At 41.0% G+C, this 144,179-nt stretch overlaps 1 protein-coding gene across 2 annotated transcripts; it reads right to left on the bottom strand.

Moving 5' to 3' along the window:
• Window positions 1-80,605: 80,605 nt before the first annotated feature.
• TSGA10 (testis specific 10) lies at window positions 80,606-143,457 on the bottom strand. 2 transcript variants are annotated; one of them, XM_060117573.1, is made up of 15 exons: window positions 143,385-143,457; window positions 142,651-142,806; window positions 136,625-136,795; window positions 136,458-136,535; window positions 135,378-135,529; window positions 119,223-119,338; window positions 116,405-116,559; window positions 112,158-112,213; window positions 110,862-111,030; window positions 107,419-107,529; window positions 103,651-103,836; window positions 95,003-95,212; window positions 82,738-82,940; window positions 80,922-81,026; window positions 80,606-80,744 (listed from the first exon to the last, which is right to left on the bottom strand). In XM_060117573.1, the coding sequence occupies exons 1-15, from the start codon at window positions 143,433-143,435 to the stop codon at window positions 80,606-80,608; spliced, it is 2,058 nt and encodes a 685-aa protein (XP_059973556.1). In that variant the 5' UTR covers window positions 143,436-143,457. The 2 variants fall into 2 exon arrangements, with proteins under 2 accessions (XP_059973556.1, XP_059973557.1); XM_060117574.1 differs by lacking the exons at window positions 112,158-112,213; window positions 116,405-116,559; window positions 119,223-119,338.
• Between the last annotated feature and the right edge of the window lie 722 nt (window positions 143,458-144,179).

Genomic DNA, 144,179 nt, shown 5'->3' with positions numbered 1-144,179 from the left:
ACACCAAGACACATCACAGTCAAACTGTCAAAGACAAGAGAAAATCTTGGAAGGACTCATACCCTACAAGGGAATCCCCAATAAGATTTTTTTTTAAGATTTTTTTTTTTTTTTTGCGGTACACAGGCCTCTCACTGTTGTGGCCTCTCCCGTTGCGGAGCACAGGCTCCGGACGCGCAGGCTCAGCGGCCATGGCTCACGGGCCCAGCCGCTCCACGGCATGTGGGATCTTCCAGGACCGGGGCACAAACCCGTGTCCCATGCATCGCCACACGGACTCTCAACCAGTGTGCCACCAGGGAAGCCCAAAAGATATATATTTTTTTGATGTGGACTATTTTTAAAGTCTTTATTGAATTTGTTACAATATTGCTTCTGTTTTATGTTTTGGTTTTTGGCCACAAGGCACGTGGCTCCCTGACTAGGGATCGAACCCACACCCACTGCATTGGAAGGCGAAGTCTTAACCACTGGCCCACCATTGAAGTCCCCCCCGAGTAAGATTAATGGCTGATTTCTCATCAGAACCCACAAAGCCAGAAAGCAGTGGGATGAACTATTCAAAGTGCTAAAAGCAAAAGACTGTGGATGAAGAACACTAGACCCAGCAAACTTTTCTTCAACAATGAAACAATGGGGAACAACTGCTTAAAAGGTACAGAATTTCCTTTTGGAGTGAAAAAAAAGTTTGGAACTAGAGAGAGGTGGTGAATGTGCTAAATGCCACTGAACTTTTCACTTTAAACGGTTAATTTCACTTTAAATGGTCAATTGCTAAAAAACAATGGAAAATATAAGACAAATTAAGACATTCCCAGATAAACAAAAACAGAGAGAAACTGTCACTAGCAAACCTGCCCTACAAGAAATACTAAAGGTTACTAGACAGTAACTCAAAACCACACGAAAAAATTGAGTACCAGTAATTACATAGGTAAACATAAAAACCAGCATAAATGTATTATTGTTTATAACTCCTTTTTCCTTCTACTTAATTTAAAAGAGTTGTATGAAGCAATAACTACAACTCTGTGCTAAAGAGCACATGGTGTATGAAGATATAATTTGTCTGACAATAACAGCTTAAAAAAGGGTGAGGAGTGGGGCCTCCCTGGTGGCGCAGTGGTTAAGAGTCCGCCTGCCGATGCAGGGGATACGGGTTCGTGCCCCGGTCTGGGAGGATCCCATATGCCGCGGAGCGGCTGGGCCCGTGAGCCATGGCCGCTGGGCCTGCGCATCCGGAGCCTGTGCTCCGCAACGGGAGAGGCCACAACAGTGAGAGGCCCGCATACAGCAAAAAGACAAAAAAAAAAAAAAAAAAAAAAGGGGTGAGGAGTGCTTCTCTGGTGGCGCAGTGGTTGAGAATCCGCCTGCTGATGCAGGGGACACAGGTTTGTGCCCCAGTCCAGGTGGATCCCACATGCCGCGGAGCGGCTGGGCCCGTGAGCCATGGCCGCTGAGCCTGCGCGTCCAGAGCCTGTGCTCCGCAATAGGAGAGGCCACAACAGTGAGAGGCCCGTGTACCGGGAAAAAAAAAAAAAAAAAAAAGGGGTGAGGAAATGGGGTTATAAAAGCAAATTTTCAATGTACTATCAAAATTAAGTTGGTATTAATCTGAACTAGATTGTTATCAATTAAAATTGTAATCCCCACAGGCAACTACAAAGAAAATAAATCCTCAAAAAGGTAAAGACATGACAAGGGAATTTAAATGGTACACTAGAAAGCATCTATTTAACACAAAAGGAGGCAGTAATGGAGGAATAGAGAAATGAAAAAGGCTTAATAGACACAGAAACTGAAGACCAAAATGGCTAATGTAAATCCCACCTTATTACTAATTACATTAAATGAAAATGGGTTAGACATTCCAAATAAAAGAGAGAGACTGATGAAATGGATTAAAAAATGATCCAACTATATGCTCTTTACAAGAGATACACTTTAAATTCAAAGACATAAATAGGTTGAAAGTAAAAGGATGAAGAAAAGATATACCATGCAAACAAACCAAAACAGAGCTGGAGTGGCCATATTCATATCAGACAAAATAGAGTTCAAAACAAAAATTACTACAGACAAAGTGGGAAATTATATATTGATAATAGTGTCAATCAATGAAGATTTAACAAGTATATACATATATGCACCTAATAACAGAGCTCCAAAACACATGCAGCAAAACTAACAGAACTGAAGGAAGGAATAGATAAGCAGTAATAGTTGAGGTCTCCAATGCTCCATTTCAATAATTATAGAACAACTAGCCATAAGATCGACAAGGAAATAGAAGACTTGAAAAACATGATAAGCCAACTAGACCTGACAGACACAGAACATTTCTTAGGCCATAAAACATCCTTGATACATTTAAAAAGATTAAAATCATACTAAGTATGTTTTCCAACTACAACAGAATTAAATTAGAAATCAATAAGAAAGAAATTTGGGAAATTAACAAATATGTGGAAATTAAATAACATACTCCTAAGTAACCAATGGGTCAAAGAAAAAAAAATCACAAGAGACATTAGGAAATATTTAGAAATGGATAAAAACAAAAACTTATGGATGCAGCTAAAGCAGCTAAATTTATAGGTATAAATGACTATATTAAAAAGGAAGAAAAAACTCAAATCACTTGCCTAACATTCCACCTTAAGATATTTTAAAAAGAGCAAACTAAACTAAAAGCAAGCAGAAGGAAAAATATAATAAAGATTAGAGAAGAAATTAATGAAATTGAGAACAGAAAAATAACAGAGAAAATCAACAAAACCAAAAGCTGGTTCTTTGAAAAGATCAACAAAATTGACAAACTTTTAGCTGGACTAACTAACCAAGAGAAAAGGAGAAAAGACTCAAATTACTAAAATCAAGAATGAAAGAGGGGCCATCACTACTGACCATACATAACAAAAAATGATTATAAAGGAATTCTATGAACAACTGTACGCCAACAAACTAGATAACCTAGGTGAAATGGACATATTCCTAGAAAGATACAAACTACCAAAAGTGACTCAAGAAGACATTGTTAATTGACCTATTACAACTAAAGAGATTGAGTTAGGAATTTTGAAACCGTCCACAAAGAAAAGGCCAGGCCCAGACAGCTTCACTGGTGAATTCCGCCAAATGTTTAAAGGAGACTACTAATGGATTGTAGTTACTTTCCGAGGCAATGAAAATGTTCTGGAATTAGATTTTGTCAGTGGTTCACAACCTCGTTTGGGGATATGTGCATTATATCTCAAGTATTTTAAAATTAGGGGGAGAAGCAAAACAAAAGCAATCTAGTACAGTTATAACAATGGGATTCCTGGAACTTTTTTCTTATTGGTAAAGTTGAACATTATTTGAAAAGTTGTGAGTCATAAGCCCCTTCCTTTTTTTTTCTATCCTAAAAGCCACCTAAAGTAGGTGGCTTCTTATTTCATCTCTCCCTTTTCTATACTGTGAAAGCTTTCAATAAAATTGAAGACATGACTCATGCTAGGGGAAAATATATGTAATATATATAAGAAGGGAATATATATCCTTGATTTATAAAGAGCTCTTATAAAGTAATAAGAAAAATGCAAACATTCCATTGAAAAGTGGGCAAAGGATATGGAAAAACAATTCAAACGATAGGAAACAGCCAGTAAGCATATAAAAAATGGTCAGCCCCACTAATAACCAAATGTAACCATCAGGCTCCTGGAAATTTTAAAAGGTAGATACTATTCATCTTTGGCAGAGTGTGAGAAATAGGCATGCCCATATGCTGCTGGTAGTTTAAAAATAGTACACCTTTTCTGGACAGCCATTTGGCAGTTTCTATCAAAATCTTAAATGTATTCATCCTATGACACAGCAATTAACTTCTGGGAATTTGTTCTATAGAAATATTCAGAGATACCTACAGATAAATGAGCAAATATGTTCCCTGAAGCCAGATTTGTATTAAAAATTCAGTCATCTCATAAACACTCCTTGACATGGGAATGGTTAACCAATTATTTACGAAAATAAAGAGTGGTTAAAAGAAATGAGGTTTATTTACTATTTACTGACTTGGAAGTGTCTATAAAATACATTATGAAGTTTCAATAAAGATCTGCAGAAAAATATGCAAACATAGTATGACTTCATTTTTGCAAAAAAAATGTAAACCCCAATATGCATGTATGTGTGTATATGTCTGTATACATGCAAGGTGTTATATATTTTCATCTATAACATATATGTATTACATATATACGTATAATAAATGTAACCAGTTACAGACCAAGCTGGACGCCTTAGAGTGAAGCAGAAACCATCCGCATCCTTCCTCACGTTCTTACTAAACTTGCTCTGTGGACCTGTTCCCGCCACCTGCATGCACGTCAGCCATAGCTTTTTGGGCCTTTCTGAAATAGTAGATGAATAGCCCATCTCTTTTGACACGAAACACTCCAGTCCAGTCCAGTGGACTTGACGGTAGAGTCCTTTCCACAAGAAAGTGTCTCTGCTCCCTGGCTAACGGAGGCCCAGAGGCCCATGGGGGAAGCTGTGTGGACACCTGCCCGGCTTATCACCTGGCCTGTACCTGGACGAAGGCCCCCAAGGACAGGCCCCGTCCAAGTGGGGCCAGGGCCCTCCAGGTGGTCTGGGCCCACCTCCCCCCTGCAGGCCCACATACTCTCTGGGAACCCCTTTGGCCAGGTCCCACTTGGGCAGCCCTCACGCTGGCCATAGCCCTGGCAGGAGTGCCACCCGTCCAGAGAGGCGCTTCCCAGGTGCTTCCTACAACCTCCAGGTACACAGGGTAGGGGGCTAGGTTCAGGGAAGGAAATGGACTTGCTGATGACATCTCCAAAGAACTTCTCTCCATCTACAATTCCAGCTCTCAGGCGAGGAGGTGGCTGGGGCCTGTGTGCCCCCTGCCTTCCCCACACCGTGGAAACAGGGGCTGCAGAAGCACCACAAAACAGTCCTCAGTCCAGAGTGCAGAGAAGCTCTACTTTCACAACCCGTTGTGTGAAAGTACAGAAAAGATCTGGAGGGACACACAATGGCTTATCTCTGGGGAAGGGATGAGAGCTGTTTACCCTTTATGTTACTGTAGTGTATGATTTTTTTAAATTACTCATGTAAATGAAAAGATAATTAAAAAGAAAAAAGTCTCCCAAGTCTATTTCTGACTTTCTCAGTGTGAACAGCTTGTCCTTTACTGAGGAAGCCCCAAGCCATCAGCAGAAGCCTGTGTATCCTCATGTCCACCTGAATTCACCTGAACTCCCAGGGACTACGCAGCGGAGTCACCTGGGCACCATCCCCAGAGGTTCTGATGTAATCAGCCAGGAATGGGCCTGGGTATCAGGCAGCGTTAAAGCCCCCCCAGGTGACTCCAAAGTGCAGCCGGGTTAAGCAGCAATGGGCTTGCTCCTTTTATGGGGCCCAAACCACGCCCAGCTATTCCCATGCCCCCCCTCCACTCCTCTAATTGTATCAACACCACCTCCTCCTCCCAGGGAAGCTGGAAACACTGCAGAGGTAGAAGCAGCAGCACCTGGTGAGCAGAGGATGAGGTGGGAACCCACGGCCAGGACTGGCAGGGCTGACATCATGCTGCAGGGCCACTCACTGGACAGCAAAGGGCATGGCCAGCCCACTGGAGAGGAAAAGGAAACCTTTCCCCTGGACCTGAGAACCTGCAAGAGGCAGGGTCTGTTAAAGCATTTCCACTTTTTTTTTTTTTTTTTTGCGGTACGTGGGTCTCTCACTGTTGTGGCCTCTCCCGTTGCGGAGCACAGGCTCCGGATGTGCAGGCTCAGCGGCCATGGCTCATGGGCCCAGCCGCTCTGCGGCATGTGGGATCGTCCCGGACCGGGGCACGAACCCGTGTCCCCTGCATAGGCAGGCGGACTCTCAACCACTGCGCCACCAGGGAAGCCCAGCATTTCCACTTTTCTCCAGCTTTCTTCCCTTCTTCTGGATCATCAGCGGCCACTGTTTCTTGTACACCAAGCAATCCCTGTTTTTGTTGTTAGAGTGTTGGGTTTTTTTGCTTTATCTGGAAGACCTCTTTGACTGACTTCTTCTTTTTCCCCCATATGGGATGCAAAGGTATATTTCTGAGCTCCTCCAGGCACAAAAACACCTCTATCGGTCCTCACACTTGACTAATAGTGTAGCAGGGAGTAGCATTCTACATTGGAGATCATCTCCACCAAACCTGGCAGATATACCACCACTGGTGCTGACGAGAAGTCTGCTGCCAGTTTGATTTCTGTTCTTTTTGGCAACCTGCTTTTTCTTTCCAGATGTTTAGCAATATTTTTCTTAGCCTTAGAATTCTGAAGTTTGGCTAGAATATATTTCCCCCCAGGCCTCTCCTTCAGATGAGAAGCTGGGTAAGTGGGACAGGCTGGCAGCCTGGGACTCTCACAACTGCCGAAAATAAGAAAGCTTTACCCTGGGTGCAAAGCGTGTGAAGTCTTTCACTCCTGGAGAGCACCATCTCTCCTCTTTTATTCTCCTCCATGTCTGTTCTGAGGCCTCAGGTCACCTCAGGCTGTGCAGTGATTCTCGGTCAGAGCCTAGCACCACCGCCGGGAGCCTGTCCGGGCAAACTGCCCACCTTCTTCAGAGAACGCTCTCGGTTTTATCCTGGAGGCAAGATCTGCTCTGGGCTCCTCTGATCTGCAATAAGTGTCAGTGGGGGCTCCTGGGGGGTGGCGGGGGGCATTTGTTCCACGTAAGTTCTCATTCTTCATGTTTAACCACGTGGAGATCGGGGCTTCCCCGGGGCTCCGTGAAAAACTCACTCACGCGTCTCTCCAGGGTCTTGGGCTGCTTCAGCCTCTGCTCTGCTTTCTTCGTCAACCCATTCCGTTTTTACCTTCTAGGCACTCCTTGCATTTCTGGTCGGCTGAGGGTATTGCGACTTCCTTCTTTTCGCCTCGTTGTCTCTCATTTCCCTGGGACCCAGGGAAGGAGGAAAGCAGATGTGTGCCTCACCTACCAGCCCAAACTCTCAGGATAGTAACTCTATTAAATCAAAGTTCCGGAGAGAATCACAGTGATCACCTCATGCAAACCCCTCATTAGAGAGATGAGGAAACAGCCCCAGAAAAGCCAGTGACTTGTCCATGTGCCACATCTGCTGGTCAGTGGGAAGCCAGGACAAACCAAGGGCCGGGCCACACAGGCAGTGCCCGTAAGCCGAGACCATGAGACTTCCCCGTTGCTGGAGGTTTGCTTTAATCAGGAAATCAGACAAGGCTTCATACAAGAACAGGTAGGTGCCCTTGGACCTGGCAGGGCTGTGAACCAGCAGAGCCCATTAGCGCTCTGGGGCCCTCGTGGCAGTCTGGATGGCTGTGGGATGCAGGGCAAACTGTCCCCGAGGGTCCCAAAGACCAGGCTGGCTGGACTTCAAAGATGGCCGAGTCAGCCCTGGGCACAAGGCACAGCCCTCCCCTGCCTAGCTGGGGTGGGGGACCACAGGGTCACCCAGCCCACATCCCTCCAGCCCCCTGGGTCTAGGGCCTGAGCACATGAGCAGGACACAGGCGCTCCCAGCTACAGCTGGACGTGCCCACAGCTTTCAGACCCATCTTAGGGTCCAATCAGCAACACCTATGCCTAGACGTGGACTCAAGACACCGTGTTTTCCAAGTGGAAAGCCATCTTTTTATTATTATTATTACTAATTTTAATTGGAGTATAGTTGCTTTACAATGCTGTGTTAGCTTCTGCTGTACAGCGAAAAGAATCAGCTATACGTATACATATATCCCCTCTTTTTTGGATTTCCTTCCCATTTAGGTCATCTCCTTCCCACTTAGGGGACTGAGTGGAGTTCCCTGTCCTATACAGCAGGTTCTGGTCCCTGGAACCAGAGGGGGGTTGGAAAGAGGAGGAGGGAGAAGACACCCCCACACACCTCTGGAAACGGTCTGCCCGCAGGACCATGCTGCAGGGGACAGACAGCTCAGGAGAGGCCGAATTGGGACGTGTTTCAAAGTTAAATAGGGCAGAGAAGGAACACCACCAGCGCATCACATGACAGTCACGTGGAGGAGAGAGATGATGGGCAGAGTGGCCACACGACACAGCAGTAGATGAGATTTCCCCTGAAATGTGACAAAACCCTCGGGGCTACCCGAGGTCACCCACGGAGGGAGTGGGGTGGGTCCTGGTGGCTCAGCTTTGGTGAGTGGGCAGCAACCTGTATAGTGTGAGAAGGGAGAAAATCTATATGATGTGAAGCAGCAGATTTGTGACGTAATGCAAAAGGAGTGCTGTGAAGCTTCTCCAACAGTCTCAACTGCTCCAGCTCCCGTCCTCTCCCTCAGTGGCATGTGGAGTCCATGTTGCATGGCTTAACACAATTATTATTCAAGTATTTAAAAGGCTATTATTTCCCTGACCAGACTGCAGGCAAATCAGAAGGCAGGGACTGGCACCTTGAGGCCATTACATTCCTGCTGGTCGCTGGCTCTGGGACGTTACAGATGACTCTGTCACTTCATCATAACATCACTGTGCTCGGTGCCCAGGACACAACAGTGACAACACAGGGAGGACGCTGTCTGCAGAGATCTGGGGGCAATGATGATACAGCGTGTCAGGTGCCAGGACAGAAGAACAGGCAACTCTTGGGCCAGGAGGGAGGGATGCTCAGCCCAGAAGAAAGTGGCATGTAGGTTGAGGATGGACAGGTGGATGGAAAACTTGCCGGACGAATACTGTGTGTGGTCAGGGATGAGGGGCACGATTCCAAGTACAGGGAGTAGCATCCTGCAAGGGCGCGGTAAGACACTGAGCATCGGATTGGGGGTGGGTACGAAGACTAAGCTAGAGGAACAGGCAGAGGAAAGCCAGATGGTTCAAGGATAGATATGACGCCATGTCCAAGTGTTTGGACTCGATTAGCTCTTCGGCTAAAAGGTGGAGCTGCGGGGGTGGCACGGGGTGGAGAGGACATGGGCCCATCTGAGAGCTATTTAGGAGACAGAATTTCAAGACACGGTGCCTAAAGAAGGGCTGGGGAGAGATTAACGAGGATGGACCCCAGGTTCAGATTCAGGCAAGTGAGTGGACAGTGGAGTCCATTCCTGAGGCAGGAGACTCAGCTCTGACAGGGAAGTGAATATCATTCACGGCCCTGGACATGTCTCCAGAGGAGAAACCACTTCAAGGGAATAAATGAACAGCTGAAAAGGAATCGTTGTTCTGAGTTTATTAATTTCACAGAAACACTTATAATCATATAAACATTCATATAAATACACAAAAGGAAATCTTGAGAGGGGCCAAAAAAAAAAAAAACATCACCCAAACCTGCATCCTACGTATGTTCTAAGGGGCAAGTCTGGAGCAGAGGTGCAAACTCCATGACCTTTCATACAACAAAGAAAACCAGATCGTGGGGCTTCCCTGGTGGCGTAGTGGTTGGGAGTCCGCCTGCCGATGCAGGGGACATGGGTTCGAGCCCTGGTCTGGGAGGATCCCACATGCCACGGAGCAACTAGGCCCGTGAGCCATAATTACTGAGCCTGCACGTCTGGAGCCTGTGCTCCACAACAAGAGAGGCCGCGACAGTGAGAGGCCCATGCACCGCGATGAAGAGTGGCCCCCGTTTGCCACAACTAGAGGAAGCCCTCGTACAGAAACGAAGACCCAACACAGCAAAAATAAATAAATAAATAAACTCCTACCCCCAACATCTTCTTAAAAAAAAAAAAAAAAAACCAGATCATAACCTTGGGTGCGTCCTCACAACCATCAGCCGAAGGACACTTGCGACATGAGAGTGAGGCCTGGGTTGGGGATCTTTCTAAGCCTCTCAGCGCAGATGCTGTTACTTCAGGAGAGGAGGGGACCTGAACCTGTCCTCAGGGACTGGACAGCTCAGGCACTCCTCACCCTTCAGGAATTATTTTATTTTTTAAATTCTCATCCAGTAAATCCGACTTCTTTTTGGTGCACAGTCCCATGAGCTGTGACACAAGCCTAGATTCACGTAGCCACCCACTGCCAGGACACAGAAGTGTTCCATCACCCCCCAAACCCTCCCCAGCACCTCTCCGGTATCCTCCCCTCCCCCTCCCCCAGCCCCTGGCAACCACTGATCTGTTCTCTGGCACTGTGGTCCTGTCTTTTCGAGAATGTCACAAAAGTGGAATGGCACAGTATGTAACATTTTGAGACTGGCTTCTTTTGCTAAGCATGATGATTCTGAGATTCATCCAAGCTGCTGCATGTACCCATAGCTTGTTCCTTTTACCCTTCTGGTATTAAACACAAAGCACTGGCAGCGTTGCAAACATTTATTTGCTTTGCTCCTTTTATCACCTACGTGGATACCTTTCTCTTACATGGATGCCAAAGAAATCGTCTTTGTCTCAGGGGCCCTGGTAGCAGCAAACCAAATTCATCATATGGGGTACGCAGTAAATCAGTGCCTCTTGCTGAAATAGATTAGAAAACACTACAGCCCTGAAGGTTCCATTTGGTATAACCCTGCAGGGGCAGTCATGTTTAACTCCTAAAGTAGGGATGCTCCATGTAACCCAATGAAAAAAAGAAAAAGTAACCTATAATTCTTCAAAAGCCTAACCTGGGAGATACAGTTAAGCCTCAGCTATTGCTTTTCCTTACCATTCTCATAAAAATAAGAAAGGAGGGGTGCAGGGCAATCCTGTGCTCAGCTCGCCACAGACTTTTTTTTTTTTGCGGTACGCGGGCCTCTCACTGTTGTGGCCTCTCCCGTTGCGGAGCACAGGCTCCGGACACGCAGGCCCAGCGGCCGTGGCTCACGGGCCCAGCTGCTCCGTGGCATGTGGGATCTTCCCGGACCGGGGCACGAACCCGTGTCCCCTGCATCAGCAGGCGGACCCTCAACCACTGCGCCACCAGGGAAGCCCCGCCATAGACTTCTGAGCTACAAGGCAACTCGGGACGGCATGTTAACTTTGTGCCATCCCTTGTGCCAGCAAACATCACTGGACTCCAGCATGTATGTGCTCAGCACAGCACTGGGAACAGAGGTGGTGAACGCCCTGCCCTCGAGGGGAGGGAGGAGTTCCAGATGATCCCCAAACTGTGGAGCCCACCGTGAGGGTTCCTTCAGCCAGCTTTCTTCCCTCACTGAAGCTTGCTGAGGTTCCATTAAAATCACAACCCCCCAAGCTTTCATCATCAGTGGGGTGGGTAAGGGCGCCCCAAAGCCTGCTGAGCAGCTGGGGAGGCTGATGTGAGATTTACTGTTTGTCACATATAAGCCCCGAACAGTGAATCCATGTGTAACTGATCAATAGTTGATTGCGTGAGGGTTTAGATCCAGATACAAAGACTATGGGATCAGCTGAAGGAAAACTCTCGGCTGGTCATTCGGCTGGAATGTGGAGTTTTATTGCTGGTTGCTGGAGTTTTACTGCTTTTTTTTCTACACCAAAAAGAAACAACAGTCAACAGTCAGTGCTCATTTAAAGGGCCATGAGCAAGTCAACGTGGTAGGCAACATGGGGGTCTGAGAGAGATCAGAGTCCTCACTTCCCTAAGGTCAGGGGCAGAGAAGACATGCCCACAGTAAAAGCATCAGAGCATGGTGTCACCTGATGAGTGCCAATGTGGGACCAAGTGACAAACGTCACCACATTTAGGAAAGGGGGGTCCAGAATGGCCAGACAGCTGTCCCGACTCTCGGTCAGGCAGGGCACACCTTGAGCCCTCTTACCCTGCCAGAGCGGGTGCCCTCTGGGCCTAGGGCAACACAGCACGGAGCCTTCAAGGATGCGTGGACGGAGGGCTTGTAGACTGTCACGGCGGACCGAAAAGGCCAAGGGCAACGGAAACACCGCCACTGTGCTCAGGGAACACGAGGGCAGCCCAGGACCATTCCCACGAGACCACCTGTTTTTTTCTTAAGTAGAAGGATGCATCAATTTCTGCCAGAAAGGGTGTGTTTTTCCAAAAAGAGGAAGACAGAGACAAATCCAGAGAGGAGGCACGATGAACAGGCTCCTCTGTGCTGACTACAAAGGCCCCAGTCAATTCACGACTGCCAGGCCTCCACAAGGCCAAGATGCTGGAAGCACCGCTCTGATCCCCCCAAGCTCAGCGGGAGGGGCCTTGTGGGCAGGAGAGGTGGCAGCCCCTGAACAGGACAGTCACCTGCTGCCACGGGAGCCAGCCCACTCCACCCAGATCCCAGTCCTAGCAAAAGGCCACTTGGCCACTCTTCCCCACACAGCCTGATGGTCCAGTGGCAAGAAGTGGCCGAGGGTCCATCACTGGCCACCGGGCAACACAGAGGGATGAGACAAGGTCACGTGACCTCAAGCCATTAATCCTTTCTTTCAATTTCATAAGCAACAAGGATTTACTGTATAGCACAGGGAATTACACCCAATCTATTGTAATAACCCATAATGGAATACAATCTGCAAAATGCTGGATCACTCTGAATACTCCTGAAACTAACACGATATTGTAAATAACTATACTTCAACTTAAAAAAAATTTTAAATATGTAATCAGCACCTAAAAACGACAAAAATCTACAGGACAAGCGTCCTCATATAACCTTGTAGAGTTTCGCGAGCGAGTCGGACAGACATGATAAGTTACACGAGTCCACACGAGAAGGAAATCACGTCCCTAAGGCAGAACGTGGGCAGGTGCCAAATGGACGGTCCAGTGGCTGCCAACACTCTGGGTTTGGAGGCCCGGGGAGGATGCTGCGATGCAGGGACCACAGCCAAGCTCTGAAGGGCTGGGAGGGAGGGGACGTCCAGGGGAAGGGACAGGGCGGGTGGCCTTGCAGGAGGGGACGCCTCTGAGCACAGTGTAGCAGTAGCAAAGGCAAGGCATCAGCAGACAGACTGGCCCCAACGGACTGGAGGTTAAAACGTGGCTGAGGAGGAAATGAGGGACAAAGGGCTGAAAGGCTGGTCCTGCCTGATAGTGGAGGGCCTGAGGGCGAGACCTCCGGATGTGTGTTTGGGAAATCTTGGCCCAATGGGAGTGAGAGGGAGGGACTAGAGGCTCCACGTGTGGCTGCCCTGGTGGCCCCTGCAGCCAGAACCAGGTTACTAAACCTGCCCAGCAGTGATTCCCCCAGTGGCCCCCCACTCTGCTCCCAGCTTTCCAAAGGGGGCTGAGGAGCAGGAGAGAAAAAAGGCAGAGGTGGGACTCAGGGCCTGTCAACTGCGCAGGTGTACAGGGCGGGGAGAGAATCACACAGAGCCGTCCCATCCTGATCTGTGTCCCAAAATGATGTGAGGGCACGAGCCCAGCCAGGGGGAGATCGGAGCCTCTTCCCGAAGCCTCACGGGGCAGAGCAAACCAGCCACAGGGAACAACCAGAGACGGCCTGGGCTCAGGGCCGGTGGTGGCTGCCCAGACAGCACCCCCCCACCTGAGAAGGATCAGGTCCGCCAGCTCCACCTTCAGTGATGGCGGCAGTCAGAGGGTGAATTAAGTTCCACCGAAAGGAAGTGATTCAACAAGTAAAGGGGGTAGGGACTTCCCTGGTGGTCCAGTGGGTAAGACTCCATGCTCCCAGTGCAGGGGGCCCAGGTTCGATCCCTGGTCAGGGAACTAGATCCCGCATGCATTAACTCAGAAGTCTGCATGCTGCAACTCCAAAAAAAAAAAAAAAAAAAAAAAAAAGATCCCGCATGATGCAACTAAGACCCGGTGCAGTCTAAATAAACAAATAAAAATTTAAAAAAAATAATAAAGGGGTAAAGGGCAGGGCAAAGGGTGTTCAAAGCAAGGGGCTCCAACACTTAGAGCAAGGTGACCTAGGGCAAGTCCTGTGACCCCTCGTGGCCTCTCTTCACTCCCTCATCTGTGAAATGGGACCATACCTCTTTGCAGGGCTGCTGAGAACTAAATGAAGCTAGGCTGGCACAGGACCTGGCCAGGGAAAGGCTAATAAACAGGGACCGTTTGGGGCCTCATGAGGCCCTGGAGCCTCTGCTGCAGCGGGAAGGTCGCCAGCACCATGCAAAAGGATTTCCAGTTTGGGTTCCCACAAGCGACAGGAAGCACCCTTCCCACCAAAGGTCTGCTTGTCCCCAACACTCGGGAGGCCCTGATCCTATATATACGGCACAGAGGGCACGGGTGAAAGCACCATCCCAGGGCTCCCTCTCTCCTGAGCCCAGAGCCCTGGGGGCACAGCAGACATCCCAGGGGGACCAGCACAGGTGGCCTGGGGGTCCTGACATAGCACCAGCGCCCTGGCACAGGGGGCCACAGGCTGGTGTCGCATCCACTGAGTATCTCACCCGGGATGCTCATCTGTGTGATGGGACCACACATCAGACCACAGGGCCCCCAACCGGCAAGGAATCCTTCTGTCTGTACTTCAAGTCCTGAATCACAGAAGAGACAGCCTAGCGGTGGGCTCCCTTAGGAAGCCCTTCCCTCTGTGCCCCTGGCCCTCGTGGAGACCGGCAGAGCCAGCACCCTGAATCCACCCTGAGTCCAGGCGGCCTGGGGCAGAGGCGCTCACTCCTGCCTCACCCACCCCAGGCCCTGCAGACCCAGTGCCAGGACAAAGGAGCAGTTAGTGCCGCGGCCAAGGGCACCTGGGCACCATCGGGCAGCTGAGGGACCAGCTTTCCTGAACCCGCCAAATGCCCACCTCGGGCCACATCATGTTCAGAATTCCCTGATTATAAATCCATTTTGTTAACCCCCCTATTTTTTAAAAATCCCATCTAGGAAAAAAATAAAGGAGTCCTCGGGCTTCACTGCGTCAAACAATTCCACCTCCTGGAAGAGGCCACAGCTCTGCAGGCACATAGACGAGAGATAAGTTTAAACCACTGCGAACACTTAAATCAAGGGACAGGTTTTTTTTTTTCTAAAGCAACCATATACCATGATGAAAAACCTTTGCATTCTCATTAACGCCGCATGCCGAGAATGAGCTAAGGCTTCTTAACATGCCTCACCCTGCAATTGTTCTGCAAGTGGATCTTAGCCGTAAGTTTTATTTCTGATACGTCACTGAGTTAGGAAAAAAAAAAAACATTCTTCTGGCATCATCCCTAGGCACACACACAGGTGTGCGGCCCTGAGATCAGAAATGCTGCTGCAACCATCAGTCCTGCTTGCCCAGCCCTCTGTCCACGTGGTGCTGCCTTGTCTGATCTCTGGCGCCCGGAATGACATCTGCAAAACAGAGTCCCCGGAGCCGCCCTCATCCCACTGGCAGTGATACCCTGAGCTCCTGGCAGCCTCGCGGTGGAGCAAGAGCCTCAAACCCGGTGAGGACGAGTAAAACAATCCCCAAGAGAGAGTTATGCAAAGTGAGGGGCCTCCGAGAAGGCAAGTACCAAATGCAAAAGAGGATGGACTGACATACCCACTCCTTCACACGCACCCGCCTGAGATCCTTTTAGCCCTGTCCTCACTTAGGTCCCCCCTCATTCATGCTTTTCTTGAGAACAGCCCACGGGAAGCCACCCCCTGCATGATTACAGTATTACAGTCACCACACACTGCTCTCTGTCCCACTCACTCCCCATGGAGATTTGTTCAACACACAAGGCCTCTTGGCAGGAGCCTTCCTGGAGAGCATTTTTAAATTATTATTACTAGTTCCCCGACCAGGGATGGAACCTGTGCCCCCTGCAGCGGAAGCGCGGAGTCTTAACCACCGGAGCACCAGGGAAGTCCCCCGGCTAGCACCTGACTTGGAGTTCAAGCCCAAGACCTAGGTCCTTGCCCCAGACGTGCCACCTACCACGGGAATAACCTTGGGGAACCCACAAGATCGTTTTCTGCCTGCCTCTTCATCTGGGAAGGTGGAGAAGGTATTTTTCTGGTCCATTCTGAGGATACGGTGGGATACGGCACATGGATGCCCAGCCTTTCATCTGCCGTGTTTACTGACACAAATTTCAATTAGAGCAGAAAAAGGCCACCTTTATTTCTCCCCACTGCCCCTCTCCCACAGCTCAAGGTGGCATATGTGACAAGAGTGGGGCCCCAGTGGACTTGCTCACATCCACAGGCCCCTCCAGGCCTCTCCTCCTTGCAGCTGAAGCCGACCCACATTCCAGAGCCCTCGGGAGGGTCTGTGGGACCCTCACTCCACCCCAGGGCCGGCAGGGCCCTTCCTGTGCCTTTTTACACAATGAAAACATCTGAGGCCTGACTGATGTCGGGCTGGCCCTGGTCTCTCTTCCCACATATCCTGCCTCCAAAACAGACCTCGAAAATCTGGAGAATTCTTTTCCTCCACCTGCTGCCTCGTGCTCAGAACAGAAATAGCAGAACACGTATCCTCGTGAAGATCAGACCCCAGGGGCAGCCTCGTCCACAAATGACCACGCGACAACTCTTGTTAGAGGGCCTGATTCCCATTGTGGGACGCAGTGGAAAGGAACGTGGGATTGAAATCCGGACTCCTGGCTTCAGTTTGTCTGCACAGCCGTAGGCAGGTAAGTGAATCTATCTCCCCATGCTATCCACTGTACCACTGGGCCCTGTGTCATCCGGTGTGGCAATGCCCAGGAAAGCACCCTGCAAATGATGGGGTGCCATGCAAACAAGAGGTGCCCTACAGATGCACCCTGTCCTGCTTCAGGGCTCCACACGACATCACAATTTTGAATGGAAATGTTGCTTTCACAGTAAAATTACACAGGTTCTCAAAAAAGATCAAGGTGAACTCAAGGGCCTACCGTACCAACCACTATCATTTCAGTATGGTTCCCCCCAGGCCTTGGCCTTGTCAGCACTACATTTTGTTCTCAATCATTCACAAAACAAATATTTACTGACTACCGCTAAGTTCCAGGCACTGTGGTAGGCGCTGCAGATTCAGCTGTGAACAACCACAAAAGACTGCGTCCTTGTTCTCATGTTCTAAGGGGGAGAGAGACAATAAACAAACAGGTATCCAATATGCCGGTGGAGGTGAGGGCTTTTTAAAGGGCTTTTGGGTTTTAACCCAAAGCGCAGTAAAGGAAGTGCTATATCAGGTGATGCGAAGGCCTTCTCCGAGAAGCTGACAGTTGAGCGGAGACCTGAAGGAAGTGAGGGGGTGAGCCATGGGGATGTGGAAGGGAAGAGTCTGCAGGCACCGGGGTGGGGGGAGGGAAGCAAACTCAAAGCAGAGGGATCAAGGGGAGATCAAGAGAGATCAGAGCCATGCTGGGTGCTGGGTGGGGAGTAGGGGACACAGCAAGGAGGGCCTTGTAGCACATGGACAAGACTTTGAATTTTATTCTGAGGGAAGTAAAAAGCCATCGGCAGGTTCCAAGCAGAGGGCTGGCAACAATATGACATACATTTAAGTTTCATTTTCCAATTAATCTTGCTAGTATACACAAATACTAATTTCTGCATATTCACCATGTATCCTATGACTTTGCTAAATTCACTTATTAGTTCTAGTAGCATTTGCATAGATTACTGAGAATTAGGTCTTCTGCAAACAAAGATAATTTCACTTCTTCCTTTCCATCCAAACTTCTTGCCTTTTATTTCTTCTTGCTGCCCTTTTGCACTGACTGGACTTCCAGGGCTGGGCTGTACAGTGCTGTAAGCAGGCTCCCTTGCCTTCTTCCTGATCGAGGGGCAAACATTCCATTGTTTCACAGTTTAAAATGACTTTAGCTGTGGGTTTCTGGAAGCTGTCCTTTAAGAGACTGTGGAATTTTCCTTTTATTCTGAGTTTGCTGAGAGTTTTTAATGATACATAGGCTGTGAGACTTGTCAAAAGCTTTTTTTTCTGCATCTAATAAACAGGTAATATTTCTTTTTTATTCAGTTAATGTGGTGAATTACACTCATTGAGTTTCACATGTTAAACCAACCTTGCATTCCTGGGATAAACCCCATTTGGTCAAGAGGTGTTATTCTTTTTAAATATTGCTGTATTCAATGTGCTAGTATTTTGTTATATTTTGTGTCCCTATGCTCATGAGAAATACTGATCTGTAACCTCTTTTCCTTTTTCTAAATCATGGTTATGCTGGTCTCATAAATTTGGGAAGTGTTTCCTCTTCCTCTGTGAAAGAATTTGTATAAGACTAGTGCTATCTTTTCCTTAAGCGTTTTCTAAAATTCACCACTGTAGCCATTTGGCCTGGAGTTTTCTTTGCGGGCAGGTTTTAAATTACAAATTTTATTTTTTTCAAAACTAAAATTCAGGGCTATTCAGATTGTCACTTTCTTCTTGTGTTAATTTTGATAATTTCGGTCTTCCAAGGAATTTATGTCCATTTCATCTAATTTTTTTCTGAACTTATTGACATGAAGTAGTTCTTAATACTCTATTGTTAACCTCTTAATGTCTGTAAGATGTATAGTAATAGGCCCTCTTTCATTCCTGATATTGGCAATTTGGTTCCCTCTTTTTTTTCTTGAATATTCTTCTTAGGAGTTTATCAATTCCATTCATCTTTTATAGAACCAACTTTTGTTTTTACTGGTTTTTCTCTATTCCTTGTCTGTATTCTTTCATTTACCCTCCTCTTATTTTTTGTGATACTTTTCACTGTTACATGTATTAGAAACTCCTCAGTAAAACTGCTATTATTTTTGCTTTAAACCATCAATTGTCTTTTTTTTTAACATCTTTATTGGAGTATAATTGCTTTACAATGTTGTGTTACTTTCTGCTGTATAACAAAGTGAATCAGCTATACATATACATATATCCCCATATCCCCTCCCTCTTGCGTCTCCCTCCCACCCTCCCTATCCCACCCCTCTAGGTGGTCACAAGGCACCGAGCTGATCTCCCTGTACTATGCAGCTGCTTCCCACTAGCTATCTATTTTACATTTGGTAGTGTATATATGTCCATGCCACTCTCTCACTTCATCCCAGCTTACCCTTCCCCCTCTCCATGTCCTCAAGTCCATTCTCTATGTCTGCGTCTTTATTCCTGTCCTGCCCCTAGGTTCTGAAGAACCCTTTTTTTTTTAGATTCCATATATATGTGTTAGCATACAGTATTTGTTTTTCTCTTTCTGACTTACTTCACTCTGTATGACAGACTCTAGGTCCATCCACCTCATTACAAATAACTCAATTTCATTTCTTTTTATGGCTGAGTAATATTCCACTGTATATATGTGCCACATCTTCTTTATCCTTTCATCTGTTGATGGACACTTTGGTTGCTGCCATGTCCTGGCTACTGTAAGTAGTACTGTAATGAATGTTGTGGTACATGACTCTTTTTGAATTATGGTTTTCTCAGGGTATATGCCCAGTAGTGAGATTGCTGGGTCACATGGTAGTTCTATTTGTAGTTTTTTAAGGAACCTCCATACCGTTCTCCATAGTGGCTGTATCAATTTACATTCCCACCAACAGTGCAAGATGGTTCCTTTTCTCCACACCCTCTCTAGCATTTATTGTTTGTAGATTTTTTGATGATGGCCATTCTGAAGGGTGTGCGGTGATACCTCATTGTGGTTTTGATTTGCTTTTCTCTAATAATTAGTGATGTTGAGCATCTTTTCATGTGTTTGTTGGCAATCTGTATATCTTCTTTGGAGAAATGTCTATTTAGGTCTTCCGCCCATTTATGGATTGGGTTGTTTTTTTTGATATTGAGCTGCATGAGCTGCTTGTGTATTTTGGAGATTAATCCTTTGTCTGTTGCTTCATTGGCAAATATTTTCTCCCATTCTGAGGGTTGTCTTTTCGTCTTGTTTATGGTTTCCTTTGCTATGCAAAAGCTTTGAAGTTTCATTAGGTCCCATTTGTTTATTTTTGTTTTTATTTCCATTTGTCTAGGAGGTGGGTCAAAAAGGATCTTTCTGTGATTTATGTCATAGAGTAAACCATCAATTGTCTTTTAAAGAAATTTTAAACTGGGAAAACAAATTCCTTTATATTTACCACATAGTTCCCATTTCTGGCACTTTTCATTCCTTTATATGCATCTATATTCCATCTGGTGGCATTTCCCTCCAGGCTGAAGACTTTCCTTTAATGACTCCTGCACTGTAAGTCTGCAGGGAACAATTTCTCTCAACTGTTGTCAATCTGAAAATGTCTTTGTTTAACATTTATTTTTGAAAGATAATTTTTTTTCAGAACTTTAATGATGGCATTCCACGTCTTTTGTTTGCATTGCTTTCGGTAAGAAGTCAATTATATCTTTGTTTGTGTCACCCTATAGGTAACACAGTTGACCCCTGAACAACATGGGGGTTCATCTGTGTATAACTTAGAGTCAGCCTTCCATATCCATGGCTCCTCTGTATCCACTGATTCAACCAGCCACGGGCCACGTACGTAGTATTTACTATTTAAAAATATCAGTGTATAAATGGACCCACACAGTTCAAGCTCACGTTAAGGGTCAACTGTGTATCTTTTTTCTTCCAGCTGCTTTTTCATCTTTTGTTTTCAGCAATCTAATTCTGTTGAGCCTAGGTATGGTTTTCTCTGGGTTTACCCTGCTTGGGTTATTTGAAATTCTAAGATCTGTATATTGAGATTTTTTTCATCAAATTTGAGGAAATTTCCTCAAATGTTTTTCTGCCCCAATCTTTCTCCTTCTAGAACTCCAATTACACATACGTTAGACTACTTGATATTATCTCTCACATGACATTGAGGCTCTGTTCATTTTTTTTCAATTTTTTTTTTTTACTCTGTGCTTCAGTTTGAATGGTTTCTATTGATCTACCTTCACGTTCACTGATATTTTCTTCTATAGTGCCCAAACTGCTGTTGAATCATCTAGTGAATTTTTCATTTCAGATACTGTATTTTTCAGTTGTAGACTTTCTATTTGGCTGTTTCTTAAATTTCTATTTCTCTACTGAAATTCCTATCTGCTTGCTCATTATGTTTCTATGGGTGTGTATCTAATGACCTTTTTCTCTTTGTTACTGGTCACACTGTTTACATGTCTAGTGATGTTTTTATTGTATGCTGGATACTGTAGATAACACTTTGTTTAAATAGTGTTGAGTTTTATTCTGGCAGACAGTTAGTTGACTGGCATATCATCCTGACCCTAATGAGGCTTGTTTTTAGATCTTGTTTTTGTGGGTTTAGCATGGTCCTTACTCCAGATTAAAGAAACCCTATTCCTAAGGTGTGGCCTTTCTGTGGCCTCAGTTGTTGAGTAAGAGCTCCTCACTCCGGCAGGTTAGAGCTCTATGTCTCCCAGCACTGTGTGACCTCCAGAATCTTTGTTTAGCTCACTACTTGCTCCTTAGTAGTTGTTCTTTTCTGAGCCTCAAGGAGCCTTGTCCTGTGTAAACACAAGTTAGTATTATGCAAGACTAGGCGACCACTTTGAAGATTTCAGAAACTTCATCTCCAGTACACTGTGCCCCACAAATTCCAGATGCCTCAGCGCCCCCAAATTCTGTTTCCTCTGCCCATCTCTCTGTTGGTCTCTGCTCCCCTGTGTCTTGGTTTTGAAGGCACTCCCCCACAGAAAGCCAGGATGGATGTGGAAGTTGCCTCACATGCTTCCATTTGGATCACAGACCACTGAACATTGTTCCATTCCTGAAAACAGTTGCTTTGTATATTTTGCCCAGTATCAAAATTGCTGGAAAAAGAGGAAATCCAATACTTACTATTCCACTATGGCTGGGATTGGAAGTCTGATTATATTCTGACTCTGGCTGCTGTATGGAAGAAACTACAAAATGAACTACTACCCTAAGACCACACAAAAAAAGACTGATGATGGAGCTTTTCTTGGAGCAGAAAATGCTAATGCTTTGACACCTGTTAAACACCTGTGCAAATCTGGCAAGGCATCACAAGTAAAATGTACTTTCAGATAAACCCATGGGAACATGAGGCCAGTTCTCATCTCTGACACCAAGTAGAGACCTGCAGTTTGGAAGGCTGGAATAAAAGGACCTCCTTCCATAGTTTTTCTGGTGGAGCTCAGCCACAGCCAGAGCAGGACCTGCAGTGCTCCTTCCCCATTCAAAGCTGTAACCAGTGGACGGACTGGCCATCTTATCTGGGAAACGAGCCACAAGGGCAGAGGAACCCAAGTGTGTGACCTGGGGAGCTCGGAGGTCACCCTCAAGTATTGGGTCTCATTGAGACAATTCCAAATCTTCAGCTGTGGGGCAGGAAACGGGTCACACGCTGTCACTCTCGCAAATGCAGGACCAAGTCAACCCTCCAACAACAGTTATTTTCTTAGCAGATGCCTGCTCCTTGCTACAAATGGGGATCTGGATCAGGGGAGGCCACCCAGCTATATGACGCCACGGTTTCTCCCATCCACAGCCTGCGGACGGCTTGTCACGCTAACAGCTTGTCAGGGAACAGGAAGATTTTGTCAGCTCAAATAAAAACCCGAACTCAAACTCACCCTATCGCTGTGAATGTCCATCAGGCAGATAAATACGTGAAAGACCCGCCCCCTCCCTTCCCTGGTACAAGCTGCCATTTGCCCTGGACAACAGACCGAGGCTTGGGTGTCAAGTGGCTCACAGATCCAATGACCTTCCCTCCATCCCCTCCACACCCCGGCACCGCTTCAGGAGAGCAGCAACGTGCAGAATCCACTTGAGAAGTGGCCTGAACCTCACAATTTCCATTACAAGTCCATGTGTGCAGAAGCGAATGTCATTTACACCTCACCTATCTTCTCTCAGCCTGGACTGAGTCTCTATTTGCAGAACCAGCCAGAAGAATCCTAAAGATTCAGAGGTCTACACAGAGGAAGCCCACTGCCCAAAACTTCCCTGACCCTATCTTTAAAAGCGTAATGCAGATGCTAATAGCAGGGGCTGGACAAAGATGTCCTGATTTTAAGCCTCACACAGTGAATCAGCATTTCAGAAACCCTGCTCCCTCAGAGACCCTGTGAGAACTCTCCGGCAAAGTTTCATAAGAGATTGGCAGAGGGCCGTCAGGCAATTTCTGTGTAAGGTTTCTGCGCACGCCACGAAATCCGTATTTTCCAGAGCCCTAGACAGCAGTAGCAAATTCTTAAGTTTCCCTTACAATATTCACATTAGATTCCCTGGGCTTCTCAAGGGGGGCTTTCTTGTTCATGAAGTTATTTTCTTTATTTGGTTCAGTTTTCTGCTGATTTACATGTAGCAGCTGTTTGATGTAATAGCTACCGCTCGTAAGAAGAGGTGGGCAGGTATGGAAGAATTCCTATTAAATGTCTGAGAAAGCAGTCATGATTCTTAGAGACAGGACCCCAGAGGAGGTTCAGAATGTTTCCATGCAGTTTGGTCCTAGGCAACTGTCATCAAACCACTGTTCAGAAAACCTGCGGATGCAAACGAAATGAGCTGTCAGGCTGCGTGACACGAGCACACAGCAGCCGTGCACGAGGGAGCCGTCTCCCTCCCACATATTCCTGCTCCGACCTGCAAAGGCCCATTGCAATCTGATGCTAGGCTGAGCCGGTTTCCCCCAGGGGAGCATGGACCTGGCACCGAACACTCCATCTGCTAGGGCAGCCCCAGCCACCTGGCCAGCTGCTCTTTTCCCTGCTTCCCTTTTGGTCAGAGGAATCCTGTTCCCGAGCCACCTGTAAACTCACAGAGCCTGTCCCCAGGTCCAAAGCCCATCAGCGGGCATGATGAAGGGGCAGCGATATGGCTGAGGGACAATGATAATAAAATGAACGGGTATCAGGGCTCTGGCAGCTTTCAAGAGGGGTAACTGAATCCTGAAGGAGGAAATGCCTGCATTTTGTGCAGGTTCTCAACCCTCCGGGCTTAATAAAACACCCTTCAGCAATAAGCCCATCTTGTCATCACGTCCTTTCTCCCCCAGCATCGCACGGGGGGCAGGGGGGAATGCTGTTCCCTCCCCACCAGCCTGGCACCACCTCCCACTGCGGCTCCAGCCCCTCCTGCAGCTGCTCCACCTGCTGGAGCAGATTTCAGAGACCTCTTGCCAACAGGCTGTGGGTCAGGACCACCCTCAGGCAGGACACACCGCACACCTTTTGTGAACAGCACAGGGCAGCATTTTCTCTGAGGATGCGTTCTGAGTAGTTCTGTGCTTCCCAAACCACTGCTCCGAGGACGCCCCAGAACCAGAGTCAGCTCTGGCTCACGTGACAACCGTTCTCCCCAAACAAGGAGCAGCCTGGAAGCCACACGGGTCAGGGTTAAGGTGTGCTTCCCTCTCACACCCACCCACCGCCAGAGTGTGGGCTCAGAGGCCATCAGGCCTGGGCCCGTTTACAGGGGGACCCCAGCAAGGGTCTGTCCCCGGTGCACATTTGATTTTCTGCAAAGCGCAGCTGATAACTGCGCCTACGCTCGGGATCAACAGGAGGATTAGATCAGGTGAGACGGGTCGACTGCTCGGCTCAAGGGTGCACGCAATTACCTCTCAGACAAAAGGGCTGTTCAGGACTCAGGTTCCAGGGAGCTTGCTGGACACAAAGAATCAGAAAAATCTAAGAAACCGTTTATTTTTCAAGAAAGGTTGAGAAGTTGTCTTCAACCCCATATGGCTGCCAGGAGGTGGCGGATACAGCAGTGTACGTCCAACCCCTCGGGCCTGAGGCAGGCTGGGCTCACAGTAGCTCTGTGGTCGCACAGAGCAGCTATGGGATGAATATCACACCGATGTTGCTGGCCAGGCATTATAAACCTTGATTGGGATTAAAAAAAAAAATCTTCCCCAAATAATTTTTCCGACATTTAGCCTACTGCAAACTACTTCACTCTTCTCAGCTACCATGTTCTGGAAAATACAGAAGTTGTCCAAACTCTGGAACTATTCTTGCTCCAAGATTCCCCAGATCAGGGCTTGCTGATGGGGTCTTTACACCCGGAGTTCTGGGTGGGGCCGGGGTGGGGGGGGCGGGGGGGGGCTTGTCCCAAGGCCAGGCACCTGGGCCAGGTGCCGATCTGAGAGGCGGGAGGCCCACAGTGCCTGTGCTTCTGCTCCCAACACAGGCACGTCCCTAATGCTCCCTGGTACCTTGTCCCTCAAAGGGGCATGTTAATTCTGGCCCTGCCCACCTCGCAGTTAATGGTGGGCCCAAATAAGACTGCTGGGTGCAAGCTGTGCCTTGAAAAAAAACAGACGGTTCTATAGATGGGGAGGTTTCTCCAGACTATGGGACACTTTGCACAGATGCCCCCGGAAGCCCCAGGTGCCGGCCCACAAGCACTGACTGAAGGTCCCCAGACTCCGTGGGCAGAGCACGAGGTCAGGCACTGATGGACGAAGCTGACAGGATGCAGTCCCTGCTCTCAGACTCCCGCAGATGACAAGCCGCCTCCTTACTGAGCGAGGTCCAGGTGTGTCCAACGTCATGAGGATGCCCAGGTCGATGCCAGGGCCAGAAGGGGAGGCACCTGCAGGAACGGGAGCCGCCGAGCCTCTGCGGGACAGGGTGCCGGTGGCCCGCTGTGGCCTCCTGAATCCAAGCACTGGGGCCCAAGGCAAGGCCGGCACTCCCAGGCAGAAATTACCTGCTGAGCCTCAAAGCTGGGCCACCCTGAAAACCCGTGGATGCTTTGTTTTCTTCCCCAAACCGTTCAGTTCACATGATTAAACCCACAGAAACCCCAAGCACACCAATTGCTCTGCTTGCATGCGTCTCACATGGCAACAGGAAAACCGCAGAGGTGACAGTGGAAAAATGTTCTTTCAAGAACAATACTGACACACATGTGCTTAACTGTTTTACCGTCCCAGCTGGCTGACTCATTTGGTGGTGACACAAGTGCCAGGCCCCTCCCCGCTCCTTGTTTGGCCCTAACTGGAGGCGGGAGTGTTTCCTCTGGTGACGGCCACCAGCGTCCTGACGACACACCTGTGCCCCGTATTGGGGACAGCGGGAAAGGGGCAAGGGAGACCACAGCATTTTGCAACTGATTGAAATAGCCATGCTAACTGCTCATTCCTTTGAACAAAAAGGCAGTCTGCAGGGCTTCCCTGGTGGCGCAGTGGTTGAGAGTCCGCCTGCCGACGAGGGGACACGGGTTCGTGCCCCAGTCCAGGAGGATCCCACATGCCGTGGAGCGGCTGGGCCCGTGAGCCATGGCCGCTGAGCCTGCGCGTCCGGAGCCTGTGCTCCGCAACGGGAGAGGCCACAGCAGTGAGAGGCCCGCGTACCGCAAAAACAAAAAAAGGCAGTCTGCAAAAAGTAAAAGAACAGCAAATGGAGGAGGGGGCCGTGCTGTCGGGCAGTGGATGGGATGGGTACAATGTGGCCCAGGTATGCTGCAGGCAGGTAAAGGCTCTGGGCTGTAGGTCAACAGCGAGCATGGTGATGCCCACTCCTGTCTGCCACCCACTCCTCGGGGGTGACCTGGCCATGCCCGCCCGGCCCCACCTCTGTCTCAGGCGCTGGGCTCACACCAGCTGTGGTTGCACAGATCTGCTGCTCCGACCCACTGCTCGTCTGCAACGGGGCGTATGCCAGGCACAGACAGGCTTGTCCCCCTCCAGGCCCGTGATGGCTCCTGAGAGCGATGCCCCCGCCCCCCCCCCCACCGCTGCAGCTGGGGGCCGCCTGCCTCCCGCCCCTGACTGGCACGGCCGCCCCCTCCCCTCAGCAGCCCTGCTGAAGCAACTGAGCTAATTCTGGGCTCCCTGCCACCCGCACAAGCCCACGCGCACATGTTCTGACTCATTTCTGAGGCGCCTAGAAGCAGGGGCCAGGAGACAGGCCACAAGGCGCCCACGAGCACCCCATCAGCTCAGGGCCAGGGGCCCTCGGCCTGGCAGGGAGGCCTCTAATCACTTCCACAAATCACACTGGTGGGGACGAGCCCCGATTTTGAACTCCACGGATGGATGTCTTGATACGTCCAGCCATATGCTCGTGGTGCACAACCATGGAGTTAAAATCTGGAGTTAAAAATTAAACCTGTCTTACTGTTTACCATCGAGACCCGTTTGGCGTGTGGAAAATTCTCACCCTGTTGCCAACGTTCTCAAACCTAAAAGACATGAGATCAGAAAAGAAGGGAGAATTTACATCTAAAAGCTCAGTTCAACCTAATTCCAAAACCATCTCCTGAACACCTATTTTGCGTTATTCTTCCACGTCCGCAGGACCTCAGGCAGAGTCTCCACCGTCAAGAAATCTCAGAGACGGCCGTCTCTGCCCTACCTGTAGCGGGGGTACGATACAGCGCGAGAGGGGAAGCAACACGGAACAGCTACTTCTGCGCAGGAAGCGAGGGAGGGGGAAGAGTGACTTGTGGGCAGCCCACGGGCGGTGAGGACACAGGCCCGCAGCCTCTGGGGAGGTTTGGGGAACAGGGAGTTTCAAGGCTGGAACCTGTGGGCAGTGAGGGGAGGGGCAGGTATCAGACGTGCTTAGATGCAAGGAATGCCGGTCAGACATGGGGGGTCCGGTGCCAAGCCCCTTAGTAACTAAGGACCACACCTCCCATCAGAGGGCAGGTCTGGGCATCCGGGAGTCACGGAGAGCACGCTCTGCAGCAGCAAAAAAACAAACATCGTATAGTAACGCATGTATGTGGAAGCCAGAAAAATGGTACAGGTGAACCTAGTTCCAGGGCAGGAATAGAGACGTAGACATAGAGAATGGAAGTGTGGACACAGCAGGGGGAAGGGGAGGGTGGGATGAACTGGGAGATTAGATTTGACATGAATACACTACCGTGTTTAAAATAGCTAGCTAGTGGGAATCTGCTGTATAGCACAGGGAGCTGAGCTCGGTGCTCTGTGGTGACCTAGATGGGTGGGATGGGGGGCGGGGTGGGAGGGAGGTCCAAGAGGGAGGGGATATATGTATACATATAGCTGATTCACTTCATTGTACAGCAGAAACACAACACTGTAAAGCAATTATATGTCAATAAAATAAATAAATACATAAAAATAAAATGAAATCTGTCTGACTCTTAGAAACGAAAAGAAAAGAAAAGAAAAAAAGAAGGACCTTAACCAATGTATGTGGTCGGGCAAGTTACTTACACATCTGAGCCTCTGGATAATCAGAATAAACATAACAAACCCTACTGCAGGGCTGTTTTCAGGATTAAATACGCTATGGGAAAGCGAAGTGCCTGCCTGTGGCCAGTGACCCTGCAGTGCCCAGGTATAATGTGGTGGGGAGAATAGTTTAGAGCCAGACAGGTGGGGAGGTGTCAAACTCTAACTACACCGCTTAGAAGCAATAGGACCTGGGAGAAGTTACTCAAACTTCTGAGCCCCAGGCTCGTCCACAGGCATGGGGATAACAGTGCCCTATCATTAACAGGCTTAGAAAGCAGCTCTGTATTGCAGGCTTTATTATCATCTTGTCATTCTCCGCGACCCACTGAGCAGCGTGGGGATGGCGGGCTCGCCCGTGTGCCCCACTTGTGGTCAGAAGCCAGGAATCCAGGTCAGCAAACAGCCAGGGGGGAGGAGGCAAGAACCAACAAGCCCAGGGGCCTGAAGTCCTGGAATTCTTCCAACCATCTTCCACTTGGGAAGTCATTCTCCTCCTCCGCCTCCTCCGGCAACACAGAGCAACCCAGCCAGTACCAACAGCAGCCCGGACATTTACTCAAGGCGGCCTCGGAACCTGCACCCCAGGCAGGAAGCGTCCGAGAGCCAGGTTTCCAGCGGGACGGCGCCCCTCTCTGGGCTGGGCATCACACCCACGCGCACGTGGACGCCACCAGTGAAAACGCGCAGAAAAGGCGCACACAGGGAGGGGGCGCCCGAGAAACCAGCAGGGTCCTGCCCACCCCTGATGCTAAGGACGGGCAGCCCCACCGGCACACACCCCCACCCCCCGGCCTGTCCCCAGGCGCTTCCCGAGCTCCAGCCCTGACGCAGCTCCTCCGCCACCGCTGCGGGACCACAGCAACTGAAAAGGTCCGGGGCTGAGCCCGCAGGCGCTTCCAGAAAACGGCGGGGCTGCTCCGGGCTCACCCCTCCCACGTCGGGTTACAGAGGCTGGGTGCCGTCTCCACCCCACGGTAGCTCTCCGATTACACGGGCCGGACGCGGTCCAGGCAGACCTGCTGTTGGTTACCGTCCGCTTCCAAGGAGATTTTTTTTAACAACAGGAGTCGCGGGGTGGAGGTGGAGCCCTGTCTTGACCCCTCCTCCGCCTCCCGCCTCCCGGGGATCGGGCTCCTGAGCTCACCAGTTCAGGGCCCTGGAACCACAGGCCCCTCATCAACTCCGCTCAAACTGGAGGGTCCGCGGGGGAGGCGGGCTGCCCTGGGTGCACGCGCCCGGCAGTCAGCACCCCTGCGGGGGTGGGGTGGGGGACACAGCCACTTGCCCTTCCTCCTGGTTCCGCTCTTGACAGTCTCGTCCCTGGAAGTTAGACCCCTGAGAGAGAAGGAAGGAAGGATGAATCTTAGCCCAAGGCTGCTCCCAGGGCCGGTCCCCCGGTGGGCACGGGCACTGGGCACGGCGGCCCGTCACGGATGGGCAGTAGCACAGCCGGGTTTGTGTGACAAGTGAGAGTTACACATTCCACGCCTATTTGTGACAAGAGGTCAAGCTCTTTTTTTAAGATTTTTTTTTTTTGATGTGGACCATTTTTAAAGTCTTTATTGAATTTGTTACAATACTGCTTCTGTTTTACATGTTGGTTTTTTGGCTGCAAGGCATGTGGGATCTTAGCTCCACAACCAGGATCAAACCCACACCCCCTGCATTGGAAGGCGAAGTCTTAACCATTGGACCGCCAGGGAAGTCCCAGAGGACAAGCTCTTTCGACACAGTTCTCTCCAACTCTGTGACCGAGAGGAAGCACACGGGCAAATCTTCCAAACGTCTACTAACCAGCTCTTGGTCTCCTTGGAACCAAAATCAAAACTCTGACCTAATACAATGCAAGTGTTCAAAGGCGCGGCCAAGCCTTTTGTTTGGTGAATGACAGCAGGTGTCCCTTCGGGGCTCACCCAGGTCACTGGCCCGGAAAACTGCCCCAAACTTCCAGAGAGGGCCGGACGGCAGGAGCCCAAACTCCCACGACATCATCCAATGTTAGGATACACCTAGAAAAATGGGGACTCTAATTATAACAGTAATTCATTGGATTGTAAGAACACTGTGCTGTATCCGTACGATGGGATACTACTCAGCAATAAAAAAGAATAAACCACTGATGCAACTACATGGATGAATCACAAAATAATTACAGGCTGAAAGAGGCCAGACAAGAGAGGATCTGCTGCATGATGCCTTTTATGTAAAATTCTTGGGAATGTAAATTGAGTAACAGTGACAGAGAGTGGACCAGTGAGAAGGGAGGGGGGATGGAGGGAAGAGATTAGAAAGGGCATGAGGCATTTCTGGGGGTGATGGATATGTTCAGTGTCTTGACTGTGGTATTGGTTTCACGGATACATAAACATGTCCAAACTTATCAAATTGTGCACTTTAAATGTGTTCAGATTATACATCAATTCCATCTCAATTAAGCCGTTAAAAAAAAGTCATCCATGCTGATTATAAGAAAAAATACAGAAAAATATTAAATCTCCTATAATTTTATCAGAGCTGACCCAAAACAACGTTTCCTTTCAATCTTCTCCCTATACACACACACAAATAACATATAAACTTGTTTTTATATAGAGTACAATCCCTCTTTTAAAAGTTTTTATATTCTGATTTTTAAAAAAAACTGTATATACTGAGTTTTTGTTTAGTTTTGAACTCCACCCTTCAGGCACACTGAGAACAGGAGCGGGGGACAAGCAGCTCGGGGGTGGGGGGAGGGTGTGCAACCAGAAGGGGGTTCAGTCCCGGAAGCACAGCCTCTGGAGGGGCCAGGTGGACCCCAGACCCCAGGGCAGAAAGCCGGTCCACTACTCTGAGAGCCTGCCGGGAGTCAGCACCCTCTCCTCTGGTTCAAACTTTCCTGTTCTCCAAATGGCGCCTAAATGACAGTGCCTTGCACCCAGTGTCTGCTCTGAAAAAAGTGAAGACCGGCCTACTCTCCCAACACATCTCCCATCTTCACTTTGGTCCCCCAGCTCTTTCCCACGGGTCCCCGGCTCCCCCTCCAGCCCCGGCCCCCCATCCCTCCCGCCTTCTTCATTTAGCCCTAGATCACGAAGTGCCCTTGTGACTAAGCATCCTTCGGAAATATTCCTAAGGGTTCAACCACACTTGGCGTATGAATGACTCACTCCCTATTATTGGGTGTTTAAACTGCTTCCAAATTCTCATCTTTGTAAGTTACATTGTGATGAACATCCTTGCATAGAAATCTTTTGACTGCAGATTTAATTGTGTCCTTGGGAAAAAATCCTAGAATTGGAATCCCCAGGATGAAAGGGTGAATTCTTTTAAGGGTTTGGGGACATACTGCCCAACTGCTTGACAGAAAGCTTGTATCTTCCACACGGCTCCACTTGCACCAAGTACCATCATTCACAAAAACAAACACAAACAATACACACCCCAAATTTTGCTAATTTGATAGCAAAAAATAGTATCTAATTTTAATATGCACCTATTTTATTACTTTACGACCGACTTTCTCAGATTTACTGCCATTTATTTCTCCTTGTGTGAATGAATTCACATCGTTCAGCCACTTTCCTATTGGCAAGTTCATTCACAAAAAGAGTTCTTCCTATCAATTATCAGAGCTGTTTATGTAAGAGTATTTTTCTATACGTGTTGCAAGAGGTTTTTTTTCTCAGTTTATCAACCGACTTCTTATTTTGTTTTGGGGTTTTTTCCTTTTAGCACACTAAAGTTTTGATTCCCCCTGGTGAAACAAAACAATTTTGGCCTTGTGGCTTCTGCCTCTGGTATCACATGTAGACAGATGTTTCTCATCCCATAATTTCTTAAGTTCCCAACTGAAGTAAATTTAATGACTTCATTTTTACATTTAAAATTGTAATCCACATGGAATACATTTTGGGGTTTGACATGAGTGAGAAACCTGATGGTTTTCCTAGTGGTTAAATATTAACTAAATCTATTAACTCCTATTTTCCAGACTTTCTAGTCTGTTCCATGGATATGCTTTCAATTACCAGCCCAAAATCAAAATGTTTAAAGTGTTATAAATTTATAATATGTTTTAATATCTGATATGTTATCCACCAAGATTCTAGCTTGGAGTTGCATTAAATCCAGAAATTAATTTGGGAACAACGTAAATACAGAAAATAGTGATCCCCCCCTTGCGGGAGCGTGCTAAACACCTTCATTTACAGAACTGCTCGCTTGAGTTTCCAGGTCAACTTTCTTGTGCTCTTCATGCAGGTTCTACACATTTCCCATCAGCACCCTTCCCAGGAATTCCATCTTTGATTCCGTCATTGGTGGAACAGCTTCCCCATCACACTTCCTGACTACCTTAGGGGCAGACAGGCGAATTGTGCACACTTCCGCATGTAGGCGCTGCCTCTGCAACGTCCCCCAGCCAAGCACAGCTGGTTCCAAAGCCTTCACTGAGTGGGTGGTCACCCCTGCAGGCCCCCAGGGCTGTGACCACTAAGGGGCGCCCGCGCTTTGCTCCTCGGTTTCGCAGCAGCCTCCTCTTTTAAACCCCTCGGCCCTCGACAGCCCTCTACACAGCCCATGCCCTGTCCCATCAGACACAGCCTGTCCCACACACACCAGACCCTTCTCCCAACTGAAGGTGTCGCTCCCTGTAGAAACGACCTTCACTCCTCTAGATCCATCCACTGCTATCTCCATAGTCTGACTTCATCAACCGCCCCCCAAAAGAACACTGTAGTGCATATTTGAAAGGGGCTAAGAGAGTAGATCTTAAAAGTTCTCATTACAAAAAACTGTGTAAATATGTATGGTAGCGGATGTTAACCAGAGTTATTGTGATCATTTTGCAATATATACAAATATTAAATCATTATGTTGTATACTTGAAACTAACATCAATTATAGCTCAATAAAAAATAAAATAGCAAAAATAAGTAAAATAAAATGTTAAGAAAAAAAAGTTAGGAATTAAAAAAAAAATCCCCACTGGGTTTGCACCTTGTGGAGGAGCCCTTACTCCAGTCTACTTTCTGATAAGCTATTCACATGTCTGTGCCCTGTCAGGTGATGCTGGGAAGGCCCGGCCCACAGTCAGCTGTCCTGCCCCAATCCCAGTGCCATGCACTCGGCTGCAGCAAGTGTGTGCTGATAAACTGGGTGAAGGAAGCTGGAAATGTGAACCCTGGTTATGGAGAAGCCAAAAGGAAGAATGATTCCAGGAAGACCGGGAGGCCCGAGGGGCTGAGGACAAAGGAGCGTTTGTGCGTCTTCAGAGCAGATGGGGTGCAGGCCAGCCCAGTCCTGCATACCTGGAATCTTCCCCAACAACTGTTTGGGCTCCTCCCTCCTTCAGGAAGGTGGGAGCCTGGGTCCTGGAAATCAGATCTGCCCAACCGTGGCCCAGACATGCTCAGGTGAAGGCCAAGGCTCTCAGCCCTGGCCACGCAGCAGATTCACCTGCAAAAGCTTGTTGAACACAAAGTACAGTCCCACCCAGACCTCCTGAGTCAGCAGGGTAAGTGAGGCTACGGCAGCCTCAAGCAGGCTGATATCAGGCCAAAGTACAGCCCAGGCAATCACCCTCGACCTCCTTGGCCTCCCCTGAATGACAAGGTGGACCAAGAAAGGAGAAGAAAATAACGCTTGACAATGCCTGGGGGCCAGGCACTGGACTAGGAAGGCACTTGACATATACTATCTAATTGCATTACTGCCCCAACTTACAGTGGAGAAACCACATTCAAAGGTGTAGTCTCAGGGCTTCCCTGGTGGCGCAGTGGTTAAGAGTCCGCCTGCCGATGCAGGGGACACGGGTTCGTGCCCCGGTCTGGGAAGATCCTACATGCCGTGGAGCTGCTGGGCCCGTGAGTCATGGCCGCTGAGCCTGCGCGTCCGGAGCCTGTGCTCCGCAACGGGAGAGGCCACAACAGTGAGAGGCCCACGTACCACAAAAAAAAAAAAAAAAGTGGAGTCCCATCCCCAAGCCTGGGACCAGGACCAAGAAAACCAAACACCCCATAATTGAGAAATCCAACCTTTTCTGGTTTAGCTAAGACTCTGAAGGGCCTAAGTGTGCCAAGCATCTATCTCCCCATGATGCCTAAGCCTCAGGCACCCAAGCACTTGGTCCTGAGCCTGAGAAACAAGGGCTATTTGCCTTCACCGACTGGCCTCTGGCCAAGTTTGGGAGGCCCGGTTTTTTTCAGGGTTCCTGCTTTTCCTCCAGCCCCATTCTGCACCAGGGCATGGGTAAGCCAAGTCACGAGCGGTCCCTTCCTGCCTGGGTCATCCCCACCTCTGTGACTCTGCTCAGGCACCTCCCCGGGTGGGCAGGGTCCTCTGTCACACTCCCAACCAGACTGTGTTGTGACATTCTGGGGCTCTAAGCACTTCTGCCTTCATGGGCCCCTTCCTCTATTTATAAAAGATTTTTTAAGTATTATATATCTTACAATTGCATTGGTATAAAGATGAATATATTGTTGTATCCTAAAACATCTTCTTTAACCTGAAGTTCATGCTTTCCTTCTGACTTTAGAAGAAATTAAGACATTTCTGTGGGCCCCTAAAGCTATCACGGACGCTCAGCGCTGTGCGTCCCGTGTCCACTGGGCCGGTGGGCCCTGCCCCACCGTGAGCCCCACAGCGTTCCCTGGATGCTCCCCACAGAAACTGGCGCAAGCTCGGCCAGTGCCTCCAGGACCCAGGCCCCAGGCACCCCACCCCAGAGGATCTGCTGCCCTCACCCGTCACATTCATTGCACTTATGCTGCTATTTCAATGCTGTTTAGACTGTGGGCTCCATGGACCTTGATCATGTGTACTGAAGGAACACTGAATAGAGCAAATAGCAGGGAACTTTTACCAGTGGGACTACTGGACGAAACGATAGGTTTGTTTGAGGACTTTTGCCTGATTTTCTTGGCTCTGTATTTCATATTCAAATTAGCTTGACAGGCAGCTCTCTCGCGCGGGTGAATAAGAGACCACGGTGGCCTGTGAGACCAGGCTGCTGAGGGAACAACGTGCCTGCTAGAGTCCTGGATCCTTCTGTTAGGGTCCAGGTATAAAAGTGGGGTCCTGGTGCCTCATGGTCCCTAAGTGGTTAAGACATCCTGTGTAAGTACTTCTAATGCTAAAGCTCCACTGGGATGTGACACTTCAGACCCTTTGGAAGTTAGTGCAGTGGCTGATGCTTGGGGATTACTTTTCAAAAATAAATCCTGGGAATTCCTGGCAGTCCAGTGGTTAGGACTTGGCGCTTTCACTGCCAGGGTCCGGGTTCGATCCCTTGTCAGGGAACTAAGATGCCATAAGCCAGCAGTCTCCAACCTTTTTGGCACCAGGGACTGGTTTCGTGGAAAACAATTTTTCCACAGATGGGGGGTGGGGGAGGATGGTTCAGGGGGTAATGCAAGAGATGGGGAGCGATGGGGAGCGGCAGATGAAGTTTCGCTCACTCACCCGCCACTCACCTCCTGCTGTGTGGCCCGGTTCCCAACAGGCCTCGGACTGGTACCGGGGGTTAGGGACCCCTTCCATAAGCCAGGTGGCATGACCAATAAATAAATAAATTAGTTAATTAATTAATTCTGAAATCCTGAAATAGAGAAAACTAAGCAGTAATTAATACTTGGAATTTTGGTATTATTCAGCCTATTACATCTCTTAAATTTGTCTTCATGTTTGGTTACCTCTTTTAGACCATTTTTTCTTAATTCATATGTTTTCTTTTAATTAAGGTATGTTTGTCCTAAAAAGAAAACATTTGGGAGTAGAAAACTACACTTTATCTCATAGCTGGAGTGAAGCTTCATCCACTGCAGAAGCACCCCCTGGTGGAACCTACTGAAATTGCAAGCAAAGTACCCAGGAGGAAAAAGCAAACGGCAAAAGGGCATATCCACTTTTTTGAAAGGCTACAAATATGAAATCTCCAAACACAGATCCTTAGTTCTTTACCTGTGAATCCCTGGTAAGCAAGCATTATATAGAAATGGTATCAATATTATGTCACATACATATGCAGGTTATTATTTTTATTTTATTTTATTTTTTTATACATCTTTATTAGAGTATAATTGCTTTACAATGGTGTGTTAGTTTCTGTTTTATAACAAAGTGAATCAGCTGTACATATACATATATCCCCAAATCTCCTCCCTCTTGCATCTCCCTCCCACCCTCCCTATCCCACCCCTCTAGGTGGTCACAAAGCACCGAGCTGATCTCCCTGTGTAGGTTACTATTTTTAAATAAGTGTAGATGTGATTAATAAAATATGTCATCTAGATGAGCCTCAAAGTTCATACTGTCTTTTTGTTTATATACTGATATATTAAAAATATAACTGCTGTCATGTGGAAGGTTTCCCTAACTGTCCAATGTTACAAAGGGACACTCCTACTAAGAAAGACCAGGAACTCTGGCTTTAGGGGAGAACTGACAGCTTTTAAGAAACCAAACACCGTGGCAGACCATCCTGGATGTTGTGTCTTGAATTCAGATGGGAATTCCACTTTGATTGACAGTGAGGAGCTTAAACTGCAACTTCGCACAAAAGACTACACATCCATGAGAAGAGCAAAGAACTGCTGTAATGTCATGTTGATATTACAGCGGAAGTGTTTATTTGGGAATTGGGAGGAAACAAGAACAGAGGATGTTTGGGAAGTATCTGCTCCCTCGGCTAATCCTGCTGGTACATGGCGAACCGTTCACTTGGGATTGCCCCGTGGAGCCCGAGAGACTCAGGATGCAGCCACCCTGGTGCGCCAGCCAACCACTGACCCGGTGACAAGGCAGGATCCCAGCATCGGTCGCTCCAGACCCCCTTCCCCACCCCCAGGGGCTTCAGGTGACCGCCTCCCTCTCTGCCCACCTAGGTGTCCCCAGACGGGGACAGGCACACATGCCACTTTCACCTCCTGAGCTTTCGTTTCCTCACCTCCAAACAGGGATAATCGTTTGTACTCTTTAAAGTTGCTGCCAGAACCAGTGGGATCATGTATTCCTTAAGCACCCAACAGTGCCTGGAACACAGCCCATGTTCAGCCCACTGGGGCTCCAACCCGTCCCCCTCACTCGACACTACACTTTTTATTCTCTCAGATGGCACGTTACAGGCAACAGTACCCCAGTTGGTCCACACAATGACCCTCAGAGGTAGGGGCTCATCCCGTCCCATTTTCCAGACGGGAAACAGAGGCGCTGAGAGGCCACGTGGCTGGAGAATGCAAGAGTCAGGCTCTGCACCCAGAGCTCCCAGTCACGAGGCCTTGTTCAATTTTAACTGGGAATGTTCTAATATTAAAAAAGAGAGAGAGGTAAGTAAGGCTTAATTATAATAACACGTCCTTTTTAGCTCACTCTTGTCCACTGGCTACAGCATACCTGCTGCTTCCACACAAACGACTGCCTTTGCTTCTCCCAACAACCCTGGAGGAAAGTGAGCCCGAGGCCCACTGGGTCAGCCCGGCCCCCAGCCCGTGCCCTCAGCTGTCTCCCCACCTGTCACCTCCCCTCCTCTGCTTTCCTGCAGAAGCTGTTGCAGGTGGCGGATGCAGGAGGGAAGGAAGAGGGTCCCCAGAGACTCCCACCCCGCGTGGGTGTCAGGGATGCGGCTCTGGGGGGAAGCGGCCTGGAACAAGGAGCCCCTCCCGTGCTCCAGGCCTTGTGCACACCCTGGGGAGTAACTTGCCAAGTTCACTCCCACTAAGAGAAACCCTGGGCCAGTTATAAGGACACTTCCAGGCCATTTCCACACTAACAGTTCAAGACAGGTTAAAAACAGGCGACAAGGAAAGGACACTGGGTTCAATTCCCTGCTCCACCGTGGACTGGCTGTCTAGGTAAGTCTCATAACCGCTCTGTGCCTCAGTTTGCTCCTCTGGAAAATGGGAATAAAAATGGGGGTGGGGGTAAAGCAATCCTGGCAGCACCTGGCGTGTTACCTAAGGAACAAACAGTCTATTTTCAAGGGGAAATCATCTCCTGAGAGACAAGGGGGTGGAAGTGGTTCCACAGCTCTGTTGCTCACTAGCTGAGGGGGCCTGGCCAAGTTAATTGGCTTCTCTGGGCCTCAGTCCCCTTATCTGTAAAATGCACAGGGTGCTCGTAAGGACTAAATGAGATGCTGAAGATGAAAGACCCAAAATGATGCGTGGCCTCGACATCACCTGCTCTCTGCGCTGGAAAGAGACTCATCTAATCTGGAAAGAGACTCATCTAATCGCACACATACTCACAGCTTAGTAACTACTTGAATGCACAAGATTCGGGGAGGGGGAGGTTATGCAATAGGTAGCCTGGATTATCCAATTTATCTATGCCACATGCACAAAATTCAGAATCTCATTGTACGTGCTTAGAAAAACGGAAAGAAACACCTGTTGCTGGTAAAATAATTATTTCAGTTTACTTCATCATATACAATCAATGTACAACCCCCTAAAATTAAAGAAAGGCAAATGTCTGTTACGTATAAACCATAGAAAGAAGGTGCTGTGGAAACCTAAGGCACATCCTTTGGGATATAGCAAATCACGATTATTTTCTCTTTTTTAAAAGACATGGGTTCCTTTGATGGGCCTCGCTGAAAGCATGACCTGCTGGACCCTCCAAGGACTAGTCCCAAGGGCTGTGTCGGCCCACCTGGAGTTGGAGGGGGCCGAGCCCCCTTCTCACCCCTACCACCCCCCCTCAGAGCTTCGAGCTGGGGAGCACCGGCTGTTTTAAACAGTCCACCTCTAAAGGGGGAGCACACACCATGAGCGCCAGAGGACCTGTTGAGGGTCAGGAGAGCGTGCGCCCCCCAGGCTGGGGCTGCCCCCCTGCTGTCACCCAAACACCCCACCCCCACCACGGCTCTGGGTTGCTAAGGACACAGTCTTTTCTGGAATCCTTCCTCGGCAATGCTTTCCTGGAACAACTGAAAATACAGAAACCACGCAGAGGGGGAGCTTGGAGCTATACAAACACCTGAATTCACACTAATTACACATAAAGGCGGTTGGAAGAGGCAGGGAGAAATACGGTTCATAAACTGCCTGCTGGTCCATTATGGGTGGTGAAAAAAAATTGGCTATTAACTTAGCAGTAAGCTAACTCCTGCTTCCTACCCACGCCTGACAGCTCAGGGCTGCTCAGTGTGAAGGGGCAACGGAACCCAGGGTCCCCCGGAGAGAAAAGAGCCAGCCCACAGCTTCCCACAGGCAGGCCTCAGGGGGCCTGATTTTCAAATACATGGTCTGTATAGAAGGCAAGTCTGCAGGCGCGATTCGTATGTGGCTTCACCTTGAGATAGATACTGATATATAGAGACAGATATATAGTGTTTCTTTTTTTTACCTATTTGAAGCTCAGGCTGGAGAGGCTGCCAATCTGGTTTCTAAGAGTGAGCAGGAAGGGGCTGGGGTCATGTCAAAAGGGGTCTGCAGAGACGGGGACTGAAATGAAAAGCTTATCAGGGAAACGACCTTGACCTTCTCTAGAGAGGACAAATGATTGATTTTGCAAGGCAGGGACCAGGCCCACAGAACCCATGGCTAAATTCTGTGAATTTCACCCCTGTCTGCATCAAATAGAACACAAAAAGTACAAAATATTTTTTTAAGAAAAAAGAGAGAAGGGCTGAGATACAGTTCAGCCCAGCTGCAGGCTTGCTCACTGCCTGCTGGAAGCTAGAAAGACCACACTTCCCGGCCTCCATCCAGGCCACGCTCCCCATGAGGTGGAGTGTCCTGTGCCTCTTTGCTAACAGGCACCACCACGGAGGCATCAGATTTTCCCATGGGTGGTGATGGGGGTCCCAGGTGGTCCACTGGCCACAGCTCTGCGATGACTGCCGAGCAACAGGTGGGACCCTCCATGTGGTGGGTCTGGGATGGGAGGCAGCTCCTGGCGGGCCAGCTCTGCAGTGTTGCTCTGGGGGTCACCCCTGCGGGTCTGGCCCAGGGCTGAGCTTTCAATGATTCTGTTATCCCTGAATTTCCTGCATTAAATCCTCTTCTTCTTAAACTAACCAGAGCAAATCCTGAAGAGCGTAGATGCTGAAGATGCCGTCGACCAAGATCCATGAAATCTTGTGGGGAAAAAAAAACTTTAGTGTGGAAAAAAAAAAAAAAGACTCTGGGCAGGACACCTCAAAGGAGGAGGCTTGTATACAGACAGGAAATCTACTTATGAGATAGGACTTCAAAGGAAGCAACCAGACAAAGGTACAAAAGAGCACTGACAACGATCTTCACTGTCGTGCTGCTAAAGGGTGAAAGATTGAAAATGACCTACAAAAACGTCCATCCAACAGAGGGCTTGGTGAGGAAGCCGGGGCCACCCTGACCATGGAATCCCTCGCAGCCTAACAGCTGGTGCTAAGGAAGAGTATCCGACAACATGGAAAAGAGGTTCAACACACACTACTCATTTTGAAAAGGCAGCCCAGAAAACAGTGTAGGCATTACCTCTTTGCATTAATATATACTTTTGTGCATACACGTATGTATGCGTATTCGGAGCAGCAAGGACACAGTCTGGAAGGACACGCCCCCAAATGTTACTGAGATGCCTGCTCGGGTCCTGCCCCCTGGCTTGCTGGATGGGAGAGTCTGTCTGTTATGCAGCACCTGGCCTCAGGCCACCCGAGGGGGGGCAGCCAAAGGGTAGCCTGCCAGGACGGAGCCAAATCACAAGTCTGGTTGGGGCCCCAGGCGGTTGGACGACCCGTCCCACGCCGGGTTCACCACCTTCCAGGCCCTCCCCGCTTGCTGGCCTGGCCGAGTCCTGTCTACAATGGTCCCTCTGCCACCTAGAGACCCCGGGATACCCATGAAACGCTCCCAGCGACTTCAGCGCTAGAACGTGGTACCAGATAGGCCTTGCTTACCAGAACCCCTCGACGCACAGGCCCGTCTTTGCTCACGAAGGCCACACAGCAGCAAGATGGTACCAGCTAAGCCTCAGAAAGCAGGTGACGCACATCTGCAAAATGTTTTGTGTTCATACACTAAGAGACCATTCACACCCTGAAAGTGCACTGGAAATGCTAATACATCATGATTTAAAGATCTGATTTCCAATGGACCGTGCCGCTGACACCAAGCAACTGGCCAAATATACAGGGCCGAGTCTATTCCCATGGAAATGACCCCAGGGCACAAGGGATGAATCAGCAGGTGGCGTGGCGTGGCCACCTGGTTCGGACGTCGACCCCCCAGCAAACGCCACCCTCCTTCTCCTCCTCACTTCCATTAGCAGAGTTAGCACTGCAGCTGCTAAGTCAGGAATCTTCCACGCAGACGGACCCATAAGAAAGTTCCTGCTGGCACCCCTTGCGGAGGAGGTCAGGGAGAAAGGATGAATAATTAACAGGCAAGCTGATGGAACTTCGGGATTAGGAGTTAGGTATCAAACCCAGGTTAGAATAGCTGGTGCCAGTGCAGACGTTGCTTCAGAGCAGCTCCCGGCGTTTCCCACATGGGCTGCAGAGCCGTGAGGAGAACTCAAGGGACCCAGGTCTGAGCCTTCATGGCCACCGCACCTGCCCCTGCACCCATGAGGTGCTGAGGCTATGCCTGCCCCAGAGCTGCAAGCAGACCAAAATAGCGAAGAGCTGAGAGCAGCTTGCACAGGCTCGGAGCAGCGTCTACAGAAAGGACAGCAAGGGGATGGATGACTCGTAAGATATGTTAAGTGGAGATCAAAACTCAGGAAGGAGAGGATGTGTGCATCCGACACAGAGAGGTGGGGAAGGATGGACAGACACCTGATAGTCATGAGGTGCTAAATACACCCAGGCAGCTGGGCAGTAAATATTCATGATACACTAATGTTGAAAAGGTACTAAGTATTCATAATATATTCGTATGCAGGAGACTAAATATACAACAGGAACCTGATATTGGCCGTAATTCGGTTACCCACTGGTGACACCCACTGTGCTCCTCTGATCCACGGCTGTTCATGAGGCTCACCTGCAGGCCACAGACCTGGCGGGGCAGAACTGTCCCTATGGCTCCCGGCAGGAGAGAGAGAGAGAGAGAGAGAGAGAGAGAGAGAGTGTGTGTGTGTGTGTGTGTGTGTGTGTGTGTGTGTTTCACTGGCCCAGGGCACCTCCCATCTGGGGCCCTGCTGCTAGGACTTGTAAGCACACGTTAGCGGGGAAAGCTGATGCTGCAGAGGGAGATGGACCACGTGAACCCTGCGTGCCCCAGGACTCAGGGTCTGAGGGTCTCCCACCTGCCAGTACCCTCTCCTACCTGTGTTCCCTTCCCCATCTTTCTGCCCTGGCTCTTTGCTTTGAATTGCATCAAGGTCCTTTCCCACAGGACATCTACCACTAGCCCTGCTCAGGAGTGCTCTGTAGAGCAGACTTGCTCATTTTCCTGGAACGCCATCAGATCTCAGCTGAGGAAGGACCCTTTATTGCTTTAGGAGACTTATTAGGAGTTCCTAATTGGGAACTATAATAAATGCCCTTTTGCCTTCTAAGAAAGACAATGGAAGAGTAACAGCCACAAATAATTTATGAAGCATTTTCTCCGCTGATACAGTACCTCAAGTGATGCGTGTGTGTGTGTGTGTGTGTGCGTGTGTGCGTGTCCCTACCCCCATGCTATGGGGTCTCAGGGACTCTAAGTGGCAGAGCGGAAACCAAAGCCCTGACTGTCCGCCTCGGCTGGACAACCTGCTTTAAGAAAGCAAAACACCTCTGACATTTTCATGTCCTACACTCGGGACGGCCATTCTGAGACTAGTTTCTTGGGAAACTTGCACACCTTGGCTGATGCTTCTGTCGTCTCCCACAGATGTGAGAATCTGGGGATAGAAACAATGGACAGATTGGTGTTTGGACCCCAGAGGTGAAGGTGGGTACTCCGGCAGTTCTCAAACTTCATACATTCAAAAGCCCGTCCCACACATCAGGGCTAGGAAGACACTTGAGCAAGCAAATAACTTCCTACTCCTCACCTTTCAAAAGGCTCTTCTGTAATTTCTTTTCACGGATAGCTTAACCATAAGAAAAATAACTGGGAGCCCTTCCTACCCGGAATCTGCACAGGAACAGTGCAAGTGTCTGCCCGGAGCTAGTGGGAACACCGGTGAGGGGGCAGCCCTAGTGGCGTGGCCACACCTGTCTGATCACTTCGTGTCAACCTGCTGCTAAATTTGCTGAGCATCCCCCCACCCCATGGCATCTACTGGTTTGTGACCCACTGAGCTCAGGGTTATGGGTCATAGCACGTTAAAGCAATACAAAGGATGCCGCGGTAATTCCTTAGAATCACCGATGTGTCTTAAAGGTCCATTTACCTGAGCTGAAAGTTTGAAATGAGTTTCCAGGTGCAGATAACTAAGAATAACAGGATTAGATAAGAATTCCTCTGATTTCCATTCAGCTGGGGGAAAAGACCTGGCATTCAGAAAGCTGATCGTGCCTGCTGTCCTTTCTACAGATGACACTACCTGTACCAGGGTTTACAGGTACCCTGACAACAAAACGGATAAGCACAACACCAGAAAGGGTCAAGTCACAGGTGGGACCCGAGAGGCCACTCCTGGGGCAGCCTTCTGTCTCTAGGAATTCAAGAGCTCCTTCCCATGGGAAGTTCTCTTTCATCTCACGTCTGTGTGGCCAAGTCTTAACGTTACTTAAAGTCCCACCTCCTCTGAGAAGCCTTCACTGGCCACTTAACCTTCCACGCATGGAGTGTGAACTAAACCCAGGGCTTTGGGTGTATAGCTTTAGGTTTCATAAGAGCTAATCATATTCTCCAGACAAATCCCAAGGATCCTGAAGCATCAATTATGACTTGGACTTTTCTGTATTTTTCCTGCTGCTTTTCGTAAATGCCAAGCGTACAGTGGGTCGTTCTGATGATGAAGCAGCAGCGGCATAAATAGGGTGACCGTTTGGAAAACACGAATGCATGTGAAATTGGTCTACCCGGCTGGGCTCAGTAGTGTGTAGGCAGACAGCTCTTCTCTCCCCGCCACGACCAAAGCTTCAAAGCTGCTCTTTCCCCATTTCCTCCCAGCCCCAGACTGGCAACTCCAACAGGCCCTACAGCCTTTCCCGTCTTTTTCAGGTAATAAGAAACCTAGCGCACACAACAAGGTCAGCCGACCCAGAAGATGGGCCGGGGTGGGGGGTGGGGGGAGAGGGAGTTTCCGGTCTATTTCCCCAGCTTGCTCCCCACCCTGCTTCCTTCCCACCTTGCCAGAGTACATCTGGCTTCTCCAGGGATGGGGGAGTTAAGAGAAAAAGGATGTTGAAATTCCCTTTACACATCAAGAGCTTTACTCTAAGCCACAATGTCCAGAAGACAGGAGACACAACCTAAGAAAGATTCCTGCCCTGCAGGTAGAAAAAAGTTCTTCTGGTACCGGGAGAGAGGAACCTGGGAGCCCCCTGCCCCTTTGCACCGTGCCTGGAGGAGAAGAGGCGGTGAGGGAAGAAAAACCCCCGAGAGGTTGAGGGGCATGGAGAAGGCGGGGGGGGGGTGTTGTCCTGCCTCCTGCTGGGAACACAGGGACTGCTCAGTACAGCAGGTATGGGGGCCTGGGCTGTTCCACACAGGCTGGGCAGGTTCCCAGGTGCCCAGCAGGGACCTGGTGGAGACCCAGGGGGTGGGGACCTCAGGACCAGATGCAAGAGCCGGGTCCCCAGCTGTGGCTCACCCCAGTGACACCCGGCTGGACAATACGCAGTGGAAACAGGAAAAGGAGGTTCAGTCGTGGGAAACCCATCAGAGCACAGCAAGAGGCCACTCTCCTCCATGCCCCGATGTAACTGCAACCTTCTCCTGGAGCCCAGAGACCACCTGCGGTGAGAAGGGGCCCCAGAGGGTGACCTGGGGAGACAGAGACTGACTCTGGGGGACTAAGCTGCTTTAAGCTAGATGGCGGCTGAGAGAAAATCACTTGAATTAGGCTCAGGAAAATCACGATCCTGACCTAGGACTAGATATAGCAAAAGGGAACCAAAGTCCTTTGTTCGGGGCAGCTCACCTATAAAAAACTTCACACATCACAACTGGTGGCTGGTGACCTTCACCCTCCACGATAAAGCCGGGCAAGGAACATCTCTACTGGGATTCAAATGCTTCCGCAGGGTCTCCATGCAACACAAACAGCGTTTATAAAAGTGTGTCTGGGGGCTTCCCTGGTGGTGCAGAGGTTGGGAGTCCGCCTGCCAATGCAGGGGACATGGGTCCGATCCCTGGCCCGGGAGGATCCCACATGCCACGGAGCAACTGGGCCCATGTGCCACAGCTACTGAGCCTGTCTGTGCTCTGGAGCCCGTGGGCCACAACTAGTGAAGCCCGTGTGCCAGAGTAGCCCCCGCTTGCTGCAACTAGAGAAAGCCCGCGCACAGCAGCAAAGACCCAACACAGCCAAAAAAAAAAAAATTAATTAATTAATTAATTAATTAATTATTTTAAAAAGTGTGTCTGTGCACAAGGCACATGGCTAACCTCCAGAGGAAGAGCGGGTGACTGCAAGCTTGCCAAGGCAAATCCAGGCCCCCTGAGCCATCGCGGAAAACTTAACCCCCAAGAGGCCCAGGCACCTTCACCCACAGTCTCTCATTTAACCTTGTGAGCTGGCGATCACCACTCCCATTCTGCTGAGTCAAACTGAGACTCAGCAAGGTTCGGTGACCAGCTCAAGATGACCAAGCTGAGTGACAATACGAATAGGACAGCCACCCTTTCGTGTGCCCCACGTGCCTGGTCCCACGCAGCAGCCACATGCTGTGCGTGAGCTGCACAACACCCATGGAGGGGCCACTTTTTAAAATTTTATCAACGAGGAAACGTGCTCAGAGAGGCTAAGAAACTTGACTCACAGGCAAGTCTAGACCGAGGGTGAGGCAAGAGAGGCCCTCGCTCCAGGCACAAAATTTAAGGCGGTACCAAAAACTCCAGAAGATAAATGTTATAATGAACTGTTTTAAAACATCAAAATTAACACAAAATCCACATTGTACAAAACATCACAATTTTAAATAAAGACAGGATCCGTATTACTGATCTTTCCTTCTGCCTTAGGCTCCAATACGGCTCAGCACGGCACTGGCGCAGAGCCAAGAAACCAGCCCAGCTCAACCCTTCTCCACCGGCCCCCAAAGGCAGAGGCCCCTGATGCTCCTGCACTGCCTCTAGATATGCTTCTCCTCACAATTTTATGACCTCAAAGGGCTGTAAGGAGTGACCAGGATGCTCCATCATCGCAGGTGTGAGCTCCAGGGAGACCGGGGTCTAAACAGATTCTGTTCCATGGTCACGTGCACGTGTTATGTAAATGAAGGAAGCGTGCAGGCTTGAATAACGGGGTGGGATATTTTAAGATATCAGTTGGGGAAGGTGTGGGGTGGGCTCGATCACACAGCTGCTTGTCTCCCACTGGATGGATTTCTGGCTCAAAATTAAGTTTTCAGCAGCGACACGATGCCAGCTGCCGCCTGTACCTACGCAAGTCCAATCCAAACGGTGGCATTCCTTTTCACTTTGCATTTCAAAAGCCAAAGCTTAGTTGGTAACTACTACATTGGAGTAGCTACTTATGCTTTGATCACTTGTTCACCTCATATTAAAGCCCCGCCTGAGATGAAGTCTCTATTCAACAAATATGTGTTGACTAAAAATTCGAACATTTCTTAGGTCACACCCAGAATCTCGTACTAGCGGCTTGTAATCAAAGCCTAAAACCTGTATAACAAATCAACCATTACCTGGAGCAGAAGGAAAATATTTTATGACTCTGTCCACTATTTTCTCCTGCCGTGGCCATTAGCGACGGGAGGCACAAATACTTCCGTCTACTAACAACTTCAACCCTGCAGACCGTCTCCCCTCTTTTCTATTTTCTGAACACGATCAACTGCGAGGCTTCGCCTCACGACGCAAAGTTGTCCGGCAAAGTGGGCAAAGGGAAACTTCGGGCACCTGCGGGAGCGCGTCCGGCTGGACTCGGCCTTGGGCCAGCGCTGCCCCGAGAGGCGGCCGCGGGCAGGGCGCCCTGTCCGCGGTCCGAGGGGCACCTGGAGGCCCGCGCCCCGCCCTCGGCGCCCCGACCCCTGGCTGGCCGGCCAAGCCCGGCTCCCGGCTCACGCCGTCCCCGCCCGGGTCCCCGCGCCGCGGTCCCCGGCCCACGCGCGCCCGCGGCCGCTCCACTCGGGTCCCCCCGCCCCGGTACCTGCACGGGAGCGCGGGCGGCTCCGCGAAGCGCCGGAGGCTCGGTCGGCGAAGTGGGGGCGGCGGGACTGCGGCCGCCCCGGGAGCGCGGACGCCCGTTCCGCGCGCGGCGCTGCAGGTGGCCGCCCGGCCTCGCCGCCGCCGGGTCGTGGCCCGGAGACCCGGACGCGGGCGGGGGCACGACCCTCCGGCGCCGGCGCTCGCCCGGCCTCGGCGCGCGCTCCCCGCCCCGGGCGCGCCGGCTCGGCGCGGCTGCTCTCGGCGCGGCGGGGGCGGACGCCGCTCAGCTCGCTCGCCCGCCCGTCGCGCGCACCTCCCCCGCGGCGCGCGACTCCCGCCGCCGGGCCGAGTCGGGCCGCGAGCTCGCGGGGAGGGGCGGGGGAGGTGGGCCCCACGGGCCGGGAGGGCGCCGGGTGCGGGCCTGGCTGCCTGCGGGGACCCCTCCGCAGCCTGCGGCGACCCCGCCTGGGCCGGCCCGTGCGGCGGCGCTGTCGGGGCTCCAGGCCTGGCAGCCCCCACTGAGCGGGGCCGGGGTCCGCCGGAGACCCAGAAGACCCAGAAGACGAGGCGCCCAGGCCCCGCGCCCCTGAGCGCCCCATCCGAGGTGGATGCGGCCCCGACTCCAGCCTCGATCTCGGGGGTCACCTGGGGGTCAGCGGCTCGACGGCCGGGGCCAGAGGGAGGGCGCCGTGGATGGGAATTGTACGTTTGAATAAAAGTAAAAGTTGTTTTTTTTTTATAACCGTCTGGGTCCGGAGCGTCTCCGGGCTAATTAGGGAAGCTGCCGCCCTGTCTTGGGTTGAATCATGGTTATGACACTGCAAGTGGGGGAAGAAAGGCTGCTGACGTCTTCGCAGCCTCGCTGGCTCCCCTTTGCTTCTTTTGGAGACGGGCTGGTCCAGGTAAGGAGAGCGTCTTAGGAAACGTGGCCTCGGGTGGTCGCTCAGCGAGTCAACTAGAGAGCCGGCCCTGAAGCCTGGGCCTGCGGATCGCACAGCCCGGGACACCTCCACTCCAACCATGTGCCCCAAGAGCAGGGAGCTTTCCCGGCAGGGAGGGAAGACGCACGTGAACTGTGACCCGCAGGAGACGGAGACCACGACAGCTGACCCTTGAGAAACTTCCATGCCAGCTGGAAGAGCTCCTGCTAGCATCGCGGAGTAACACTCGAGTGATACCCGACGTCTGAATCATCAGCCATCACGGCGCCGTTATATGGGGACACGCCCGGAATCTGCACCACATCTTGGGGTGGTGGGTTTGGGGATTTTCCCTGCGTACGCTGAGGACTGGAGAAGCCTGCGTTTGCACCACTATCCGCAGCAGAGCCAGGGTGGAACCCTGGAAGGGGCTCTCTCCACCACTGGCTTTATAGGGGATCAAAATCCCAAACAGAAGAATCAAAGGCAGGGAAAAGAGGCTAAAGACAGATCTCATTTACTTGAGCACATAAAGAGAGGTTTACTCCAAAAAAATTTTTTTTTCGTATAATCCCTTTGGTACAAGCCATTCTCTTAAAATCCCCCTTTGCCCTTAAATGCTTGAAATTCCCTGTGTGAAAGGAACAAAAATATATTGTGGATCAGTCTACAGCCCCCCAAGTTAACAACCTGCCCTCACAATGGACAGGTGACTCATGAGAGCCAGAGACAATGACTTTGTTAGTGGTGTGTGTTTGCTTTTTTCAGAACCGTCAGACTAAACTGAACAACTACAAACAAATCTATACTCCTTTCTCTCCTCTCCCACCTTGAGCCTCTGTTCCTTGCTCTTCAAAATCACATTTATTTTTTGTTGTAACTAAATATTTATTGACTTCATAAATTCCCTTTCTAACTAAGGATTTCATTTGTTTCCAGAGTATCTTAAACCTCTGGCTTTATTTGTGTGTGCTGTGGGGGGCTTTTGAAGTTCCTGGAGGTTTTGAGGGGACAAAACCCAAAGTTCTTGGTGATTAGTTAAGGCTGAGAAAGAACATGGTGTCAACACCCAAAATAGAAAGTGGTGAGGACCTGTGTGAATAGGTTAGGAAAATGGGAAGTTACCCGCTTCTGGTAGAGCAAGCACCTTCACGTTTTAAAAGTGTTGAAAGGAAGAATGTCCCTTCCCCACACCCAGTCCCCAGGGCTCCTCCACATGGCCTTCGAGGGAGCTCTTCACCTCCATAATGCCTCTTGGACCAAACCTTGAAGCCAGGTTGAGAAATGGCTAAAATGTCAGTGAAGTTTTGCCAAAGGTTCCAAGGACATAGTCCCCATGTGGAGTTTCTGGAAGCCTGCACAGACAACCATAAAGCTACGAGCATAGGATTGGTTTTTGGTTTTGTTTGTTTGTTTTTTCTGGAACTCCAGAAAATCTCTCTCATCTATCCCTGAACACCTCCTCCCAGGGAAGGGGAACCTCCCCGACAAGGCAAAAGGAAAAGTCTGTGCTACCTCTAAATATATTGCACCTCATCAGGGAACACATTTTTATCAAACTGCAGGTGCTGTTCTAAGCCATTTACAATTCGTCGCTCATTTAAACCATTCAGTCCCCAGGAGAGCCCTGAGCTAAGACCTGCTATTATCCCATTTTACAGTTATTAAGGCACTGCCGTTGTCTCCCTGTTGTGGAGGAATGAGGCGCCCAAGGTCAGGCAGGAAGGAAGTAGCAGAACCAGGGATTGAACCCACAGTCTGCACTCTCGGCCCTGAACAGGCTGCCTTTCTACAAGTGGCATCTAACGCTGCAAACTGAAAACACCTTTTAGCTTAAAAAGGGAAGGAGAATCACCCTTGCCCACACTCAGGAAGAGGCAGCCTCTGGGATCTCAGAAAACAAGAGTATTTAAGTCTAGTCTCCTCTCTCCTGAATCATCATTTAGTCAGACCAGAGGGCTGTCATTGATGGGTTGAAGAGGGGTTCGCCAAAGGTACCAGGCTCACTAGCCCAGGCTGGTACCCAGGATACCCTTCCGCAGGACAGGGCTTCATCCCAGGCTTCTGCTCTTGGGTCTTCATAAGACTCTCAGCCTGCCTGTCTTCCCTTGGGTTCCAAAAATACAGACCCCTGTCAGGCACAGGTATCCCTACCTGGGCAGAGGATTTCAGCCAAGGACCAGCCAGGAACCAACTAGGAAAAAAAGATGTCAACCTTCTCATGACAGCAGGCCCATTGCCCAGGAAAGCCTTGGTGACAGAGGTGGAATTGAGCTGCCTCACTGTCAGAGGTCCTCCTTCCTTGCCTGTTGTTTACATGGCATCATCTGCCACCACACACCCAGGCAGGTACATTTTTGTCCACACAATCAAGCAGCTGTGTGCATTTTTGCTCTAACTAGTGATTAACTATTTTTAAGACCATCACAAGGGTCACGAGGCTCTGCATTGAGATCACACCTTTATTTCAGTGGTTCTGAATGTCTTCTCATAAATCTTTACAATCTTAATTTTTTTGTAAAATAGATGTCTGATTGAAAGACTGGACTTATGTTCAGAACAAGTTCAGGGCATTCTGTTTTCCTTGATGGAATGTTTTTTCCTAAGTTAGAAACTATTTATCCTTTTGGGCCAGTTTATTGATCTGTAGGAAGGTATTTCAGGTTTAGTGAGGTAGGGATATTCAGTAATTCTGGCTTAGTGTTGGCTGGGGCTGGGAGGTCACAGTTCTGCTAGAAGTTTATCATGGTTGATAAGTTTCATAAAATCTTAGGGTTTCAGGGTAGGCTAAATCTTGGCAGTGGTTTTTGTTGTTGTTGATTGCAAGATTTGGTTTGGTTTTTGTTTTCTGAGGTATAACTGACCTAAAGGACACACATCTCTGTGTTCAGCTTGAATTTTCGGTTACGTATCATTTCTCTCATGTAACCATCATCCACATCAAGATCTAGAACATTCTTAGCATCCCAGGAAGCTTTCTTATGCCTTTTTGTAGTCAGCGCACACACCCAAGCTAACCACTATTCCACACTGTTACCATAGATGAGTGATCTATGTTGCTAAGGCTCATGAATAGGCATATGTAGATTGATACAGTATGTCTTCTTTTGTATCTGACTTCTGTTATTCAACACAGTGTCTGTGAGATTTATCCATGTTCTGTGTATCAGGTCATTCCTTTTGTATTGCTGTGTAGTATTCCACTTCATGGATATACCATAACTTACCCCTTCTACTCTTCTGAGGCATTTGGATTCTTTCCAAGTTTGGGATATTATAATATATATGCTATGAACATTCTCATATATGTTTTTTGGTGGGCATAAGCACTCAGTTTTATCCAAGAGTGGAATCCTGGGTCATAGGACATATATATGTAAGTTTAACTTTAGTACTTACTACCAAATACCATCTCTCTACTGCATTGTTTTCCTTTAAAAGTATGATACAAAATTCTTTGACAAATATGTGTCCATAGTTTGTCTGCATTCATAATTATATCTTTATATGGAGAGATCCAGAGAGGAGTTCCTGAGTCTATGGCTGTGAATGAGTCAGAGGCTCTATTAATCACAGGGTATGAAGGCTTCTTAGGTTGTAAGGCCCTAATGACACAATTGGATAATACTTTCATTCATCTCTGGGCAGCTTCTTCTCCCATTCCCCACAGCAACTAGCCCTTACTGCTCTCATGCACCACATGTTCTCAGTCCCCATCACACTCTTCCAAACAGATGGTCTGCTTCCTTTTTTTCATAGAAAATTAAAGTTACTGGGCATGGAAATAAGTCTGCTAAGCAGCTGACCTTAAAATAGGGAGATTTTCCTGGATTATCTGGGTGGGTCCAGTGTAATCACAAGGGTGCTTAAAAGGGAAGAGGGAAGCAGCTGAAGACCAGAGACATGGCGGCATGAGATTGACTCATCTCAGTAGTGCTGAATTTGAAGGTGGAGGGAGGGGCCACAAGCCACAGAAAGTGGGCAGATTCTAGAAGCTCGAAAAGGCAAGGAAATGGATTCTCCCCTCAAGGATCCAGAAGGGACATAATCCTTCCAACACCTTGATTTTTAGCTTAATGAGACATATAGCAGACTTCTGCCCTCCAGACCTGTGAGATCATTAAACTGTGTTGTTTAAACCATTAAGTTTGTGGTAATCTGTTACTGCAACAATAGGAAATGAATACGGAATTTATTTTAGAATTCCCTTGACTTATAGCTGGAAAGTCTATTTCTCCATGCCCACTCACTGGCACAGTCTATAGCAGAGACCCCATTAGACATGTCTTGGCTCAATCCTAGCTGAATAAGCTTAATATTTTAAATGGAAATTATCATTCAAAGTAGGATTCAGATTCTTAACTAAGGCTCTCCCAGGCACTTTTTTTTTTTTTTGGACAAATGCCAGACACTGACAGTCTGAAATTTTGGAGACTTGAGCAGTCATTTAAATACCCTTCAGCAATTTATAGACCTTTCAGGAATGTCCACAACAGTATCTTCTGATAACTCAAAAATGCTTTCAGTTTTATTTTAACCTGCCCCAATTTTATAAGATTTATTATTAATTATTCCCCCTTTTTAAAAAAAGTGCATTCTCTTGTTACACCATCTAAAAATCATAGTTTTGTTGGTTTTCTTATCAGTAGTAATGTTATTTTCCATAAAATCCTGTGCTTTCATACTTAACCCTTCCTCTAACCTAACAAGGATTTCTTATCCAAAAATATCAGCTTCCTGACTGGGGATGAACCTGGAAGATTATTTTGGAACAATACCCGTAACAATGCTGATTTTGTGTTTATATGGAATAATATTTTCAATAAGAGAAATGAGAACTTTAATTACACTTATAAAGTCTAAACCTCTACTTTTCTTTTCTTTTGGTTTTATCCCAGAGAGATAAAACAAGCAAGGATCTGATTTATGGGCTGGCCCACATAGCTCCTTTTGCAAATGTGGCTTTAAACCAGCTAATCTTTTGAAAGTCTTTACACTGACTAATTTAGAAGCAAGGAGAACAAATGTGGGAGTATAAATGCAAGGCACTGAATAAGAGTGATCAGCTCTGCCAATGAACACACTGCTGTGTTTCTGAGTACCCAATGCAGTTCACGACTTTCATTTAGATGAAGCTTCCTGGGGCTTGTCTTGCCTCCCCAGCACAATGTGCTACGTGACTGGAATTCCAGTTTGGAAGGTGAGATCTGTCCAGGATCTTAAAGATCAGAGTCTTCAACCTCATGTTATGGGGGAATAGAAAGTGACTAGCCCAAGGTTACACGCTGTTGGCTGAGCTTTGCTAAAGGCAGGTGTGTTACAGCATCTGCTCACCTCTCACTGATTCTGTAGTCTCCCCAGTCTCTGAAAATCACCAGAAGATTCTGATGGAAAACTGATCTTCTTAGTAGAACAAATGAGCAACACTCCTATTCACTTGATAGGAGTGCAGCATCATATTCATTTGATAGATTGTAAATAACAAATACAGTATAAATAAACAGTAAAAAATGAAATGTAGGGTTTTTTGGTTTTAAAAAAAATTTTTTTTATTAGTTTCTGCTTTATAACAAAGTGAATCAGTCATACATATACATCGGTTCCCACATCCCTTCCCTCATGCATCTCCCTCCCTCCCACCCTCCCCATCCCACCCCTCCAGGCGGTCACAAAGCACCGAGCTGATCTCCCTGTGCTCTGCGGCTGCTTCCCACTATCTATCTACCTTACGTTTGGTAGTGTATATATGTCCATGCCTCTCTTTCGCTTTGTCACAGCTTACCCTTCCCCCTCCCCATATCCTCAAGTCCATTCTCAAGTAGGTCTGTGTCTTTATTCAATGTAGGGTTTTTTTAATCACAGAAAGGTTTTCTTATTGACACTGTTTGGGCAGCTCCTTATTTTTTGCCTGTTATGAACAAAAACATGTTCATAAGGCTGTTTGGTACTCGAAGCATACACCCTCTTCTGCTAACTGCTGGAGCAGCTCTTCCATGGCTCTGTCAGTGAAATGATATGACATTCAAGTGAAAGAATGAAGGGAATGTTTCTATAGCAAATGCTAACACTAAAAATAGTGTTTGGAGTGAAAGTAGGATGAGAAATAATTTCTTCATTGTTTCCATGGAAAAGTAGGAAAGTGGGAATGATGTATGGCCTTTTGAGGCCTTAGGTAGATCTGGAGATGTCCTTCAAAGAAATGGGAGGGACTCTGCTGCCATGATAACTCTCTAAACAGCTGTCCCGCATTTCACTTTCATCTCTACGATCTCTTCCCATTCTAAATGTCTGTGAGTCTGAGTTATTTCATGTATATATGAAAATTTTTATTGACTGTATTTTTATATCTAGTTGCCTATTGTTTGATCCATGTTGCTTCTATAGAAAATGGCATAAGGGGTGCTGAAGTGCTGACCCATGTGAAGCTGTGATGTAGGTGAAGCTTGTTTTTTGTGCACTTCGAGTCCTCTTCCAGCTCAGAGACCTATCCTGCAGATGCCCCAGGCCTGCCTTCTGCAGACAAGGCCCAATTTTACTCCACCCCCTTCAAAGGTACCCCTTCTATACACCTCAGCTAATAAACCAACATGCTGGGGCCTCCCTGGTGGCGCAAGTGGTTGAGAGTCCGCCTGCCGATGCAGGGGATACGGGTTCGTGCCCCGGCCTGGGAGGATCCCATATGCCGCGGAGCGGCTGGGCCCGTGAGCCATGGCCGCTGAGCCTGCGCGTCCGGAGCCTGCGCGTCCGGAGCCTGTGCTCCGCAACGGGGGAGGCCACAACAGTGAGAGGCCCGCATACGGCAAAAAAAAAAAAAAAAAAAAAGAAATAGAATAAACCAACATGCTCGTAAACAAATCCCTTCAAAGATGTCAGTGGCAAGTATTGCTTACTGTTTTCCTGCCTCTGTCACCATTTCACAGGGGTATGTGTAATTCTACAAAAATTCTCAATGAAATACTAGCAAAATATCAAAAGGATTACATACCATGACTAAGTGGGATTTACTCAGAAATGCAAGGTTGGTTGAACTTACAAAAATCGATCAATGCGATAAACCGTATTAATGGCATAAAGGATAAATACCACATGAGCATCTCAGTAGAAAAAAAAGCATTTGACAAAATTCAGGACTTTTTCATGATAAAAACACTTAACTAGGAATGGAAGAGAACTTTCTCAACCGGATAAAGGGCATCTGTAACAAACCTAAAGCTAACATCCTACTACACGATTAAAGACTAAATGCTTTCCCCTTAAAATCAGGAACAAAAATATCTATTCTCACCATTTCTATTCAACATTGTATTAGAAGTACTAGCCAGGGCAATTGGCGAATAAAAGAAATAAAAGACATCCAGATTTGAAAGGAAGAGTAAAACAATCTCTGTTTGCAGATGACATGATCCTGTAGATAGAAAATCCTAAGGGATTCACTAAAAATTATTGTAAATAAAAAAAAATTCAGGAAATGTTGAACTATACAAGATCGATATACAAAAATCAATTGTATTTCTATACACTAGCAACAAACAATCTGAAATGACATTAAGAAAACAATTCATTTACAATAGCATCAAAAGTAATAAAATACATTGAAATAAATTTAACAAAAGAAGCATAGACTTGTACACTGAAAACTGAAAAACATCACTGGAAGAAATTAAGACCTAAGTAAATGGAGAGATAGCCCATGATCATGGATCAGAAGACTTAGTATCTTTAACATGGCAATACTATACAAATTGAGTTACAAATTTGATGTAGTGCCTATCAGAAACCCAGCTTACTTTTTTTTTGCAGCAGCAGCAGGACAAGCTGATCCTAAAATTCATATGGAAATACAAGCAACCCAGGGTAGCCAAAACAATCTTGTAAAAGATGGAGGACTCACACTTCCCAGTTTCAAAAGTTACTCCAATAAAGATGTAAAAAAATAAAATAAATTAAAAAAAAGATTAAGTGGCCTAATGGAGATAAAAAGAAAAAAAATCAAAACCAAGAAATGGATATTTAATATCACTACTGCTATTAAACATTGTATTGAAAGTCTCAGCCAATGCAATCAGAAAATAAAAAGTAAAGTGAAAGTGTTGGAAAGAAAAAAAAAGTTACTGCAAAGCTACAGAAATCAAGACAGTGTGGTAATCAATAATTAACTCACATGAATGATAGACATAATGTAAGACTAAAACTATAAAACTCTTAGCAGAAAACACAGGGGTAAATCTTTGTGACCCTGATTTCAGGATTGATTTCTTATATATGATACCTGAAGGCACAAGTGATAAAAGAGAAGTTGGAATTCATCAAAATTATAAACTTGAATGTTTCTAAGTACACCATTAAGAAAGTAAAAAGTGGGCTTCCCTGGTGGTGCAGTGGTTGAGTCCGCCTGCCGATGCAGGGGATGCGGGTTCGTGCCCCGGTCTGGGAAGATCCCACATGCCATGGAGCGGCTGGGCCCATGAGCCATGGCTGCTGAGCCTGCGCATCCGGAGCCTGTGCTCCGTAATGGGAGAGGCCACAACAGTGAGAAGCCTGCATACCTCAAAAAAAAAAAAAAAAAAAAAAAAAGTAAAAAGTGATAAATGTTACACTTTTAAGTAACTTTTACTTAAAATTAAAAAATGTAAAAAATCTTTAAAAATATATTTTATTCTTTGTACCATATTGTACAGAAACCACTGTAGCAGATATGTTTTAATAGAACTGTATGAACGCATATAAAGTATGCTCCTTTAGTTCCTGGATACAAAAGGTTACATAAATATTGCATAAAAGGATTTTCTGGAAGTGTTGGCCACTAAACAGCTAGACCACTGAATTTTGCTTCCAAAACTACCTCTTCATATCAGAATTTCATAGCATATCATAGATGTCACCAGACCTCTGTTCAGTAAACTGACATTAGAATCCCAATAAATTAAAGAAAAGGAAAATAGAAAGGCAACCAAAATATTTGCAAATTATATATTTGGGAAATGCAAATCAAAGCCACTAGACACACACAAGAATGCGTATAATAAAAAATCCCTAAGTATTTGGTAATTAAGAAATATAATTAAAATAATCTGTGGGTCAAAGTGGAATCACAATGGAAATTAGAAGATATTTTAACCAGTCATGAATGAAAATATGACATATCAAAACTTGTGAGATACACCTAAATACTTTTCCTTAGTGGAAAAGCATTACTTGTTCAAAACACATATGTTAGAAAAGAAGAAAGACTGAAAACACAATTTGAGCATCCATACTCAAGAATCTAGGCAGGGCTTCCCTGGTGGCACAGTGGTTGAGAATCTGCCTGCCAATGCAGGGGACATGGGTTCAAGCCCTGGCCTGGGAAGATCCCACATGCCGCGGAGCAACTAGGCCCATGAGCCACAACTACTGAGCCTGCGCGTCTGGAGCTTGTGCTCTGCAACAAGAGAGGCCGCAACAGTGAGAGGCCCACGCACCGCGATGAAGAGTGGCCCCCACTCGACGCAACTAGAGAAAGCCCTCACACAGAAACGAAGACCCAACACACCCAAAAATAAAATAAATAAGTTAAAAGCCATGCTCATAAAACCTTAAAAAAAAAGGAATCTAGGCAAAATAGCAGCAAATTATACCCAAAATGGAAAATAGAAAAAAAGAGAAGAAACTAGTGAAATAGAAAACAAAAAGCACAGTAGAAAGGATCTACAAAGCCAGAAATTGAAAAGATTAATAAAATTGATATATTCCCAGTGAGACTGACTATGAAAAAGACAAGAGAAAGAAGGCAAAAATAGTCAACATCAGGAATGAAAAAGGGGGTATGTAGATCCTGTTACATGAAAGAGATAATTGCAGGATTTTATGAACAATATTATGTCTAAAAATTTGTTTAAATTAAGTGGACAAATTCCTAAAAAAAGAATTCAAATAACTAAAACTGACTTAAGAAGAATGATATCTGAATAGTCCTATTACTATTAAAGAAGATGAATTTGTAATTGAAAACCTTCCCACAATGGAAACTACAGGCCCAGGGGCTTCACCAATGTAATTCTACTAAACATTTAAGGAAGAAATCATTTCACTCTTATACTGCTCTTCCAGAAAATATAAAGTTCCTAATTTATTCTTTGAGGCTGACTTAATCTTAATACCAAAACCTGATAAGGCCATTATGAGGATGAAATTTTACACAACTCAATTTCATTCAGTTTTATTTTATCAAATAAAATATTAGCAAATCAAATCTAGCTGTATATAAAATGGTTCCATGTGAAACCCAAGTTGACTTTATTCCAGGAGTACAAGGTTAAATTAATATTTGATAATCAGTCAACATAATAAAGGAGAAAGTAATATGATAATCAAAATAGATGCAGAAAAACATTTGATAGTGTTCAACATCCATTCAAGGATTAAATCTCTCAAATTAGGAACTGCAATTAACTTTGTTAAACTGATAAACAGTATCTTTGAAAAAAAAAAAAGGACACTAACCCATAGCAAGTATCATACTTAATGGTGAAATGCTGAAAACTTTCCCTTTGTGATTATAAAGAAGACAAAAATATCCATTATCACCACTTCTGTTCAGCTTCATATAGGTGGTCTTAGCCAGTGCACTAAATCAAGAAAAAATTAGAAGTATAGGTATTGTGACAATAAAGAAGTTTTTTTTCCCACAGATGATATGATTGAATATGTAGGGTCCTAAAGAATTTACCACTAAATTATTAGAGGGAATAAGTGACTTTTAGCAAGGTAGCTAAATACAGTACAAGGTCAAAATACAAAATTCAAATAAGTTTTATACATCAGCAAGAATTTAAAAATGATACATATTCATGTATAAAAGCACCAAAAAATTCAAATACCTACTGACAAATATTTTAAAATTAGTGTATCAACACCTTCACACAGAAAACTATGAAATATTACCAAGAAAAATTAAATAAATAGAAGAATATATGTTCATGGACTAGAAGACTCAGTATTAGAAAGATGTCAGTTCTCCCCAAATGTATCCATAATTTGATGTAAATAGTACGTTAAAAATCATAAGTTTTATATGGAACTTCACTAAATGATTTTTAAATATATGGAAATACAAAAGAAAAAGAGTCAAGATACTTTTGAAGAAGAACAATAACATGATAGGATCTGCTATAGTGGATAGCAAGACTTTATTGTAAAGATACAGTAATTAAAATAATGAGGTATTTGTCAGATAGAAAAATAGACCCATAGAGTATAGAGAGCCCAAAAACAAAGACACATATTTTGGCACTTAATAGGTCAAAGTAGTAATGCAAAACCATGGGGAAAAGACAGTCTTTTCATGCGTTTGTTGGCAATCTGTATATCATCTTTGGAGAAATGTCTATTTAGGTCTTCTGCCCATTTTTGGATTGGGTTTTTTGTTTTTTTGATATTGAGCTGCATGAGCTGCTTGTAAATTCTGAAGATTAATCCTTTGTCTGTTGCTTCATTGGCAAATATTTTTTCCCATTCTGAGGAATGCTCAACATCACTAATCATTAGAGAAATGTAAATCAAAACTACAATGAGGTATGACCTCACACCAGTCAGAATGGCCATCATCAGAAAAATCTACAAACAATAAATGCTGGAGAGGGTGTGGAGAAAGGGAGCCGTCTTACACTGTTGGTGGGAATGTAAATTGATACAGCCACTATGGAGAACAGTATGGAGGCTCCTTAAAAAACTAAAAATAGACTACCATATGATCCAGCAATCCCACTACAGGGCATATACTCTGAGAAAACCATAATTCAAAAAGTCATGTACCACATTGTTCATTGCATCTCTATTTACAATAGCCAGGACATAGAAGCAACCTAAGTGTCCATCGACAGACGAATGGATAAAGAAGATGTGGCACATATATACAATAGAATATTACTCAGCCATAAAAAGAAACGAAATTGAGTTATTTGTAGTGAGGTGGATGGACCTAGAGTCTGTCATACAGAGTGAAGTAAGTCAGAAAGAGAAAAACAAATACTGTATGCTAACACACATATATATAATCTAAAAAAAAAAAAAAGGTTCTGAAGAACCTAGGGGCAGGACAGGAATAAAGACGCAGACATAGAGAATGGACTTGAGGACACAGGGAGGGGGAAGGGTAAGCTGGGACGAAGTGAGAGAGTGGCATGGACATATATACACCAAATGTAAAATAGATAGCTAGTGGGAAGCAGCTGCATAGCACAGGGAGATCAGCTCAGTGCTTTGTGACCACCTAGAGGTGTGGGATAGGGAGGGTGGGAGGGAGACACGAGAGGGAGGAGATATGGGGATATATGTATATGTATACCTGATTCACTTTGTTATACAGCAGAAACTAACACACCATTGTAAAGCAATTATACTCCAATAAAGATGTTTTAAAAAAGTCTTTTCAACACATAGTGCTGAGTTAATTGGAAATCTATATGAAATTTTAAAAATCTCAACACTTTCCTCAATTCTACACAAAAGTCAATTCCAGATGGACTGCTGTAAAATTAACAAGAAATAATGTTTCTTGATGAAAATATGAGACACCATTGCAAACTTCAGGTGGGAAAAATTTTCTTAAATAGGACAGAAAAAAATGAACATCCATAGAGGAAATTACTGATAAATTGGACATTATTTTATTTTTTTATATTTATTTATTTATTTTGGCTGCATCAGGTCTTAGTTGCGGCGTGGGGTCTTCGTTGTGGCATGTGGACTTCTCTCTAGTTGTGGCGCGTGGGCTTCAGAGCGTGTGGGCTCTGTAGTTTGCAGCACATGGGCTCTCTCCTTGAGGCATGCGAGCTCAGTAGTTGTGGCGCACGGGCTTATTTGCCCCGCAGCATGCAGGATCTTAGTTCCCCCACCAGGGATCAAACCTGCGTCCCCTGCATTGGAAGATGGATTCTTTACCACTGGACCACCAGGGAAGTCCCAAATTGGACATTATTAAGAAATTGTTTATTAAGACACCATTAAGTGAGTGAAAAAGCAAGCCTTAGTGGAAGGTTATTTGCAACACATATATGGGCTTGTATCAGAATATATAAAGAACTATAAATTAATAAGACAGAAAACCCAACAGAAAAGTAAGTAAAAGACTTGAATAGGGGGGCTTCCCTGGTGGCGCAGTGGTTGAGAGTCCGCCTGCCGATGCAGGGGACACGGGTTCGTGCCCCGGTCCGGGAAGATCCCACATGCCGTGGAGCGGCTGGGCCCGTGAGCCATGGCTGCTGAGCCTGGGCGTCCGGAGCCTGTGCTCTGCAACGGGAGAGGCCACAACAGTGAGAGGCCCGCGTACCACCAAAAAAAAAAAAAAAAAAAAAAGACTTGAATAGGAACATCACAAATACATATACCATTGGGAAATAAGCATCTGAAAAGGTGTTCAACCATATTAGTCAGTAGGGAAATGTAAATCACAGCCACAGTGAGACACCATTTTACACCCACCACCTGGTGGGTGTGTAAATTAGTGCAAGTACCTTGGAAAACAGTTTGGCATTATTTACTAAGGTGAACATATTCATACTCTTTAACCCAGTAATTCCACTTCTCAATGTATCACATGTGCACCAAGAGACATGCACATAACTCTTCACAGCAGCATCATTCTTTTTCTTTTAAGTTTTTTTAAAAAATAAATGTATGTATTTATTTATTTTTGCCTGCATTGGGTCTTCGTTGCTGTGCGCGGGCTTTCTCTAGTTGCAGCGAGCGGGGGATACTCTTCGTTGTGGTGCACGGGCTTGTTGCAGTGGCTTCTCTTGTTGCGGAGCAGGGACTCTAGGAGTGCAGGCTTCAGGAGTTGTGGTGCACGGGCTCAGTAGTTGTGGCGCACGGGCTTAGTTGCTCCCCAGCCTGTGAGATCTTCCTGGACCAGGGCTCGAACCCATGTCCCCTGCATTGGCAGGTGGATTCTTAACCACTGCACCATCAGGGAAGCCCAGCAGCATCATTCCTCTTTTTTTTTAAATTTATTTATTTTTGGCTGCGTTGGGTCTTCGTTGCTGCGCATGGGCTTTCTCCAGTTGTGGTGAGCGGGGGCTACTCTTTGTTGTGGTGTGCGGGCTTCTCATTGTGGTGGCTTCTTTTGTTGCGGAGCACAGGCTCTAGACATATGGGCTTCAGTAGTTGTGGCACATGGGATTCAGTAGTTGTGGCGCATGGGCTTCAGTAGTTGTGGTGCACAGGCTTAGTTGCTCCGCGGCATGTGGGATCTTCCCGGACCAGGGCTCGAACCTGTGTCCCCTGCATTGGCAGGCAGATTCTTAACTGCTATGCCACTAGGGAAGTCCCAGCAGCATCATTCTTAACAGCCCAAATAATAAATAGTGTCATATTTGTAAAATGGAATAATACACAACAATGAAAATGAAAAAAACCCTGAAACTATTATTACATTTAGCAACATGGGTAAATTTCAGAAACAAAATATTGAGTGGAAAAAAAAGGAAACAAAAATACATACCCTAGGATTCCATTTATAAAACGTCTCCAAATAGGTAAAACTGAACAATTTGTCTTAGAAATCAGGACTCTGGTTATTTGGCAAGACAGGAAGAGTGACTGGGACGGGGTACCAGGGAAACTGCTGAGATGCTGGAGATGCCCTAGATCTTGACCCAGCCAGACAGTGGTTATATGGGTATTTGTAGTAATTCATTGTACTTTTCTACGTGGTTATACTTTACCACCAAAAATGCACTCTATGAAGTACTGCTAAGATTTTATTTTTTTATTATTAGATTTTTCTAATAATGAAATACAGAAAATTGGGATCAAATACTTCCCTTATCCCTATAGGTAACATTTTCTAGCCTTTCTCAGTGTATCCGGCATATCAGAATATCAGGTTTATGATCCTATAAGATCATGGTCACAAAGACATTTTGTCAGAAAAGAAAAAGTCCTACTTCTCATTGTAGAATCCAGAGATGTCTGCTCTATTTTACCCCAGAGAGCTCTGAAACAATGAATAACAGAGCACAAAGAGAGTAGCACAGAGAAACACACAGAGGGACAACAGTCTACCCTGTCTGGTTCTGAAGATCTGTGGAAACTCCTCAAATGGACGATTCCTATTCATTCTTTCTCATCAGAATTAACCTGTGTCAATCTGCCATTCACTGCTATAAAGGGAGATACTGTTCTATTGCTTCATGTATGAATTAACCATTTTCCCCAGTGAAGGTGTTTATTTCAAAACCTTTAAGGGCTAACCTACTGCCAGATGGGAGCTTAGTGAAACCTGAAGTCATTTATCTTTGATCTACTTGCAGAAAATCCTTGTCTCTGAACAATTCAAACTTCACAAGTGACTGAGGTTTGTAGGTAAGCAGAGGGATTTGAAAGATGCTACAATGGGGGCTGCAATAATCAAATGTAGATCAGTTATAGCAGTAGCCAAAATTCAATCAAGGTACAGAATTGGAAGAAAAAATCTTTTTTTTTAATCTACAGCAAGTGTAAACTTCTGATCATAAACATAGTTTAGAACTTTTTAACATGTGGAAATTTTTTTGCAATAGGAAATTGAAAGTCCTGGGTTTATGTGGACACATAATGTATAAATTTATGTGAGTTTATACATAAACCCATAACTTTCAATTACTTATTACAAAAAGTTTTCACTAGTCTGTGTAGTTATTAAGGGTTTTTTTTTTAAGTCATTCAGTATAGCTTTTTTCTAGTAGAGGCAATCAAGTCCTTTTACTAATGCCTACAAAGCCCAGGATTAACTGTCCACTTCCAAATGGAAGTCCTGAAAATGGTCAAAGGGACTTGTTTCATCATGGATTAACTTGATTATTGAATTTTACAACTCTGGGCTGCTAAGGAAGAGATCTTGAATTTTTTCCCACCTGTGACCATCTTCTTCAGATCTGCCTTTAACTCGATTCTGCAAAGACCCACTGTCTGCTTTTTTCTGAGGAAATTATTATTATAAATAACTACATAAATGTATTAAAGCTATGTTTTGTTTAGCTAGAAATTTTTAGAAGGTGGAGAGAAGTGTAAATGCAGTTGAAGAGAATCCCTCAGCCGAGCAGAGTCTTTATCAGCCATTTGGCTGCAGTGAGGGAAACATATTAAGGCTGCCTGCACTGGAGCGCACTGGAGCACAGTTCCAGTGAGTTCTTGGAGATACAGGGAAGTACTGAGGCAAACCTTTCATCCTGATGAATATAAAAAGTAGGTTTCACTCATTTGTTCATTCAGCAAATATTTATTGAACATCTACTATATCAAAGTCACTGGTACTTGAGTGTGAATTGGCGAAAAATGCTGCAACAGTACAATGAAAGAAAAATAGGAAGAACTATATGAAAGTAAATATCAAATTAAGGTTACACTTAAATACAGATAAAAACACTTTCCTCTGAAAACAAGATGATCATGAGGCATATTCCTGATTCTCTCCATCACTCTCATTAGTAGTAAGCCAAACCATAGGTCTATTTGTCTAGAGGCTGTTATCCTGAAGTACAGACATGCACAGATGGAGTTAATTAGCTGCCCTTGAGCTAGGCTTACTTCCAATTGCCTTGACTTTGATGGAAACATCATTAAAGAAACTGGTCCTTTAATAGCAATCCCTGAGATTCCATAGCCTGTTAAGAAAACTGAGGAAGCAGAAGAGATTTCTGTCATATCAAGGAGTCTGAAGTCTTCTCTTTCAGAATATTGCAAAATGGCCTCTCTATTATATCAGATGCTATAGCCTAAGAGATGATGCAAATGCATTAATAATTACTATAATGTCTGTTTCCTACTGAGACAAAACTGGTTTAAGTCCAGCTCAACAAAACACAAAGAGGCAGCAAGAAGAAGATAGATTTTTCCCCCTTAAACCTAAAACAGGACACTGTATTTGTCTTAATAGATAACAGCTCATGTTACCTTACATGTAATTAACATTACCTCCAAAAGCAAAATAAACATAAGATAATAATTCTTCATCCTAGGGAAAAAATGGGATATTTTCTATATTTTATCTTCTCTTGTTTGTTGAGCCTTTATGGAATTTGGTCTTCATTTTACTAAATGTGTAAGTGTAAGGTGCAAAATTTCCTGGAAGTACAGCAAGAAGAAATTTAGAACACAGAAAGCTTTTGCACAGCCAAGGAAACCATTAACAAAATTAAAAGGCAACCTACCAAATGGATATCTCTGATACGGGGTTAGTATGCAAAATACATAAAGAACTCATACAACTCAATAGCAAAAATGAAAAATTGGATTAAAAAATGGGCAGAAGATTTGAATAGATATTTTTCCATAGGAGACATACAGATGATGAACAAGTACATGAAAAGATACTTAACATCACTAATCATCAGGGAAATGCAAATCAAAACCACAGTGAGATATCACCTCATACCTGTTAGAATGGCTATTATCAAAAAGATAAGCACACCAGAGGGCAGACAGCAGAAACAAGAACTACAATCCTGCAGCTTGTGGAACAAAAACCACATTCACAGAAAGATAGACAAGATGAAAAGGCAGAGAGCTATGTACCAGGTGAAGGAACAAGATAAAACCCCAGAAAAACAACTAAATGAAGTGGAGATAGGCAACCTTCCTGAAAAAGAACTCAGAATAATGATAGTGAAGATGATCCAGGACTTCGGAAAATGAATGGAGGCAAAGATCGAGAAGATGCAAGAAATGTTTAACAAAGACCTAGAAGAATTAAAGAACAAACAAACAGAGATGAATAATACAATAATTGAAATGAAAACTACACTAGAAGGAATCAATAGCAGAATAACTGAGGCAGAAGAACGGATAAGTGACCTGGAAGACAGAATGGTGGAATTCACTGCCATGGAACAGAATAAAGAAAAAAGAATGAAAAGAAATGAAGACAGCCTAAGAGACCTCTGGGACAACATTAAACGCAACAACATTCGCATTATAGGGGTCCCAGAAGGAGAAGAGAGAGAGAAAGGACCAGAGAAAATAGTTGAAGAGATTATAGTTGAAAACTTCCCTAACATGGGAAAGGAAATAGCCACCCAAGTCCAGGAAGTGCAGCGAGTCCCATACAGGATAAACCCAAGGAGAAACACACTGAGACACATAGTAATCAACTTGGCAAAAATTAAAGACAAAGAAAAATTATTGAAAGCAGCAAGGGAAAAACAACAAATAACATACAAGGGAACTCCCAAAAGGTTAACAGCTATTTCTCAGCAGAAACTCTACAAGCCAGAAGGGAGTGGCATGATATACTTAAAGTGATAAAAGGGAAGACCCTACAACCAAGATTACACTACCCGGCAAGGATCTCATTCAGATTCGACGGAGAAATCAAAAGTTCTCTTGTCTTTACAGACAAGCAAAAGCTAAAAGAATTCAGCACCACCAAACCAGCTCTACAACAAATGCTAAAGGAACTTCTCTAAGTGGGAAACACAAGAGAAGAAAAGGACCTACAAAAACAAACCCAAAACAATTAAGACATACATATCTATAATTATCTTAAACGTGAATGGATTAAATGCTCCAACCAAAAGACACAGGCTTGCTGAATGGATACAAAAACAAGACCCATATATATGCTGTCTACAAGAGACCCTCTTCAGACCTAGGGACACATACAGACTGAAAGTGAGGGGATGGAAAAAGATATTCCATGCAAATGGAAATCAAAAGAAAGCTGGGGGCTTCCCTGGTGGCGCAGTGGTTGAGAGTCCGCCTGCTGATGCAGGGGACACGGGTTCATGCCCCAGTCTGGGAAGATCCCACATGCTGCAGAGCAGCTAGGCCTGTAAGCCATGGCCACTGAGCCTGCGCGTCCAGAGCCTGTGCTCCACAACGGGAGAGGCCACAACAGTGAGAGGCCCACATACCGCAAAAAAAAAAAAAAAAAAAGAAAGAAAGAAAGCTGGCGTAGCAATACTCATATCAGATAAAATAGACCTTAAAATAAAGCATGTTATAGGAGACAAGGAAGGACACTACATAATGTTCAAAGGATCAATCCAAGAAGAAGAAATAACAATTATAAATATATATGCACCCAACATAGGAGCACCTCAATACATAAGGCAACTGCTAACAGCTATAAAAGAGGAAATCGACAGTAACACAGTAATAGTGGGGGACTTTAACACCTCACTTACACCAATGGGCAGATCATCCAAAATGAAAATAAATAAGGAAACAGAAGCTTTAAATGACACAATAGACCAGATAGATTTAATTGATATTTATAGGACATTCCATCCAAAAACAGCAGATTACACTTTCTTCTCAAGTGCACATGGAACATTCTCCAGGAAAGATCACATCTTGGGTCACAAATCAAGCCTCAGTAAATTTAAGAAAATTGAAATCATATCAAGCATCTTTTCTGACCACAATACTATGAGATTAGAAATGAATTACAGGGAAAAAACCATAAAAAACACAAACACATGGAGGCTAAACAATACGTTACTAAATAACCAAGAGCTCACTGAAGAAATCAAAGAGAAAATCAAAAAATACCTAGAGACAAATGACAATGAAAACACAACAATCAATAACCTATGGGATGCAACAAAAGCAGTTCTAAAAGGGAAGTTTATAGCTATACAAGCCTACCTCAAGAAACAAGAAAAATCTCAAATAAACAAGCTAACCTTACACCTAAAGGAACTAGAGAAAGAAGAACAAACAAAACCCAAAGTTAGCAGAAGGAAAGAAATCATAAAGATCAGAGCAGAAATAAATGAAATAGAAACAAAGAAAACAATAGAAAGATCAATAAAACTAAAAGCTTGTTCTTTGAGAAGTTAAAGAAAATTGGTAAACCATTAGCCAGACTCATCAAGAAAAAGAGGGAGAGGACTCAAATCAATAAAATTAGAAATGGAAAAGGAGAAGTTACAACAGACACTGCAGAAATACAAAGCATCCTAAGAGACTACTACAAGAGACTCTATGCCAATAAAATGGACCACCTGGAAGAAATGGACAAATTCTTAGAAAGGTATAACCTTCCAAGACTGAACCAGGAAGAAATAGAAAATATATACACACCAATCACAAGTAATGAAATTGAAACTGTGATTAAAAATCTCCCAAAACAAAAAAAAGACAAGTGATAAGAAGTGTTGGAGAGGGTGTGGACAAAAGGAGGAATGTGCACTGCTGGTGGGAATGTAAATTGGTGCAGCTACTATGGAAAACAATATGGAGGTTCCTCAAAAAATTAAGAATAGAAGTACCATATGATCCAGCAATTCTACTTCTGGGTATTTATCCAAAGAAAATGAAATGAAAATGAACCCCCATATTCATTTCAGCAATATTTACAGTAGCCAAGATATGGAAACAACCTAAGTGTCCACAGATGGATGAATGGATAAAGATATTGTGGCATGTATATACAATGGGATATTATTTAGCAGTAAAAAAGAAGGAAATCTTGCCATCTGCAACAGTATGGATAGGTCTTGACTGCATTATGGTAAGTGAAATAAGTCAGACAGAGAAAGACTGGTACTGTATGATCTCACTAAAACAAAACAAAAACCAAAGAATGAGCTCATAGATACAGAGAACTTATTGGTGGTTGCCAGAGGCAGTGGGCTGGGGAGGAAGTGGGCAAAATAAATGAAGGGGGTCAAAGAGTACAAACTTCTAGTTGTAAAGTAAATAAGTCATGGGGATGTAATGTACAGCATGGTGACTATAGTTAATAATACTGTATTGCATATTTGAAAATTGCTAAGAGTAAATCTTTAAAGTTCTCATCATAAGAAATTAGGTATGATGATGGATGTTAACTAGACTTACCATGTTAATCATTTCACAATGTAGACAAATATTGAATCAGTATATTGTATACCTGAAACTAATATAACATTATATGTCAATTATACCGAAATTTTTTTAAAAAGGGAAGTAGGTTTTCCCCAACATTAAATCATAGACTTGTAGAAAGAGAAGGGGCTCAGAAAGGACACCAGGAGCATGTTTCCCAGCTGAAAAGCTGACCTTTCTCAAAGGAGAGCTTCCCTGTGCATCGGGGCCTCTAAAATTTCTCTCCTTGGCTTCATTGGCTCCTTGTTTGACTCTCTCTGCCACACCTCTGCCCACCTTAACTGAAAGTAATAAAGGTGAACTCTCCAACCACAGTCCAAAGAAAGGAACTCTTATTATCCATGAATCTGGGTGCCCATCAAGTGCACGTTCTTTTCAAAGACCTAATCCTTTCCACTCCTCATCAATAGACTAAACTCACCATTGTTTCATTCCTCTATTTTCATTAGTAGATAGAGCAAAAAATCCTTTTTTTTAAAAAAAAAGAGGAAACAAAAGAAAAATCTCCTTTGAAATACTCTGAAAGTTTATCGTTAAAAATAGAACTCCCATAAGATCCAGTGATTCTACTTCTGGGAATATATTCAAATGAAAACATTAACTCAAAAAGATCTGCACCATGTTCATAGCAGCATTATTTACAAAAGTCAAGACAAAGGAAACCATAAACAAGACCAAAAGACAACCCTCAGAATGGGAGAAAATATTTACAAATGAAGCAACTGACAAAGGATTAATCTCCAAAATTTACAAGCAGCTCATGCATCTCAATATCAAAAACACAAACAACCCAATCCAAAGATGGGCAGAAGACCTAAATAGACATTTATCCAGAGAAGATATACAGATTGCCAACAAACACATGAAAGGATGCTCAACATCACTAATCATTAGAGAAATGCAAATCAAAACTACAATGAGGTATCACCTCACACTGGTCAGAAAGGCCATCATCAAAAAATCTAGAAACAATAAATGCTGGAGAGGGTGTGGAGAAAAGGGAACCGTCTTGCACTGCTGGTGGGAATATAAATTGATACAGCCACTATGGAGAACAGTATGGAGGTTCCTTAAAAAACTAAAAATAGAGCTACCATATGACCCAGGAATCCCACTACTGGGCATATACCATGAGAAAAGTATAATTCAAAAAGAGTCATGTACCACATTGTTCACTGCAGCTCTATTTACAATAGCCAGGACATGGAAGCAACCTAAGTGTCCATCATCGGATGAATGGATAAAGAAGATGTGGCACATATATACAATGGAATATTACTCAGCCCTAAAAAGAAACAAAACTGAGTTATTTGTAGAGAGGTGGACGGACCTAGAGTCTGTCATACAGAGTGAAGTAAGTCAGAAAGAGAAAGACAAATACCGTATGCTAACACATATACATGGAATTTAAGAAAAAAAATGTCATGAAGAACCTAGGGGTAAAACAGGAATAAAGACACAGACCTACTTGAGAATGGACTTGAGGATATGGGGAGGGGGAAGGGTAAGCTGTGACAAAGCGAGAGAGTGGCATGGACATATATACACTACCAAACGTAAGGTAGATAGCTAGTGGGAAGCAGCCACATAGCACAGGGAGATCAGCTCGGTGCTTTGTGACCGCCTGGAGGGGTGGGATAGGGAGGGTGGGAGGGAGGGAGACGTAAGAGGGAAGGGATATGGGAACAGATGTATAACTGATTCACTTTGTTATAAAGCAGAAACTAATACACCATTGTGAAGCAATTACAGAGGACAGTCTCAGAGACCTCTGGGACAACATTAAACGCACCAACATTCGAATTATAGGGGTTCCAGAAGAAGAAGAGAAAAAGAAAGGGACTGAGAAAATATTTGAAGAGATTACAGTTGAAAACTTCCCTAATATGGGAAAGGAAATAGTTAATCAAGTCCAGGAGGCACAGAGAGTCCCATACAGAATAAATCCAAGGAGAAATATGCCAAGACACATGTTAATCAAACTGTCAAAAATTAAACACAAAGAAATCATATTAAAAGCAGCAAGGGAAAAACAACAAATAACACACAAGGGAATCCCCATCAGGATAACAGCTGATCTCTCAGCAGAAACTCTACAAGCTAGAAGGGAGTGGCAGGACATAATTAAAGTGATGAAGGAGAAAAACCTGCAACCAAGATTACTCTACCCAGCAAGGATCTCATTCAGATTTGATGGAGAAATTAAAATGTTTACAGACAAGAAAAAGCTGAGAGAGTTCAGCACCACCAAACCAGCTTTACAACAAATGCTAAAGGAACTTCTCTAGGCAAGAAACACAGCAGAAGGAAAAGACCTACAATAACGAACCCAAAACAATTAAGAAAATGGGAATAGGAACATACATATTGATAATTACCTTAAATGTAAATGGACTAAATGCTCCCACCAAAAGACACAGATTGGCTGAATGGATACAAAAACAAGACCCATATATATGCTGTCTACAAGAGACCCACTTCAGACCTAGAGACACATACAGATTGAAAGTAAGGGGATGGAAAAAGATATTCCATGCAAATGGAAACCAAAAGAAAGCTGGAGTAGCAATTCTTATATCAGACAAAATAGACTTTAAAATAAAGACTATTAGAAGAGACAAAGAAGGACACTACATAATGATAAAGGGATCGATCCAAGAAGAAGATATAACAATTGTAAATATTTATGCACCCAACATAGGAGCACCTCAATACATAAGGCAAATACTAACAGCCATAAAAGGGGAAATCGACAGTAACACACTCATAGTAGGAGACTTTAACACCCCACTTTCACCAATGGACAGATCATCCAAAATGAAAATAAATAAGGAAACACAAGTTTTAAATGATACATTAAACAAGATGGACTTAGTTGATATTTATAGGACATTCCATCCAAAAACAACAGAATACACATTTTTCTCAAGTGCTCATGGAACATTCTCCAGAATAGATTATATCTTGGGTCACAAATCAAGCCTTGGTAAATTTAAGAAAATTGAAATTGTATCAAGTATCTTTTCCGACCATAATGCTATGAGACTAGACATCAATTACAGGAAAAGATCTGTAAAAAATACAAATACATGGAGGCTAAACAATACACTACTCAATAATGAAGTGATCACTGAAGAAATCAAAGAGGAAATAAAAAATACCTAGAAACAAATGACAGTGGAGACACGACGACCCAAAACCTATGGGACGCAGCAAAAGCAGTTCTAAGGGGGAAGCTTATAGCAATACAATCCCACCTTAAGAAACAGGAAACATCTCGAGTAAACAACCTGACCCTGCACCTAAAGCAATTAGAGAAAGAAGAACAAAAAACCCCCAAAGTTAGCAGAAGGAAAGAAATCATAAAGATCAGATCCGAAATAAATGAAAAAGAAATGAAGGAAACGATAGCAAAGATCAATAAAACTAAAAGCTGGTTCTTTGAGAAGATAAACAAAATTGACAAACCATTAGCCAGACTCATTAAGAAAAAAAGGGAGAAGATTCAAATCAGTATAATTAGAAATGAAAAAGGAGAAGTAACAACTGACACTGCAGAAATACAAAAGATCATGAGAGATTACTACAAGCAACTCTATGCCAATAAAATGGACAACCTGGAAGAAATGGACAAATTCTTAGAAATGCACAACCTGCCAAGACTGAATCAGGAAGAAATAGAAAATATGAATAGACCAATCACAAGCAGTGAAATTGAAACTGTGATTAAAAATCTTCCAACAAACAAAAGCCCAGGACCAGATGGCTTCACAGGCGAATTCTATCAAACATTTAGAGAAGAGCTAACACCTATCCTTCTCAAACTCTTCCAAAATATAGCAGAGGGAGGAGCACTCCCAAACTCATTCTACGAGGCCACCATCACCTTGATACCAAAACCAGGCAAGGATGTCACAAAGAAAGAAAACTACAGGCCAATATCAGTGACGAACATAGATTCAAAAATCCTCAACAAAATACTAGAAAACAGAATCCAACAACACATTAAAAGGATCATACACCATGATCAAGTGGGGTTTATTCCAGGAATGCAAGGATTCTTCAATATACGCAAATCAATCAATGTGATACACCATATTAACAAATTGAAGGAGAAAAACCATATGATCATCTCAATCGATGCAGAGAAAGCTTTTGACAAAATTCAACACCCATTTATGATAAAAACCCTGCAGAAAGTAGGCATAGAGGGAACTTTCCTCAACATAATAAAGGCCATATATGACAAACCCACAGCCAACATCGTCCTCAATGGTGAAAAACTGAAACCATTTCCACTAAGATAAGGAACAAGACAAGGCTGCCCACTCTCACCACTCTTATTCAACATAGTTTTGGAAGTTTTAGCCACAGCAATCAGAGAAGAAAGGGAAATAAAAGGAATCCAAATTGGAAAAGAAGAAGTAAAGCCGTCACTGTTTGCAGATGACATGATACTATACATAGAGAATCCTAAAGATGCTACCAGAAAACTGCTAGAGCTAATCAATGAATTTGGTAAAGTAGCAGGATACAAAATTAATGCACAGAAATCTCTGGCATTCCTGTACACTAATGATGAAAAATCTGAAAATGAAATCAAGAAAACACTCCCATTTACCATTGCAACAAAAAGAATAAAATATCTAGGAATAAACTTACCTAAGGAGACAAAAGACCTGTATGCAGAAAATTATAAGACACTGATGAAAGAAATTAAAGATGATACAAATAGATGGAGAGATATACCATGCTCCTGGATTGGAAGAATCAATATTGTGAAAATGACTCTACTACCCAAAGCAATCTACAGATTCAATGCAATCCCTATCAAACTACCACTGGCATTTTTCACAGAACTAGAACAAAAATTTTCAAAATTTGTTTGGAAACACAAAAGACCCCGAATAGCCAAAGCAATCTTGAGAACGAAAAATGGAGCTGGAGGAATTAGGCTCCCTGACGTCAGACTATACTACAAAGCTACAGTAATCAAGACAGTGTGGTACTGGCACAAAAACAGAAAGATAGATCAGTGTAACGGGATAGAAAGCCCAGAGATAAACCCACACACATATGGTCAACTTATCTTTGATAAAGGAGGCAGGAATGTACAGTGGAGAAAGGACAGCCTCTTCAATAAGTGGTGCTGGGAAAACTGGACAGGGACATGTAAAAGTATGAGATTAGATCATTCCCAGACACCATACACAAAAATAAGCTCAAAATGGATTAAAGACCTAACTGTAAGGCCAGAAACTATCAAACTCTTAAAGGAAAACATAGGCAGAACACTCTATGACATAAATCACAGCAAGATCCTTTTGGACCCACCTCCTAGAGAAATGGAAATAAAAACAAAGATAAACAAATGGGACCTAATGAAACTTCAAAGCTTTTGCACAGCAAAGGAAACCATAAACAAGACCAAAAGACAACCCTCAGAATGGGAGAAAATATTTGCAAATGAAGCAACTGACAAAGGATTAATCTCCAAAATTTATAAACAGCTCATGCAGCTCAATAGCAAAAAAACAAACAACCCAATCCAAAAATGGGCAGAAGACTTAAATAGGCATTTCTCCAAAGAAGATATACAGACTGCCAACAAACACATGAAAGAATGCTCAACATCATTAATCATTAGAGAAATGCAAATCAAAACTACAATGAGATATCATCTCACACCAGTCAGAATGGCCATCATCAAGAAATCTAGAAACAATAAATGCTGGAGAGGGTGTGGAGAAAAGGGAACCCTCTTGCACTGCTGGTAGGAATGTGAATTGGTACAGCCACTATGGAGAACAGTATGGAGGTTCCTTAAAAAACTAAAAATAGAACTACCATATGACCCAGAAATCCCACTACTAGGCATATACCATGAGAAAACCATAATTCAAAAAGAGACATGTACCAAAATGTTCATCGCAGCTCTATTCACAATAGCCCGGAGCTGGAAACAACCTAAGTGTCCATCATCGGATGAATGGATAAAGAAGATGTGGCACATATATACAATGGAATATTACTCAGCCATAAAAAGAAACGAAACTGAGCTATTTGTAATGAGGTGGATAGACCTGGAGTCTGTCATACAGAGTGAAGTAAGTCAGAAAGAGAAAGACAAATACCGTATGCTAACACATATATATGGAATTTAAAAAAATGTCATGAAGAACCTAGGGGTAAAACAGGAATAAAGACACAGACCTACTTGAGAATGGACTTGAGGATATGGGAAGGGAGAAGGGTAAGCTGTGACAAAGCGAAAGAGAGGCATGGACATATATACACTACCAAACGTAAGGTAGATAGATAGTGGGAAGCAGCCGCAGAGCACAGGGAGATCAGCTCGGTGCTTTGTGACCGCCTTGAGGGGTGGGATGGGGAGGGTGGGAGGGAGGGAGATGCAGGAGGGAAGGGATGTGGGAACAGATGTATATGTATGACTGATTCACTTTGTTATAAAGCAGAAACTAATAAAAAAAAGAAAAAAAATAGTGAAGTAAGCAGATTTTACACTCACTATTACTGTATGGATAGAAAGAGCCATATGCATTTTTGTTTTTTATAAGTCATCTCAGATCACTGCGATATGGCACATGAAAACAGAGATTCAGAGGCACAATGTTAATAAATTCATTTAACATTATCAAGCATTCAAAAGATAAATGCAATCATATAGCAAAAAAAAATCAGTTTGAAACTTTGACTTCTCCCAAGGATATGAAGAATCTTTTCATGTGTCAGAAATCTCTATAGCAAAGATTCCTATAAGAGAGAAAAAAATTATGTAGATTAATATTTTCAACTCAATGATTTCAGGATGAATAAAAAATGTGTTCTAATATTACTTTGGTAAGACTTTGGATTTTTCCCTCAGCTTCTGTGAAAGAAAACAGAAACAATGTATTTTTTCACTCAGTTTTCACAAGTTGCGATACATCCATATCATGGAATACTACCAATAAAAAAGAATGAACTATTGACACACACAACTTGGATGGATCTCATGGGCACTGTCCTAAGAGAGAAAAACCAGTCTCAAAAACTTACATCTCATATGTGATTCCATGTATACAACATTCTCAAAAGGACAGAATTATAGAGCTGGAGAAGAAATTAGTGTTTGCTCAGGGATAGGGAGGAGAACAAGAGGACTGTGACTATAAAAGGGTATCATGAAGGAATGAGTTCCTCGGGGCTGATGGAACAATTCAGAACATTGACTGTGATGGTGTCATATGTTCTCTCTGTAAAAAAACTGTGCACACACACAACTGCATGTAAAAACTAGTGAAAACTGAATAAGGCCTATAGACTGGTTAATTATGCCAATGTCCGTTTCCTGGTTTGCCATTGGGGAAGCTGGGGGAAGGATATGTGGGACTATCTGTACTAATTTTGCAACTACCTGTGAGACTGCTGTAATGATTTCAAAATAAAAAAAAAGTAAAACAAAGCAATACAAAACTGTGTTACAGTCACACAATGGAATATTACTCAGCAGTTAAAAGAAATATCCAATAATATCTGATACATACAACAAGCCAGATAAATCTCAAATATGTAGTGCTGAGTGAAAGTCAGCCACTACAGACTACATACCACATGATTCCATTTGTATGACAACTTGAAAAGGCAACACTATAGGAACAGGAAACAGATCAGTGGTTGGGGGAAAGTAAATTAAGTACATTGACTGTTGTCTGGATAAGAGGTGGCAGTCAAAGGATACCATTTAAAACTAACAGCAAAAAGTTAAAATTTTTTTAAAAGGGTACTTTAAGGGTACTATTAAAAGTATTAATAGAAAGGTAACCATTATAATGAAACACAAAGCTTCTTGAATATCAAAAGAAATGTTCACAAGCAAAGAAGAATAATCAAATAGAATAAATATCACATAGTAAATGTGGTTATCATAACATAAGATGATATGACAGAGTTGAGGCTAAATTTAACAGTTATGTCAATAATATGAAGGAGCTTAACTCACCTGTTTTTAAAAAATTTCAAAATGATTCATAAAGCAAAACTCAAATCCATACTATATAAAAGCGAGATACTTAAAATGTAGTGATTCAAAACAGTTAAAAATAAAGTGATGGACAAAGATCTACCAGGCAAATGGAGACAATAAGGAAACGAGTTGTAACTCTAATACCAGACAAAGTAGGTATCAAGTCCTTCCTCCTTCCAAAAAAATTAAATGCATCAGAAACTAACACTTCATAAAAGCCACAGTCACAATAAAGATGACAGTTCAGAATATCTATGCCACAAATAAAACAGCAAACAACCTATATAAAACAAAATTTATAGGAGACATAAGAAGAAATAAAAACATACTAATAATAGATTTTAAAACACCATTCTTAGTAAAACAAGTAAACAAAAATTAAATGACATTATAAAAGAACTAAATAAAATTAAAAAGGCAAATCTTTTAGATATATTACACTATACTCTGATAAGAAAGAATATATCTTCTCAAGTGCACATGAACTGTTCACAAAAATTGATCATGCAGTAAAGTACAAAAAAACATCAGTAGTGTCCATAAAATAGAAATATTATAGACAATAGTCTCTGATCACAATGCAATAACACTAGGAATTAAAAATGAAACCAAAACAAACAAACAAAAAAGCTCTTCGCAGTGAAAATTAAAAGATTTTCTATCAAATAACTCTTGGGTAAAAGTGAAAATACAAACAGAAATTACACAATTTCTGAAAAATAATGATCACAAAAACATTATATATCAGAATCTATGGGATATATTTAAAGCAGTGATCATAGAAAAATTCATAGCTCTGAATATCTACATCAATAAAAGTGAAAGAATGGTAATAAATGAATTAAATTTCTAACTCAAAACTCTAGGGAAAAAAAACCAACAAAGTAAATGAAAAAGCACAAGGAAGGAAATAATATAAATAAAAACAGAAATTAATAAGAAAGAAAAACAGATTAAATCAATAAATCAAAATGCTGGTTCTTTGAAGCAATGAACAAAGTAAACAAACCATAGGCTAAGGTAATCAACAAAAAAAGGAAGAAACATACATATACAAATAAGAAATGACAACAGGATATAACTATTGATACAGAAGAAATTTTAAAATTTATAAGATATTGCATTGGTTACTTCTGTGCAAATAAATTTGAAAACCTAGATAACTGAAAACCTAGATAACTTTTAGGCAAATAGAGATAGAAAGCTTAAAAAGACCAATTTCCAAAGAAGCAATAGAGGACTTCCCCGGGGGTGCAGTGGTTAAGAATCCGCCTGTCAACTCAGGGGACACGGGTTCGAGCCCTGGTCCGGGAAGATCCCACATGCCGTGGAGCAACTAAGCCCGTGCACCACAACTACTGAACCAGTGCTCTAGAGCCCGCAAGCCACAAATACTGAGCCTGTGTGCCACAACTAGTGAAGCCCACACACCTAGTGCACATGCTCTGCAACAAGAGAAGCCACAGCAATGAGAAGCCCGCGCACTGAAACGAAGTAGCCCCTTCTCACCACAATTAGAGAAAGCCCATGCGCAGCAATGAAGACCCAACACAGCCAAAAATAAATAAATAAATAAATAAATTTTTTAAAAAAGAAGTCATGTCAAGGCTTTAAAAAAATAAAGAAGCAATAGAAAAAGTTATTGAGGAAGTACACCCCACACAAAAAAAAAAAAGAACCAAGGCTACGTGGTTTGACAGGTAAACTCACCCAAATCTTTAGAGATCAAATAATCCCCAACTATATAACTTGTTTCAAAGCACCGTAAACAAAAAATTTTCAAATTCTTTTTTTGAAACAAATATAACATTGATATCTAAACTTGATAAAAATAGCACAGAGAGAAAATTACAGACCAATATCACTTACGAATATTGATACACAGATCTAAAATAAATGAAATAGTAGTGAACACTGAGAAAATAATACACTATGACCAAGTAGGGGCTATGCCAGAAATTCAAAGATGGCTCAGTACTTGAAAATCTATTAATATATTCACATATTAATAGTTCTAAAGAGAAAAACCATATCTTCATAGACGATAAAAAGGCCCTTGACAAAAATATACTTTCCTAATAAAAAGTCTTGAAAAAATAGTAATGAGTAGTATTTCCTTAATATCATAAAACATATAAACCTCAATCCTAAAGCCAGTATCTTACTTAATGGGCAAACCCCATTGGCATTCCCACCACAGGTCAGAATTAAAACAAGAATGTCCACCTTTGCCACAGCTATTTATCATTATTCTGATGATACTGGCAAATGCAATTAACTAGAGAATACAATTCAAGAGATACATATAGGAAAAGAAGAAATAAAATTATCTCTTTTTGCAGATGACATGATAGTATATCTGGAAACCCCTAAAGATTCAATGACAAAACTTAATGAAACAGTAAAAGAATTTAGCAAGGTAATGTGATAGAAAATAAACATGCAAAAATAGCATCTTTTGAAGATATAATGAATGGAGGAAACCCCATTTACAATAGCAACAAAAAATAATAAAATATTTAGAAATGAACTTAACAAGAAACGTTCAAAACCTATATAAAGAAAAAAACTACAAGCCATTCCTGAAAGACACAAAGGCAAATTTGAACAAATGGAAAGACAGCTCTTCTTCTTGGTTAGGATATCTCAACATAATCAAGAAAAATGAAAGCAAATTGAAACAAATGAATCTAATGTATTTCAAATGTATACCATAACCACAGTGAAAGGAGAAAAAAAAGAATTAATCCAAGCAAGTTATGAACACAGTATTTGACTATATGCCCTCAAGACTTGGGAAAGGTAATGTATGGGGATAGAAAGGAAGAATTGCAAACAGATTCTGAACTTTTTTTTATGTTGGCCTGTTTATTGCAGTGACATAGATGAAGACATTTTGAAAGTATTTTAGATGCATTCTGGGGTCGAGCAGGTGAATATCTGTGTTGCTGTTGTCAAACAAATGTGCTGATGTTAAACCAGGGCTCTCACTGGAGAAGAAAGGATGTACAAATACAGAACGGAAGGAGGCAAGGGAGAAACCTGTGAGGATGGTTCAAGCTGGAGGTATTAGTTATTGTTAAAAAAAAAAAAAAGTCTGTTGAGGGGGTGGGGAAGAGGGCGAGAGAGAGAGAGAGAGAGGGAGGAACAAGTGCAAGAGTGTGAGTGCATGAGACAGCGTGTGTTGTCCCATAAACACATAAAAAGCAAATGCGGTAAAATTTTAATAGTGAGTGTGGGTAAAAGGTTGCAGAGATGTTCTTTGTATTATTTTACTTTTGTTAACTTCTTGTAAGTTTGAAATTATTTCTAAATAAAAATGTTTTTACGAAATTTGCGACATAGAGGAATATATCTAAATTATTTTCCTCTGAAAAATTAGCCTATTATTTTCCTGAAGTATATGTATTTTATGGTGCTGTAATAATTAGCCAATATTTTGTCAATGGAAGTATATGAAAAAACTGTATGTTGTAGAAAAAAAAAAGAAAATCAGATTTTAAAAATATGATTTATGTATACATTAGATAAAATAGACCTTTCTTTAACATATTTAGATAAAACTAATTATCAAAATACTTTATTTTTATGTCTACATATCTAATTATGTAATGATGTTTAAATAGCACTATTAATGGTAGACTGTTACAGAGTTTTCTTACCCCCTCAGTTATTCAGTTTTTATTGCTATATGGTTCCTGAAGAATGGATCCTTAAACCACTTACTCTTCTAATGATCAATCCAGGCCTCGGTCAGGAGATCGATGGCGAGCACGTTCTGGTGAGTGACATTTTGTACTTGGCTTTATTGTGGAACTCAAATGATAAGGATTAATTGAGTAATTCTGGCGGCGAAGTTCTTGCACAGCTCTTTCCCTAAAGCAAAACAGTGAGACTCTTACTAAACTTTATATCCAGCGACATCATTAACACTGTCATAGAACTATAGTTCAAATCATGCTTTAAAATCTAAGCATCATGAAATAACCAAAATCTGTGGTTATCCAAGGAACAATGCTTTCCAGGCTGAATGTGGCATAGAGACACACTTACCTTTCAAAGCGCTCTGTCCCTAGTTGTCTCTTGGTAATGTCTAAATCAGCTTCCAACTGCGTTATGACGTTCCTGAACTGGGCCACGTCTCTACTCTGGATGGACCTGTGTAAAAGAATGTGAGTAACAGTTAATTATAGGTAAAATATGGCTGGGACTCCTAGAGTACATGAAACCATGTTGGCAATGGTTTCTCAGCTGGATCCAAGCAAAACTGTCATTTTCATAGATGTATTAGTGCATCTAAAATATGCCAGCTTTAGATGTAGTAAATGTGCAAAATAGCCTACTAAAAGCCTAAGCTGTCCCAGCCCAATTCAATTAGTTAAACCTTTTCTGTCTCAGTTTCCCAATGTTTAGAGGGGTACTATTATCTATTATCTACCTATGTTACTTATTTACTGCAGATCATTTTTACAAGTGTACTTTAAGGTATTAGGTGCATATTCCAGTGCATATAATACTGGAATTCACTAGCACCATGATGAATGTGTGTGTATATATGTACATTTAATTGACCAAATGCCTTATATATATATATATATATATATATGAAATTTGATATATCTACTGTTAAAAAAAATCTCTTCAATTTAACAGGATCTTCCTTAGGGCTAAACACTGCCTCCAAACCCCTGTGATAAGAGACACTACCATGAGGCAGATGACAGAGGTGAATGCTTCTTGCACAGAACATTCTATCCTCTCTGCTGGCTTTCAGGACTGCATTACAGACTGCTGGAGTCTAAACTTTAGAGACTAAGAACACACAACTTTATCAAGCTTACTTGATACTACTCACCAGCCAGTCTAAAACAGAATGTACCCCTTAAGGTGGGACTGTCGGCACACTTCACTGAGGCAATTTCCACCTACAGCTTGAGGAAATGATCCTGCAGAACTGGTTGGAGGTACCCCCAAAGCCCAGCTGCAGTGATTGAAAAGAATGACTCAATCACAGCTGCCAAAACCTAAAATCAGTTTCTGAAGGAAACGGGCCCTGGTTTTGCAGCCTTTGCTTAGTCGGGGCTCCTACAAGTGGCTGATTCCTGAGACCGTGATTCCTGTCCTTCCCCACGTCCCCTGCTCGGATGGGAGGGCAGAGTTGAGGCTGGATGAAAAAGTGTTATAGGTGGGACAGATAAGAACAGAGGTTAAGGGTCCCCATGAAGTTTTGTGAGAGGTGAGTTTAATAATAAAATATTAAGTTTAATAATAAAATATTAGTTTAATATTTTAATAATAAAATATTCACTATGCAGGCAGGCATTTCCACCTAATCGTCCAGTCTTGTAAATAAGGTGCTAACGGTATTAGGGATTCTTAAAATAAAAAAAATCAAAATCAATGCTCTGGGGGAAGTCTTCAGCATTCTGTAAATGCAGTAGTTCTTCCAGGTAACCAGTATACACTTACAGGTACATAGGTACATAGGGGAATATTATGTGACAAATGGAAAGATGGTGGCACTACCAGGTGGGTCCATAAATAGAAAAATTCTTCTGGTTTCAGAAGTGCTTAATTTCTTCTAATCTGGTTATTTCCTAAAGGCAATATGTTAGACCAATAGGTGTTCATTTATACCCAAACAATCAACAGAGATGGTTAAACTTAAATTTAGATAAATTTAGATAAACATATAATAGAAATAAGTACTAAATCTTAGACAAATCACAATATTTGGGGTCCTCAGTTTAATTAATAGCAAATTATGGCACTAAATTGTCTAAATGCCAGCTTTAAAATTCTACTAATCTATAAAGTACCAAAAATTTAGAAATATGACATTATGTTATCATATTGCTAACCAACTCACATTTTGTTTTCTGCCAAACAAAGGTGTTCTTTAAGAAGCTGAATTTCAGATTCCTTTTCTTGAAGTGCTATCTGAGACTGATATTCTTTGTCTCGATTGGCCACCAGCAAAGCTTCTAGATTCTGCATGGAGATTCTCTCATTTGTTATCTGACTCCTGAGGAGTTCTATTTCAGAACGAGCAGAATCGAACTCATTCTCCATCTGTACAATAATAAGAAGATACCTATACTTATTCCTATTTGTTCACTTAACTGATGTATTATCAGAGACTCATAAAATGTCTGTATTATGTTATAAACTGACAACCACTTTTAATTTCTTGATTGGAAATTGTGTCCTCCTTCTTACCAGATACACACACGCACACACACTGAGTATCACTTTCCCCAACTCTCTGATAATATCAGAAAGTTCATTAATTTAAGTAAAGAGTTATTAATCTCAAACTTCAAACAATTTCCATTTCCAGCTTTGATATTTCTTAATTTATTTCTGCAAGACTGACATGGTAGTATCTGTAACTACTGCTTTGTCCTGAGTTGGGTGAATTATAAACACCTAATTTCCTGATGGAATGTCATCGCGCTCCATAGTTAAGAAAGATAAGGAATAATTGCACGTTCCTTCTCTTGCATGATCCTGTGGAAAACTTCACTTTTTGAAGGTTATCTTGAGCCTAAAATACGCTCTGTAAGCCAAATGTTTCTTCAAAAGGAGGAAAACCAGACATCACTATTTAGAAAAAAATTATTCCTTATCTCATACTACACATTATAATAATTTATATATGCATTAAAAAATTAAATGTAAAAAGATAAAACCCTAAGAAAAAAAAGTTAAATAAAAATGAAATTATTAGGAAAGGGGCGGGCAGGTAGGGGAAGAACTTTTTAGACTAGATACAATTAAAAACTGATGTCTGACTGTAGAAAAAACAAACATATTTATACTCATTATAAACAAAATTTACGAGAAAAAAACAGATGAAAATAAACTCAGTAGTTAATATATTATTAATATAAGGAAGATGAACAAAATGATGAGAAATATGAACTAGTGATGTGAACAGAAAATGTACAAAATACAGCTAATTAGTAAACATAGAATAACTTACCCTTACTAATAATCAAAGAAATAGAAATTAAATCAAGATGGTATTTCTAGTCCAGGATTTCTTAACTTTGACACTACTGATGTTTTGGGTTGGACATTTATTTGGTGTAGGGAGCTGCCCTATGCATTATAGGATGTTTAGCGGCACCCCTGGCCTCTACTTACCAGAGATCCATAGCATCCCCCCACCCTGGTTGTGACCGTCAAAAATGTCTATAGACATTGCGAAGTGTTTCCTGGGGAAATCTCTTTCAGGTGAACCAATGTTGTAGTTTATCAAACTGGCAAATTTCTTAGTTTCTGTGTTGATTAACATTAAAATGGGCAATGGCAATCTCATATACCTTGCTGGCAGGAATATAAAATGGAGCATCACATTTTTGGTAACAGCTTTATTGGAATATAATTCACATACCATACAACTTGCCCATTTAAATTGTACAAGTCAATGGTTTTTAGTATATTAACAGAGTTGTATGATCATACCATAATCTCACAATCTATTGTGAGAACTTTTTCATCATTGCAAAATGAAACCCAGCACACATTAGCTGTCATTCCCCCACTCCTACCCCAGTACTAGCCCTAGACAATCCCTAATCTATTTTCTGTCTCTATGATCTGCTTTATTTTAAACATTTCATATAAATGGAATCATACAATGTGTGTGTGGTGTTATGGGACTGCCTTCCTTCACTTAGTGTAATGTTTTCAAGAGTCATCCATGTTTTAGCATTACTTCTATTGCCAAATAATATTCCCTTGCATAGATGTAGGAATATTTGAGTTATTTATACTTTTTGGCTATTATAAATAATGCTGATAAGAACATTTGTGTATAAGTTTTTACATGGACCTATGTTTTCATTCTTCTTTGATAAATAGTAGTGGGATTTCTGGACTTTACGGTAATCCTATTTTTTCACATTTTGAGGAACTGCCAAGATGTTTTCCAAAGAGGCCTATTTTACATTCCCACCAGCAATGTATGAGGGTTCCAAATTTTCTACATCTTTCCCAACATTTGCTATTGTCTTTTTAAAATTATAGGCATCCTAGTGGTTATGAAATGGTATAGTTTTGTTTTGCATTCCTCTGATTGTTAATGATGTCGAGCATCTTTTCATGTGCTTTTTGCCCATTTATGTAGTGTCTGTAGAGAAATGTCTATTGAGATCCTTTCCCCATTTTTTGAGTTGGGTTATTACTAAGTTGCAAGAGTCCTTTATATACTCTGGATACAAATCTCTTATTAGATATATGATTTGCAAATGTTTTCCCCATTCTGTGCATTGTCTTTTTACTTTGTTGATATCATTTGCAGCACAAAAGTTTTTTATTGTGATTAAGTCCTTCTAATCTATTTTTTCTTCTGTTGTACTTTTGATGTGACTCTAAAAAAGCATTACCTAACCCAAGGTCACAAAGATTTATTTGTATGCTCTCTTCTTAAGAGTTTTATATTTTTAACTCTTACATATAGGCCTATAAAACATTTGAAGTTAATTTTTGTATACGGTATGTGATAGGAATCCAACTTCATTCTTCTCCATGTAGATGTTCAGTTGTCCCAGTAGCATTTGTTGAAAAGACTATTCTTCCCCCCATTAAATTGTATTGCTACCAATTTTTTGGAAATCATTTCACCACAAATGTAAGAGTTTATTTCTGGACTCTCAATTCTGTTCCACTGACCTATATATCTTTTCTTATGCTAGTACTACACTGTCTTGATTACTATAGACAGTTTTGAAATTGGGAAGTGCTCTGACTTTGTTCTTCTTTTTCAAGATTGTTTTGGCTATTCTGGGTCACTTGCACTTCCATATTAATTTTATGTCGTCTTGTCAGTTTCAATGAGGAAGCCAACTGGGATTCTAATAGGCATTGTATTGAATTTGTAGACCAACTTGGGGTAGTACTGCCATTTTAACAGTGTTAAGTCTTCTGATCCATGGATGTGGGATGTCTTTCCTTTTATTTGGGTCTTTAATTTTTCTCTCTCTCTCTTTCTCTCTCTCTCTCTATCTCTCTCTAAACTGGAAATAACAGATGTTCTTCAAAGGATGAATGATTAAACAAATTATGTTATAGGAATGAACCACTAATATATGCAACAACCTGGATGAATCTTCAGAGAATTATGCTGAGTGAAAAAAATCCAATCCCAAAAGTTTACATATCGTATGATTCTATCTATATAACATTCTTGAAGTGACAAAATTTACAAGTGGAGAACAGATTAGCTGTTTGTTTCCAGGGGTTAAGGAGAGGTTGTGGATAGGAGGGGAGTAGATAGCGCTAAAAAAGGGCAACATGATGGGTCCTGTGATAGAAATGTTCCATATCTTGTCTGAAACAATGTCAAAAGCCTGGTTGAGATATTATACTATGGTTTTGCAAGATGTTATCATTGGGGGAAGCCAGGTAAAGGAGACACAACATTTCTTTGTATAGTTTCTTATAATTGCATGTGAATCTACAATTATCTCAAAATCAAAATAACTTAGAAAAATTATTTGACTGTCCCTTATATGCATAGTACAGCTGAAGAAATACAAAGATAAATAAGATAGTTCTTGCACTTGAAACACAGCTTATTATGGGGATAAACATATATACATAACTAACTAAATTCTAAGGCAAAAAAAATTTATGCCAGGAGTATTTAAAAATACTATGAGAATTAGCCTGATGACTTCACACCCATCTGGATAGTTATTAGCAAAAGAGAGAGAGAGGTGGGGGGAAGGAGGGAGGGAGGGAGGAGGGGAGAGAGAGAGAGAAAGAAAGAAAGAAAGAAAGAGAAAGAGAGAAAGAAAGGCTGAAAAACAACAAGTGTTGGCAAGGAGGTAGAGAAATTGGAACACTTGTGCACTGTCAGTGGGAATGTAAAATGGTACAGCTGCTTTGGAAAACAGTATGGAGATTCCTCAAAAAATTAAAAATAGAATTACTATATGATTACCATATGATCCAGAAATCCAACTTCTGGGTAGAGACCCAAACAAAATGAAAGCAGCATCTTGAAGAGAGATTTACACACACCCATGTTTATAGCAGCATTATTCACAATAGCTAAAACATGGAAGCAACCCAAGTGTCCACAAACTGACAAATAAATAAGCAAACTGTGGTATATTCACACAATGGAATACTGTTCAGCCTTAAAAAGGAAAGAGAGGGTGGAGTCAAGATGGCAGTGTGGGAAGACGTGGAGTTAGCTTCTCCCCACAACTAGGGTGCCTGCTGGCCGCTGGTGGGGGACTCTGACGCCCAAGGAGATGGGAGGAACCCCAAAGTGAACCAGTAGGATGTAGGGGGACTGAGGGGGGAGGAGAAGTGGAGGCCAGACAGGACCTATGCCCCCTAAGGCCAGGGAAATCAGGAGAGGTAGGTGGGAGGGACTCTCCCAGAGGAGAGGGAGAGGAGTGGAGGGCCATTGCCTGGCCCACTAGGGCTGGAGAGCCTGCTGAGCTCCCAAGCCGGTTCCCCCTATCCAAAGCCCGATCCAGGCCACATGCGTTCTTGGGGGCATAGCGGGGAGGCCGGAGAGATCAGGAGATGCAGGTGGGAGGGGCCATCTGGGAGGAGCAGGAGAGGAGTGGAGGATGATTGCCCTACCCACTCGGGCCCAGGGAGCCTGCCAAGCTCCCAGGCCGGTCCCCTGCCCTCCAAGGCTGCCCACCCCTCATTGGTCCTGGGGGCATAGGAGGGAGGCCAGGGAGATCAAGAGAGGCAGGTGGGAGGGGCCCTCCCAGACCGGAGGAGCAGGAGAGGAGAGGAGGGCATTTGCCCTACCCCCTCAAGCCCAGGAAACCTGCTGGGCTCCCAGGTAAGGTTCCCTGCCCTCTAAGACCAGGGGTGGGGGGCACGCCTGGTCCCCTTCTGTTCCTAGAGCCTAAGTCCCACCCCCCACAGCTCCCAGGGTCTTTTCCAGCCCTGTGAGTCATAAGCATAGGCCCCGCCCACTGCCCAAACCTCGCCCTTGCTTAGGCCCTGCCCTCCACAGCCAAGGTCTTCCCCCCACCCCTTTTTTTTTTGCTTTTCCTTCCTCTTTTTTACTATTGGGGTACTGATGTACCTTCTGGTTGTTGATTCATCTATATTTTTATTTTTATATTCTTTCTAACATATCTGTTAGTTTCCTAGTCGAATTTTATTTTTTACTTTGTTATTGTTCTCTCTCTTTTTTTTTGCCACCCCATGTGGCTTGAGGGATCTTGTTCACAAGCCCAGGGTAAGGCTGAAGCTCCTGTAGTGGGAGCTCCGAGTCTGAACCACTGGACTAACAGAGAACCTCAGACCCCAGGGAATATTCATCAGAGTGAGGTCTCACAGAGTTCCTAATCTCACCATCAAGACCCAGCCTACAAACCCCAGTGTTGGAAGCCTCAGGCCAAATAACCAGTAAGACAGGAACACAATCCCACTCATAAAAAATTTAAAAAAAAAGAGACAGCAAAAAATGTGTCACAGATGAAGCAGCAAGGTAAAAACCTACAAGACCAAATAAATGAAGAAGAAATAGGCAATCTACCTGAAAAAGAATTCAGAGTAATGATAGTAAAGATGATCCAGAATCTCAGAAGTAGAATGGAGGCACGGATTGAGAAAATACAAGAAATGTTTAACAAAGATCTAGAAGAACTAAAGAACAAACAAACAGAGATAAACAATACAATCACTGAAATGAAAAATACACTAGAAGGAATCAATAACAGAATAACTGAGGCAGAAGAACGAATAAGTGAGCTGGATGACAAAATGGTGGAAATAACTGCAGAGGAGCAGAAAAAAGAATGAAAAGAATCGAGGACAGTCTCAGAGACCTCTGGGACAACACTAAACACACCAACATTTGAATTACAGGGGTCCCAGAAGAAGAAGACAAAAAGAAAGTGTCTGAGAAAATATTTGAAGAGATTATAGCGGAAAACTTCCCTAACATGGGAAAGGAAGTAGTCACCAAAGTCCAGGAAGCACAGAGAGTCCCCTACAGGAAAAACACTAGGAAAAACACACCAAGACACATATTAATCAAACTAACAAAAATTAAATTCAAAGAAAAAATATTAAAAGCAGCAAGGGTAAAATAAAAAAATAACATACAAAGGAATCCCCATAAGGTTATCAGCTGATTTTTCAGCAGAAATTCTGCAGGCCAGAAGGGAGTGGCAGGATATATTTAAAGTGATGAAAGAGAAAAACCTACAACCAAGATTACTCTACCCAGCAAGGATCTCATTCAGATTTGATGGAGAAGTCAAAAGCTTTTCAGACAAGCAAAAGCTAAGAGAATTCAGCACCACCAAACCAGCTTTAAAACGAATGTTAAAGAAACTTCTCTAGGCGGAAAACACAAGAGAAGAAAAAAACCCAGAAAAACAAACCCAAAACAATTAAGAAAATGGTAATAGGAACATACATATTGATGATAACCTTGAATGTAAATGGATTAAATGTCCCAACTAAAAGACACAGACTGGCTGAATGGATACAAAAACAAGACCCATATATATGCTGTCTACAAGAGACCCACTTCAGACCTAGGGACACATACAGACTGAAAGTGAACACATGGAAAAAGATATTCCATGCAAATGGAAATCAAAAGAAAGCTGGAGTAGCAGTACTCATATCAGATAAAATAGACTTTAAAATAAAGAATGTTACAAGAGACAAGGAAGGACACTACCTAATGATCAAGGAAGCAATCCAAGAAGAAGATATAACAATTATAAATGTTTATGCACCCAGCATAGGAGCTCAATACGTAAGGCAAATGCAAACAACCATGAAAGGAGAAATCGACAGTAACACAGTAATAGTAGGGGACATTAACACCCCACTTACATCAATGGGCAGATCATCCAAAATGAAAATAAATAAGGAAACACAAGCTTTAAATAACACAATAGCCCAGATAGGTCTAACTGATATTTATAGAACATTCCACCTAAAAGTGGCAGAATACACTTTTTTCTCAAGTGCACATGGAACATTCTCCAGGATAGATCACATCTTGGGACACAAATCAAGCCTTGGAAAATTAAAGAAAATTGAAATTGTATCAAGCATCTTTTCTGACCACAATGTTATGAGATTGGAAATCAATTACAGGAAAACATCTGCAAAAAAACATAAATACATGAGGCTAAACAGTGCACTACTAAATAACCAAGAGATCACTGAAGAAATCGAAGAAGAAATTAAAAAATACCTAGAAACAAATGACAATGAAAACATGACGACCCAAAACCTATGAGATGCAGCAAAAGCAGTTCTAAAAGGGAAGTTTATAGCAATTCAATCTCACCTCAAGAAACAAGAAAATTCTCAAATAAACAATCTAACCCTACACTTGAAACAACTAGAGGAAAAAGAACAAAGAAAACCCAAAGTCAGTGGAAGGAAAGAAATCATAAAGATCAGAGCAGAAATAAATGAAACAGAAACAAAGAAAACAATAGCAAAGATCAATAAAACTAAAAGCTGGTTCTTTGAGAAGATAAACAAAATTGATAAACCCTTAGCCAGACTTATTAAGAAAAAAAGGGTGAGGATGCAAACAGATAAAATTAGAAATGAAAGAGGAGAAATCACAACTGACACTGCAGAAGTACAAAGGATTATAAGAGACTATTACAAACAACTATACGCCAATAAAATGGACAACCATGAAGAAATGGACAAATTCTTGGAAAGGTTCAATTTTCCAAGACTGAACCAGGAAGAATTAGAAAACAAAAACAGACCTATCACAAGTAATGAAATTGAAACCGTAATTAAAAATCTTCCAACAAACAGAAGTCCAGGACCAGGGGGCTTCACAGGCGAACTCTATCAAACATTTAGAGAAGAGCTAACACCCAACCTTCTCAAACGCTTCCAAAAAATTGCAGAGGGAGAAACACTCCCAAATTCATTCTATGAAGCCATAGAACCTGGAACCCTGATACCAAAACCAGAAAAAGATATCACAAAAAAAGAAAATTATAGGCCAATATCACTGATGAACATAGATGCAAAAATCTTGAACAAAATACTAGCAAACAGAATCCAACAGCACATTAAAAGGATCATATATCATGATCAAGTGGGATTTATCCCAGGGATGCAAGGATTCTTCAATGTATGCAAATCAATCAATGTGACATACCACAATAACAAATTAAGGAATAAAAACCATATGATCATCTCAATAGATGCAGAAAAAGCTTTTGACAAAATTCAACACCTATTTATGATAAAAACTCTCCAGAAGATGGGCACAGAGGGAACCTACCTCAACATAATAAAGGCCATATGTGACAAACGCACAGGAAGCATCATACTCAATGGTGAAAAACTGAAAGCATTTCCACTAAGATCAGGAAAAAGACAAGGATGTCCACTCTCACCACTCTTATTCAACATAGTTTTGGAAGTCCTAGCTATAGCAATCAGAGAAGAAAAAGAAATAAAAGGAATACAAATTGGAAAAGAAGAAGTAAAACTGTCACTGTTTCCTGATGATATGATACTATACATAGAAAATCCTAGAGATGCCACCAGAAAACTACTAGAAGTAATTAATGTATTTGGTAAGGTTGCAGGATACAAAATTAATGCACAGAAATCTCTGGCATTCCTATACACCAACAAAGAAAAATCAGGAAGAGAAATTAAGGAAACATTTCCATTTACCATTGCAACAAAAAGAATAAAATACCTAGGAATAAACCTGCCTAAGGAGGTGAAAGACTTGTACTCAGAAAACTGTAAAACACCAATGAAAGAAATCAAAGATAACATAAACAGATGGAGAAATATACCATGTTCTTGGAATGGAAGAATCAATATTGTGAAAATGACTATACCACCCAAAGCAATCTACAGATTCAATGCAATCCCTATCAAACTACCAATGGCATTCTTCACAGAATTAGAACAAAAAATTTTACAATTCATAGGGAAACACAAAAGACCCTGAATAGCCAAAGCAATCTTGAGAAAGAAAAATGGAGTTGGAGGAATCAGGCTCCCCAACTTCAAACTATACCACAAAGCTACAGTAATCAAGATAGTATGGTACTGGCACAAAAACAGAAATATAGATCAATGGTACAGGATAGAATGCCCAGAGATAAACCCACACACATATGGTCACCTAATTTATGACAAAGGAGGCAAGAACATACAATGGAGAAAAGACAGCCTCTTCAATAAGTGGTGCTGGGAAAACTGGACAGCTACATGTAAAAGGATGAAATTAGAACACTCCCTAACACCATACATATAAATAAACTCCAAATGGATTAAAGACTTAAATGTAAGACCAGACACTATCAAACTCTTAGAGGAAAACAAAGGAAAAACACTTTTGACATAAAACACAGCAAGATCTTTTTTACCCCACCTCCTAGAGTAACAGAAATAAAAACAAAAGTAAACAAATGGGACTTAATTAAACTTAAAAGCTTTTGCATAGCAAAGGAAACCATAAACAAGACAAAAAGACAATCCTCAGAATGGGAGAAAATATTTGCAAATGTAACAACAGACAAAGGATTAATCTCCAAAATATATAAATAGCTCATGCAGCTCAATATCAAAAAAGCAAACAATCCAGTTAAAAAATGGGCAGAAGACCTAAATAGATATTTTACCAAGGAAAACATACAGATGGCCAAGAGGCACATGAAAAGATGCTCAACATCACTAATTATTAGAGAAATGCAAATCAAAACCACTATGAGGTATCTCCTCACACGGGTCAGAAAGGCCATCATCAAGAAATCTAGAAACAATAAATGCTGGAAAGGGTGTGGTGAAAAGGGAACCCTCTTGCACTGTTGGTGGGAATGTAAACTGATACAACCACTATGGAGAACAATATGGAGGTTCCTTAAAAAACTAAAAATAGAACTACCATATGACCCAGCAATTCCACAACTGGGCATATACCCTGAGAAAACCATAATTCAAAAAGACATGTACCACAATGTTCATTGCAGCACTATTTTTTTTTTTTTTTTTTTTTTGCGGTATGCGGGCCTCTCACTGTTGTGGCCTCCCCCGTTGCGGAGCACAGGCTCCGGACACGCAGGCTCCGGACGCGCAGGCTCAGCGGCCATGGCTCACGGGCCCAGCCGCTCCGCGGCATATGGGATCCTCCCAGACCGGGGCACGAACCCGTATCCCCTGCATCGGCAGGCGGACTCTCAACCACTTGCGCCACCAGGGAGGCCCCATTGCAGCACTATTTACAATAGCCAGGACATGGAAGCAACCTCAGTGTCCATAGACAGATGAACGGATAAAGAAGATGTGGCACATATATACAATGGAATATTACTCAGCCATAAAAAGAAATGAAAATGAGTTATTTGTAGTGAGGTGGATGGACCTAGAGTCTGTCATACAGAGTGAAGTAAGTCGGAAAGAGAAAAACAAATACCGTACGCTAATGCATATATATGGAATCTAAAAAAATAAAATAAAATGGTACTGATGAACCTAGTTGCAGGGAAGGAAAAAAGAGGCAGACATAGAGAATGGACTTGAGGACATGGGGTGGGAAGGCGAAGCTGGGGCAAAGTGAGAGTAGCATCGACATATATACACTACAGAATGTACAACAGTTGGCTGGTGGGAAGCAGCAGCATAGCACCGGGAGATCAGCTCGGTGCTTTGCGATGACCTAGAGGGTTGTGATAGGGAGGATGGGAAGGAGGCTCAAGAGGGAGGGTATATGGAGACATGTGTATGCATATGGGTGATTTGTTTTGCTGTGCAACAGAAACTAACACAGTATTGTGAAGCAATTATACTCCAATAAAGATCTATTAAAAAAAAAGGAAAGAAATTCTGCAATATGCTACAACATAGATGAACCTTAAGGACATTATGCTAAGTGAAATAAGTCAGCCTCCCAAAGACAAATACATATGATTCCACTCATGAGAGGTACTTAGAGTAGTCAAAATCATTAACACAGAAAGTATAATGGTGGTTGCCAGGGGCTGCAGGGAGGAGAGAATGGGGAGTTATTGTTTAATAGGTATAGAGTTTCAGATTTATAAGATGAAAGGAGTTATGGACATGGACGGTGGTGATGGCTGCAAAACAATGTGAAAACCACTGAACTTTAAAATGGTTAAGATGGTAAAGGTTACATGTATTTTAACACAATAAGAGAAAAAATATTTAAAGACTAGTAAGCAACAAAACCTGTAGTAAATACCCTTAAAAGATTAAAAAATAAATATAAATCATTATCAATTTTATATTTAGTTTTGCTAAGGGTAATAATTTTAAAGCTTAACGATTACTAATCCTTTTGGTTATGGTGTACTGGTGTATGTGTATCAACATATAACCAAAATGTGTTGATATTTCAATTATACTATGCAACTTGAATACATATCCCTTCAGGATTCAGGCTCCATCTATTTTTCCAGATGCATCTCAGCCACCTGGCCAATGCAAATGACTTACTACTCACTCAAGAGTTCACTTATAACTTCGGACCATTGCCTAAGTGGTTGTTCCCTCTGAATGGGATGCCTCATCACTTCTGAGTTCAGTAGTGTGCCCTTGTGAACTCCTCTCTGACACCCACAGGCCAAAAAGGAATTCCCTCTCTGAAAACTTGAGTATTTCTTACTAGTAAAATATTCACCCCAAATAATTTGTATGTCAATACCAGGAGGCCCTTGAGGGCAGGGGACTATATCTTTTGAACATTATATTCACAGTGGCAAGCACAATGTCAGGCACATGGTAGATACAATCAAGTGAATTACAGTTTAAAAGAACTCAGCCAAATAGTAAATTTTGCTTAAAAGTATATCATTAAAGTTATTATTTTGCTAGATAAACCTCAGCTTCATGGTTCTTTGCTGATTGATATGTCAATGTGTTTTATAATTCTTTTGGCTAAAAGTAAATGCAAATTACACACTCAAAGGAAGAGCTTCTGTTATGGTCTTGAGTTGTTTGGAACACAGCATAAATTGATTTCTTGGACTTTAAAAATAAAATCTAAAGTTGAAAGGCATGGCTTGATGTAATACTTTATTAAAAAATAGTTCATTTTTTGAAAATGGTGATAATTTTATAGTAATAGTAATATTAAAAGAACCATTTAAAAACATAATACATACCATTTCTATTTCTTTATCTTTAGCAACCATCTGTCGATTAAGAAGTTCTTTGCTTGAGTCAAGTTTAATGCAAAGTTCCCTTGTGGAAGACAAGTCTGCAAGGGCAGACACTTTTTCAAACTGAACCTTCTGAAGCTCCTTTTCCATCTTTACAGCAGACTTATGTAAAGTAGCAATCTGGGACTTGTAAGACCGTTCTGCATTTAAGTGCTGCAAGGACAAAATTATTATATATATATATTTTTTTAACTTGAAAAAAACCTACAGCATGGAAAACAAAGTGGGGCAAATATTTTAATGATAGTACTTTTAGATTATAAGGAACTTTAGATGATATAGGTGGCAATAGTAAGCACAAAACATTCTGGGAAAGATAAATTTGGGCTTCAAATTTCTATATATAAAATCCAGGAGTAAAGTGGTCAGCTGGTCGTTCTTTTTTTTTTTAAATAAATTTATTTATTTATTTTTGGCTGCGTTGGGTCTTCGTTGCTGCACACAGGCTTTCTCTAGTTGCGGCAAGAGGGGGCTACTCTTCATTGCAGTGCACGGGCTTCTCACTGCAGTGGCTTCTCTTGTTGTGGAGCATGGGCTCTAGGCACACGGGCTTCAGTAGTTGCAGCACGCCGCCTCAGTAGTTGTGGCGCACGGGCTTAGTTGCTCCGCGGCATGTGGGATCTTCCAGGACCAGGGATTGAACCCGTGTCCCCTGTATTGGCAGGCAGATTCTTAACCACTATGCCACCAGAGACGTCCCTGATCATTCTTTTTAATGTATTTAGAAAACAATTTAAAAGTCTCATCCCCAAAGTTAGTTGAGATATACATGTTTGGCCTGTAGTTCTGTCTATATTAGCCATAGTTCCAATTATTCTACGGTATAAATATTATTATTGTTAAAGACAAAACATTATCTACAGTTTCATTCACAATACCCATTTTCTAATTCTTGAATGGCATGCTGATATGGATCATACTCTCATAAAATGAGAGCTGATAACTCTCTAGCACTTACTAATACCTCTGAGGGAAAAAGACTCCGGCCAAGTATAAATCAAGAACACATCCACATTATGGAAAATAAGAGCATGTCTTTAAAACTGTAATATGAGAGTCAAGTTATATAAATGCTTTCAAATGTTCAAGATAATTCCACATCCCCCCCTTTTTTTCAGAAAACTGTCTTATGTAAGTGCACTGCCACCTACAGAGAAGTATTTGCTATTATGTGAGACTAACAGAACTGAGAGACAAATAAATAAATGTTTCTGCTTTTACAAGCGTTTTTACAAGTACAATGCACAAAAAATTGCTCCTAGAATAAGTTATTTGGCCACAATTCACTCCTACCTTTCTGCCTTCCTTCCTTCCTCACTCACTGAATTTCTCACTCATTCTTCAAACAACCTTCTATCTATCCATCCACCCACCCGCCTATCCATTCCGTACTTATTGAGTATATTCTATGTTCCAGTCAATGTGCCTAGATGCATATCCAATGATAAGCAAAATGGTCTCTGCTCTCATGAAGTTTCTAGACTATGGGGGAATCATGCATTAATAAAATAATCATACACATGAATATGTAAATATATATTAACCAAATATTTCTAGAGAAAAATGTGTAGAACACAGGAAAGTGACCTAGACTGATGGGATCGGGAAAATCAGGAAAGGCTTCTCTAAGTAAATGACACTTGAACTGAGATCTGAAAAGTGAGTAGATATACAGTGTGTTGGGGGAGGGTGGCTTTTCAAATCAGAGGATGCTAAGTGCAAAGCAAGAGAAGAGAGAAGGCTAGTATGGCTAGAGCTCAGAGACTACAGGGAAGAGTGATAGGAGGTGCAGTTGAAAAGGTATACAATTTACAAAATAGAGCCTAGTAAGCCATGTAAAATTTAGGTCTTTATTACAATTGACAGATCTTACAGAGTAGGTTATATGATCGGTTTTGTGTTTTGAGAAGAATGCTTTGGACGTTTCAGGTTCTAGTAAAATAGCTGATTAAGCTAAGAGGAAAATCTGGATAAAATAGAATAAAAAATTATTTTTGCAGTTCATAGTTGAACTTGCAGGTAAGAAAGAGAAATTCTCACATGCCAAAAACAGAGAAAACAAAACCAGAGCAAGGAGCAAATGAGCAGGTCTGAAGCTAAGAGTTGGGGGTTGGAAGATCCAGTAATGGCGAATGGCTTAACACACTCAAGTAAGACTAGGAGACAAGAATTTAGGACTAATGGAGAGTTGGAATTGAGATCTCCACATAATCTGGGACCCTTGAAAGGAGGCTCCAGGAAAAAAAAAATCCACTCAACCTTACAGAGAGACAACCAAAAGTTTATCTTGACCTAGTCTCTGGATAGAGAAAAAAAAATGTCTTCTGTAAGAAACTGAAAACTTTGGTCTGGCTTCACCCAATTTTGGAGTCTGACTTTACCCTGCCATACCCAATTCTAAACTTTAACATAATGTTTGTTCCATGCCTATGATAACTCAGAGTCCTTTGTAGAAGCAGATGAACCTCCCTGAAATTCATAGTGAAGCACAACAGGAAAGATGAACGTTTTCTGGCTGGGTGGTGGAGGTCTTGAGAGCTACTCTCTATCACAAAACGATCCTCTAGTCTCCATTCCTGGCAGATTTAGGACTTAAGAGTTCCCATGAAATCCTTTCTCCCACATGTTCCACTTGTGTTTTTACAATAACTCCTGTTTTCTTGAACTAGCTGGAGTAGATCTCTTTCCCTTACACTTGAACAAGTTTTAATATATAAATGCATTTACTCAGATATGTGAACACATATTAAATGTCTTCAAAAATGTTTTCCTTTTAGAAAAAGTGAAAAATGTATCCTTAGGAAATCCCAATTTTCAGTAACATATATTCTGCTAAGTATATTTTACCAAAGTTCTGCAGAGAACTGGATTTTTAGAATTGGGTTGAGCATGTTTTATACCAAACTCTTGGCCCTGATCACTATTGCCCTTAATATCACCTAAAGTCAACCCTCCTGGATTTGATCACAAGGTTTTAGGATCAAGGATAGCAATATTGTCATATAACAATGACAAAAACAAACAACACTGATATTGAAACAAGCATACCAATTATTTATAAGGTTCTTTGAGCAAGAGTTATTTACAGTGATTAAAGCAGATGATTTTTAATATATTCTTGACAAAAAAGAAGCAACGATGAATGAAGAATTCTGTAAACATATGGGTAGATACAAATAAGGATTGACAAAGAATAAGAACAATAGTAATGATTTATTTTTAAGAATATAAAAACAAGGTGGAACTAAAATAGTACACAACAGTATCCAAAAAGATTGGTGTACGTGTATGTGTGTGAAAGAGAAAATAAGAGAGAGGGCACAAGATCTAGTAAGCAGTAGTTTTGTGCTCAGTATTCAAATTTTCTCAGGACCATATATTATTGTTTAGGAGGAAGGTTGTAGATTCTAACAACAGACTTTGTTAAGTACGCATATTACAATTTTAACTACTAAAGGAATAGATTGAGAACATATAACTTCCAAACCAATCAGCAGTGGGGTAGGAAGTGTGTAAAGAAAATAAACACATAAAAGACGTGTAAAAAAAGGAGGTTCTTCAGAAATGAGGGTGAAATAAATACTTTTTAAAACAAACAATACCTGAGAGAATTCAATGCCAACGTACTACAAGAAACTTTGTTCCCCCTCAGTTGAAAAGAACTTAGCTCTTACCACTTTATTTTATTTTACTTACTTTTTGTTAAATTTTTTTCTGTTTGTTACTTTATTTAGAAGAAATGTTTAAAGGAACTTCTTCTAACAAAAAGAAAATTATAGTAGATGAAAACTTGGATCTCCCCAAAGGAATGAAGAGCATGAGAAATAGTAAATATGTGGGTGAATGAAAAAGTCTTTCATATTTTAATTTCTTTAAAGATAACTATTTAAAGTTAAAATAATAATGTACTATGGGGTTTACAATATATGTAGAAGAAAAATGGAGGAACAGTAGGATAAAGAATGGGAGGGGGAAGTAAAGGGGTACTAAGAAGTAATCTATTATTTGAAGATAGACTGTGACAATTAAAAGATACATGGTCTATACTCCAGAATAATCAGCAGAAAAAAATAATGATGTACAGCTTATAAGGCCATAATAGAGATAGAATGGAATACTAAAAAATAATACTCAAAAGAAGGCAGAAAAAGAGTGAAAAGGAAACAAAAAATAAATGGGACAAATAGAAAACAATAACATGGTAGATTTACACACAGCTATATTAATAATTCCATTAAATATGAATGGTCCAAAGACAACTAAAAGACAGATGTAAGACAGGATAAAAAAGCAAGATCCAACCATATGCTGTCTAAAGGAATATTATTTTAAACATAAAGACATAGAAAGATTAAAAACAAAAGCATGTAGGGCCTCCCTGGTGGCGCAAGTGGTTGAGAGTCCGCCTGCCGATGCAGGGGATACGGGTTCGTGCCCCGGTCTGGGAGGATCCCATATGCCGCGGAGCGGCTGGGCCCGTGAGCCATGGCCGCTGAGCCTGCGCGTCCGGAGCCTGCGCGTCCGGAGCCTGTGCTCCGCAACGGGGGAGGCCACAACAGTGAGAGGCCCGCATACCGCAAAAAAAAAAAAAAAAAAAGCATGGAAAAAGATATACCATACAAACAATAATTAAAAGAAGTCTGAAGTGGCTATATTAATACCTTACAAAGTATACTACAGAATGAGAAACATTACAATGGATAAAAAGATGAATTCATTAAGAAGTAATATAACACAGATTCAAATACATGAAGTAACATGACAGAACTGAAAGAAAAAATACACAAATGCACAAATATGTTTGGAGATTTCAACATTCTTCTCTCAATAATTGTTAGAATAAGTAAACAGAAACTCTGTAATGATAGGAATTGAAAAACACTATTGATGAACTTGACCCAATAGACATTTATAGAACATTTTACCCAACAACAAAATAACATACGTTATTTTCAAGTGTACATGGAAAACCCAGAAAGATGACCATATGCTAGCCATACAGTCTCAATAAATGTAAAAGACTGAAAAATCAATAACTAGAAAGGTATTTTTTTAATCTCCAAATACTGAAAATTAAACAATACCGCAAAATAATATAAGGGTAATCAGAAAATTATTTTGACATAAAATAAAATGAAAACATATCAACTGTGTAGAATAAGGCATGGCAATGTGAGCAGCTCCATAGAACCAGTGAAAGTAGTGAAAACTATAAAAAAGCAACCTTAAATGGTCTTTAAATAATCTCTGGAAATGGTCTTAAGAACATACAGTAAATGAGGAAACACTTTTAAGAAAACCATGTAAAACTGGGAGGGAACAGGAAAAGTCCGTGGCATCTGAAGTATGACCCTCTCTCCCCACACCCAGCTCAGCACGATGGAAATTCCACTCCAGGTGGGTGCAGCTAAAAACAATGCTCCCTCTCCCCTCAGTACTCAGTCAAGAACTATAGTGTATTCCCAGGAGAGGCAGGCTATCAGCATTTCTCATGCCACTCCAAAAGCTACTTATTTCAGAGGCCAAGTTTCTGGCAACAATGTCTGGGAGATGGGGGCTCCCTTCTTCTGACCAGCCTCTCCACATGGGATGGAGGTTCTATCTTGTTTGTGGCACACTGAGAACACTGTGGCTCTGATTCTCCTTGACACAGGTTATTCATAAGGAAGAGGTTCCATACCTGGAGAGGCATGCTGAGAAGGCCAGAGGCTACAGCCATATACCCACCATCCCCTCCAAGTGCCTAGATCTTAAAGTGGGCACGTCACTCAAAGAGAACTGCACCACTGTCCCCATACCAGCTTTAGAGCCAGGGCTCAGAGATTTTGCCCAGGGAGAGAGAGAGGCCTTAAAGCAGGAAGCTCCTAAATTCTTCCAAAGGAACTTTACTTCATTTACAACTGACTATAGGAAAATTCAAGTCTAAGGCACTCTCAGGAACAATGGAAGGTACAGCGAAAATACTTCGAGGCTATGTTGAAAAGAAATTTTAAAAAGAATGGTAAACTCTTAAGAGATACAAGCTCAACCATAGGTCAGCTAGTTTACCCGCGAAAATTAGGGGAAAAGACTGCTAAGAAGAATGTTCTCGGGTTCAGAAAAAACTCAAACATTGACCTCAAAAGCTATCCCTGTAAAACAACCCAAATTTAATTGAATCAGTCTATGAAGCAATTTGTGCTTGAGGGCGCTGTTGAAAACAATAAAGCAAATAGCCAGAAATTAGTTGGGCTTAACAGCTGAATGTAGTAAAGGAAGAGAGTCAAAAAAGGCCCCGCCAGGGCTTCCCTGGTGGCGCAGTGGTTGAGAGTCCGCCTGCCGTTGCAGGGGACACGGGTTTGTGTCCCGGTCCGGGAAGATCCCACATGCCGCGGAGTGGGTGGGTCCAAGAGCCATGGCCGCTGAGCCTGCGTGTCTGGAGCCTGTGCTCCACAACGGGAGAGGCCACAGCAGTGAGAGGCCCGCGTACCGCAAAAAAAAAAAAAAAAAAAAAAAAAAAAGGCTCTGCCAAAACCACTGTCATTGCAGGGTAACTGTGGACGCATTTAAGGTTGCACCTCTGAGGAGAAACATCAGAGGCTTCACACTTCAAGGGGAAAGGGGAGAAAGAGATTTCACTAAATAATCCAGCCAGTCTCTAATCATATAAACAAGCAGCCTTCCAGTTTCTGTTCCAACAGATCATCACTCCCACGCTCACAATACGAAAAAAGCAGAAAATATTACAATAAAGAACTCTTCTTTGATCTATCAGAGAATTGAAGACATAAAATGAATCACTGTACCCAAAATATAGAGAAAGGTAAATACAGAGAATTGCAGCTTACCAGGAGGAGAAACTGCCGTTGGAGCTAGCAACCGGTAGCAACACTTAAAGGGTAATTGACCACCTGCTAGAGACTGAGCGTGAACTAGCTTGAGAGATACATCCTCCTGGGCTCCCAGCCTGAGGAGAGCCCCATATTTTTATTAGTTTTACCTCCTGGAGCCCACTGGGTTTTCAGGATTAATATCCGAGAAAAATCCCCTCATGCTTCTAGCAGCGTGAGGGGAAAAGTAACCATTTTGAATAATCCCACAGAATTCTGTCCTTCTTGACCAAGGTCTGCCCCCAAAGGAGATGATTTCGTGACAGCATAACCAACATGGTTGTACCAGAGCCTAACCAATGTGGAGGGATGGTAGTACCTAACACAGAGTCTCTCAAGCCTTTCTACCTCATCTCAGGGAGAAAAAAACTGAGAAACACTTGTGAAGGTCACATCCCAGGGGCACATGCCCACTAAAAGACTAAGACCTAATCGTAGGATAATAGAACGCGTCCCCTCCACCTACACTTCACTACCACATCAACAGGGCTCCTGTACAATAACAGGAGGTCACAGTTGAAAGAACTACAAGGTTCAGACTCTATTTAAGGAGTCTCTAAGTGAACCCAAAGACAACAGAGGAAACAAAGAAGGACACCAGAAGGAATTTTAGCCTCTCTGACATGCACGGCTACAGTAAACAGTAATCATAGCCTAACTCACAGACAGATAAACACAAAACTTCACAGTAAAGGCCTATTTACCTCAGTAACTTTTACCAAATGCTGTTTGTTGCAGCATTTTATTATAGAAAAAGTGAAGACAGTTAAATGTCCTTTAGTATGGGAATGAATTTTATTTTATTTTATTTATTTATTTATTTTTATTTTTTATTTTTTTATTTTTTTGCGGTACGCAGGCCTCTCACTGTTGTGGCCTCTCCCGTTGCGGAGCACAGGCTCCGGACGCGCAGGCTCAGCGGCCATGGCTCACGGGCCCAGCCGCTCCGCGGCATATGGGATCCTCCCAGACCGGGGCACGAACCCGTATCCCCTGCATCGGCAGGCGGACTCTCAACCACTGCGCCACCAGGGAGGCCCGGGAATGAATTTTAAAAATAAAGTATTTTATTCAATGACTATAGAAGCAACTGTTTAGATGTACACTATATGTATTAAAATAGATACATTTCAAAATTATAATATTGAGCAAAAAAGGTAAATTGCAAATAGATACCTACAGTATATTATCACTTTAAAAAACTTAAAGCACACAAACATTATACATCATTTGTGGGTGACAGATATGTAGAAAAAGTACAAACATATGAAAAAGAGTTATACAACTGACCTGAAAGTTCTACATACCAACCATTAGGGAGGGAGGAGAAGAAAGGATGAGGAGTTGTATCTGCAACGTTTTGTTTTTTTAAATAGATACTTTATTTAAATAATAAATATATTCTTTATAAATATGGCAAAATGTTAGCATCCTTCAACTTTGGAGATGGGCATATGTGGGTCTTTTATATTACTTTTGGGGAGGGCACTGTTTTTGTATGCTTGAAATAGTTACTAATTTTTAAAAATGCTAAAGATTATTCTAGTTGTAGAGTAGGTAAGAGATTAGAGAACCAGAGTGGAGAACAGTTAACAGACTACAATTCACAGTATAGTTAAATAACTTAAGTGTTTGTTTATACACTTAATTTATGGAAAGCCAAACAAAACTCTTTTAAATATGATACAGGATGTACCTACAAGCATATTTTACCAAACTTACCTGCTCGACCTCTCTGTTGAGGGCATCTAGTTTTTCTTTTAATCTGTTACCTTCTGCCTCAGCAGTGATAAGTTCTAATTTGAGGGTATTGTTATCTGCCTCTGCTTGACGGGCCTTATTTTCCCAGTTTTCAGCATCTTCACTGGCTTTTCGGAGTTGGTCCACCATTTGCCGGTTCTCAGATTCCTAAAAAGCAAATCTTAGGTATTACTTTAGAAGAGTAAAATGTTAAACATGTGACGCAAATTAAACATTATTTGCCAGGTCACTGGGAATTTACTTGCCACGATGACCAACTGTACCATAATCTCAAGGACTCCTATCTCTACTCTCAGTTTAGAAAATTGGTCATCCTGTAATTAACAAAAGGGAATGGGACCAGGATCTGCCCTGGCTCCTGAGTCACACTCACTCATCTAGTAAAGTTTTCACTCTTATCTTCAAGACCTCAATGAATATGTTCTTATATTTGCTTTTGTTCAAACAAAATCCTCATTGCCTCCATATAGCTGCTTACTGACTACTTGCTGGTCTGGTTTCTGAGCTTCTGCCTTGACCTGACCTCTTGTATCTGTGTATTCCCTTGTTCCTGACTGCTCTTCTGGGTTGTACTATGGCTATAGAGCTCCTGCCTGCTTGCATATCTTAAGCGTCAGCTTCTGATAATTCTCTTGGATTGGCATGTTTCCTATCTGGTTCCTGCCTTTCATTCATAACCCCAGCCTTAATTTCCTCGATCATGGACTGTTCTATAATTCACTTTTGCTCACTGTTCTAATAACTTGCCTGAAGTTGCTCAGAAGTAAAATATGAAACCTATGCCAATAAACACTACTCATAAATATACATTCATGTATATACTGGGCATACAATATAGAACCACTGTTAGCACCTATCATGATAAAGTTCTATCATGATGGACTGACTAAAGTAGGATCTCATTTCTAAAGGAAAACAATCAGCTCCTCAAATAATATATTATACTGAGTAATAATTATGAAGCTACTTTTGAAAATATTATTTTAGTAGTATGGTTTGGCCAACTCATTCTAAAGAATAATTTATAATTTTGGTAATTAATTAAAAAGGCACTAGATCTCTTTCTCTCCTACCTGTTAATAAACAGTTCAGAAACACTGGAATAAGCAACATCTAGTTGTATAAGGCAAATTACAATAAACAACATCTCATTGTATAAAGCTTTCAAATTAGACTTTTCTCATAAATATGATTAATCATGAGACTGGTTGAAATTCAGTTAATATTGCCACCTTGTGGTCTGGTTGTACCTTGACCAATATGAAGGATCTTTGCCAAGTCTGTTGATTAACAAGTTAACATACTAAACTACTGTATTGGCTTTTAAGATTCAGATATTCCAAATGTGCCGGTAAGAATCTGATGTGTGTTTTCTATTATTGTACTAAAAATAACAGTTGTGTACAGAGTATGTACTTGGGAGTTACATGATATAATATACATAAAATGACTTTTACCCACATTAATTTTTACCCTCTTTAACTTTCTGTAGCACTTATTGTGTGTGTCATTCTCTTAAAAGTGCCTTATAGCTTTATGTAGTTAGCTGTGGATGTACCATCTCCCCAGTAACCCCTCACATTCCTCGAAGATACGAACCATTTTTATGTTGAATTCAGTTTTCTAAGGTAGGAATCATTTTTCTATTCAATTTGGCTTTGTGACTAGGTAATATATGGTTCCAAGTTTAAGCAACGAAAAAGACTGCATTAAAACATCTCTCTGCCCTCTAACCACTTAGTGCCCTCCCCTCCCAGCAGCCAGCAACCACAGTTTACCCTTTTTTGTACCTGCCCAAAGCAGCCGGAGCAGTGTGCGGTGCAAGATGGGCAACATTATAAAGAAAGTGCAAGTGATCTTTGGTATCCTCCAGTTCTCTCTTTGCAGATCTCTTTCCCCTCTTTCTGGTGCTTCCCCACCAGTTCCCTCTGGTTGACCCCTGGGCTCTTTACTCCCCTCCACCAGGGCAAAGGCAAAGCTGCTGCCTCAGCTGGAATCCTTTGCACTTCCTGTCTGAATTATGGATCCAGCCTCTCCTAACTGCTCTTCCCCCTCTTTTGTTACCCTTCTGATTTCTTTCTCCAACATTTCCTGAACAATCTTTCTAAAAGGCAATTCTTCAAATAACATCTGTGTATGTTGTAATGAAAGCTTCCTAAAAATACAGTTCAGACATGTCCTTCTTACCTCTTTATTACCACCCACCTTCACATTCCACTCTAGCTACAGGACCTACTCTTCCCCCACCTCTACTTGTTGTCCCCACTGCCGGGGGGTGCCATTCTGTTTCCTCGCAGTTTTTCAACTCTGTCACCTCAGCGCCCAGCATACCGCACATTGAATGGATGGGTGATGGATAAAGTACTCGACAATCCTTAATGGACCTCCCTACCAAAACGGACCCGTGATCCTTTCTCTGAGGGGGATGCCTGGATCCATCCAGCTATGTTGTGAAACGGGGTCTCAAAAAAGAACTCACATGAGGGTGCTAAAAGCTGAGAGGGGTTTGACGTGTGATGCCTGAAAATACAATTCCAGAATCGAAAAGCCCCAATCCCTAATGGTGGAATTTCGGGTAATGCGACAGGCTAGGGAGAAAGAGTGTCTAACATTGTCTGAAAGCTTACTACGTTAAATGTTGTTCAGATAGTCTTTTATTTATATTCTGCCCTATTCCGGAATAGGCTTAGATGGCTCACTGTGCTAGGCGTATCTTACTCACTTGGGTGTTCTTCCCAGTTACCGTTGGGACACTGAGACTGAGGGAGGTTGAGTGGCCTATAGAAGTCCATGGCATTAGTGAGAGGACTCCAAAGCTTCTGTCCATTTATGACATTACATTGCTAGCAGCTTCAACTCAAGAAGAGTAGGAAATCACCTGCTTTGGCAACATGAGGCTGCTGCCTTGCTGCCTGGAAACGAGGGTTGCAATTCAGGAGTCCTTAGAATCTCTCATCTCTCAAAGTCCTGAATGGTCTTACGTACACGATAAATAAATGCTCAAGATATGTTTATGGACTGAAATTAAATGATATGTTAAATACAATGAGGAAAACGGTTTGGGGGAGGAATTCCTATTAATGGTTTGATTGTTAAGTAAGTAGGTAACACCACCCCTATTACAGGAGTCAATCCAACACTATTTTATATAATAGTTTATCAAATGGACATACCTAACATCCTTGGTCTAGCGGTCTCTTTATTCCAGGGTTGTCACACATGTGCCCAAATTTATCGGGAATCATCTGATATCAGACATACCAGTCGACGTGTGTCTAGTCAACTGGTTACTCACAGAGAAATGGAGAAGAGAGCCATCTGCCCTCTGGTCCTGGGAAACAGGTGGCTCCACAACAGAGAGATCAATTCTGATCTGCTACACAATCAGGTGGAGCCTCTTTTGTCAAAGGTTTGTAACTGTAAACTACCATTTCCAAATATAAGTGAGCCCAACTTGATTCTGGCCCCTTGTTCTTCATCCAGTTAGGAGGATTCTGCTTATCTAAAATGGCTAAGTGGCAAATAAAAGGGGTGTATCCTTGAGTTACCCTTCTGGACATTGGTGACATTCTAAATATATAGTTAACACGTAATTGTCAACATTAAAATAGGCTATGCCTTAAAGAAATGCACTTGATTCAGCTGTCCCTATGAGTGCAATCAATCAACAGCTTTAGTGAAAACTCAAGTATCTCGAGCCAAGGTGGAAATATATATATATATACGTACTTTGGACTTTAATATATTCTTCAGTCTATTAACCTCCAAATTAGTGTCTTGAACCTTCTGTTTAATGTCAGTAAGCTCATTATGAGTATCATTCAGTTTTTTAGACAGTGCCTATGAGAAAAAGACAGTTAAATCTGACTACAAAAAATTAAAAATTGCTCTGTCAAAACTATCATAAAATTTTAAATATTTACAGTAAATATGATAAATAAAAATTAATATACCCAATATATAAAGCTCATATAAAGACAGTGAGAAAACACAAGGGTCCAAACAGTAAATGGGCAAAGGACCCAAACACAATTCACAAAAAGGAAGCATAAGTGGATAATACTTGAAAAAAGTTAAAATTTACTAGTAATCAAAGATATGGTAAGGAATGGGCATTTCCATGTATTATTAGAGTAAATGTAAATTGGAGAAAAGCAAATCTGTGATCTGCTACCTGGTGATGACATGAGACATTTTTAAAAGCTCATAAAAACAAGAAAGACAAATATGTTACTTTTTGTTAAAGGTAGGAGATGGATACTTGGGTATTCTCGATACCCATGTCCACTTAGAAGGTTTTTTAATTTAAAAAAGAAACCTCATAAGCGTTTGATTCAATTTGAAACTAAATCTATAAAATTTAACAAAAAAGAATGTTTATTAAGGCATTATTTGCTATGTGACAATATTTATTCACATTAGGTGAATGATGCAGTAAATAATAGTATCTACATAGTGGTAAAACCACACAGAATACTATGCATTCATGAGAAATGTTTGGAATAATTTTTAATAACGGAGAAAAATGCTAATGTATATTTGAAAAAAATCAGGATAAAACACTAAAAACAACTCAATTTGTTTAAAATCGTGGTTTTGAGGAAGAAATATTTTTTAAGGTTTCTGCTTTCCAAATCTTTTATGATACGGGTTTTTTCTTTTTTTTAACATCTTTATTGGAGTACAATTGCTTTACAATGTTGTGTTGGTTTCTGCTGTATAACAAAGTGAATCACCTATACATATACATATATCCCCATATCCCCTCCCTTTTGTGTCTCCCTCCCACCCTCCCTATCCCACACCTCTAGGTGGTCACAAAGCACGGAGCTGATCTCCCTGTGCTATGTGGCTGCTTCCCACTAGCTATCTATTTTACATTTGGTAGTATGTATATGTCAATGTTACTCTCTCACTTCATCCCAGCTTACCCTTCCCCCTCCCTGTGTCCTCAAGTCCATCCTCTACGTCTGTGTCTTTATTCCTGTCCTGCCCCTAGGTTCATCAGAACCATTTTTTTTTTTTAGATTCCATATATATGTGTTAGCATACTGTGTTTGTTTTTCTCTTTCTGACTTACTTCACTCTGTATGACAGACTCTAGGTCCATCCACCTCACTACAAATAACTAAATTTTGTTTCTCTTTATGGCTGAGTAATATTCCATTGTATATATGTGCCACATCTTCTTTATCCATTCATCTGTCGATGGACACTGAGGTTGCTTCTATGTCCTGGCTATTGTAAATAGTGCTGCAATGAACATTGTGGTATATGACTCTTTTTGAATTATGTTTTTTTCAGGGTATATGCTCAGTAGTGGGATTGCTAGGTCATATGGGAGTTCTATTTTTAGTTTTTTAAGGAATGTCCATGCTGTTCTCCATAGTGGCTGTATCAATTTGCATTCCCATCAACAGTGCAAGAGGGTTCCCTTTTCTCCACACTCTCTCTAGCATTTATTGTTTGTAGATTTTTTGATGATGGCCATTCTGACCAGTGTGAGGTGATACCTCATTGTAGTTCTGATTTGCATTTCTCTAACAATTAGTGATGTTGAGCATCCTTTCATGTGTTTGTTGGCAATATGATATGAGTTTTTAAACAACCTGCAGTCCACAGAGGGATCCATCTTCTACTCTTGGGCCCTCTGACCCAAACAAAGGAAAAAACTATTCTTGAACATTTGTATATTGTTATGATACTAATTTTCTTCTGATTATAAAAGATGTTTATGAAGGTGTAACAAACAACTATGATGTTATAGTAAGCTAATAACAGTTAAAAAATATTTATCTAGTGATTATGCTAGGCACTCTACATTCTTGCCAGGCATATTCTCATCTACTCTCCATTTTTACAGTTGATAGGATCACACAGCCAGGCAGGGGAATTGAACTCATGTGGGTCTTAAACACTCCACTCTATTGTCTTCTCATGTAGAACAAAGCATGATATAAAGTGCTATGTGGTTTTATCCCAGCTACATTAAAAAGTTCATGTAAAAGATAGTATAAATTTTTTTAAAGTACATTGAAAATCAGTAAAAAATACAGTAACAGTGGGTAACTCTGGGTGGTAAATATGAGAGTTTTAAATCTAATTTTCATAAATATAAGTTATATTTACCTTTAGCCTATTTGCTTTAGCTATAAATAGAGCACACAAAGTAGATCCTATAAATTCACATCTCGTTTTTATTGCTATTAACTTAAAAAAAATAAACTTTCTTTTAAAATAGCTTTAGACTTATAGAAGAGTTATTAAAATAGTATAGAGAGTGCCCATATACCCTACACTTAGCTTCCTCTATTATTAACATCTTATATTAGTATGGTAAATTTGTCACAATTCATGAACCAATATTGATACATTATTAACTAAAGTCCATATTTTATTCAGATTTCTTCCATTTTTACATAATGTCCTTTTTCTGTTCCAGGATCCCATTATTCATTAATTTTTGAACAAAGTACTTTAACACCTCAGGCAACTTTTTAATAATTAATCAAGTTTTGCATCTTTATATCTGATTATGTAAATTTAAATATTGAACAGTTAAAAAAATACAGACTTGTATTATGCAAACTGAACACATTGAGAGTGATAGCAAAGCAAGGGAAATTATTTGGACCAAAAATTTTAAAGGGGGAAGAAAGTTTCCAAGTAGAATTTTTTAATGTGAAAATTAAAAGTGATCTTGGTAATGAGAGCTCTGGATAAAGCAGAACTGTACTGGCTTAGAGAGGAAGTAATTAAAAGAGAAATTTTCCTCAAAAGAATCACAGTGCTAAAGAGGACCAAATAATGTATCACGGTCTGTATACTCATATTCAAACAGAGTAACAGTCCATCAAATAAATCTACGCTTTTCTTGAAAATCTCAGAAGGTTATTTCCATTTGTTCGTTTACTCAAATATTTGTCCTTCACTAAGGAAGTACTTCCCAAGGTTTAATACAAATCTATTATACCCCTGTTCCCTCTTTTCTCTGATATCTAATACTATATGTCTGAAAATTTCATTTAGAAATTATGTGGCATATTCTGTGTAATAAAGGTACAAAATGGCTAGTTCCAAAGCCTGAGCTTTTCTACAAAATGAAATGAGGGCTATGCCTCAGAAGAAATACCTATTTTTCTTGGAGAAAAAGATTGTAGGAACAAGTATACCTGGTTTTCTTGTTTAGCTTTAGAAAACTGTTCTTGGAGATTGTCATTCTCATGAGCCAAGATATCCCTTTCCCTGGCAATCTGAGACAGCTCATCATCTGTTTCATCCAATTGCCGACGCATTCTGGAAATGTCTTGTTCACACATAATTAGGGCTTCAGTAGACTGTCTATTCCACAAATCAAATAGTATATAAGAGACATTTTACCAGAACAGAATAACAAATTTTCACAAGACAGAAGATAGACAGTTAGCATGAAAACATTTGAAGAAGTTTTAAATACATTTAAATTTGTAGGAATAAACACTGCAGAGATAGTGTGCACTGAAGTTCCTCTGTGTTGCCAACATTTCACTATAAAAGAGGATGCCAAATATACATGGTAGTCAATGATTTGTTAAGCATTTCAAAACTTCTGACATTCAAGTATAAGAAAGCCTTCATTCTAACTCTAGCTGCTATGGCTTAGTCTCCTCTGCAGGCTCCTCTTCCTCTGCACTCTTAAAAATGAATGGTTCTCAGAGCTTAACCCTTAGCCTCCTGATTCTTCTCACGCTACCCCTTCTCTCAGACAATTCCTATTCATATCCGTGGCTCCCAACCCTGTCTACACCCAGATGACTCTGAAGTGATCACCCCAGCCTCAGCCTCTCCCTTACACTCTAGACCCTTATATTTAACTTCTTACTAGACATACTTATAAGGACATCTCAAAAGCTCTTCAAAGAAAAGTCTTTTCTCACATAGGTTCATCATGTCCAGTATTCATCCCCAGACAGAAACCTGGCATTTTCCTAGATTTTCTCCTTTACAAACACCACACTCCTGTCCTCCAAACTCCCGACCCCAATTTATCATCACCTCTGCAGCCTAGCTGATCTTTCCGGCATAAAAATCTCAAAATTCTTTAATGATTTCTCATTGCCCACAGACTCATTTGTCTGTAACACAGGCCTCTGCCTGCCTACCTAGCCTCTCCTCCCCCATTTCTCCCCTTACACTTTGGGTTCCAACACACTCACCTACTTGTCATTCAAGAGGCTCTTGAACATGATCTGTGGTTCTTTGTGGCTTTGTTATTCTTTCTACCTTGAATGCCTTCTCTTTCCTTTCCTTGGCAAACAGCCTATCCTCCCTTTACTTCCCTAAACTGACTTAGGCCTCCTTTCAACACTAGAGAGTTATCATCTTACATATAACATTAAGCTCCTTGTTTCTTACTATCTTTGTACAATACCTAACATAGTACTTTGCCCCCAATAAGTGCTCACATTTTTGTTGAATAAGTGACTTACCTTGATGCCTGTTCCATCTCAGCAATGATATTCTTCATGCCTGACATGGTCTTTTCCTTGAAAAGTAATATAAGTATTAAATAAAAAATTATCTTAAACTGTTATTTCTGTTAAAACTGAATAAACTAAAAGAATTTCCCCTCCCTTTTGGATTTCCATTTGGTTTTAAACATTTATGTTCTATTTTTCTTTGCTACACTTTAAAACCAAAGCCTAATATATCAGTGTGAGTATATGTACTGGATAAAAACAACAGATTATGCTCATTTAAGCAAAGACTATACTTACGTATATTGATATGAGATCATTATATCAAACACTGTTAAAAGATGTTTTGTGCAGTTATCCAGCAACACAAGAACCCCTTAAGCACCCTGTTTTTGGAAGAAAACCAATGGTTTGGCATTGTAGTGTTCTATACTGGGAATAATACTGATTTACTTCCTCATTTCTTCATGTTATAAAACCCAGGAAAGTGAATCATGTAAAACTGAATTTAGTTATTAAGAATAATAACTTCGACCAAGTATAATATATATATGTCATCAACATCATCTTCAAAAAGCTGTTCCAATGGAATTACTTATAAAAGTATATGATTAATTTTAGGTGTGAGTTAACAAGGAGGTAAGCATTAGGCCTAGAGCAAAGGTATAAAAAAATAAATTGCTATTCTTCCTTTTCAAGGGTATGGTGAGGAAGTAGAATTAATGGAGTCAATCAAGACTGAAATGAGGGGGAATATCTTAATGCCATCAATACCATTCCCACACCTCCTCCTTTAAAAACTCGCTGATCCTGAACTAGTTACAGATACTTTACATAGGTTCTTAGCACTAACATTAGTCCTAAAAAAGGAAAATTATTCTTTCACTAAATACCTAGATTTCACTTTGCCCTTTAAATTTTCAAATCCTTAGTAACCAAGTAGCAATATGAAAAACTAAATCTGTATTTCCCAACTAGTGCTGTTTTTTTCATCAGAGAAACAGGTGTTTGTGTGAGTGTGAGTGTGTGTGTGTGTGTGTGTGTGCATGCGTGATCTTCCTTTATTCACGTTCTCCTCTCTAGGGTATTTTTATCTCTGGTTTCCCATTCTGCTTTCTGGTAGAATGGTACAGATTCCACATCTGGCAGTAATGAGTATTGAAGTATGGTTAAAATATCCATTAGCAAAACTGTCAAACCCCTTTAAAAAGCACAAGCCAATGGAAGAAAAACTCAAAGAGACAATACCACTTAAAATGGAATATTTACACATGCTTTTGAAATATAACTTAATACACTTCTAAATAAATTCGGAAAAGCTAATTGAACTTCTAGTGTTTCTGACAGAAGTTCCTTGGTTAAAATTTAAACATGGTTTATAAGCCTAAAAAGGACTTTCCTTTATCAATAGAAATTCATCTTGAAAGATTCTCTAAGAACACTGTAAAGTATCCGGGGCAACAAAATTACTGTACAGAATCCGATAATATATCCTCTTAGCCTATTTTTCTCTTAATATGACCCAAATAGTACTATTTCTTAAATTGTTGAAATTTATGCCATCATTATCAATTTGATAATCCTTGTACAACCTCAATACGTTTGTCCAACCAGTGACATAGATTCAAGTTAATTGTTAAAAATTCAACCTGGACTGGATGGTCATAAATCTACTCAGAAAAAAGAAACGAACTAAAATTTTACACAAATAATTCTGGCTTTTATGATTCAAAAATCTGTGAACTGGCTATTGAATTTTCTAACTTTAATTGGTAGCAAGTAGTAGAACATCTTTTAAAACTACGATTACCAGTAAAAATTCACCTTATTCACTATAATATACTTTTCCATAGTAATTTATTTCTGTAATCTCCAGATTAAACTATAAAACTACTGCTTTTCACTGAAAGGCATTATAAATTCTGCTCTGAAATATCACTCTAGAGAACATTTCCTCTTTTGAATGACTAACACTGCTTTGAAAAGTTATTTTCCTTTCATAGGATGGATGCATTTACATTCATAATCCTATACAAAACTCTTAATTTTGAAATGGACTTGCAACTCAATATTCTTTGTGAAGGAAAAGATAATATTGGTACAGTTAGTAGAATGGAAGAAATGTGAAATACAAGATATAACAGAGGGAACAGATATTCAGAAAGAATTGAGTAATTTGTTTCTAAATATTAATATTTTTAAAGAAAATGATGTTTAACTATTCAAAAAGTGGTTTGAATATAATGAGAAACAAAATCCCACCCCCCAAAATACCATAAAATTTCAAAAATATTAAAAGGTATTAACTATAAAGTAATGAGCCAGACTTTGCAACAAGTTAAAGGCCAAAATTTACTACCTCACGTATTTTGATACTTCAATTGTGCTCATGACTCCCAAATCTATTAACTTCAAACTATTAACTCTCCAAACCTTAAAATCCAAGAGCCTATGAATATTTCACTACATGTCCCAAAGGCATGTCAATAATCTTCCTCTCTAAGCTTGTTCTGTGTCCTGTGTTTCCTACTGCATGCATAGGAACTATTCATGTGGTTCCTAAGTCAGAAAGCACATGTTGTCAGTCTTACTTCCTAGAATTGCCTATTTTCTCTCATGGATACTGCCACTCTCCTAATACAGTTCTTATCATTTTACTCCTAACTAATGTCCTTGTCACTACTCTCATTTCCCTACAATCCACATTTTATGTAGATTAACAAGGGCTAGGATAATGTTTTAATGATCTAATTGTAACATTTCATTTTCATTATTTCAATGTTCCTCTATATCCATGATGATGGAACCTAAACTCAACATCATGTGTAGTTCTGATTTGTTGCTTATCTATCCCATCTCATCTTTTACCACCACACCCCCTTCATCCCCCCATACTCGCCTCTTTGCACTCTATTCTCTGGACATATTAAACTATCAAGGAATCTCATGAAATTCTCTTATGAAAGCCACTGGGCTTTCATATAATCTGCTCTACTTGTTTGGATCACCCTTTCTCTAAAAGGTGCTCTACCTGTCTGGATCACTCTTTCTCTCACTGTCCCCTTTCTCTAAATCTTTCCTTGGCTAATTCTTAGTCATCTTTCAGGGCAGTGTAGGCACCATCACTGCGTGGAAGGCTTCCTAGATCTTCTCCCTCCCCTAATCCAACCCCCAGGCTGAATCAGGTATGCTTCTGACAAACTTCACTCATACATTGTGCATACGTCATTATGGTACTTAGCACATTCTATCATAACAGCCTCTTTCTTTATCTTTCTCCAAATTATACCACAGGCCTTTGGAAGGTATGCCCACTCAACCTCAGTTTCTAACATAATTCCTGGTACATGTCAATAAATGTTTGTTGAATGGATGGATAAATGAATGAATTAGTTCCCTTAGAGAGGGGAAAGACCTTATGCCAGTGATGCTGCCTTTGCTTAAGACATTTGTGGAAAACAGTTTAGGAATTGCCTTCAGAATCAGTTTATGAGCTAGAAAAGGGGGTCAATATTTCCCTGCCTTTTTGAGAACACCTTTTTGTTGTTGTTGTTGTTGTTTGAACAACAGAAATGTGGGATGAAGCTTATCATCTAACTTTATTCACCAGTTCCATGTGATCCACTCTCAAGGCTAAGGATGATGTAACAACGTGCCCCCAGTTCTGAATACAATTACAAAGGTGGTTTTAATGAAATACACATATTGCCTCCCAAGGTGGCTACCTGAAAACATAAGTTCTGATGTGCTTTTAAAAAGAAATCAGTCTCACTGCTTTTTGTTTATTATGCTTTACATTTTGGTATTTGAATTAGTTATTGTTAGTGAATGTTGATCATAAAGTGATGACAGAAAAATCTATTTAAAAATATTAGCTAGTGGGCTTCCCTGGTGGTGTAGTGGTTGAGAATCCGCCTGCTGATGCAGGGGACACGGGTTCGTGCCCTGGTCCGGGAGGATCCCACATACCGCGGAGCGGCTGGGCCCGTGAGCCATGGCCGCTGAGCCTGCGCGTCTGGAGCCTGTGCTCCGCAACGGGAGAGGCCACAACAGTGAGAGGCTCGCATACCGCAAAAAAAAAAAAAAAAAAAAAAAAATTAGCTAGTGAATTTGAACACATATTTCCTAAGACTATCTTGAAATATTTCAAAATCAGATTTTAAAGTTTTAGCTCTCTGGGAAAAAATTGAGAAAATCCTATTATTTTATTCAGATTCAAGTTCAAACATTTCTTTTAAACCACGGTTGTCAGAACATACTTTAATTGCCAGACTCTCTCCAAGGGATGCAATATTCTCAGATTTTTTATCCAAACATGCTTGCAGGCATTCCTTTTCTTTAGCCAGATTATTGAGGGTTGCACCGAGAATGCTGAATTCTTCTCGCTGGGCAATATTTTGTCTTGTAAAATTATCTAAACGTGTAATCATAAAGGCATTGTTTTAATCAAGATAAATTTTTTTCTAGTTCAAGCAGAGTGAAATACTTTTCAAAGAAAATTCTCCTATATTGTATTCAATGACTAAATATAAAGTACTGTATCCCAAATAAATAATGGTTTTTGTTGTTAGTGATTAAAAATGAAGGTTAATCATGAAATTCTAAATGACATAAAAGCACAATTAATACATTTGAATTAGAACAGCAAAGGATATATGTGGAATCTAGAAAAATGGTACAGATGAACCGGTTTGCAAGGAAGAAATTGAGACACAGATGTAAAGAACAAACATATGGATACCAAGGGGGGAAAGAGGTGCGGGGGGAGGTGGTGGGATGAATTGGGAGATTGGGATTGACATATATACACTAATATGTATAAAATAGATAACTAATACGAATCTGCTATATAAAAAAATAAATAAATTCAAAAAAAATGTAACGGAAAAGAATATGATAAAGAATGTATATATATATGTATAACTGACTCACTTTGCTGTACAGCAGAAATTAACACAACATTGGAAATCAACTATACTTCAATAAAGTATATTTTTTTAAAAAAGAACAGCAAAGGAAAGTTCTTTATAACAAGTTCTCAAAGTAGAATGTGTGATGGGGTAGGGGAGGGTGTGTGGATGAAGCACGTGGACTATCAATTTTCCCCTCTAATTTCACCTCCCTCTAGCTTAGAATCACTGTTGGATGTAAGCTGGTAACTAACAGATCTTAATAAAATATCCAATTAAGTCATCTTCAGAGTCAAATATCTTCTAGTATTTTGGTTTTTCTAAAGTAGTGTTATAAAAATTCCTAGAAAAAAAAATCATCCCAGGAAGTCTGAGTTGATTTGTAAGAACGCTGGCAAGCCAATGTCACTGTTGAAGGACTGCAAGATGGTGTAGAATAGTGGTTTCTAAATTGTGGTTTCTCAACCAGCATCACTGGCAGCACCTGGGAACTTGTGAGAAATACAAATTCTTAGGTCCCATCCTAGACCTACTGAATTAGAAATTCTGAGTGGGCAGACCAATTTATGTTTTAACAAGCACCCCTCCCAAGTGATTCTAATGCACAATAAAGTCTGAGAACCACTTGAGGAAATTGGTAAGGATACTAAAGCCCTGGCCGTATCCTACTTTGAGGAGCCCAGCTCAGTGAGCTTTAGCTCTCCAGGTAAAGACTGAAGTTTGAGAACCACTGGTCTAGAGCTCTACCAAGGAAGCTCTGTGTGACTAGACCTCTAAGGAAATGCCCGCCAAGGGCCACCCAGTGCAGCACTAAGAGACGTAATCCCATATGCCAAGAGGGTGATTTATATAATACATCACATCCCTTTTCCAGGCAAACCACATGTTTTGGGTGTTCTGTTATCTGAGTTTATTCCCATTGGCATAAAATAAACTCTAAAACAGCTAGTATCTCCTAGCTTAAAAAAATCCTCAACCCCACATCCCACTTAAGCTACCACCCCCATTTTTCTACTACTCTTAATAGCCAAACTTCTTTGATTCTCTTCTGTCTCTACCTCCTCACTTCCCAATCATTCGTCAACCTACTCCACCTTCCACATCTAACACTGTAATTCAAACTTTATGGGGGGTCAGTGCTACCAAAACCTCCAATGTGCCAATCCAATCAATGTTTTTTCATTCTCATCTTATTTTGCTTCTTGAAAATATCTGACAATTGATCATATCCTCCTTTTTAAAACATGTTGCTCTCTTGCTTCCCAAAATGACACTCACTTCTGGGTTTTCTTCCTATGTCTTTGGCTTCTTCTTACTCAGTCCTGGATCCTCTTCTCCTCATTCTCTATATTTCCCCTAGGTGATTTCATGGTTTTAAAATATCATTTATATGCTGATGTGTCCCAAATGTATATCTTTAGCTTAGATTTCTCATCTGAGATACAAACTTATCTATTTACCTGCTTACCCTACCTTTTCACTTGAACTTAAAACATCCAGAAATGAGTTCAATCTTCCCCTTTTATATTTTCTTTTAATACTTCCTGTCTCAATAAAAAGCACCTCCACCCACCTAATTGCTTATGTCAGATATTTTTGAACTGCATAATAGAAAATCTTAAAAATATTTATTCAGTTTTAAAATGGGCTCTTTTATAGTCCTGACCAAAATTTTACTTTAAAGTTATAAGAAGATTAAGTTATGACCATATTTTCATAAAGATCACTGGTAAGAAACAATAATAGGAGACTTTATAAAAATAATTTTCTCTATAAACTCAAGTGATACCATAGATATAGCCAAATATATGTACACTTTCCACCAAAAATAGTATATATGTAATGTATTTCATTACAACAGCTATGGGCATAACATACAATACAAAAACTTATAAATTCAAAATTGATCATCAAAAATTTACAAAGTATTGCTGTTTTGTTTAGCTATTTCTTGATTGAAAAATATGAAGCCATGTCTAAGTATTTATGGTGCTAAATTTAAGTAAAAATTTTTATTATCAAAGAAAAATATATTTTCCCATGATTTCTGACTAAAAAACTTTAAGGGCATATTTCTAAGTTTATCTATGTTATAACTGAAGAGAAGAAAACTTTTTTTAAACCAGACTTTAAAAAAAAAGTAACATCAGGAAAAAAAAATACTCACCAATTTTTTCATCCAAGCACATAATTTTCTCCTGAGTAAGCTGTAGCTCATATTTTTTCTTAGCAAGGTGTCGTTGAGTATCAGAAAGATCTTTTTCTGTGTTTTCATATAAAAGTCTGTAAACATTTTAATAATAAAACTAATTCTGAAATTTTGTTTTATCAACTTTTTAGTGTATTTAAATCTAAAAACTTTTAAGAATACTAATGTACATTTTTTTCTTCTTAGTATTTTCATTATAAAAACACATTATAGGAGGCTTGAAATATAAAGGATAAAAAGGGATCCTCAATCCACCACTCCAACATAAGCAACTATTAGCACTTTGGTGTTCATTAGTTTGTATTTTTTTGGCTACACATATTTTAAAGTTACCATATTCTAAATTCAAAACTGAATCCTGATTTTTTTTCCACCTACACTTAATCTTTAGTATTTTTTAATCTTATTATTCAGCCCTCCAAATTATCACTTTCTGGCTGAAAAACATTATGAGCAGTAACCATTTACTTAAGTACTCCCCTAATATTAGATATTTAGGTTCATTTCAGGTTTTCACTATTATAAATAAATCTGTAATGAATAGCATTTCATTGAGTCCACAAACATTTATTAAGTGTCTAGTATGTACCAGGCTCTAGGTGTTGAGGAAGCTATGGTGAACTAGATGATGGGCAGTGGCCCTGGTCTCATGGAGTTCACAGTCAGTAAACAAATAATAATAAGTAAACAGACTACAATTTCTGGAAATACGGAAGCTAGATAATCTGAGAGTCCTCTCACCACAAAACACTTACACATACTAAACATGATGTAAAAAGCATCCTTTTAAATGTATAGCAAAACTTAGAAGGATTTGTAAGGGAAGTCCCCTGGAGCCAAATCAGAGCAATAAGACAATGAACTGATGTTATGTTAGATACAGTTGGGGTTTGCCTGTCTCTGTGGCCTAGAGTCTTGCCTTTTAACACAGAAACAGAAGATGAGGCCACAGAGATGGCTGCAACACAAGTATTAGAACTAAGGGCTGGGAATTCCCTGGTGGCCCAGTGGTTAGGACTCTGTGTTCTCACTGCTGAGGGCCCAGGTTTGATCCCTGGTTGGGGAATTAAGATCCCACAAGCCATGTGGCATGGCCAAAGAAGAAAAAAAAAAAAAAGAATTAAGATCCTCTACCATAAGGCCACTAAGGGCTACACTGTTACTGGAGAGGACAGACTAGAAGAAATCAGCTTGCCAAACATTGCTAGGGCCAGGGTAATAAAAATAACTAAAGTCTTCATTGGGAATTCTCAATCTCAAGATAAGAAATCAAAATAAAATCTGGTTCCAGGATGGTCATATAATCTAGAACACTCAGTGGAAATAAAGGTTCTCTGGAGGGACATGCCCTCAACTCAGGCAGGCACAAACTAAACCTCAGACAAAGGTCTGTTGAAAATGAGCTCACAATTCAATCTTAAAAACACATTAAGAAACAACCCAAACTTAGTGGGAGTCAAAAGACACACAAACTAAATTAAATCCCAAAGAACTTCAGATTATAGCATTACTAAATAGCAATTTAAAAATAGTTTTAAATACTAAGACATAACATAAGTAATAGAATACACAATGAAAAGAAAAAAGAACCAGCAGATTTTTAAAAGAACCAAAGGGAACTTCAGAAAATTAAACTAAAGTCACTGAAAGAAAACTTTTAAAAGGACAATATCAAATGACAAGTTTAAGAACAAAATAGACACAGCTAAAGAGACAATTAGTAAGACAGAAAGAAAAAAAAAAAAGCCAGATCAGAGGAAATTACCTATAATAGAGCACAGAAAAAAAGATAGAAAAAATACAAAAGAAAGTTTAAGAGACATAAAGAATAGAATGAGAAGGTCCAATATTCACTTAATAAAAATTCCACAAGAGAATAAACATAATATTCAAAGAAACAATGGCTCATATAATACATGAAATCTTAAACTAAAGAAACATCAGTGAAAAACATAAACAGCAACTTTGAGGGAATGTAACTCATGGGTAGAGCACAAAAAAAATCTGTATCTATTAAGACAATTATAAATGGAGGAGGGTAAAAGTATTTAAAGGGACACAAGATTTCTACATTTAAACTGATAAAATATGACACCAGTAGGCTGTGTTATGTGTGTATAATGTAATACCTAGAGCAACCAATGAAAACATCTACATAGAGATACTCAAAAGTATTAAAGATAGATCCAAATGGAATTCTTAAAAATGTTCAAGTAACCCACAGAGATAAGAAAAACAAAGGGAAGAAACAAACAAACAAAAAATAAAACAGGAGACTTGAGCCCTAACATGTAATAATTACATTAAATACATAAGGTCTACCTTATTTGTGTTAGCTAAACATTAGAAACAATCAAAATGCCCCTCAATAGATGAATGGTTAAGCTGTGGTACATCCATACCATGGAATACAATGATAAAAGTACATAAAACTATACATACACATTGAACTAGTGACAATTTCTGCTTCTGATATTGTACCATAGTTATATAAAATGTAATAGCTGGGAGAAACTGGGTGAAGGAATCTCTCTGTATTTTTGCAACTTCCTTTCACCCTAAATTATTTAAAATTTAAGAAGTAAAACAAATTCTCAAATCCAAGCTGCACAACTAAACTAAATAAATAAAAATCTCAGGGTGGGAATTAGGAATCACTATTTTTTTTAAAGTTCCTTATTTGATTCCAATATGCAGCCAAGGTTGTTAAGGAGTGCCTCCTACTGCTGCTTCACCCAGGGGAGCAAAAGGTGAAAAACTGACAAAGCAGATGTTATGTAAGACAAAATGTTATTGCAATTTTATGGTGTCTCTCCCATCTTAGGACTCTTCCATCCCCCATAGTGTGAACTCAATGAGGCTGTTCCCCCCAAAGCACTGTATGACATAATAACTTACATCTCGATGGAAAAATGTGCTCACAGACCAAAATGACAAGACATTTGAAAAGACAAGTCATTTCAAAAGAAACAAAATATACTGATTACAGAATCCAGCAATACCAGATATATTACAAGAAATAGATCAAAAAATTTAAATTAGACTAATAAACATATTAAAAGAAAGAGAAAGATATCAGCAATATGAAAAAAGAACCAAGGGGAAAAACAGATGTGACAAGTATGAGAAATGTAGTAGATGAAATTAAAAGAAAGAAAATAAAACAGATGGTATAAATAGCAGAATGAATATAGTTGATCAATGAGTTAGCAAACTGAAAGATCAAATTGAGGATATTTCTCAGAATGAAGTATAAAAGGACAAATAAATTGAAAACATGAGGTGAAAAGTTAGAAGACTTACCAAACCTGACTTTAAGACTTACTATAGTAACCATAATAGAGAGCCCAGAAATAGGCTCACATTTATTCAGTCAATTAATTTTCAACGAAAAGCAATACAATGGGGAAAAGAAACAATTGGTATTGGAACAACTGAATAGCCATGTGGGGAAAAAAATGAATCTTGACCCCTACATCACACCACATACAAAAGACATAATATAAAAGCTAAAACTATCAATATAATGCTTTTGAGAGAAATCACAAACATATACATAAAAAGTTTTAACCAATTTTAGTAAATCAAATCCAAGAATATAGAAAAACTATAATACATCATGTCCAAGTGGAGTTAACTCAGGAATGCAAGGTTGGTTTACAATCTAAAATTATTTAATGTTATTCACCATATTAACACCCTAAAAAAAAGAGAAAAAAGCCATATGACCAGATTAATAGATGCAAAATAGACATTTGACAAAATTCAATATCCACTCTTCATATGAACACTGAGCAAATTAGGAATAGAACTTTTTCAATCTGATAATAGGCACCTACAAAGAGCCTACAGCAAACATCACAATGGTGAATGGTTGAATGCTTTCCTACTAAGATTAAGAATAAAACAAGGATGACTGCTCTCATCCTTCTATTCAACATTATACTAGACGTTCTAGCCAGAGAAATAAGGCAAGAAAAAGAAACAGGCATTCAGATTGGAAAAGAAGAAAAACCCTCTATTCACAGAAAACATGATAATCTATGTAGAAAATCCTACTGAATCTACCAAAAAAAACTATCTTAACAAGTGAGTTTTAGCAAGATTGCAAAATACAAAAGCAGTACACAAAAATCAATTTTGTTTCTTACACAGGTATACTCATTTTATTGCATTTTGCTTTACTGCACTTTGCAGATATTGCTTTTTTTTTTTTTTACTAATTGAAGGTTTGTGGCAACCCTGCATCATACAAATCTATTAACACCATTTTTCTAACAGCGTTTGCTCACTTCATGTCTCTGTGTCACATCTTGGTAATTTTCAAAATATTTCAAACCCTCCACCAGCAAAAAGATTGACTTGCTAAAGGCTCAAGTGATAGTTAGCATTTTTTAGCAATAAAGTCTTTTTATTTTATTTATTTTTGGCTGCGTTGGGTCTTCGTTGCTGTGCGCAGGCTTTCTCTACTTGCGGCGAGTGGGGGCTACTCTTTGTTGCAATGCATGGGCTTCTCATTGCAGTGGCTTCTCTTGTTGCAGAGCATGGGCTCTAGGCACACGGGCTTCAGTAGTTGCAGCACGTGGGCTCAGTAGTTGTGGCTCATGGGCTCTAGAACGCAGGCTCAGTAGTTGTGGTGCATGGGCTTAGGTGCTCCACGGCATGTGGGATCTTCCAGGACCAGGGCTTGAACCCATGTCCCCTGCATTGGCAGGCGGATTCTTAACCACTGTGCCACCAGGGAAGTCCAGTAAAGTCTTTTTAAATCGAGGTGTGTACGTTGTTTTTTAGACATAATGCTATTGCACACTTAAGAAACTACAGTATAGTGTAAACATAATTTTTATATGTATTAAGAAGCCAAACAATTTGTGTGACTTGCTTTATTGTGATATTTGCTTTATTGCAGTGGTCTGGAACAGAACATGCAATATTTCCAAGGTCTGCTTGTACTATCAAAACAACAATAAGAAACTGAAATTTAAAAAGCATTTATAATAGCATAAAGAATGTGGAATACTTAGGTATAAATATGACAAAGGGTGTACAAGACTTGTACACTGAAAAAATATAAAACACTGTTGAGAGAAATTTTAAAAGATCTAAATAAATGGAGAGAGATTTTCTGTTTAGGGATCAAAAGGCTCAATATTGTTCACAGTTAATTTTCCAAAACTGATCTGTAGCTTCCACATAATTCTAAGCAAAATCCCAATAATAATTTGTTTACGTTGACAAGATGATCCTAAAATTTATATGAAAATGTGAAGGACCTAGGACAGCCAAAACAACTTTGAAAATGAACTAAGTTGGAGGACTTAACAGTTTGATTTCAAGACTAATTATGCAGCTTCAATTATCAAGACAGAGTGATACTAGCATAAAGATGGAAAAATAGATCAATGGAATAGAGTCCAGAAACAGACTCACATATATGGTCAACCAACTTTTTCACAAAGATGCCAAGGCAATTCAGTGGGTGAATGGATAATCTTAACAAATAACCAATGGATACCCATATACAAAAAACAAACAAAAAAACTACCTCTACTTTTATCTCATACTTTACACAAAAATTAATTCAAAAAGGATTACAGACCTTACATTTATGTAAGAGCTAGAACTATAAAACTGCTAGAAGCAAACAGAGCAAAAATTTTTAGTGACCTTAGGTTTAGCAAAGATTTCTTAAGTAGAATGCAAAAAGCATGATATAAATGAAAAATAATTTCAATTATGCTTCATCAAAATTTAAAGTCTTTGCTCATCAAAAGACACTGATAACAAAATAAAAAGGCAAGCTCTATACTGGGGCAAGATATTTGCAAAATATGTATCTGACAAAAATTTGTATCTAGACCTTATGAAGGACTTTTATAAGTTAATGATAAAGAGATAAACCAATAAAAAATGGGCAAATACTTGAACAGATATTTCACTAAAGAAGATATATGAATGGCAAATAAGTAAATGAACAGATAATATCACTGATCATTAGGGAAAAGCAAATTAAAACTACACTAAGATACTACACACCTACTAGTATAACTAAAGTAAAAAGACAGATGATATCAAGTGTTGATCAGGATATAAAGCAACTGGCACTCTCATGCACGGCTGGTGGGAATATAAAATGGTAAAACAATTTTGGAAAACAGTTTGGCTGCCCTGGAAGCTATCAGGGGAACCACCACTGTGTCCTTAGGTAATAGGATCAGGGCAGCAAGGATTTACAGTTGTACTTATCCGGCTTTCGGTGGAGAGCTGCCCTTGACAATGGAGACCAACATTCTGTGCACCATACCTGACTGTTACAAGATCCTGCCTGATAACCCTCATTCAGTATGCATCTGGGAATAAAAAGCACCAATGCCTGCAGAATGGCATAGTAAATCAACAGTAATAAACTATTTTAAAATATAGTTAAATTCTACTGTAGTCCAAGAAGAATCCCTTCAAATGTCCTGACGGATTATTTTCTTAGCTTTCTTCTTGCAAAACACTTTTTTTTTTTTTTGCAGTATGCGGGCCTCTCACTGTTGTGGCCTCTCCCGTTGTGGAGCACAGGCTCCAGACGCGCAGGCTCAGCGGCCATGGTTCATGGGCCCAGCTGCTCCGCAGCATGTGGGATCTTCCCAGACCAGGGCTCGAACCCGTGTGCCCTGCATTGGCAGGTGGATTCTTAACCACTGCGCAACCAGGGAAGCCCCTGCATGTATCTTTTCAAATTAGTTATTTTCATTTTCTTCAGATAAATACCCAGGAGTGGAATTGCTGGGTCATATGGTAGTTCTATTTTTATCAATAGTTTTTTGAGAAACCTCTACACTGTTTTCCATAGTGGCTGCATCAATTTCCATTTCCAGTGCACGAGGGTTCCCTTTTCTCCACATCCTCCCCAACATTTGTTATTTGTGGTCTTTTGGATGATGACCATTCTGACAGGTATGAGCTGATATCTCACTGTGGTTTTAATTTGTATTCCTCTGATGATTAGTGATGCTGAGCATCTTTTCATGTGCCTGTTAGCCATCTGTATGTCTTCTTTGGAAAAATGTCTATTCAGTTCTTCTGACCATTTTTAAATTGAGTTGTCTTTTTAAAACTGAGTTGTGGATAGCAGTTCTTTATCAGAGGTGTCTTTTTGCAAATACTTTCTTCCAGTCTCTGGCTTGTCTTCTCATCTACTTGACATTGTGTTGTGTGGAGTAGAAGTCTTTAATTTTAATGAAGTACAGTTTATCAATTATTTATTTCATGGATTGTGCTTAAGGGTTGTATCTAAAAAGTAATCACCATACCCAAGGTCATCTATGTTTTCTATGTTATCTTATAGAGGTTTCATAGTTTTGAATTTTACATTTAGGCCTATGATTCATTTTGCGTTAATACGAAAGGTGTAATGTCTCTGTCTAGATTCTTTGTTTTTTTGTGTGTGGGCGGGGTTTTGTTTGTTTCAGGGTTTTTTTGGGGGGGGGTTGGTTTTTTGGTTTTTTTTTTGCACGTGGATGTCCAGTTTTTCCAGTACCATTTGTTGAAAAGACTGTCTTTGCTCTATTGTATTGCCTTTGCCTTTATCAAAGCTCACTTGACTATATTTATCTGGATCTATTTCTGGGCTCTCTATTCTGTTCCATTGGTCTGTCTATTCTTTTGCCAATATCACACTGTCTTGATTACTGTAGCCTTATAGTAAGTTTTAAGTCAGGTAGTGTCAGTACTCCAATTGTGTTTCTTCAGTGTCTTTTAATTCTTTACCTCTCCATATAAACTGTAGAATCCATTTGTTAATATACACAAAATAATTTGCTGCAATTTTGATCAGAATTGCACTGAACATGGAATATCTCTTCATTTATTTAGTTTTTCTTTGATTTCATTCACCAGTTTTGTAGTTTTCCTCATATAAATTTTACACAAAGTTTATTAGATTTAACTTAAGTATTTCTTTTGGAGGGGGTGCTCATATAAATGTGCTTTTAATTTCAAATTCCATTTCTTCATTGCTAGTAAATAGGGAAGCAACTGACTTTGTATATTAACCTTGTATCCTGCAACCTTGTTATAAATGTTTATTAGTTCCAGACTTTTTTGTTGATTCTTTTGGATTTTCTAGGACATCATGTCATCTAGATTAGATTTTAATATTGAAATCTTTTTAGCTTCAAATATCCGAATTCAAACCAAACCAGTTTTGGAATCACTGGACATGGAGACCCAAACTAACTTTTTAGTAACAGTTACCTCTATTGATCATTCAACTCCATGGGATATTCTAACTTCTTGGGCCTAGAGATGTTTGATGCACAAATGCAGACGTAGAGACCTTTTTTTTTTTTTAATGATATGCTTCTAGGAAATATTCTGAAAACACTCCAGCTTTTTAGAAGTGTTGAATTATCTGACATAGAAATCCAAACAGAAGAACTTCTACTACTAAAATATACCTGTTTAGCAAGAAAAGTTCATGTAAGCAGTATAGAAACACAGAAAATGAGTATTGGTTTTGAAACCTGGGGATTTTTTTTTTCCACTAGCAATGAAACATAAACAGCAATAGATACATTTCTTTCTGGCTGGTTCAGCCTGAACACTATGGAACCTCAGTTTAGAGTTACAGAAACCTAAGCATGTGCTGAACTGTGCTCAGGACTTAACTTCTAACGAGTGGAGTTCACATGTGGGATAAACTTAAAATTTTTCTCATGAACTGACAAAATGGAAAACAGAGACAATGGTATTTTAACTATGCATAGGTTCATTATAATTCTTTGCCTTTTATACATGTATATATGAAATCTATGATAAATGTGAGTGCGTTATAAAGACATTGACCTATTAAACTAAACAGACAGCTGACTTCTCAGCAGAAATAATTTAAGTCAGAAAACAGTAGGATATCATCAAAGTGTTAAAATAAAAATAATTCCCAAACTGTAGAATTCTCTACCTAGCAAAAATATCCTTCAGTACAGTAAGGTTGCAAAAGAGGTAGTGAGAAACACTCAGCTTTTGGATACATTTTGAAGACAAAATCAACTGGATTGGATATGGGTATATGAAAGAGAAATCATGGATCACTTCAAGGTTTCAGTATGAATGGAGTTTCCACTGACTGAGATGAGAAGACTGAAAGAGTGGGTTTGGGTTTGTGTGTGTCAGAGGGGGAAGGGTGGAGAAACTCAGGTTTGGAAATGTTAATTTTGAGAGGCCTATTAGACATCCTAGTGAAGATGACAAGAAGGTGGTTGGACATTCAAGTTTACAGTTCAAGAGAGAAGTCTAGGCTACAGATATACATTTGAGAGTCAAGACTAAATACATGATAGTGAACGAGATCACCTAGGCATGAGTATAGATATAAAAAAGAAGCAGTCTAAGGACTGAACTCAGGGACACTTCCAACATTTGGAGGTAAGGAGATGAGGAAGAACTATCAGAAAAGACTGAATAGGACAGCCCAAGAGATAAAAAGAAAATCAAATGAGCATGGTATCTCAGAAGCCAAATGAACAAAGTGTTTAAAGGAGCAGAGAAAGAGAATGTAACTGATCAACTTTGTCAAATGTTGCCGATAGGTCAAATAAAATGAAGACTGATAACTGACCACTGGATTGAGCAACATGAAAGTAAATATTACCTTGAAAAGAAGTTTTGATAGGATGGTGAGGGAGAAAGGCAGATTATAGTAGGTTCAAGAGAAAACAAGAAGTGAGACATTGGAGCCAGAAGTTCAGGCAACTCTTTCAGTGAAATTCCTGTAAATGAAACACAAGATTTAGTACAAATAGAGGACATCTGAATAACATGATTACAAATCTGATTACAAAGGGACAAATACAAAAACAATGCACCAACTATTACAGAATTTATAATTTCTCAAGTATACACAGATCATTACCAAAAACTGCCCATAAAAGTAGAGAACAACAAATTTCAGAAATTTTAAATCTAACAGTATGTTAACAAAACAATGTAATTAAGCAAGAAATCAATCACAAAGGGAAAATTCATTATGTTTTTTGAATATTTAAAATCATGCATATAAATAACCAATGGATCAAATAAAAAGTCATAATGGAAATTAGAAAATATTTTATAAAGAAAGAAGTACATAACAAAACTTGTAGCTTACATTAAAAGAAGTATTTTGAGAATTTATGGCCTTAAGTGTTTATATGAGAAAAAAGACTTAAAAGTAATAAATGTAAGCATCCATCTTAAGAAATTAAAAAATAGAAAATAAATTTAAAGAAAATAGAAGAAAGGAAATAATAAAGAACAGAAGTCAATGAACTAATAAGACAAACAATAGGGAAATTGGTCCTTTGAAAAGACTAATAACAGACTAGAAAAAGAGCAAATCACTACTGATTCTGTGGACGGTAAAATGTTGACAGAATATTGTATACAACATTATTCTAAAAATGTTTTAAAATTTAGGGAAAATGGACAAATGCCACAAAAAAATATATATTGAAAGGCATAAGAAGAAATTTCTGATTGTCCCTTTTTCCATTAAACAAATAAAATAAAAGCTTCCCTCAAAGAAAAATTGAGACCTAATTGGCTTCACTGGGAAGTAATAAAGTATTCCAGATAATGAAAGAAGACAAAATGAATTGGAAAGATTATTATAAAGTTTATATTACCTTGATACCAAAATCTGATTCAAAAAACCAAGATTGGCAAATTATTAGCCAATCTCATTTATAAAAATACAGTTAAAAAATATTTTAAACAAAGCATTAGTTAACTGAGACCAGAAATTTATAAAAAGTATAATATATCCTGACCAATTTGACAAAGCACATCCATTCCTGAAAAAACACTCTCAGTAATCCACAAATAGAAGGAAACCTCTTCATTCTGATAGAAAACATCTGGGAAAAACATGCAGCTAACATCATACGAACTACTGAGAGTCTGAATGCTTCCCCTAAGATGTGGAACAAGACAAGGATGTCCACTTCACCGATTCCATTCAACAAATCAGTGGATGTTCTAGCCAGTGTAATAAGGCAAGAAAAATAAAGGGAAAAAAAAGCATGCAGATTGAACAAGTAAAAAGGTCTTTATTTGCAGATGATCTAATTATCTATGTAGAAAATTGAACGGAATCTATAAAAAGGCTACTAGAACTAAAAGGTATATTTAGCACGGTTGTAGAATACTGGATAAATAAAAAGAAATTGTAGGACTTTTGGTTTTAGCCCTGACATGTAAAGAGCTTAGGAGCCATCATTCCCACTGTTGTGGGGAAAATAAAAAGAAAGATGAATAAGCTGAGAATCAAAGACTTTTCATGGACATATCAAAGTAGTGAGTTGCAAGACAAATCACCACCCCAAAAACTGAAAAGTATGGCAAATTAGGAGACTTACAACTGAGATCTGCTTATCTAAAGCAGAAGTCACTGGAATTATAATTGGTTAAGAACATTTAAACAATAAACACCTCATCAAAGATATACAGATGGCAAATAGCAATATGAAAAGATGTTCCACATTACTTATCAATAGAGAATTGCAAATTAAAACAATGAGATATCACTACACACTTATAATGGCTAAAATACAAAAATCTGATAATACCAAATGCCGATAAAGATGTGGAGCAACAGAAACTCTCCTTCACTGATGATGGGAATGCAAAATTTTACAGTCACTTTGGAAGAGAATTTGGCAGTTTCTTACAAAGCTAAATAAGTTTTTCTATATATGATTCAGCAATTGTGCTCCTAGGTATTTCCTGAATTGATCTGAAAACTTCTGTCCACACAAAAACCTGCACATGAAAGTTTATAGCAGCTTTATTCACAACTGCCAAAAACTGGAAGCAATCAAGATGACCTTCAATAGGTGTATGGATAAACACAATGTGGTACATACACATATGATAGAATATTATTCAATGGGAAGAAATGAGGTATCAAGGTATGAAAAGACATGGATGAACCTTAAATGCACATTACTAAGTGAAAGAAGCCAGTCTGAAAAGGCTATGTGCTGTATGATTTCAATTATATGACACTCTGGATAAGGCAAACATTACCTCAGCCAGGTGACCAAAGTCAAAATCAACAGTAATGAATCATATCAATAAGATGTACTCATGACACCCTGGGTATCTGTGTATACTAAAATGGTATACTTTAATTCTGTGATCTTTCTCTCAAAAACATTACCCAACCTAATCATGAGAAAACCATCAGACAAACCCCAACTGAGAGATATTCTACAAACTACCTGATCAGTACTCCTCAGAACTGTCAAGGTCATCAAAAACAAGGAAAGTCTGAGACTGCCAAGAGAAGCCTAAGGAGACATGACAACTAAATGTGATGTGGTATCCTGGATGGGATCCTGGAACAGAAAAAGGACATTAGGGAAAAACTAAGGAAATCTGAATAAATTACAGACTTTAATTATAGTGTATCAATGTTGAGTCACTAATTTTAACAAATGTACGATACTAATGTAAGATGTTATTAACAGAGGAAATTGGGTGTGAGGTATGTAGGAACTTCTCACTATCTTCACAATTTTTCTGTAAATCTAAAACTGTTATATAATACAAAGTTTAGTTTTTAAAAACAATTGTATTGATATTTTCGTATATAAGCAATAAACAATCAGAAAGTGAAATTCTAAAATTCCACTTACAACAGCATCAAAAAATGAAAAATACTTAGGGATAAATCTTACAAAAGAAATGCGAGATCTATATGTATAAAACATTGCGGAGGGAAATTAAAGACCTAAATAAAGAAATGGAAAGTGTTCATGAGTGGGAGTTTTTCCCCAATTCCAGTCAAATCCCCAAGCAGGCTTTTGTGTTTACACTATGAAGCTAATTCTAAAATTAAAATAAAATGCAAAGGAACCAGAATAGCCAAAACAACTCTGAGAAAGAACAAAGTTGGAGGACTAACATTACCTAATTTGAGGATTAAAAAAAAAAAGGAATCAGGAATGTTGTATTGGCATCAAGATATATATAGATCCACCAAACAAAATAGATAATCAAGAAACAGACCTAAATATATATGGACAACTGACTTACTACAAAGGTACAAAACAATTCAGTGTAGACAAGTAAGGAAAGTTTTTCAACAAATGGTGCTGGAACAATTGGATATCCATATGCAAAAAACTGAACTTTGAGCTACACCTTGTACTATATACAAAAATTAACTTGCATAGATTTAAATTTAAGAACTGAAACTATAAAACTGCTAGAAGAAAACACAGGAGAAAAATCTCATCTTAGGCTTGATAACAATTTCTTTAAAAGAACACAAAAGCTGGATATAAATTTTTAAAAATCAATAAGTTTTACTTAATCAAAAATCAAAAACATTTCCTCTTTACTTCCTTTTTTTTTTTTTTTTTTTTGTGGTACGCGGGCCTCCCACTGTTGTGGCCTCTCCCGTTGCGGAGCACAGAATCCGGACGCGCAGGCTCAGCGGCCATGGCTCACGGGCCCAGCCGCTCCGCGGCATGTGGGATCTTCCCAGACCGGGGCACAAACCCGTGTCCCCTGCATCGGCAGGCGGACTCTCAACCACTGCGCCACCAGGGAAGCCCAACATTTCCTCTTTAAAAGACATTTAAGAAAATAAAAAGGCAGGCCATAGACTGGGAAAAAAATATTTGCCAAACATATATGTACCTAACAAAGGACTTTTATCTAGAATATAGAGAGGATTTTTATGACTTAATACTATAAAAAACTCAGTAAAAGTGTGCAAACGTTCTGAACAGACACTGAAGAAGATATATGTATGGCACATAAGGACATGAACGGATGCTCAAAATTACTAGTTATTAGAGAAGGCAAATCAAAACCAAAATACGTACCTATTAGGATGGCTAAAACTATAAAGATACTGCATACCAAGTGCTGGTGAGGATATGTAACAACTGGCACTCACACACTGCTGGTGCAAATGTAAAATAAAATAATACAACCACTCTGGAAAACAGTTTAATGGTTTCTTCAAAAGTTAAACATATATCCATGATATGACTCAGTCTTAGGTATCTACCCAAGAGAAATAAAAGCATATGTCCAAACAAAGACTCATATAAGAATACTCATAACAGTTTTATTTGTTATAGCCCTAAACTGGAAGCAACTGAAATATTTATGTGGTATATTCATACAATGGAATACTACTCAGCAATAAAAAGGAATAAACTATTGATTATATGTGACAACATGGATAAATCTCAGAATAATGATGCTGAGTGAAAGTAGCCCAACAAAAGAATATATACTGTATGATTTCACTTATATAACATTTTAGAAAATCCAAACAAATGTCTGTGACAGAAGCCAAATCAGTGGTTGCCTGGGGAGGGAAGGGTAGGGGAGAGGTTAGAGGAGTATGAGAAGACTTTGTGGAGTGATGGATAGGGTCACTATCTTGAGGGTGGTGATGGTTTTACAGGTACACACACATGTCAAAACTTACCACACTGAATACTTTAAATATGTGTAGTTTACTGTACATATATCAATTAAACTTGAATAATACTGTTAAAAGAAAACAACTGTACACAAAAAAACCCTCTAACTTATTGTACATTTATCTGTTAGAATATTTTAATAAACCATGATAGTGCTTTCAAAGAATTTCTAATGACATGTGTAAATGTTTATGGTATACAATTAAGTGAAACTGGCCAAATATATAACTTAATATAGGATGATATCAGTTACACAGAAAGCTTTTATACACACAGATAGATCTATTTCTGGTTAGAAAAATGATCTATATTAATAATAGTTTTCCCTGGGTTATGGAATCATGGGTGATTTAAATTTCCTGTATGCTTTTCTCTATTTTCCAAAGTTTTCTTTGTTGTCCTTCTTATTTTATTACTATTTTTATTTTACCTGAGCTTGCAATATCCTTTTAAGCAGGAAAGTAAAAAATAAATGAAGGGAAAAAATTTAAGTGACTCTCTGTCCTGACAAGTGATTCCAATATATGCACCACAGACCCGTGAAAGACCAAAGAGGAGATTCTGGGAATTCACATATGAACCAAGTATTATATGTAGATTTAATAATATACTTCATACTCATATGAACTATTATATTTCATATGTTCATAAATGCACTGAAATTCAATCTTACTGAATCTGTAGAATGTCTATTTCTCACATCAATAGATACTACAAGTAAAACACTAACATGGAGGTCTTCAAAAACTTATTCCCCTACGTCATTGCCTGTAGGTTGCTTCAATTGGAATATCTTCTGCTACCTTTCTGCAATATGTAGAAAGTGCTAAGCACAGTACGTGGCATTCAATTAATAGAAGTTCTATTACATGTTCCTATTTCTCTGCTATGGCTTTTATTACATGCTAAACTACCCCTTTCCTAAGCTACTATCAAACCGGTGCTTTGTGCTTTCTTATATCATTCAGATCCCAGAACATAACTAAAGTTATAAGGTAAATTAAATGGTGAGGGCTTCCCAGGTGGTGCAGTGGTTAGGAATCCACCTGCCAATGCAGGGGACATGGGTTCGAGCCCTGGTCTGGGAAGATCCCACATGCCACAGAGCAACTAAGCCTGTGCCCCACAACTACTGAGCCCACGCGCCACAACTACTGAAGCCCGCACGCCCTAGAGCCCATGCTCCACAACAAGAGAAGCCACCGCAATGAGAAGTCCATGCACCGCAATGAAGAGTAGCTCCCGTTCGCCGCAACTAGAGAAAGCCTGCATGCAGCAACGAAGACCCAATGCAGCCAAAAATAAATAAATAAAATAAAAAACAAAAATAAATTATACAGTGAAATACCAAAGTCAAATATGCTCTTTACACAGAAGGGCTTTGTAAAAGCTATTTCAGCTAAACATTGAGGCTTTCTGCAAATAAAAGATTAAGATTACTAGTTAAGTGTGGCATTCCCAGTCTGTGACTGACCTTCAGGAAATCATTTAATGTCTGCTAAGGTGTCTATGACTGCTTCATAATAGTCCTCTCAGAAAATACAGTCAACAAATAACTTAATTATCACTATAAAATACACTACAAAAAGCAGAGCTATTATTTATAAACTATTAGTTGTTTAATGGTAATTGAGTTTACCTCAAAGAATTATTCTCTGCTTTTTGTCTGCCAAGTTCACTTGCAGTATCCACTGCCTTTCTTGCTAGTGATTTCATTTCTTTTTCCATGGTGGTTATGGTTTCCTTCAACAAAGTCATATTTGACATTTGTTCCATACGTTCATCATCAAGCTATATAAGCAGAATGACAAAGTTACTGCCATCACTAAAAACGTTTCAGTAATCTTCCTAAAGAGACATCCTCTCTTTGTACAAACCGGTATATAAGATTCACACAATGAGATGATCAGATTAGACTTGAACGTTGCAGGAGACTGTATGGACAAGGCGACCATGGAGCAGGAACTCAGACAAGCCATTGCACAGCTTTTCCATAAAGCCTATCACAGTATACGCATCTATATTTTCAGTCTGGTTCAGCTGGACTATAGCACACACAGTTTATTTGCAAAAGGATTTCTTATTTGTTGCTCAGCATTAACAAATTACATATATAAAGTGGGATTATGAAAAATAATGTTTTTCTCCTGTCTACTGCTTTTTTAAAAACTCATTATAACAACATAAAACAGATGAATTCAGAAATATAATCAATTAAATTTGGTTAACAGAAAGTTGAATTCCCTTAATTCTGCTTATATAGTCAAAACATTTCAAATATATATTCATAGCATCTCAAATGCTTGATTAGTAAAAAGGTGATGCTTCACAATTAAATTCAGTTTAAATACATTTCATTAATTGCCATTTCATTATAATTTTCTCTACCCTAGCTACTCTTTAGGTAGAATAAGCCAGTTTTTCTATCTCTGGCAATGTTATCGATAATGAAACAGGGAGATGAAAAAGTTGCTAAAATCCCTTAGAATGCATCCTTAATGGTTTTTTTAAAAGAACACACTTTGCAACCTAACACAAAAAAAGACTTCACTCACATTTTTTAGAAGGAAATAAATAATGAAAAAGTGACTATTTACACCATACATACTACCATAAATATATTAGGATAAAAAACCAACTTCTCTGAACACAGAAAAGGGGGAAAGGGGGGAATCACTGAGAGTTTATAGCCAAAAGTGCAAAAGTGATTTTTCTTTACATTTTGAACTGTACACTCCAGCTCCTCTATCCTTTGTTCCAAGTGAGCCTTCTCATTAAATGCTGTCTCTTGGGCAATCTGTTTAAAAAACAAAAACAAAACAGAGCGCTTTCAATGTCACTGCATTGTGTCTCATAAATGCTTGTATAGATAAAATTCTTTCAAACCTTTAGCCTTTCCCTTAGACGATCTCGTTCTGTGGTCATTCTTTGTAAATCAGTGAAGGCCACATCTCTCTCAGTCTCCACCCGCTGGAGGATGGCATGTGCTGTTGTTGATTTAAGAGACTTACAGCTTTTCATCATTTCTCGTCGAAGTCGGGCAATTTCTTCCTGTGCCTATTATTTAAATACACAGATAGACTTTTATTTAACAAGCTTTAGAACAGAAATAAATACAGCTATCTTATAACCAGCCAGTTAAAATGCAAACCTATATTAATATGCATGCAGCAGGATAATGGTATAATTCCTTAATGAGTTTACACATATAAATGCAAATGATGCCCCCATATGTAAATGAATGTCTACAAATAGAAGCTTGGTTTACAAGCTTTGCCAAAAATTAAAAAAAAATTAATTTGGAAGCAGTCAATGAAAGAGACAGTGTTTTACGAAGAAATATATATGGTACTCCATCCATTTTTTTTTAGACTTTTTTTTTAACATCTTTATTGGAGTATAATTGCTTTACAATGCTGTGTCAGTTTCTGCTGTATAACAAAGTGAAACAGCTATATGTATACATATATCCCCATATCCCCTCCCTCTTGCGTCTCCCTCCCATCCTCCCTATCCCACCCTTCTAGGTGGTCACAAAGCACCGAGCTGATCTCCCTGTGCTATGGGCTGCTTCCCACTAGCTATCTATTTTACATTTTAGTGTATATACGTCCATGCCACTCTCTCACTTCGTCCCAGCTTACCCTTCTGCCTCCCTATGTCCTCAAGTCCATTCTCTACATCTGCGTCTTTATTCCTGTCCTGCCCCGAGGTTCTTCAGAAGCATTTTTCTTTTAGATTCCATATATATGTGTTAGCATACGGTATTTGTTTTTCTCTTTCTGACTTACTTCACTCTGTATGACAGACTCTAGGTCCATCCACCTCACTACAAATAACTCTATTTCATTTCTTTCTATGGCTGAGTAACATTCCATTGTATATATGTGCCACATCTTCTTTATCCGTTCACCTGTCAATGGACACTTAGGTTGCTTCCATGTCCTGGCTATTGTAAATAGTGTTGCAATGAACCATGTCTCTTTTTCAATTATGGTTTTCTCAGTAGTGGGACTGCTGGGTCATATGGTAGTTCTACTTTTAGTTTTTTAAGGAACCTCCATACTGTTCTCCATAGTGGCTGTATCAATTTACATTCCCACCAACAGTGCAAGAGGGTTACCTTTTCTCCACACCCTCTCCAGCATTTATTGTTTGTAGATTTTTTGATGATGGCCATTCCAACTGGTGTGAGGTGATACCTCATTGTAGTTTTGATTTGCATTTCTCTGATGATTAGTGATGCTGAGCATCCTTTCATGTGTTTGTTGGCAATCTGTATATCTTCTTTGGAGAAATGTCTACTTAGGTCTTCTGCCAATTTTTGGATTGGGTTGGTTTTTTTTTTTTTTTGATATTGAGCTGCATGAGCTGCTTTTATATTTTGGAGATTAATCCTCTGTCAGTTGCTTCGTTGGCAAATATTCTCTCCCATTCTGAGAGTTGTCTTTTCATCTTGCTTATGGTTTCCTTTGCTGTGCAAAACCTTCGTTAGGTGCCATTTGTTTACTTTTATTTTATTTCCATTTCTCTAGGATGTGGGTCAAAAAGGATCTTGTTGTGATTTATGTCATAGAGTGTTCTGCTTATGTTTTCCTCTAAGAGTTTTATAATGTCTGGGCTTACATTTAGGTCTTTAATCCATTTTGAGTTTATTTTTGTGTATGGTTTTAGGAACTGTTCTAATTTAATTCTTGTACATGTAGCTGTCCAGTTTTCCCAGCACCATTTACCATTTATTGAAGAGGCTGTCTTTTCTCCACTGTATAGTCTTTTTTTTTTTTTTTTTTTTTTTCTTTTTGCGGTATGCGGGCCTCTCACTGTTGTGGCCTCTCCCGTTGTGGAGCACAGGCTCCGGATGCGCAGGCCCAGCGGCCATGGCTCACGGGCCCAGCCGCTCCGCGGCATATGGGATCCTCCCAGACCGGGGCACGAACCCGTATCCCCTGCATCGGCAGGCGGACTCCCAACCACTGCGCCACCAGGGAGGCCCACTGTATAGTCTTGTCTCCTTTATCAAAGATAAGGTGACCATATATGCGTGGGTTTATCTCTGGGCTTTCTATCCTGTTCCATTAATCTATATTTCTGTTTTTGTGCCAGTACCATACTGTCTTGATTACTGTAGCTTTGTAGTATAATCTGAAGTCCAAGAGCCTGATTCCTCCAGCTCCGTTTTTCTTTCTCAAGATTGCTTTAGCTGTTGTCTTTTGTGTTTCCATATAAATTGTGAAATTTTTTGTTCTAGTTCTGTGAAAAATGCCATTGGTAGTTTAATAGGGATTGCACTGAATCTGTAGATTGCTTTGGGTAGTATAGTCATTTTCACAATGCTGATTCTTCCAATCCAAGAACATGGTATATCTCTCCATCTATCTGTATCATCTTTAATTTCTTTCATTAGTGTCTTACAGTTTTCTGCATACAGGTCTTTTGTCTGCATAGGTAGGTTTATTCCTAGGTGTTTTATCTTTTTGTTGCAATGGTAAATGGGAGTGTTTCCTTAACTTCTCTTTCAGATTTTTCATCATTAGTGTATAGGAATGCAAGAGATTTCTGTGCATTAATTTTGTATCCTGCTACTTTACCAAATTCATTGATTAGCTCTAGTAGTTTTCTGGTAGCATCTTTAGGATTCTCTATGTATAGTATCATGTCATCTGCAACAGTGACAGTTTTACCTCTTCTTTTCTGATTTGGATTCCTTTTATTTCTTTTTCTTCTCTGATTGCTGTGGCTAAAACTTCCAAAACTATGTTGAAAAATAGTGGTGAGGGTGAGCAACCTTGTCTCATTACTGATCTTAGAGGAAATGGTTTCAGTTTTTCACCATTGAGAATGATGTTGGCTGTGGGTTTACTCCATCCATTTTGCGATAAATTTGAATTCAGCACAATTCAGGTAGAATACTGGTTTAAAAAATATCATAGTGCTCCAGTCTTTCTCTCCAAAATGTATATGCCATTTCCATGTCCTGGCTACTTTTACCCTGACAGAAAGGCCCATCAATCCTTACTGACAACACAACAAACTCTTTACACACTTGTTCAACAACCATCCTCAGGTTCCAAATCTATTCCATATCTACAGATGATTTCATATCCTACTTTTTGAATCCTACTTTTGTTTCACATCTTACTTTTTTTTGAATACCACCCTCTCCACTGGCTCTTTCTCTACTTCTTCAACCATGCACACAACTCCCATATCTTGAAAAACTGTCACTAAATCCTGCTGCCCCATTTACCATCAAATGTCTCTTTTTCCTTTGACAGGCTTTGTTTTTTTTTTTTAAGTGCCATGGATTGTACATCTTGCCTGTTCCTTACCTCCCACTCTCTCTCCCCAGTCTAACCTGGCTCCCATACCCACCACTCTGCAGAATTTCAGGTAATGACCTCACCAAATCGAATGGCCTCTTCTCAGTTCCTGTTCTTGATATTTTGGCAACACTTGCCATTGCCTTCAACACTCTCCTTGAGATTCCTTCCTTCCTTGGGCGTATAACACTGTTCTGCCTTAGTTTCCTGTCTTCTTTATCTCTTTCAAAGGCTCCTCTACCAATTGAATAAAACTTCCCAAGATTCCATCTTGACTTCTCTGTTCCTCTATTTATACCTTTCTCATTCAGAAACTTCATCCATTCTGAAGGCTCAAAACAGACGACTTCTCAATCTACATACTCAGCTCTTGCCTCTCTCCCCACTCCAGTCTCACATTTCTTACTGCCTGATGGCAGTTACTACCTGATGTACCACCATCACCTTACTCTATCTCTCTGAAACCAAACACATCTTTTCCCTCAAATCACCAATGACTTTCCTGTTTCTTTTTCTATTACCAAAATTCTTCAGTCATTCAAAACAGAACTTCAGTGATCTCCATTTGTCCCTCCTTTGTGCTAAAATCAAATCTTGTTAAGTCTTCTTTTTCAGTGTCTTTTGCATCTGTCCCTCTCTTTATTTCCACTGATAGCATCCTAGATTAGTCCCTTAATGCTTCATGCATGGACTACTGTTAACAGCCTTCTAAAGAGTCCATGGGGACTTTCCTGGTGGTGCAGTGGTTAAGAATCCGCCTGCCAATGCAGGCGACACAGGTTTGAGCCCTGGTCCAGGAAGATCCCACATGCCGCAGAGCAACTAAGCCCGTGGACCACAACTACTGAGGTTGCATGCCACAAATACTGAAGCCCATGTGCCTAGAGCCCATGCTCAGCAACAAGAAAAGCCACAGCAATGAGAAGCCTGCACACTGCAATGAAGAGTAGTTCCCACTCACCGCAACTACAGAAAGCCGCGCTCAGCAACAAAGACCTGATGCAGCCAAAAATATAAACAAATAATTAATTTAAAAAAAAAAGAGTCCATGGTTTCCCCCTCCTCCAATTCTCCTGAAGGAGAAATTGTTATATAAGATGATAACATAGAAAGATTACGTAAGAGATAATAAAGAATCGTTACCAGATTAAAATTGTAAAAATGTAGCTTTCATTATATTTCTTCCACTTAAAAAAAAACCAGAATGTCCATTGCTTATAAGAAAGCAAAGTATAAACCTCCTATAGGGCCCACTGAACAGCTTCTACCATGTAGTCTAGAAATTGGCAAACTATATGTAGTTCACAGGCCAAATCCAGCCTGCCTCCTATTTTTGTAACTCCGTAAGCTGAAAATGTTTTTTATATTTTTAAATGGTTAAAAAAATCAAAACAAGATGAATATTTCACAACAGGTTAAAAGAATATGAAACTCAAATTTCAGTGTTCATAAATAAATTATACTGAAACACAGCCAAACTCATTCATATATTATCTATAGGTGCTTTCACACTACAACACTAGAGTTGAATAGCTGTGTCAGAAGTCACATGGCCTGCAAAGACCAAGCTATTTCTTATCTGGGCCTTTACAGAAAATGTTTTCAGACTCCTGCTCTAGTCTAGTCTACCTCTCAAGCCCTTACTCCACTGACATATACTTTTACTCTAGTCATAAACTGATCCATTTATGTACTGACTTTCCCACCTTTATCCTTTGCTTCATACCATTCCTTTAGTCTGGAATGTTCTTTCTTACCCCTTTCAAGATAAAAGAAACCCCATTCATCCTTCAGGACTCAAACTCCACATCGTCTAGCAAAGATCTTGATAACCATAACTAAAAGTACTCACCTCTTTTATTTCTTACAATATCTTCTAGACTACTTACACTAAAGTAACAAAAAGTAAATACAAGACAATATATTTTATCTCCCCAACTAGATTGCAAACATAGAAAACAGTGTCTGGCTTATTTTTTCTATCTTTTAGAGTAGCAAGCCCAGAACCTTGCACTTAGTAGCTGTAATTCTTAATAAAATTTGATATTTTAAAAATAAATTATATTGGTGATATATGGGGTTTATTTGTTGAGTCAAGAAGCCATCTGATTAATAAGGGTTATATAATCTTAAGCTAAAAATAGAGATAAACTACAAACTGATTTTACTCTCTAAATTAAATTATATGGCAATTCCTAAAGTGATTGACAGTACATCAAAGTGATGTGTTTGTATTTTTTAACCCCCAAGTCCAAATTTTTTACCTTGAACTCACCACACCCTAACATATAACACTTTCCCCATTTCTTATTCCAAAAATCAGACTATTTCTATGCATGTATATGAGCTTTTTCAGATATGGGGATAACACGTGTGTGTGTGTGTGTGTGTGTGTGTGTGTGTGAGTGCGCGCGCACACATACACAAATACATTACATTTCATTAAGAATATCATAAGAACAAAGGCAATTCCCAAATGTTAGATTAATTCGATTGACAGATTTAAGCATTCTCATAGAACTTAAAGAATTACCTATCTCTAGAATTGAATATTAGTATTTCCGTATTTTGTTTACTTATAAATAAGTTTACCTGCTCATACAGAAAAGAGGCCTTGTCTCTCTCAGATGTGAGAACCTTGACATTACCCTGAATTTCTACCAAATGACGCTCATATTTTTCCAGCATGCATTTGAGTTTTTCACGGTCTCTTCTTGTCTTCAAAAGCTCTACATCACAGTTTGTACCCTACAATTATTACATAAGAAATCTGAATAAACAACAAGGTCCTTCTGTAGAGCACAGGGAACTATATTCAGTATCCTGTGATAAACCAAAATGGAAAAGAATATGAAAAAGAATATACATATGTATAACTGAGTCACTTTGCTATACAGCAGAAATTAAACAGAACATTGTAAATCAACTATACTTCAATAAAATTTTTTAAAAAAAGAAATCTGAAATTATTCTTTGACATGTGTTACTGATAGAAAGGTGCTACTGATGGCAGCACACGATCTCTAGTTAAGCAAACATGACGATATAATGAAATGATGAGAAAAGTTTAAAAATCGCCTCTCTTTTAAACAACTTCATCCCAAATTGCTCCACATTTGTATGATTACCCCCAACCACTACTAATGCTGGGGATAAAGGGCAATTTCAACGGTCCACTGTGCTATCAAAGAGAGCTCTGTCTCCCATCCTCCTTGGTATACCAATTCATGCCAAATTAAAAGGAATTATTTCCAGATTAGATAAATCAAAGAATAAAACTCACTGAGCAACAAACTCCAAAATATTTACAAGTTTCCAAAACCTACCCCAGAAGATGGAGATGGGCGTCTTGGGCTTTCAGATCTACTTCTGATCATCTTTCTCAAATTTTGAGCTTCTCTCTTGTAGTATTCTCCGTTTGCTTCTAAAGTTTTGACAAAGGAATCAAGTCTGGAAGGAGATTTATTTTGTGCTTTTTCAGTCTCTAAAATTATCTTGCCAAGGAGGAAAAAATTAGGCCATTATTTCAAGCTAAACTATAGCATCATTTTCTAAATGAAATTTAAAAGCAAAAGGATCCTTAAAAGGATCCTTAAAAATAATAAATTTGGTATTTTGAAAATAATTCAAAAAATAATAATTCATCAATACTTTTTAAAAAGCAGTTAGATACCTTTCTTTTCCAGCATTTCTGAATGTAGTGTATTTTTATTTCACTGAAAATGTCCCTACATTTACTCAGTAACTTTGAAGAAAAAATAGTGAAGAAATTTCAGAGAGGCCAGAGTTGTTTCTTGTATCAGATCTAGTAACAAATCCTAGAAATGGAATTAATTTGCTTAGAGAAACTTGTATGCTACTATTAAAGTATCTGTTCGTAGCATTCAAGCTCTGTTCAATAATTGTTCAATGAATGAATAAATTAAATGAATGCTGGATATTCTATACTTGTATATACTTTCAAGTGCATTTCCATTCACTTTAATATATTTAGAAACATTTGTTTTACAACATTTATTTTACCAATACTTTATTGGGAAAAAAGTACAGATATTTTAGAGAGGATGTTTCAAATATTTTAAATGATAACACTAAAATGTCTAATCAGAGAAATTTTCATT

The sequence above is a fragment of the Mesoplodon densirostris genome, chromosome 14 (assembly GCF_025265405.1).
Source record: "Mesoplodon densirostris isolate mMesDen1 chromosome 14, mMesDen1 primary haplotype, whole genome shotgun sequence".
In the NCBI taxonomy this organism is placed as follows: domain Eukaryota; kingdom Metazoa; phylum Chordata; class Mammalia; order Artiodactyla; family Ziphiidae; genus Mesoplodon; species Mesoplodon densirostris.
This window is presented reverse-complemented; position numbering and strand designations above follow the sequence as displayed.

Coding starts and splice junctions, on each gene's coding strand:
- TSGA10 (XM_060117573.1), bottom strand. CDS start 143,435: ATGATCAGAAGTAGATCTGAAAGCCCAAGACGCCCATCTCCATCTTCT. Junction 82,941..95,002: donor AAGATAAAGAAATAGAAATG/GTATGTATTATG, acceptor ATTATTGTACAG/ATGGAGAATGAGTTCGATTC. Junction 81,027..82,737: donor TGTTTGGCAGAAAACAAAAT/GTGAGTTGGTTA, acceptor TCTTTTACACAG/GTCCATCCAGAGTAGAGACG.